Source organism: Labrus bergylta, chromosome 2 (genome assembly GCF_963930695.1).
Source record: "Labrus bergylta chromosome 2, fLabBer1.1, whole genome shotgun sequence".
NCBI lineage: Eukaryota > Metazoa > Chordata > Actinopteri > Labriformes > Labridae > Labrus > Labrus bergylta.
The window spans coordinates 7,953,286-8,062,013 of NC_089196.1; the positions used below are offsets into that span (position 1 = coordinate 7,953,286).

Here is a 108,728-nt window from a genome sequence, read left to right on the forward strand (position 1 = left end):
TAAGGGAGATTAGCTCTCAACACTGCTATAAGTATGTTAATTCTGTTTTCCCTTTTCTTCTACATTTGGGTTCAGCAGACGAAGACTTTTTTTACTCTGACATGCAACATTAGATTCTTCAGATTCATTTAGATTCATTAGAATCTTTCAACAAGACAACATGTGAGCTGTGAACCCTTCATACTCAAATGACAGATTGTATTTTTAAGTTAAAATAAAGCGCAGGTTTAGCTTATGGAGACTTCATTTCGCACTGGTGACGTGGGGGCTCATTGAACCTTTATTCAGAGAGGACAGTGGTCTGAAACTGAGGAGAGATAGAGTCGGGAATGACATGCAGGAAAAGGAGCCACAGGTCAGACTCCAACCAAGGGGAGGACTGTGAAAAATGTTTGCACAAAGGAGTTAACGGCACAAGTCGCACAAAATTGTCTATGGCTCGAGCTGTAATTGCCTGTGGCCTGCATTGTTCTGTTAGCAGGCTAATGTTAGCACATTATAGTAAGCTCATAGCTTCATGTTGCACATGAATTGACACGGAATGAGCGTGATCTAAAAACGATTATGTGACATCCAAAATAGAGTGAGATGTTATTCTTTCTTTTCCCTAGTCTTTTATACTCAAGGGGAGGAGTCAACTGTCCTGTCCATATAAACCTGATCTGAATATGGCTCCGACAACAACAGAGACTCGCACTTCTCACTCATTCCAGACAGTCATGACTCAGACAGATATTTACATAGGATACACACATTCTTCCTTTAACACTGGTTTATTAAAATGTTGTCCTTTTATAATGGATGTACGGTACCTCAAGTTTATTGTAAAAACTCATCCATTGCCGATCATTCAACAGTAAACCAAATGTGCTTTGAAGCTGACTGTATCCAACCAGTCATCTCATTCCAAAGAAAAAATGAATGATGCCTTGTTTGTGTACCACTGCAGATGGTTGTGTGTCAGATTTTCAATGAGTCCTAAATAAGTGACATTTCGTAAGCAAGCTGCCTTGTGTTCCTCTTTGAACGGAAACACGGGTTTATAAAAAAAAGAAAAAGAAAAAAAAAGGCAGTGGCGAAGATATATCTGCTTATGACAACTGGCTCTGACACATGACAGATTCACGCTGCTGGAAGATTTACTGCTCTGTGGCTGCACACACGAAACAGTTTAACGACTCTGATAGATCGCATATTTACTGCACTCGCTCCAAGTGTTCAGATGAGGGTTTGTAGAGAGAATGAGGACGGAAAGAAGGAGCGACCGATGTTCAGACTTATTGGCTCACATGCATTTGAACTAACAGGCTGATGTCTCATAATGCTTCACTCAATATCAATGTCTGGAGCTGTTCTTTCTCTACAACTTTTACCCACAAACTATGGGAAAAGAAGAAAAATATACACCCACACAACATCTTAATTCAACTGTGTGACTCATAAAATCACAAAAGAAGTGCAAGATACTTCAATTCCTTGGTTTATCTGAAAGCAGAGAAGAAACGCTCTCACTTGAAGCCTTGAACTGATTCAACTAATTCTAAGAATTAAGAATAATAGGCTGAAAAACAGAATACAAAACATTTGGAAATGCAAACTCTTCAATAGGTGCACAGGGGTAGTGAGGTGTGTGTGCGTGTGTGTGTGGTGGGGGGGGATGAAGGCTTGCAAACAGATTTTTGTTTCCTCCTGGCTGTTATTTATGTTCAATTCTATCCCAGTTCTACTCCTCAGATATGAAAAGTGTCCAGGTAATGGCAGGAGCTGTTTTGGGTTTGTTATTCACTTGACATTTTATCTATTTGGACAACATATCGGTCTTTCTGACAGTCTGTTGGCACTCTGTCGAAATCAGACCCGAGCCATTTCCCCACTTCTTCTGAGCTGTCAGAAGTGAGACAGACAATGTACGCTTGATACTATGTGGAGCTTAAAATCCTCTCATCCCTCATTCTGTTCCATTGATTTCATCCAGTGATCTTATTTCTGCGGGGATTCGGGACTTCATCGAGAAAGCTCCCTTCTTTACAAGAGTCATAAAAGCCCTTATACACCAAAGGATAAGAAGTCTGAAAAATCATGAAAGCTTCTTCTTTTTATGTCCCTTTTACACTACTTTACAATCTCCTGTGATTAAAATACAGCAACTCTGTGGACTTGTTTACTTAGATTATCTAAAATTCAATAAAACAGGGCCAGATGTCCTGCTCTGGGTATAGTCTAATCTATATTCCCTCCATGGTTGCACAGAGTGGTAAAAACAAAAACAAGAGGGAATAGTTGCCTTTCAGGACTCGAACAGCTCATCTCAAACCTGCAGGGTGAAGCTGTACTCATTTTAAGTTGGGTGTATTTATCTGGAAACAGTCAGCTTTGTCTCTGAACTTTATTCGATATATTTCAATTTAAGGTCAAGCTAAAGTTTGGGTCCGTCTCAGTCCACCTGCACGTTGCTGTGTCATTTTGAAGTTGTGTTGCCACTGCTGGCGGCTAGGGCAGCTGTGAAAGCTCTTGATTTCCCCGGAGAGCCACACAGCCGCTTTGCCCACACTTTGAGATTACCTTTACCATCTCACAAGCTCACTATGACACTGTTGCTGCTAGTTTATTTTAAAACTGTCTCCTGAATCACGAGGCAATCGACTGCTTCCCTGATACATTTTAGGGTCAAAGGTGTGGCAGCCTTTCAAGCTCCCCATGACTCATCAGTCGGTTTGCATCTTAGTCGGTTTAATAAAGAGATCGTTCTGAAGTGAAGGATTCTATAACTCCCACATGCTGATGTTAGTCTGCATTTCACAAATCAAAACTTTTTCAGAGAAGGCCATCATTATTTTGTGAGGTGAGAGGACCCAACCCAAGCCCTCTCACTGAGCTGAAGCATAAAGGAAAGTTTGGTGTTTTTGAGGTAATGGTGACAGAGAGGTGGAGCTGAGGCGGGCCTTTAACCTCCTGGTTAACATCTACAACACCTCCACCTGTCAGGCAGATCAGCCACACCCCTAATGATGCATTACTGTTAGCCTTGATGTAATCAATCAATTTCTGTAGTTGAACTGGACATCTTTAGATCAATGTTAATAGGACTCCCAGGGCTTCTGTAACCAGCCTCAAGTGGACACTTGATGAACTGCAGTTCATTTTTCAATATTGTAGGTAGTTGCTTGTTTTTTTTTTTGGTTTCTTTTGGTTTCTTTTGGGGCTTTTTGTGGCTTTAATGGAGAGATAGGACAGTGGATAGAGTTGGAAATCAGGGAGAGAGAGTAGTGAATGACGTGCGGGAAAGGAGTCACAGGCTGGATTCGAACCTGGGCCGCCTGCTTGGAGGACTATAGCCTGCATACGTGGGGTGCTCGCACTAACCACCAGCGCCCCGGTAGCTGCTTGGTTTTTATCCATACAACCGAGCTGTATTCTATTTGGACTTGAATCAAACCGTGGTCTGAAGATATCACTTAATGGTGCTTGTTTGTGCTTTTCCGGGCTGTTCAAACAAACAGTGCCCTGGTCACTTTATGGATTGCATTGGGTTTTGTTAAGTGATAATTGCCTCAGACAGCTGTGGCAAGCTTAACCCACACCATAATGTCTCCCACTAAAGAGCACCACTGAGCCGAATCATCAAGAAAGCTGGTACTAAATGAACAAAAATATCACTAAACTATCACAGACTTCACCTCCTGTGTCTCTGTTGGCCAGTCTGGTCTATAAAAGTTATTCCTCTGGGGTCACCAGTTAAAAATATAATTGTCTCCACTGTGAAAAACATTTAATCATTTCTATAACGATTTTTCTTTTGTTTGTTGTCTGTTCTATAAACCACTGACCTGAACAATTGGTCTTTGTGTGAAGGAAACAGAGCTGCTGGCTGGTTAACAACAAATTTTCAAAACATGAAGCTGTGGAATTATCTAAACAATATATAATTATATATAACCTGCACCACACACACAGCTTCAGTCTACAGGTTCTAGCCAGTTTCTCTAAATAAGGGATATGAACAAACTATCTCTTTAAGTTTAAATTCCTTTAAAAAAAACACACAAGCCTTTTCTTTGGGTTCAAGGTTTTTCTTTAAATCCCCTTCCTGATTGCAAAAAAAACAACACCATTACCAAGACATAACTTATTAGTGCCATAATAAAGCCAAGTTTAACATCAATATTTAAAAGCATCACATATTACCAAATTTGGACAAACTATAAAATGAAGACTTTAACTATCGTACTTCAAGATGAGATTTATTTTTGTCAAGGTTTATTTTATAGATATCATAATTGTACTCAGGTAATGAGATAACTTACGTTATGTGTTATTAATGGTAACTTCATCGACATTGTCATTGCGTTCTCTGACATCAATCTGAAAGAATTACTTTTAGACTTGGTGCCTTTGAGGTGACTAGTTAATACTGGTGACGTGATATTGTTCACAAGTGGAGTGATGTATCACAGCTGTCAGCGTTGATGTGTTTATGGTTGAAACTACACCTGAGACGGACATGAAATATGTATCAGACACACAGCATAAGTTATCCCAGTATATTATGTTAGACTGTTACCTAACATGAACCTCAAAAAACAGCGTTACATTGTTACATGACTTATTAGAGAATACAACTACTTGGGGCGGGTCTTGTGCTCAGCATGATACTATAGATCTATAATTATGCAGCCAATCAAAAAATGGAGATTGATAACACAAAAATGAACTGACATCTACAACCTGAGAACTTTTTAGTAGAATTAAAAACAGGGTTAAATGATTACAGATTTTTAAATCTAAATACTTTAATGTAACCTCTAATTTGTAACAAGATTTGACACAATGATCAAATGTGCTCCTTTATGAACTATCTCAAAAGAAAGAAAGGGTTTTTATTGCGATGATTTATGAAACTATTAACTATAATGCAAAGACAAGTTTAACTCAAGAATGAATTACTGGTGAGGAAAATCCTGAATAATTTACCCTGTCCTCCAAAAGTCAAAAGTCATAACTCTTATGCAGTGGTGTAGTGCAGGGTACACGCAGGTATACGGAGTATACACACTTTTTTTTCAGTTTAGACGCTTCTAAATCTCCTCTGATTCACATCATTAATTGATTGACAATGTTAAGTAGTAATTATTTTCCAATGGTGAAGGGATAACCGTCCTGCCTCTTTCTCTCATTAACATAAAAACCTCTCCCCCTTTTCCCTTCCTGTCTTCACTGATAAATGTGGTACTGTCCCTTACCCGCTGTCATCTGCTTATGTAGAAACAAATTCCTAATAAAAAATACATCTTCATTTATTGGAATAATAATGAACAACTCACATGAGGATTGCTGGCATTATTGGATGAAGATTTAATAACAAAGGCTTTCCACAGATTTCCTGCACAGAACGTGACTTCAACGTAACACAACTGGGAAAAGTCGAGTCGACTTAAAACTCAAATCAGGGTTAATGCTGGATGATGCTTGACTGAAAGCACATTTGGTGGCTGTGGTTGAAGGAAATAAATGTGTCTTCCTTTTTTTTGTAAAAAGCCAGTAAACAATGAAATTAAGTTTAAAATCTAGGGCTGCAGCTGTTTCACTCTGTGCTCCTGCAGCTGAGACCTGAAAGCTGGGATAACGCTTTGTCATTTGCTGCTATTTAAATAGTTTCAGAATCCATCTCCCTCAATGCCACATTCAGTGTTGAAATACAAATCAATTATGGTAAATAGAGGCATAGTTAAGCCTGTATTGTGCTGTGTGGTTTGTATTAAAGGCTGAATGTCCCTCACTTTACCAGACACATGCTCGCTTCAGGATTAAAGCTGCAGTATGCGCAATATAATGTGAAAAATCTCCATCAAGCCCCATCTCATGAATGTAGTTAATCTAGTTTTACATTAAGCTGCAGTTTAGATTAAAGGGCTGCTGGGACGGACTGCCTCAAGGATTTCTACTAAATACATTTCTTACTAGATTCCTCCATGCAGACTCAGATACTAGATGGAAGTGGTGTTCAATGTCTTTGTTAACCTGATAAATAAAAAAAAATGGTTTATTTTATTTGATTCTATCAACCTTTCAACCTTGAGAATATCCTTAATGTGACTTGATTGTGACAACACAGCTTCCACTTATTAAACAGGAAATGATTATCGTAACTCTGCTTTAAACTAATGACCTGAATACGTGACCTCAAATAATCTGCAGCAGGATGTGTATCTGTTACTTTAGGGATACTGTGGATGTAGAAGAGATGAAGAATGTGAAGAGCTCTGAGGCTGTAATTAATAATGCACATTTTCTTAAAAGACCTGCCAACATCCTTTCTATCTAACCTCTACCTGTAGCATAATGCTAACCCAGATGCTGCTGCAGGTTTAGGGCATATAGACTGTATACAGATGGACGTTGCACCTCAATCTCCTCCTGTTGTTCAAAGATGAAGCCAAAATAGCCACGTGATGGGAGCTGACATAAGCCCTTTTCACACAGCACTCCTGAATATTTCAAGAGTCTTTCAGGACTGGATCTGGTCATTCATATGCATCTCACAGCGGGAGACTTACCCAATCAGACTCGAGAGTGGCAGACGAAGACACAGAGTCGGCTTTGTAACGCTATAACATGAATATTTTCTTTTACATTATCAAAAATCACAAAATCAACAAAAGAGCAGACAATAATATACTGGCAAACAGAGAACATAATGCAGCAGTTTAAGTACGTAGACAGAGATTGCAATGGTCACCTGGACACAGTCTTTGGCTGTGCACCGATCGCAGGTTATAAACGTCACCACCCTCTCCCACTCCCTGATTATATCCTGCTGCGTTCTCACATCAGCTCACTTAGACTGATGATTAAAGCTATATTGAAAAATGTTGTTAGTTTGTGTTCAGACATTCAGCTCCCCCGAAAACTTTAGAATCCCTCAGATCGGTACAGTCTACAGTAGAACAGATTCTTGTGCCGGTTTGAAGCAGACACTCACATTTATGAAAGCTCAATGACTTGTGTGTTAGTGTATGTTAAGTATCCCCTCACCGTTTCCCCTCTACTCTGCTAATCATGTGCACACAGCCCCAGAGGAACAAACTCATAAACAGAGCTGTAAATCATGGCATTTTATACCTTTTTATGCATCCAATAACTAATTAAAAAAGATCATAATTATCACTGTGAAACAGGGTTTGAGAAAACTTGATTTGAGGTGTAATTTGATTTTGTAGTCTGACGAATGTCCCATATGTTAACATTGAGGAGGTTTGCTTTATGACCTGTACTGTAGCGTCAAATGGATCCCAACCTGGGGTCCGCGCCCTACTAAGGTGGATGCCAAAGATCTTACGGGAGGGGAGGAGTCGTTCTCATATTTAAGTCAAGTTATCATGGGGATAAGATGAATCAGTAGATCAACTTTTAGTCTATCTTGTATGTATCAGTAAGTTGTTAAACTATAGATCTGTACATGTCTTCAATGATTCCTGTGATTTAATCTTTTTTTTATATCTCTGTTTAATCTACCCATGCATAATAATTACTCTGGTCACCACGCTGAGCTCAGTGCACAGATTGGTATTTGTACTGAAGAAAAAAGGTTGCTAGGCAATCCACTGAGATCTAAGAAAAGGTCTGTATGAGATGTAGTGAAGACAGAGAGCTGGCAGTTGCTGGGTAAATTGCAAGTAGACAATCAAAGTCATATCACGCTGAGCCGATGAAGCAGAATGAGAGGAGCGAGCTGCTGAATGAAGCTGTTTACCTCCTGTCCTCATGTGCAGCAGCAAGTGGTTGATATCAACAGGCGTCGTGCACAATTAAGTGCCCTCTTTGAATTAGTCAGTGATTGATTATTTTATTTCAGAGGGAAAGAAAACAAAAGCTTGACATTCATCAGACTCTATTCAGGATATTACATGCTTACACCCATGACAGTGGGGTTAGAAAAGCTTGGGATGTGGCTTCGAGCAAGCTGCTCTGATTCTGAGTGGGACAAGAGAAGGAGGTGGTGTAATTGGGTTCGCACTCGGTGGAGACTGAGTGACTCTCAACCCCCCTCCCTCCAATCTGAGCCTCTGAAAAAAAAAACACACAGAATAAATAATGGTCTGTTGATGAAACAGCACAAATGTCTTCCACTCGGGCAGGTTGACAGACCCACTGACCACTGACAGGGCACGACAGGGTGGATTGAATTCAACTGTCTTTCAGGTTAATACACAGGTGCTGCTGTGTGCCCTGCAGAGAGTGGGGGGATTTATGGCCAGGAAGACTGTAGCTGTCATGTCCCTGCAGCAGCAGCTCCACCACTGCTCAGCATCTCTGCCAAGGCGCAGTTTACTCTGCCAGCACTGCCCTTGCATCCCAATGAGCTGCATGCAGGAAGCAGCTAATGTTACAGCCTCTCATCATGTATCCAGGGATATGAGCTCAATTAACTCTACATAAGCACTGTCAATAGGGATCAAAACAGATACAGAACCGGTATTCAGCGGTGTCTATAATTACAGTCTACGTAACAAACTAAAAAGCTGCAAAAAAAAACAGCACAGGATCGATGTGATTGATAGCTTCAGTGTTGAAATTCTTTGTTTCACACCTCTCATTTTTGCCTGTAATCCATCTTTTAGTGTCTGTATGCACCGGCCCGAGCATTAGGGGTGATCTCAGGAGAGGAGGATAAAACAAGAGGATGCTCCATCAATTTTAGCTAGCCATGCTGATTTACATCTCTCCGGCAGAAGGCAATTCATGACTTGCAGAAATCCAGCACTTTCCCCCTTTTTTTTTTACCCCCACATGGCCGGGAATCTATCATGGCAGATCTAATCAAGAACGTCAAGAACAGCTACTGGAAGAATCTCTTCTTCTTTTTTTTTTAATCAGTGAGATTGTATGTTTAATCAGAAATGAATTAGAAGACTGGACCTGGTTCAGTGACAGGATGATCCTGTCGCTGGTGGAGCTCGTAATAATGAGGGTCAGAGGAGGTTCAGCATGAAGGGCTCTTTGTAAATGGCATGGTCTCACTCATCTTTTTGGGTTACACATAAAAAAGGCCAGGCGGGGGGAAATCCATTAGAGAGATCTGAGCTGTGTGTGCAACACTCGTCTGTCTGTGATCGCTTTCATTTTTATGTAATGCTTTTTATGTAATCATTTTAATGTGTTCGAAATGCTTTTGTCCCCCTGGAACCAGATCAAGTTTAACTTCTGTGCATATTCATAAGAAGTCAATGACGCTTTTCACAGTTCGTTCACATATGAATAATGGATATCTAACTATTCTTTGCTTTTTTTTAATTTCATGTCACAATGAAATTTTAATGCTATCCTACTTGGCAGATGACAAAGTTCAGAAAATAGGCGTTTAAAAGGAATTCAGAAAAAAAGGAAAAGCATAACAACTAATTATGAAGCTGTTTTATTTCATTTAAAGATATGAGGCTGTTTTCACCCTACTTTGCTCTCCTTATTACATTTACCCTCCTCAATTAATCTACAGCTAATCTCCTGTTTCTCTATTATGTTCACAAGAGGCGCACAATTAATTTAGCGTCATTTTAATAGATAGAAATGACTGCAAACAATTGCAAATGCTGCAGGAAATGATACTTTTATTGCTGTGAAGTTTAGCCTTTTCAGTTAATGCTTCGTTTATCTTCAGCACGGTCCTGGGAATATAAATGTTGAGATGCACTGTGGTGTTGTGTCTTTAAGAGGACTGTTTTGTAGTTGTTTTTCTCCTCATTCCTTTGGAGTATTTTTGATTCAAGATCATGTTGTCTGTGTGTAAAGCCAAGGGATATGGTGTGTCCTGCCATGAACTGATGATTTATAAAATTGTTTACCTCATATAACAGCCACAGATATCCCCTCGTTACAGCTGTGACAGGAGAGCTGGAGACTGTTGACTGGACCATGGGTGCTGAAAAATGACAAACTACATCAAGAGCAGCAGAGTGAGATCCTGTGCACAAACATCCTGCGACACAGGAACACACACACTTACATCCTTTGAACCTTAATTGTATAAAAAATATTTTTTACCTACCCTGATATTTATTTATTTTGACACCTGGTTATTTGTTTGCATATCTGATGTATTTTGCAACCTCTGTAAAGCATTAACTGTTAATTGGATTTTGAAAAATGTTTTGTGTGTATAAATAAGTTAATTTTTCACTAAGAATATCAGAATCAGAAATACTTTATTGATCCGAGAGGGAAATTCTGTAAGGTAGAGGTCTTTATGAGCTTCTGAGATTCCAATACAAACAAGGATACACTTTTATATTCATGTTGCAAATACTACAGATTCAGAGATCAGTTGTTTTTTTTAACTTGTTCTGGAGTTTGTTTTTATTTAGCTGTATCATTACTGTGGACTTGAACTGTAACCCGACTACAGGACGTGAGTCCTTCTGGTAAACATTAGATTACTTCTTGTGGCTTTTATGTGAACTATTCATTCAATTAATGTTGGGCAACTAATTTTATGTCTATTTTACTTCTTTCTCTCTCTGACTGAACAAGCAATCATTTCCTCAGAGAGCTTCATGTAAAATATGGCAGAAAGAAAATGTGATGCATCCATATGTTGCTCTGTTTCTATAGTGAATAAGAGAGGATCAGCACATCTGCTGTAGCTGATGGTTCTTTCAGAAGCTTCTATGCTGCTTTATGTAAACTGCACAAAGATGGATCCTATCAGTATGTTCAATCCATTCTCTTGTGCTTGTTTGTTGAAAGTATCTTTTGAGTAACCACATACTAGAGCTGTGTAGTTAGCATGAGCAGCAGGAGTCGCCTTGACGGAACAGACTAAATTAAAGAGCGCCATCAGAAGCCTAAACCTGAGAGATCTCTGGATGTGCAGTGCATAAACACCACAGGACTCGGCATCAAAGATGTCCCTAAATCTCCAGGATTACCACCGTGTGTCCATACCAAACCCAATAACTGTGAGAGGCTTTGATGTTTGCTCAGGTAGATGACAAAACAATGTGCTGCTCTCATGCTGGTCCTCTACCAGCTGAAAAGTTGGTGATCTGACTGAACTTCAGCGGCATGGTGTCCTTTATGTTCCAAAGGTATTAAAGATAATGGAGTTGTGACATAATAATCAAGTTTACTTAAGGGTACAGGGGAAACGGATCAACCACAAATGTGTAAATGATACTCGGCAAATGATTTGTGTGAAGAATACCTTAGAATACCATGCTCATAAAAGACAGAGATTGCAGATCTGTGAGTGAGAAGAATTGTGATAATACTAGTTTGACTGATGCAGAACTGTCTCTGCAGGTCCTACAGATACATACATAGAAAGCATGTTATTGATTTGTAGGGCTGGAAATCGTTGGGTCTCTCACAGTTGGATTTCATTCATGATTCTTTTCAGAATATATTTTCAATTCAAAACAATTCTAGATCCATGGATTCAAAGTCTATTTTTGAATCTGTACATACTTCAGGATCTACTCCATTGATCTGTGAGACCGGCTGCTTGCTACTGTATTTGGCATTCAGGGTTAAAGAGCTAGCCTTAACACTCAGCAGAGAGGGACTGGTTAGCCATTAGCCAGATTTTTGGAAGTTAAGAATCTATTTAAAATCTCAGAAGATAAGAATCTCGGTTTTTACATAAAACATTTTTTTTGTGATTTGTCAGAGATGCTGACATGCGACAAATGCACCTCATCTGCATTGGCTCCTATCATTTGAGATCTTCATACTATCTATTCCCCAAACTTCTTCATAAATGCACTCAGAATAAGAAATGTTTACAATAAATCTTCAATAGATAACATTAGACATGTGATACAGTTTGAATATTTGACCTGCTCACTGTAGTTTTTAATAATAAATATCTGCTAAGCATAACCAATTTTAAATTACATTTGAAAAGTAACGGTATTCTAGCAGCAGCATTTATGTCAAGTTAACACACAAAGAAAATAGTATTGTATTTTTTTAGTGTATAACAACAAACATACTTACAAGATATTATGACAGGCCTCCACGCCTCGTTTACCATCATGCTTTGTGTTGGACTGAATGTCTGGTCTTTAATAAGTTTGCTGTTTGTCTTTGAGTACCCAGAAAAGCACTATAAAAGTCTAATATATTACTATGATTGTTATAAGGCGTGAAATGGTTTCTTATTGTTTTGTTGTTAAGGTCAATATATGAAGGATGTTGGACGCAGCAAGTTGTCATTCTGTGCTAGTTTCTGTAGTCTTTCTTTACTTTTAACCATAACTGAGGAGACGATTACATGTAATGATCACAGCTGTATATACCTAACATTTTCATTTAATCACATTTACTGCAGGATGTATGATTAAAGTCCTGACATCTTGTATAGCTGCTTGATCTTGATCTCTACCAGAAGTTATATACAAAGTAGATAAATTGCAGTACTCCTTATGTCTAGCTCATTGTAATAAATAAATGAAAATATGTCAAAAGAGCTCGGAAAAAATGACTTTGATTCACACACTATTTATTGTATGTTTAGGATGCATTCAGTGTTGTGTTTCTGTGGGATTTGGCTTGTTATGCTTTTAATAGAGAGGACAGTGGATAGAGTATGCAATCGGGGTGAGAGAAATGTTGGATTGACATGAGGGGAAGATATTTCTCATGCAGGTACACAGTTTTGGGATTTTTACAGTTCTAATCTTGTTTACATATCTCAAAATATAATCCTTCAAAGATAGTGTTTAATTTAGGACATTGTTAACTTCCTTGACAGATACAAATGTCCCACTAAATTGCATAGTACTGTCATTTTTAAGGATTTTTTTTTCAGTGTTAACCGCCCACATGAGCAAACCACACTACAACTGGAGGATCGAGTGTTTCTGTGGATATTTTTTATGCCTTTCAACACAAAACTGTTACCAGTTTGAATTCTGACAAAGGGGATTTCCAGCATCCAAAGAGCCTATGTTTTTATTTTCCCCAAAGTTTTACAGGGAGATGCTTTGGCAAATTCAATACACGCTTGTTTCGGGAAACGATAAAGACGCACTGGTTTGTCCACTGGGGCCGCCAAAAATTGAAACAAAGCTGCTTTTAAAGTGCTTTATGCTCGAGGATATTAAGAGAAAAGGGAAGCTTTTTAGGATGTCCTATTTAGACACATACAGTAGAAAGGATGACACTGTGCACACACAAAAAAACATAATAACATTTCACAGCTGTGATGTGCATGTCCAGGCTGAAAGAGACATGAATGAAGAAAAATGCATTCTTTCCTGTCAGACGAGAAAAATCTAAATTGTCAGTCCTTTTTGAGAGCTGCTCCATTGTATCATGTTGAATCTATTAAAAATGTTCCTACACAAGCCGCAGAGAACCTCTCACACCTGTCAGCTCCACAGATCACCCACACAATCTCTGCATTTGTCTGTCTGCCCCGAGTAACAGCTCATCAGCTACAGGCTCTGTGGACAACTATACACACAAACACACGCACACACACACACACACAGATACACACACAGTCTCACCGCCTCCACTGCCACCCAGACCTGTGCACATCCATCATAATTATGCACAGCAGGAATTCAAATAGCTCTTCGTACTTCAGAGCAGAGGAACATTGCACCAATTTTCCTCCACATTATACAGCACAAACAAAACACAGGAACATAAAAATCTATTTTGGTTATTTGTGTTTACCGACTATGGCCTAGGAAACGCTTCAGTTAATTCGTCAGAAATCAGAAAGAAATCTATTTGTGCTTCCTGCGGTTCTATTTATCCGCCTTATAAGCGCTACATGAAAAAGTTGCAGCACAGAACATTTTGGAATACCTGCAGGCAATATTGAGCTACTATGCAAACCTGTCTCCAGCCTGTTCCCATCATGACCCGTGCGGGATACGTCGCCTTTTCTGTGACATTTTTCACTCATCCAGAGAACAGATTCAAGCTGTGCTTCCCTGTCAGCGTCATATCCACTTTTCTCAATTGCATCTGAGACTGACTTGACCTATGAGCAGAACACATCAATCTCCACTGAAGCCATGCCGACTTGTCTGGCCTCTTGCAGGGTGTAAGTTATAGGGCTAAAAGGTAAAGACAAAGGAGAGGCAGATAAAGATAAAGGGACCAGAAGAAGAAATGGTGCGTGTGCAGGGCTGTGCAGAGCATCAGGCTGTGCTCTGAAGCCAGCGAGTCTGTTTTTGTTGAACAATTTCATTTCTTCTGGAATCCATTTACTTAATTATATCCCCTTGTAAGTAATATCATTTGGATTGAAAATGAACAACTGATTTGATTTACAGGCTTCACAGACCACAATCAGCGGATGTATGAAAACCCCTCAGGTTTGTGGCTGGTTGTGCATGTGTCCTCTTCATATTGCATGTGGGTTGTACATGGCCTTGACTATACAGAACTGTTTAGAGCACTGGATAACATAATCAGTCAAGTGTGGACTAAATGCAGCTCTGCAAAATTGAAACAGCTTTAATATTGCTGTTTATGTGCAGACAGAGTTTGGCTACTGCGACTACAGCTCTGTCTTCAAGTCTTTGGGTGACTTATCCGGTCATGGAGCATCACACTAAACACCCAGAGACGGGGAAAAAATGAGATTACTTTTCTTAAAGATGGGATTATTCTCTATCTCATTTACTGCTAATCCATCTTGAGAGTTTTTTCAGGCAGACTTTGAGTGTTGCACAGAATGTAAGATTTAATAATCAAGGATGCAATTGTTTCTATTCAGGTCAGGCCATTGGCCTCTATGTTGCAGTGAGTCCATATATGTACAGTATATATTAAAGAAAAAGGAGCACTTGATGTCACCTCAGGGACCAGGAAAGGAAAGGGAAGTATGAGGAGATGAGAATCGTAAGAGCGAATCACATATCGTAAACTTTTACCTTCTTTAAAGTGGAAGGCTGGGTGAAACTCGGGGGAGATTAAGTGAGATTAAAAATGCTTAATACCTGGCAGCTCATCATTGGGCAGCTTTCCATGAAGCCATGACATGAAAGGTGACTTTGACACAAAGAGTAGAGCTGCAGATGACACTCTGTCATGTTTGAGCTGGGGTTTCTTTTGCAATTTCAGTGCAACAGTGGATGATAAACTGCAAGAGATGTGGTCATTGGCTTGTTTTGGTGTGTAAAAAATTGACCTTTAAATCTCTGACAGTGTATTATTGTAATAATGAGAGCCTCTCTTGGCATAATCTGTGATGTAATCTGTCAGGGTTTTTTTTAGGATACTGTAGAGCCAGGACATCATAGGCTATTATCATTGACTTCTCTGGAGTTTTCACATAAAATATTGCATTTATTAAAGCAGCAATCACACTATATGAACCCAGCCATCCTTTATTTTAAGTTATAAATGTCCATCGAAACCTATTACACTGGCCCGGCATTCAAACTGAGCACAGTGGGCTGCAAAGTGTTTCCACACACAGGAAATGTTGGCTCTTCATCTTAAAGTTTCATTGACTTTCCATGTTCAATTTCCCCCCACAGTAATGTTCTCCCAAATTAAATGGGTTTGTAAAATTGAGAATATAGAAAAACCATTTTGGAGAGATAAAATTATTTTGGTACAGTGAGAGCAAAGTGTATATCCTCTTCTAAGTGATTTCAGGGGTACAAAAATCAATAGCTCTCTAGTTGTATTTCTGCCAAGTTGATGGAGGTGGTTGGGTGCAGGTGCGGAGATGGATCAAGTCGGAAATCAATCAAATCTGAAACATTCCATTTGAAAGGCGAGAAATGTAGGGCAGTGGAGTGAGCAGGAGTCAATTTTGGAGCTCTAAAGGTTCAGTCTTGTTGGAAAAGCACACATCTCAGAGGACAGGGAGGTTAATTTCAATGTGTCGCAGGTTAAATGACTTTAAACTGTACTCACGCTGCTCAGCTTTTTCTACAAAACTCAACTAAATGATCTGTTTACTGATCTTTGGATTACTTATCTGCAGACGATATAAATTAAAGAATTCTTAAGACAATAGTACATATAATCCTCCTTAAGCTACTTAGCTGCTGTGTAGGTACTGAAGTGTTTGAAAAGTGTGTAATTGAACATCCCCGGCAATGACACTATCTCAAGTGGAAATGGAGGATTGTTCCCTTTTTCCTGCCTGAAGTCACAGGACCGATTTCTTCTTTGTTTTGATGTATTTCAGCCAATAATAATGGCCTACACTGTGTCACTGGACCTGACCTTTTGGTGGTTTGAGAAAAAGACTAACACTTATACCTGTGAAATGTCACAATACTATCCTGGATGCCTTTGTAATTGTATTCTGGAGGTGAAAACAACAAACAAATAAAAAAAGGAGGAAAAAAGTCTGATGTGGTAAGTGCAGCGGTGCAGTGTGAGAGGAGGACATCGCATGTGTGTGTGTCCATGAGCAACAACACAGGATAACAGCTCTCTCTGTCACAATGTGTTCTTGTATTGTTGGGTCATTCTTACATTTATTTGGATAGGACAGTGAAGAGAGTAGTGTTGTCGTCAAGACCACACTTACCTTGACCAAGACTTACCCCGAGGCTAGTGCTCCGAGACAAAACCAAGACCATAAATATCAATGAAAAATCATCATCCTGTGTGCATTGGGTGTGCTGTCACTCACTTAGACCGTAACATCGGGAAGGTTGCAGTCGTAACAGGAGGATAAAAATCTAACTACAAATTAAACAAAGTTATTTGTTCTTTACCAGAGGGGCATTTTCATTCAAATTACAGTAAAGATGTAGAAGAATAGCCTGTCAGTGGTGGTCTTGATTTAAGATCAGGGGTCCGCCAAGTCCGAGACCAAGACAAGACAGAGTAAAAGTGATTTTGATTCAGAGATGAGACAGAGACCTTCAAAATATGGTCTCGAGACTGTTCTTGAGACCAAGACACATTCTGAGTTCTACAACATTAGAAGAGAGACGAGAAATACTGGAAAACGAGAGAGTGGGAGATTCAAAGCACCAAATTGTGCAGAGAATCGGACTCAAACCTGGGACGACCACCAGGACTAGCCTACATGGCACACATCTCCTAACCCAAAGGCCAAACCAGGATACCCTCTCTCTGACCTTTAACAGTACAGAATAGATCCATTTCTCTTTATAGAATCATATTACTTCTCAATGTAGGTTCGATGAAGACTTTATTTTTTGGCTATACTGAACGATTATCTTCCGGATACGTAACATTATTGCCGTTTTTACAGATATACAAAACTGTTGAGCTGATCTTTTTTCATCCCAACTTTACCCAGAATTTTCCCAGCCCACCGGTAAAATTCCCACATGAAGCTGTTGCTATGTCTGCGATTTCCTCATCATTTCTTTTAACACCACTGCTTTTAACTTGTACTGCCTCCTTAGACACCCATCCCCCCGTCTGACAGGGAGATTAACCCGCTATGAGGAACATATGTGGACAGGCAAGTCAGAAAGATTTAAGAAAAGACCTGTTCTGAAATGTTTTAAAGATTTTCAGGAGTGCATGAGTGAAAAGGGCCAATAAAACTGAGCCATTAGCCATAGCTTAAAAGGGCATCTGACATCTATATAAATACTTTGCTATCCCAAGTACACCGGTCCACAGCAGAGACTGTGGGCAGAGATGAACACTGAGGAGTAGAAGCAAATGTCATCTAAAATGAATATCTAAATGATTTACTCTCTGTGGAAGTTTTTGTCCAACTTTAGAAAACAATAGAAGAAATGTGACTGTGTTTTATGACGATGCCCCCGGGGTCTGAGCCAGATGTCAGGCTCCACCACTTAGCCTCAGAGGTCAGAGAAATTTAGCAGGTATGTACATGACAAGTACGGATAGCTGTTTGTGTGAGTAGCCATAATTGCGCCGATAGGAACCATTACCTGTCCTTCCCAGGTGAGATTATCAAGTCAATGGTCTTGAACTAACGACCAGAACATTGAGCCCAGACCTCTGCGAGCTGCTCGGAGCCTGAGTGGCAGCAAGAAAATCTGTCTGAGATGAAGCACCAATCAGCCGTTTCTACAGCTTCTGGAGGAAAAGGAACAGCAGAAAGAGAGGACTCAGCCCCTCGATGGAGAAACGATTCACAGTAGACGGGTTTCACACATTTCAGTAAATATGGAACAAATAAGCTAGGTGCTATTTGATAGTGGTGATGTGTTCATGTTCCCTGAAAGTTGAACAAAAACCATGTTTGAGAAATCAAATGTCAATTTAAGGAAATCAATTAAACTCAAATGTTCCATTAAAGTAGCTCTTGTCAAAATGTTTACATCACTAATAGATATATATATCTATAGCCATGGTGAGAAGTGATCTAAAGGAGGATTACCATCCATGTTGTAGTGACCCATAACTCCATAAAACATTCAGCATCTACAGGTAATATTTTGGGTGTTTGGCATGCAAATTTATTTTTGATCAATGTCTGGCTATTTTCTATTTCCAATCCGTTTGGTATTGTTGTGTGATATCAGAAAATGCTATAGAACATCTGAACAATACCTTCCAAGCTGCAAGTGACAAGAAGACAAAGTGGTAGAGGAGCTTTTCGTTAGACATTTTCCTCACACGTGTTTGAAGATCAAAACAGAAAGACTTATTCAGGACTGAAACATGACAAACAGCTTATTTGACGTTAATGATACAGTTGTGTGCTAATGCTGTATTTCTAGTTTATTTCTAGTTTATTGTGTTGCCTTTATCAATTAACCCAATTAGCCAACTGTAAATATTGATATAGGCTCAATGTTAAATCTTCAGCTCCTTTAAGCTTGTCATTTGTGAACATGTGTAAGCAAACGCAGGCTAAAAGTGAGTTGCTAATATTTAGTTGGCATTGTTGTTGAAGCCATCTACAAATGTAAATGCATTACTTATCAACACAGAAAGTTTGAGCTTAAAACGTTTCATCAGTCTGGGATTGTTTTCATCAAACTAACACTGTAGCTTGTGTGTAGCTTTTTGTCACATCATGTAGATCATCCATGTTAAGGCTGCTTAAATCCCACTTATCAAAACAACGATATAGAGATAGAAAAGATTTGTTGAAGTGCCTTCCTCATGAGTCCTATGTGACAACTCTGAAATGGATTTCCTTAATGATAAAGTGCATGTAAGTGGTTAATATTTGTCTCTTCAAAGTTCTCATCCCAGCTGCCTGGTTTTATGTTGAGGTCCTGGTGTCGATTCGACGGATGATAAGGATGATACAAAAGAGAAGCTTTTGTATCCTGTAAGGCTTTAATAGCATCACATCTGCTCACCTCAAAATAAGAGCGAAACCATAATCTCACACCTGCTGTTGGCTTTCGCTCAACTGCACAGGCAGATAAATCTCACAGACTGGCACACAAATGCACACACACTGACACACACACACCCCCAAACTGTCAGTGTGAATCTGAACGTCTGAGGCCAAACATCTGGAACTAATGCTCCAGGAGAGTCTCTCTGATTTTATTGAATTATTCTCTTTCTGAGAGGTACTCTATTTGGTAGATACTTCAGAGAGGGAGGAAGTCGACTCGACATCTGCAGTGCATCGCCCTCATGAAGTCGTATATAGAAGTGTAGTTGTCCTGTTTTTCAGGACTAAAATTAATATTATGTTTCCAAGGCAATCCTGTTAGTACTGTCTAATCCAGCTCAGATTGGCAGACTTGAAGACTGGTCTCAGAGGCAGTTTGAGGATTACCCACTTTGAGTCTTATAGACATCACTCTTGCTGGTTGCCATGTTTTGCCCTAAGCCGCGGATTTCAGATTCAGAATAAACATGTCAGTCTGTATGAACAATTAAAACAACCGCGGTCAGTGACATTCTCAAACTAATATCTTTCATGTTCTCACCACAAACATTAAGGACTGATTTGATGAAACGGAAACTGAGAACTCAATACGGCACAGGCACCATGTGCCATCCAATTGTAGTCGACACTCTGGGGGCCTGCAGTCTCACATGGCTTCTGAAGGCTGTCAGTGCTTGATATTTACCAGTATATCTGCATCTGGTCCTCTTGTCTGTGCAGGCATTAGAAGTTTTTGTGCAGCAGCTCAAGTTTCACTTTTCATTTACCCAACTCTGCAAACATGCCTTCTGCATATAGCTCTCTATTTTTCTGTTCAACTCCACAGACTTTGAGTCTAGTAGTGTTTCAGACACCCGTCTATATCATGACCGAATCTTCTGTTGCCTCAGAATAAAAAAGCAAGAAATTGCAGATCTTCTAGTCCTGCTAGAATTGCAACTTAAGGTTAAGTCATTAAAGGTAAAAATGCAACAGATAAATGACTTTTCCCTCTTCCACTTACACAGCATTCATCAGAGAGCAGAATACATTAAAGCTAATTGAGCATTTTTGCCATTTGGGCTGTATTAATTGAAAAGCCATCACTGCCAGCCATGCACCAAATGACCACATTAACTGTCAACATTATGTTTGACATCCCGCTAGATGAAGTAGTGCTTGGGGAGCTCTCAGCGGGCTCTTAGAAACAGCAGAGGGGAGAGAGAGAGGGAGAGAGAGGGCGGCCATGCTAAGCTTGTCTGTGTAGGTGGTCGGGCCTAAAGTCAAAGAACAAATTGCCGTCTCTTCACGTCACTGCTGCTAATCACCGATGGATGGATTTGCCATGTCATCTAGGATTTGTGTCTGCTGGGATGAAACAGCACAAACTTTCATGGTGTGTTATAGGTTCAGACAGATACGAAAGAGAAAAAAACAAGAAAAACAAGCCCTGCAGTCTATTTAGAGACAAGCGCTTACAAGCTGTTTTCCTCTATTTGCACCTCATTTCTGTTTGTAGCGTATCTATCATGTCATATCTCCTGCCTGCAAGATATTTTCACCCTGGTTGATCCTTGGGTCTCGCCCTGTAAGAGTGTCTGAGCTTGTGTTTCGGGGGAGGTAGCCGGGGGAATAAAATGCAGATTCCTTTCTCCTTTGGTACCCGGTGCTCTGCGCTCACTCATGCGCAGCCCTGTGCAGCGTGTGGCTTGTAAGATGACAGGAGAGCTTACTTTTAACATAGAGGTATATGCCAGATCCCTCTAGATGTTCTTTGACTGGTGTGTTTGCTCGAGGATTATGTGGCATTGAGCTATGTAAAGTGTACTGCCGGGGAGGAAAGAAATTGCTGAAACATTGCATTTAAAATGGCTTAGCTTTTTGAAATGCCTGAAAAACAAATCAAGATGAATAAGGATGCCGAGCTGGATTTGACTGACAGAGACAGACAGGAAAATGATGCAAAGTCTTATCTTTCATTCACAACAGTTATTCACAGGATACAAGGATGATTTCTGAATAACAAAAACTGGTGAAGAAATGAAGCCAAAGAAAAAGAGATCAAACAATAGTACCACATACATGTCCCTTACTAGCAGAGTCTCTATAAGAATATAGAAGATCTACAACTGAGAAATGCATTTGAATATTATATATTGAATGATAGATCATGGGTTAGTCTCATTTTCATACTTCAGCATACAGAGCCCTGTGTGAATGTCGCCCTGGGGTGCAAAAAAGTTTTCCTTAATCCCAACTCCAGAACATTCCTGCCAGATTTCTCCAGGGATATACCGTCATGTGAATATGCCTCAGAGAGCCTTCATGCCTCTGATGAGACTTTCTCTGTGGAACCTCATTTCCATTTTGGCTCCGCTGGTAATGATGAAAAGGATGAATAGAGGATTGAGAGAGGATGGAGTGCTAATCTGCTGAATCAAAGTGCAGGGTGCACCGTGCACCGTGTGCTGTGCTGGTCTGTTTTGAGCCATCGAGCACGTAAAGACAGGTGAGGATTAGGAAGAATTAATTATCATTATCAGAGGTTAAGTGAGGGCTGGAATAAACTGTCATGACCAATCCTCTCACCCCTTTCAACCCATTCATGACGATCTACTACATTTTCTATGTAGAAGCCACACAGAGCATTTGTTTCTGTCAGAGGTAGACACAAAATTTGATGTGGAAACTTTTCAGACACAATACAGAATTAACATTTTAACTCACTCATTTATCATGCTCTATAGAAGACAATGACGTTTTTTAGGTAAGCAAAATAACACAAAGTGTAATGTTTATTTGACATGCTAAAAATCTAATTCACACTTGATGAAGGCTCTTAATATTGAAATTCATGCATTTGATGTATGTCCCTTTTGAGATATAGATATATGGAGCTATATACAGTCTTTTGACATGGAGGGGGGGTCATAATTTTTCAGTTTTCAAAACACACCGGTGGAAATAGAGACTTATGTGATCACATGTTAAAAAAGTGTTGTACTCATTAATTTAAGAGAGAATCAAGTAAGAATGAATGCAAAAAAATATTTTAAAATCAAATTTCAGGGAGAAATGTGACTGTTAAAGCATTAGTTTCCATCACGGTTTGAATTTGTCTTTTCCATTTCTGAATTTTATGTGTATGACTGTGGCTGGTTTGTTTTTGGGCACACACACACACACACACACACACACACACACACACACACACACACACACACACACACACACACACACACACACACACACACACACACGATGGGGAGAGCGAGAATAAAGCCCAAAGCGAGACACTTGTTTGCAAACGTCTTTGCTCTTTGCTCTTTGATGTGCAGGTGCAGCTGTTTTTTCATTCACTTATCTGGTTTGTTGCACAGTTGGCTGCTGTCAGTCTAACTACTCGTAGCCTTTCAACTATGAAACACTCAGCCCACTTTTTGGGAACATCACATCACACTTGTTTTGGACCAATCAGCTCTGCTCTGATTGGTCCAAACAACCTGAAATGTCAAATTCATTATGCATCACTCAGACTTCTAATGTTAGATCATTTGCAAACAGAAGTAATAGTAGTAGTAGCAGTATTGTGTTGGTGTGTTGGTGTGTGTGTGTGTGTGGGTGTGTGTGTGTGTGTGTGTGTGTGGTTGGGGGGTAATAACTTAATTCACTTATAAGGACACAGACCAGACTTAAGTCCACTTAAATTGGTAAATGCTAAAACAATCAGCGACAGATGCCGTGTCCTAAATTGATTAAACTCGGAGCTGAGTGGAGTTGTATGTGAAGGTTACATTAAGACAGGCTTTCCCAACCTTGGGGTTCAGACCACACATGGGTCGCAAATTCAAATGGGGTCCCCTGATATTTCTGATTATAATAAATATATCGTACCATTCTTCCTGAATTAAGCTACAAGATGTTAACCACTTTAACATAAATTACTGTGAGATGTATCCCATGCTAAAAACTAACAGACATGCAGTATCCCTGTCTCTCACATGGGTCCAGAATTCATTTCCAGCCGTGTTAATACACGCTCACCTGGCTGAACATATCTTGCACTGAGAAAAATAAAACACTCACTTTGTGCACAGATCTCATCCTGGCTTTTCTGCCTCCACAACAATATGAATATACAATATGAGTATGACTGAAATAGCCTTAATGTGGTCTAAAATGAATGCTGAATTGCTACACAGTAGAAAAAATTATCACATGATTAAAAAGACAAAAACTTTAGCAATGAGCTGTATGTGTTGTGGATGCCTGGGGTCCCCAGAGTTTCTACAGTCAAAGTGGGCCACGAGTGACAAAAGGTAGGGAACCACTTCATTAAGGGCTGGGATCAGGAAAGGTTAAGGTCAGGGTAAGGTTTAGGTCTAGACATGTAATATATAAAAGGTATTAAGAACACTATAGAATATTAAGAGAAGTCTCTTAAGTCTGTAAAATGTTACTCCTGACGCAAGATGAAACAACAGATTCTCATATTTTTTTAATCCATACTGTCTGAGCCGAAGCTAAGTGTACGAAAATGAAGACCTGTTGTTCTATAGATTATATTTTTGGAAATAATTGTTTTTTTTAAAGGCCAATTTCACTTAATTACAACCAAAATAGGTGTTTAATAAAAAAAAAATTAAACAGGAGCTTTGGGCTCATACTAGGACTGATTTGAAAAATGCATTTGTACTTATCTCAGCTGGTACTTAAAGTGCTGTAAGGGACATTATCAAATTCCACTGTGGATATAAAACAATTTAAAGCAATGCTTCTCCCACAATGGCCCACCAACAGATAAGTTCTTTAATTGGGTAGAAAATTCTGAAATATTCTCCTGAAATAAACTTTAGCGGAGTAATGATGTTTATATTTAAACTCTGTGTTCCTGGATATTCAAGATTCAGGACTCAGGATTCAACTTATTGTCACTTCAATAACATACTCTGAGCATACATGGAGCCAAATAACATTGTCCCCAAAACAATGCAGGAAAAATGCATTTAAAAAAAAAAAAAAAAAAAAGAGAAATAAAAGAACAAGACACATGAAAGTTAGAAACAGGACGCATGACATAAAAAGATGCAGCTTTCATCATGTTTGATTTTGCATTTTTATAACTCTCTGTCCCATAAATTGTGTATTACTGAACTGCATTCCTAATGGCGTTCGCTCTCTGGATTATGTCAAAAATGTATTTTTCAATAAAAGTAAAACTTATTTTATGAAGGCTGCTGTTCTAGAGTGTCATGGAAAAAGTTTTGGGTTTATTATGGGTGTTCAAAGAAGTCTAGGCTCCACATCCACACTCAGGCCCGTGGTTAATAAAAGGAAATAAAGAACACTTGGTTTTTGGTACAGGCGGCAAAAGATTACTGTTGAAATGTAATTTAAAAACTAAATATCTCAAATGTTTTATGTCACTGCTGAGTTTGACTTTTTTTAACATAGCCACACACGCTGGACAATGCTTCATTCACAGCTTTGACTTAAGATAATCTAGACTTTAGATATTGGGGGGGGGGTTAAGATCATTATTTAAAATGATATGCTTACCTACCTGTACCTGTATACATAAAGTATTCCAACACTTTTGTGACGTGACAGGCGCACTTCTTCATTTCATTTAAAAAACTTCGAGACTTTATTTTCTTTTTTAAGGCTGCAGCAATCTAAATGTCTGTGACTGTGTGCGATGTGAAAGTTACATGTAAAGACCTGATCACAAAGAATGATCACATTACCCTCTGGTTCCTTCACTTTGCTGAGAATAACAAGCTTTTTTTTAATCTCATTGTTTCTGCAACTTCACTGTTTCGATTTCGTCTAACCAACCTCATCAGTCCCAGACGCGGCAGTAATAAGGTTTGATCAAATCAGCAGACAAAGTCGAGTTGACACAGGGAGTCAGTTGAAAATAACACTGCATTTAGCAGCTAAGCAGAGGAACATTAGTTGTTGCAGTTTGGCTTTAAATTCCTCAACTTGTAGGTAGGTGTATCATCTCAATCAATAACAAGTCATTTCCTCCTCTACCGATCAGAAACATCCCAGACCTCAGAGGTTTAATATCACTCATTCTTAAATGTGCATGCTAAGAATAATGTGCTCTAATCTAAGATAAAGTGGCAGAATTAAAACCATGAAGATGCCATCAGGGGCTAATAGACCTGCTCAAACCTTCAGAAACACAGAGGTCCGCAGACAATTTTCCAACAGGCAGATTGTAATCCTATTACATCAGGCACTCTGCTCAGACAAATGAAATCATCTGCTGCTACTGGAGAGAGGCCAAGTTTACATAAATAAATTAAGAAACAGATTCACTTCCACCCCCTTCAGTGATTGCACCTGGATTCCCTAAACAGAAAAAACAGCCTCATTTCACTGATAAGGGCCTCTAAATAAATAGCAGTCAAATTGTGTTTAATTCAGAGGGGTCGGCTTGTTTTTGTCCTTTGAATTACTAAATTTTGAATTTGTAAATGTGACACGTGTCGTCACTGAATACTGATTTCAATACTTCAAAGTAAACACACACAAAATAAAAAAAAATACTGTTTAACCGTAAACCCAATGTTCATCTGTTCATTGTAATTTACAGATTAACACATCATTTACAAAATTGTTTTGCATGCAAGTTTCTCTGGGGTTCTTGTTTTTGTTTGTTTGAGGTTGTTGCTATATCACATTCACATAGCAACAGACTACAGAAGCTCTTCACAATGTTAAAAATCAGTGATTCCCCATCAGGGGGTGCCTGTGCCTTAGGGGGTCTCTGCTCTGCCACAGGGCACATGGAAAGATTCAACTGATTTGGAAGAGCAGCCTGTTTCAAAAGACACATTCACTTGAGGCAGCTGTAACACCTGAAAACTGCATGCTGTGGATAAGCATGCATGATAACTAAGGGGAGTCTATTGAGTTTACTTTGGCTAATGGCAATGTATGAAAGGGCTTCAATAAACTGTTTAATTAGCTCAAAGTAAAGTGGATGAACTAGAGAGCTAAGTAATGGACAAATGGCTGAAAGATTGAGCTAAATGATTTAATAAATGGTGAATGTTAACTAAGAAAAAGCTGCAAAAGCCTACTTTTCTAAAAGAGATTAACAAGTTCAGGACATTCAGGTCCTGACTTTTTCCAGAGCTGTATTTCACACATGTGGGAGGTTATCAGTGTTGACTCCAAATAATCTGTTGCTGGTTGGGAGGGTTGTTCAAGTAGCACGTGCAGGAGATGGAGGAGAATGAGTCTTCTGTGACTGTTAATATCACAAGAAGTACACCAACGTTTTCGCAAAGGTAGAAAATATTACACTGGAAACCGGGGCGAGTTGTAAAAGGTATAAAGAAGAACTCTGCTCAACATAAGCACCACAAATTCACCCACTGAAAAATGTCCTGCTTTTCACAACTCAGCACTCCCAGACTTCACAAAGACTTTTTACAACCAACAGGGAAAAAAAGTCTGATAAAACTTAGGGACAGATTCCAGATTCCAGATTTTTTAATGGCCCAACTGGCATGACGTTTGTGCCCCAACAAATAACACATTGTACATTAAAAAAAAAATTAAGCCTGTGCAACATATCACGGATTGCCTGACAAGGCAAACAGCCAATCACTGTTTGGGATTTTGGGGGCGGCCCTAGAGTGCCCAATCAGATTTCATCGTCCAGGACTACCCTCGAGATCCCCTGGAACCACTTCTGCTTAAAGATGGGGTTAACACATTAGGCTAATTGCTTTCAGAGTGCAACACGATTCTCAGAAGTGCAGTACTTGTGTGACAGGCATTTTAAAGAACTGGATTAATGGCTGAATGTATTTTGAACTAAAAGTAGTAAGTAAGTCAATGGTAAAAATAGTTTGCCAAAAGGAAAGAAAAGTAGTTGGAACAGATTTCTTTCCAAAGAAGAAACAAATGTTTGACATTGTAACATTATCCACTTTGTGGGATTTAATTGTGTTTAACAAATTCCTATTTAAAAAATAATGAATATAATAGATACAAACAGTGAGGGGGTTATTGAAGGGATCCTTGAATGAATGTGACAGGGCTGCAAGACATCACTAAAAAAGACCCATGGGGCTACCATGGTATTAGCACATGCCTACATTCATGACGCACATTTGTTAAGTATCACAGAGGGAGGACATAACAATGTCTGAAAGAGTTAATGAGCTTGATCTTCAAGGTAACAGCCTGTTTGACAGTGAGCTGCAGGAGCGAGACTCTTAAAGGGTGGATGGATGGGGCTGTTTGATCGCTTGTTATCCAGGTGCTCTGCTCCAAGGTCGCTGTGTTATTGCCTCCTGCCCAATTATATAAAGTCAATACCAAAGTGTTTTCACATCTGAATTCATTAGGCCTGGCAAGGACCCTTCCCTGCTGCTACAGTCGCTAAAGCTACACCATGGACATTCTGTGGCGTTGTTTAAACCACAGGGCCTGTACCCTGGCTGAGCGTTGTTCAAAGGCCTTGTGAGTCAGTGAACATCCCTTAATAGCAGGGTATGTTGTCTGCTTGGAGAAAAATAAACTTTATCCGTTTTTTTACTTTTCTCAACCTTTTTTAAGCAAAAGTGTCGCTCCAGCAGACTGAAGCCACATTATTTGTCTTTGATGGCTTGGGTATTTGTGTCTTAAGGATAACCCTTATTTCCTAAAATAGTCAGTTTAATTTCCCTGATTTTGTTAGATAGATGATAAATGGATGCAATTCTAATTTGAAATCGCTAAAAAGAAACGGATATTGTACCAAACATTTCATTGTACAAGCCGGAGAAATTACATGATAAATTAAAACCAGGAATTGAAATGAGGCCTTCATCGACACTGGAAGAATTCCCATTAGTGGCCAAGAAAATGAAAGCTCTTTTATCAAAGCTGAGGATGACAGCACTGTATCATTCATTTCAAGCAGCTGGATGGGCTTTTTCTCTCACATTAATGCTTATCTGTAGTTCTACAATGTGATACTTGAGAGTTTTTTTCCCCCTTTTTAATCTGATTATGAAGTGCAGCTGGGGAAGAATCACTTTCAACAATGAAGAAGAAAAACACACCTCCTATTGTAGTCCCTGTTTCCACTGAGAGATGGTTTTCTTGATATGAAAAGTGAATTTCATCACAACTGTAAACACAGCTCCAACTGAAGATCTGCTTTTTTTTTTTAATTCTTTGTCCTGCAACACGCAACTATGTCAAATTTGAAGTAATGATCCCAAGTGCATTACATTTTAATGGTGTTATTACAGCATACAAGTACAATTAGTTCATCAGCCAAAGGAGGGGATCATTTTCACAGGCTCAGCTCCATTTAATGACCATCTCAGGGATGCTGGCACAGCAGAATAAGATCATGAACCAGTGGACGACATTTAGAACCATAAACAGACACTTAGAAGTGTTGACTGTGTCGGCAAATTACCATTTTTGTAAAATGTTAAATAAAAAATGTCTGATTTAGAGTCACAATAACAGAACGTTTTAACTTTGATACCAAACCAACAAAAACAGAAGTCCTAGGCACCTGATATTGGGTAATTTCTTGTTTTCAATTATCAAAAAAGGCAGGCAAACTCTTGCACACTGTCTCAATTGCACAACAATTGGCAACCATTCAATACTGAAACATTGCCAATCTTTTTTGTGCAATTAAGACCGTGTGCAGGATTCTGCCTGCAATCTTTTTGATGGAGTCTTTCCTTTCCTATGCACCTGTTTTATGAAATAGATGTAAAAGTTTTGGTACTGATGTTGTATTGAAAAAGTAAGTATCGAACATGTTGACAACCTTAGAATACGGGCAGGATCACTCTTGTTTTTAATGTTCATTCTTTTCTACAGAGAGGTCGGCTTGATGCAGATGCTGCTGCTTTGTCACATGCAGTGATATCCTGTCATAAAATAGGGGACGTTGGTGGAGATCAGATGATGTATAGCTTCAGTCTCATCCACTCCACGACATCAATTATGCTTTGACAGTTTCACGGTTGTCAGGCCACCCATAATGATATCTGATGGGTCAACTTGAAACTGGACAGGTGAGATGGTATGTCATCCTGACATAAGGACAATGGGAGCAGCATGAGCGTTGATAGCAGGGACAAATTGATTCAGGGGCATTTTCCCAACATTTTAAGAAGGCATGAAGATCATCCTTAACATTAAAGGGCTATTTCAGGAATGATACATGTGTGAAAAAAACAAGCTTAGAAAGACAGAGGGATGTAGTGTGTGGAGTAAAATGTTTGCATAAAGAAAAGGAATGCATAGAGTTATACACCTGTCTGTCGTGAATGTGATGCTGTGGGTCGAGTTTGAGCATCTTGACAAAGCCTCAGACATTTTGAAATCAGTCATACACATCCCTGTAAGAGACTACGTCAATGCCTGAGTTGCCATGGCTGCATCAGAAGAATCCCTGATGGGTTTTTTTTTTCTCCCTACTGCTTTTAAGACAAGAGGCAAGACAGGAGACACTAATCAGACCCAAAGTTCCTCTATTACCACGAAGAGTCATGTATAGCCTTTGCTGCTGCCGCTGCCTTGTTCATGTCACTACTTAAAAATGATAAATGATTTTTGCGATGTATTAAATAAATTACCTTGAACGTTGCAAGACAAGGAGAGTGTAGATCTGTGGGTGGGAGCTGATAAAAGTGTCCTTGAGGTATTTTGTGCGAGGAAAAGAATTGCAGTGGATTAAAGCAAACTAGAGAACAGCAAATAGCTCTGCTTTGAGGCACAGAAGTGCTTCTCCTGATTTGCCTGCAGTCAGTCTTATAGATCATATATACAGTAACTTCTCCAGGAGCGTTGCTGTCGTTAATGCTTCTCTTCTTCATTCAGATAATGCTGCTTCATTCAGTTCTATTGTATTGTTAAGTGGAAGGTGATCATTTTTTCATTGTCTACTTGATAGTGAAAAAAATAACACCCTTCATTCATCTCTTCATTTCTTTGTTGTTTTTTCTCAAGCATTGTCTAATAGCTCTTTAAGTTCATATTAATGTTTTGATGGAAACATGACAAAAACAAGGAAATATTCAAAACGATTCTATTCTTGAAATAATGATTATCCCCTTTGTTCCTTAATAAGTTTGTGTTGCTTTGGTCTAATGTCTGGATTTCTCGCCTACAGTTTGAAGAGGAAACATTCCCTCCGGTTAGCTGGAGGAGAGCCATAAGAACATCTGTTATCACAACTGTGTGCCCTCGTCTCGTGGAGATCCTTATAACCGTACCTGATAAACTGGGCTCTCTATTGTCTCATGTGGACTCTGGGTTTGTCTTCAGTTCAGTGCGAGGTCTGGTCTCGCACTTTACTTTGAAAAGCAGGTGGTCATATTGAACAGAACTTTATCAGAACAAAGATAAAAGCGTCAGCCTTTAAATCATCAATTAAAGTGACTGCATTCAGACACATAGTTCTATGGATTATTTATCTGATATTTGTTTCCATTGTGTGAGATTTGTCTCTTGATTCTATGTTTTAGGCTCTGGATCTAGTGTTATGATTGCTATTTTAATTTGAATACACTCCTGTCATCCTGGTGTGCGTTAAACTCATAGACTGTAAATATGAATGGATGAAGCCTGAGTGACATCACCCATCTGTTACAGCAGGAGGCTCCAGAGGCTCATCGGAAGCAGCCACCATGTTGGAAATCCTGCCTCAACCTAACGTTCAGTCAACCTAATGACAGGCTGAGAGCTGCAGCTGAGGCGGGTCTCATGACAAACCGCCACATCGCACCTACCTGTCAATCATGTCAGCTACACGCCTAACTATGGATAACACGTATCGTTCGTGAAATCAAAACGGATGTGTTATATAAACAAAAAATCAGCCCTCGTACAGTGTGTGCTCATGGGGACAATAACTAATCACACCTATATCATTAATTGTACCAGACTGTAAACATTTTAATTTCTGCTGTAAAAACTGCTTTTTTGAATGGGTGTGTATGTGACTTAGGGGGCTCCTGGAGCCAGCCTCAAGTGGACACATGAAGAACTGCAGGATTTTGCACTTCCACATTGGCTTCATTTTTCAACACCGGAGGTTGCCGCTTGGTTAAACTACAATAAGCAGCCCATGATTCATTATTAAAAAAAACTGAATGGCAACCTTTGACTTTCAAACCCCATATATTTTGATTTCATTTTTTTAAAGTTATTTAACATTTAGTCATCTTGTAGAAAGCTTCCTGAAGGCACATTGATTTTAATACAAATCATTGAAAACAAAATTAATTTATCACTGCAATTCATTCAACCCATTACCAGCACCTACAACCTTGTAAGTTTTTTTATTTAACGCACAGTGGGTCATGAACATGTCAATCTGTGGTATTTTTCTTTCTTTAGAGTTGTTAATTAAAGGGGGCAATACAATTCAATAATATGGGAATCATTTTCCCAATAAAACATTTATGTTCTAATGTTGGTTTTTTTTATTTCTCATTCTTTAAAAGCCCTGGAAAAGCTTTCTTCAATCAGTTGTTCCTGATTTCTTTTTCTGACTATAATTATATGCTGTGATAGGAAACTGCCAGGAACATAAATGGTTCCAAAGCATTACCAATTTTCTTACATAAATTACACCACATTAAAAGCATCCGTCAGATAGCCACGCAGTAAAAATGCACAAACCGCTTTCCTTTTTTTCTTTTAAATTTTATACACTTCACTCCTAAAAAGCTAAAACCCAGACTCCCTCTTTGGTTACTTAATTTGTTAAAATTAGTATTAAAGGAGGATTTATACATTAATATGCCACATGTAAGGCCATTTTCTTTGCTCAAAAGTACTTAATAATCAAAGCTATATTTAGAAATGAGATGTTTTATAAATGTATTGCATCAAGGCCTTTTGCTTTAAACCTCCGTCACGACCAGCAGCCACAGTTTCAAGTCATGTTTGTTGTTAAAGAAACACCCACTCACATACGTACACACACCCACACAAACACATGCGCAGATACACAAACAATCACAAATAAACAGGCTCAGCAAACCAAACACATTTCCCTGGGAAGGAAATCCACAAACACACACAAACAGCTGACATGTGTCTCTCGGTGGGTCTTCCTCGTGATGAAATCAGTCCAAACACACTGTCACACACTTCCCTCTGCTCCCCCTGCCTTCACTGTACTGTTTAACATTCAGGCACTGAGGACAGCACTTCAGCACCATGGACAGAGGAAGTCAAGGAAGTGTTCAAGGTCCATTCAAAGAGACTGACTCCTGCAAAGAGGCTCAAATGGGTGGTTATGGGATACACTGAGAGATGGGATTCACTTACGCTCCAATGAGCTGTGTGTCCTCTCCATTAAGGTCAATAAACTTCTGGTCAGCGCTGGGTCTCTTCCCAGATCCATTAAGTCCTTATAGCCAAATACAAACCTAAATCCACAACAGCCTTTAAACTATTTCATTTAAAATGTGAGCAAATCAAAGGAAGTATCTAAAACGTCTCAAATATTAGTATCAATTCAATACCAACATATTGTCATGGAAAAAAATCAAGGAAACACTTTATTTATTTTTCCTTTTCACTGCACGTGTGGACCTTTAAATACTCATGTTCATCGTGTTTCGGCATCAAGCATTCATCAGGAAGTCAAACAGATGAAAAGAAACAGCGAGCCATTTAAAGTGGTTCTTCAAAAATCTGAATTTCCAACAGGAGCTGGAGTTGTGGCCTGCAGAGGGTGCGTACACCTTTTTGACCCAAATACTATTACCAGTAAGTGTCTGTAAGCGGATCCTGAGTTTGAAATGGACGTGGTTACACTATTTTCCCAAAAAATATTTCGCAATCCAAAGCAAAAGTCATACAGCAGCTTTTTGGTTAAACCCCACTTAAACGTCGCTTTAGCCATGTACCAACGGTCACTGGGTGTAAAGTATCAACGTGCTTTGTTCATTTTCTACTGAACAGAAGTATCATTTTACCATTTTTTTTGTGTTGGCAGGAAATGTTTAGCTTTATCATGACGTAGCACAACCTTCAGGATAGATTTATCATTTTGCATTGAACTCACTGCTTTGAATACAAACATAAGCCTCTAAGATAACGATAGATGTGCAAGTTAGTCGCCAACTAAAACATTTTGTAATTTACCATTTAGTGAAAAAATTAGATTAATCATTTTCAGATAACATTACTACCTCCACTTACTCTGCCAACTCTGACATAATGTTTAGGGCTAAACAACAATGATGGATACTTTGCAAATGTTGTGGGCGGTGAATTGGATCAAAATTCGATCAGCCACGCCCCTCCCACATGTCTTGTGGTCTCAACAGCCAAAAAAAGCCTCTTTGACTTGGATTACTAAAGTTTAAGAATATTCTTTTCAATCAAACTTTAGTGGAAGTTTAACGACACTCCCAGCTTTGATGTTTACTGTTTCATGACAGTTTGTAAGCGGTTTTAAGATCCCCCAATGTTTCTTTTTTTATCCTATCTGGGTTTTGATTGGGTGTAAACAAAATATGAGAAAGACCTGAAAGAATGTTTTTTTTAAAAAGCCCAAGATATATATTTGCTAAATCAATAAGTAAAGAAGTTGAGTGGATTCCCCATCTCCAATAAAATTGTATTTTTAAAACATCTCATTTGCTCTGGAGTTCACCGAATACATTTTCATTCACTCTCCTCAACGTGTTATTAATGCACAAGTGAAACACCCTCAAGGAATCAGAGAGGGCACGACCATATCTTAGATGAGAAAAGAGAGAGAGAGAAAAAAAGTTGCAATAAAACCAGAAGTAAATCCCTCTGATGCCATTTGGCAGGCGGCTGCTTGATATACCTCAGGCTGGATATTAAAAATCTCAGATGGGCTGTCCAACTGACAACTTAATCCATTTAGAGTCACTGAGTAAGCAGCAGGAAGCTGAGTCTGGGTCAGCGTACACAGAGGTCTGTCATTTCTCACACCAGCTACAATAAGTTGATCTCTGGTAATCTATTCTGCACGCTTAGAGTCAGGTGAAAACAGCAGGAGGGCGGCGGGGAAATCATATCATCCAGTTTCGATATCTTGATGATTAAAAGGTGTCACCGCATGAAAAGCCCACTCAGCCCACTGAGGCGCCACAAGTACTCAAAGAGAAGAAGAAAATGTGCCTTATACGTTCTTCCATTAAAATAAAAAAAGACTGTGAGGACAGAGCTTCTTTGATGTGGGAATCCTTGAATTGTGAAGAGTGGAGGATAATGACCTTTTGAAAACGGAGCACTTCAACGTGTTAATTAATGAAGTCGTGTTTTAAGGTGCAGCAAGGTTGGCTGGAGGCAGGGCGGTCAGTGACTTTGCTGTTTTCATCAGCACAGAAAATAAGGAAGAAACATGATGCTAAGAGCCACACAGTGGTGGGTGTGTTTTGAAGTTGTGAAGCAAACTTACAAAAGTGAAAGAATAAGAGAAGGGTGAAGAAACAGAGGTGAAAGGCGATGCAGAGGCTGGAATGTGCTTCATTATGTAACGTAGATGATATGTATATAGCTGAGATGTACTTCCAATGTGCATCCTCACAATGTGCTGATATCAGACACTTCTGGAAGTTGATTATCAGTCATATGTTGTGTACTTTTAAAACAAAAGAATAGACTATCTGATAATGTTAGCTAATAGCTACATTTGATAGCTAAGTAACCTGGTAAACAATACTGATACAGAGCTCATCTATAACTGTTTATCCTGTGAATATAAATGTTTTTTTTTGTAATCAGGCTGAATGAACTCTTTTAACCTTTAGGGTAGCCTGTTGTTTTACATTTTGGGAATACAATTAAAACAGCACAAAGTATTTCTAGCTAAATGTTAGATGTGACAAGGTGTTGTATTCTTGTGTTAGCGGCTTGTTAGCCTAGCTTGGTTTAGCATGAAGGGTAAAAATGCCTGATTTAAATGAAATAAAGCAGCAGTTTGTCACAATCTCAACTTGTCACTTGAGGAGGATTATTCTCTTCAATCCGTCACCATCATGGAGCTTGTCAGGTTTTTGTTGAAAGTCAGCCATGAGACGGTTACCGTTGACCAGAAATAATGGCACCCAGGTCCTCTGCACTATCACACGTGCTGATTTGAGCATGAAAATGACCCTGAAAAACAGGGAGCCCACTCAGATAGAATCACTGAGTATCCGTGGTAACAACATCTGCTACTTCATTCTTCCCGACAGCCTGACACTTTGCTGGTTGACAGCGAGCCAAAGAGCAAGTCCAAGAAGAGGGGAGCAGTGGCTGGACGAGAACGAGGCAGAGGATGAGGGCGTGGAAGAGGAAGGGGACGAGGCCAGGGCGGGCTAAGGAGATGATCATTGGCTGGCCAACACCCAACTATTTATACACGTTCTTTTTTTTTCTTCTTTCCTCAGAGGGAACACTTTGTGAATTTTCTGTGTGTTTTTTTTTTTCCAGTTTTCTTTGTCTTATTTTGTAAATTAAAATCCTCATTAAGGGTGTAAACTGTAGGGTAGGTGATTTATTTTGGATTCGCTATTTAAATATATTTTTGCACACACTCTGCAGGCGCTCTAATAACACAAAAGAGTCTTCTATGAGCTAAAAAAGCTAGCTGCACAAGAATGAATAAAAATGAAAACAATACACAGCCCATCTCTACCCAGTGCTTTCTCGTGGACTTTGTCTTGCAATTTAAGCAAAGCAGAGCATCTTTGTTTGTTTTTTTAGGAGGCGTGGCTTTATCATTTATCACTACCCTTGCTGGGGTTCTTTTAAGTTATCTGCTCCGGGTTTAACTCTTTCCCAGTCTTGGTGCAAAGCTAAGCTAATGTGTCAAATATTAGCTCGACTGGTTCTCCAGGTTCCTCATGCCAGGACTGACCTAGGGAAAACTGCTTTTAGCGTTAGTGCTCCAAACTCTTGGAATATTTTACAACAGGACCTGAAATTGAGCACTTTTATCCCTTTTGGACACTTTAGAAATGCTCTTCTTAACCGCCCAATACCTGACTGTAACTGTTATATTTGATATTTTAGTTTGTAGTTTATATATGTTATTGTTGTTATTGCTCTTATGTTGTTTTTATTTCCTGTGGTAGCTTAAACTCATTTTTGTTTCACTCATTTTGTTTTTTTGTTTCACTTGTCATTTATGTATGTATTCTGTGCATCATTGTAAATGAGGATCGCCGTCAATGAGCTCTCCGAGAACTTGAATAAAGGTTGATGATGATTAGCTAATTAGCTAATATAGCAAACCTCTCATAACTCTAAGAGGGCGTCCTCCCAATGAAGGTTAGAAGAGTTAGAAAAGACATTTCCAGCGACAGTTTTTCATCGTTGAGAGAAAATCGTTCTGAGAATCGCTGTTTTAAACTTTCAGAACCCAATGTTTGAATCAGAGAATTACAACGACCATTTCTCGTTAGGATTTTCCTCATGACTTGGGAGGCGCATGAGAGCTGTTGTGTAATTTTTAGGAGACTCACGACGCACGACTCAAAGTTTGTCTGTTGATCCTTCGAATATCAAACCCTGCAGACGGAGCTCTCATACAGTTGGTGCTGTTAGCTTACAGTGACTCATGTATTGACAGAAGCATTTACACTCCATTTATTTAAGCTGTTTTAAAGAAATATCAATTCTGACAGGTGTCAATGTGGGTGTCTACTGCCTGTATCTCAGAGGAAGAGAGAGAGGGGAAGGGGGAAGGGGGACGGGGGTGGAGGGTGGAGTGGATGGAGTGGGTGAAGGTCTCTTGTCTCTTGTCCCTCTTGGATTGGTTCCTGATCAGATCACATTTTGGACTGGGCTTCATGGGCTTCTACTTCAATACTGCCATCTTCTGGACAAATGTGCACATTGTACTTTTCATTATATTCAGACATGTGTCTTTATGTGTTTATGTTTCACTCCCCTCTGATTAGCCCTGCAGTGAGACTGTGTTTCTAAGATGTCTGATAGATACGGAGTGTACGCTTAAATGTCCTCCTGCAAAGCTACAGTACTTACAAGTAATCACATGAGTAAAAGAGGGAAGAAAACGTTGTTAAATGTTTAGAAAAGTGCATGTCTTTATTCTGATTGTTACTTTGTTACTTGTCAGTATTTTAGATAGCCATTTCAAATATATTGATGTTTCCTCAGAAGTGTTTCCTCTGCATCCTTCAAAGATTGTTCGCTTCTGTAAATAACTAATAGGGACTCACTTTGATTTAAAAAAAAAAAAAAAAAACATCATCATCATTGTAGTCTAAATATTGGGAGATTATTTAATAGCTTCACTGTAAACCACATTTGCCAGTGCAAAGCATGTTTAAGTCTGGAGCGTGATTACAGATAAATATGGTGAATAGAAATCTAATTTTTATAGACAGTACAGGTCAAGTTCATTTATTTATCTGCAGTTGTGCTGAAACAAATGTAAACACACAAAGCTTGGTAAATGTTATGGGGACATTCAAATAAGGAAGAAAATATGTAAATGTTGTACATAATAGAGTATTATGTGTATATATTAATATATGACAGGCAGGGACAGCCTCTGAAAATGAGTCGTCATTTTTAGAATATTTCTGAGATATTGTGGACATTTCAGCTTCTTTAAACTGTTGGCCATAATAATATGAATCCCTCTTTTGTAAAGTTTTGTATAGTATTTAAAGTTTATTTCTGTTCAATATAAATGAAACAATTCTACTGTGTAATTGTTATTAGCAGACTGTGTAAAGGATGGTGTCTGCTTTCTGTCTGTGTTTCAGTGTTCAGGACAGAAACTTCTCACTCAGCCTGTACTAATAAAAAGTATACAGAGAAAGGATGAAGGAAGAATGTGAAATAAATATCATTAAATGGTTTTATTTAAAAAGGTATACAATGCCAGGTTAAGTGGTACAGTTTGAGTTTAGAGCACTTGTTCATGAACTCTATTTTAATCCCATCTTATTTTTTATTTCCTTCAATAAAAATGTGATTACCACCACATCTCCATCCAGTGGTGTTCTGTTTGCAGTTTTATATATTTAGACACCTTTTGTTAAAACTGAAGCTGAAGCATAAGCTGACTCACGTGATCCTAGTGAGCGTACAGAGCTTTTAAATGAGCTGTTATTTTTCTGTGTTTCACCCACTCTGCCTTACTTACCCCTGAGTGTTTTCAGTCCACCCACAGTGGTATATGAGTGTATCCCCATGAGTTACCCTGACTAAACCTCCCTAATGTGTTTACGTTACAACAAGTGAGACATTATAGTGCGATGAAGTGCATTAAAGCTGGCCTGAATAGACCATAACACATCTGAGGCTCTGGGTTCAACACACTTTGGGAGTACTACAGGACCGGTTCTAGGAGGGTGCCAAAGGTTTCATTGCACCCTCGTTTTAAATGTATGCACCCTCAATTGAATGGACGCAAAAAATAATCAATATTTTTTTCTTTACGATAAGATATCAAGACTTTCAAATGACAACATCGACTCAGATCGTGTTTTATGATGTGATGGTCATGACAGGTGCAAGTGACCTGTCTGTTCACGGGGGACCACATGAGGGACCCAGAACACCTACGCTAGTTTTAATTGATCTTGCCGGTCACTGTAGCTGCCACCCCTTTAATCTCAGATGCAACCTAAGTCATTTTGTTCTAGAAGAAGGCCTGGAGTACTAATGTTTAAAAGGAAAGTCAGAAGCCATTTAAATTAAAAAGTGGTTCTGCAGCAGAACCAGGAAGTGTATCTTTGACTTAATTTGAGATCACCACTCACTAGTGTGTCCACTCTGCTAGGTGAGAGCTGATCTGGAACCAGCTGATCCCTGCTCCTCCTGCTGGAGGATGTGTGAAACAACCCAAGCTCTCTCCAGCACAATGGCCAAGGTCCTGCTCCAGTGTTCCCTGGACTGTCCAAAATCTGTCAAATGAGAAAACATGTAGACATCACACCAGCATTAAGTGTGCGTCTTTAAACTCAGGGTTTAGTTTTCTCTGAATGTAATACTTTCACTGTAGTTTTAAAACAATGGCCTTGTACTAGGGGGGTATTCAATAATAAGAATAAAAAAGATGATGATGATAATTAGTTAATTTGGTATAGCACCTTTCAAAGGTCTCAAAGTGCTTGACAAAATGTACATGTACAAATACATCAGATTATAGCTTTTTCAAAACATCAATATTAGTAGCTGTATTGTGACACGAAGCGAGGGACCACAAGTAGACCCTGGTCAGAAGACCTGAGGGGTCTATTGTGAATGGATGGAGCAGGTCCAAAATAAAAGCAGGTGTCTAAACCAGATTAAGGACTTAATATGTATTCAGGCTCTCATTGGAAGCCCACACAGGGAGAATAAAACTGGTGTAATATGAGATGACCTGCTGGACCTTGTAAACAATCTTGTACAATAACTAAAGAAATGTTAATGAACATTTTCACCTGATAAAATCCATAGAAGTTTTACCTCTGCTGTTTTTTTTTAAGAACCATACAGTTTTTAGTATCTATTTGACAAACAAAAAGTGGCATTGCACTTTTGGAAGAATTTAGATGATTTGTTGTGTCTCAGTAAAAGTTAATATTTTAAATTGTTTAAATTGATAAAAGTTTTACTTTGAAGGAGCTCACCAGACGGTTACGTCGGCTTTGAAGGTAAAGTTGGTGGCTGCCAGAAAGAGCATTAAAAATGTCGGTGCACGATGCCCTCTAGTGTCCACAGGTTGTAACTACATCACTGGTAACCCCGCTGTGGGCTGTAGGACTGCCCTGAAGGCTGGTGGAGCTGCCATGAATGTTTTTATTTAATGAGATCCTCAAACTAACTCACTCCCCTTAAAATCAGAGGTGGAAAACGCTTTGATTTGTGTTCTGAATGTTTAGTAGAATAAAGTGTTGTAGTTACACATAGTGATCACTTGAGGGCAGTGGACATCCATAACTGATGCTCTTAGTCAACCAGCCACAGTTTGTTACCAAACAGAGAGAAAAACATCCGAAACTGGAACAAGGGACTCACCAAGCACCTGCAAGTAGAGCAGGGATGGGCAACTTAGGTCACAGTAAAGGGCCGCATTCATTTAATTCTCACTGCCAGGGGGCCAAATTGTGGGATACAAAAACAATAACAGTCAATTATGTCTCAAATTTAACTCAACATATACCAGTGATCTAATATTATTATGGACATATTTCTGGGTTTTATGATTTCATGGCAGATTTTGTCATGTTTTCTTCATGTTTTGATGAATAAAAATTGACCTGAGGGCCACATTGAGGGTTGACGAGGGCCGCATGTGGCCCCCGGGCCGCCAGTTGCCCACCCCTGAAGTAGCTCGTGAGCAGTAGAGATTACAGACATAACTTGCACAATAATAATCGGATCTGGTGACCATGTAAACAATCGATTCCGATACAGACCTTCAAAATAAAGTCGTACTCACCGTGACGAAACCTGTGCTTCCCACCGTTCCGTCGACCTAATGTGCTAAACTGTCATTTTAATTGGTTTATTGCGTTTACTTGACATTAATTGTCTTCGTTTGTTGCTCCGGTAAACACCAAACCATGCCGGTAAACAAACCCGGGTCCTGTCGCTTTGTGACGTCATGTTAAGGGGACAGAAGGAGGGCGGTTTGAAAGGGAAAACTTTTGACAACACGTAAACTAAACTAAACTAAAAGACAGACGTGGGAGTTCTCCAGTCAGATGCCTGATCAGTTAAGAAGTCGAGACTAATTGTTCATATATAATTGTATTTTTCCACGACTTTCTGAGCCACAGCGGAGTAAACTACATGTGCTAGCTAGCTAACGTTAGCTGCTGGTGTGTGAGCTGCTGCTGGCTGTCTTTAACTCTCAAATGTAGACCAGGTGAACCACTGCATCGGGATATTTTCTCCGCTGTGTAACAATAACATCACCTGTCAGAATGGCGAGTGTGCATGAGAATCTTTACTTCAACCCCATGATGACAAACGGAGTGGTGCATGCTAACGTGTTCGGGATCAAAGACTGGGTGACCCCCTATAAGATCTCTGTCCTGGCGCTGCTCTACGACATGACTGCGTCCAAAATCACTCTGCCAGAGAGAAGACGACTGAACAAGCTCATCCTGCCCCTGCAGCAGGTCTGTTTAAACCATTGCCATGTTGCACAGCACTGTGGTGAAGCGGCTGTGTCATCTGGTTTTTTTTTGTTTGTTTGTTTTTGTGGGTCATCAGGGTCCAGACCTGACTCTGGGTCAGTTCCTGAAGACTGTTGAGGAGTGTTGCCCTCAGACTGCATATGCTGTCAAACTCAGGTATGTGGCTCCATTTTTTAAAACAATGTGGCTTCATTAAATTACACCAGATATCTACTAGTGCAGCTGCCTTACCTCAGGAGTGTTATCCACTCCTGAGGTAAGGAGTGACATTTTCTCTGCAGCCGTCTGTTGGGGCATCAGCATCAGCAACATCATCATCATCATCATCATCATCATCATCATCAGGGCTTGTGACTCTAAAAAAGCTGAACAAGCTGATTAGGAGGGCTGGCTCTGTGCTGGGGAGAAGGATGATACAGAAACTGTTGAACATTATGGACAATAACATGCATCCCTTACACAATCTCATGTGTGAACAAAAGAGTGTTTTTAATGGGAGGCTACAAAAAGGACAGATTTCAAAATACTTATTTACCTGCTGCATTTGCACTTTATAACGACTCCCCTAAGTAAGGACAGAAGACATTTAAACTTTGAAACTTTAGCCTGAGCTGCATATATCTATCAAACTGTATATTTGCACACTTGACTGCTTTTTTATAATACCTCTTTATTTATTTATCTATCTATGCACTGGCAGAGCTAGTATTCTGTACTGTTATCTATGAGTAACAGCTACTTATGCACATGGACCTTCATACCACTTTTTTTATCCTGGCTATGTATTGTGGGCTCATGTTTTTTTTTGTATGGGTGGGATATGTATGTATATATGTGTTGTGTTGTGTGTTTGTATGCTGGCTGCTGAACACCTACATTTCCCTGCTGGGATGAATAAAGTATATCTTATATTATCTTATGAAACTCTACTACAGGATTTTGATGCAACTTTTTGTGCTATTGCATCCTCCAACATGATAAACACATTCTGTATAAATATGTAGATAAAACAGTATCCTAACAGCAATGCTGAAATTTAAACATTTTCAATATGGAGCTGAATCCCAGATCAAAGCGCATTGAAGGCCTCTGAATATTTGGTGCTTGAATGTTGTGTCAAATGTTTGTATCTTTGAATCTCGTGTTTAATTGTTGCGTTGCAAATGGAGTCGCTGTGATGCACGTCAAATTCAGAATTTGTCTGACTAAGTTCTATGACTTAATTAATCACCTACATGACGAGGCATTTCTTTTTCTTTTTCTACAAAGGATGCATGAAATGGCAGATGGAGAGCTGAAAGACATGGAGTACTTCTTTTCCACTCTTCCTACACCTTTCACTGCTTTTGATTCTGAGGCTTATAAAACCAGTGTTGTTGGTGAGTAGCACATGTGATGCGACAGCTCCCAATATGTCTTTACATGAATCTCATATATGAAGTCATGTCTCCCTTGTCTTCCAGGTCTCTTTATGAGACACATGCTGCTGGCCTACAACAAGCTGTCTTTCAGTCAGGTCTACAAGCTGTACAAGTCCCTGCAGCATTATTATCACAGTCACTTCCCCAAGCCCATCGATGGGCAGGTGAGTCTGCCAGCGCTGGCAGCTGATGACTCAGAGATGGACCTCACCAGCACTGAGGACACTGTGGGGGACAGGATAGACAAAGAGGAGTCTGACAGTCCACTGCATGAGTCTGAGCTTCGGTAGGTGATCTCTTATTGGATTTAACCTCACCTTGAAAGTTTTGATGTTAATGTTTGTCTGAACGCACTGCTATATAAACATTTTTTAAATCCTGCAGTCCTCTTGTTGGAAAGACTTTGTTTTGATATAGCGACCAGAGGCCTTTACTAAACTCCGTTAGAGTAAATACTAACAGAAGAATATTATTGCAGGGGATTCTGGCACATTTTTTTTGGGGTGCTACCCACCCATTTAGCTGTGTTGCTCAATCCACGAATGCACGATCCTTACAAGTTATACCTCGTTGTAAAGGTGACTAATCAGGCTTTTAAATGATATAAAATACAACATCAATTAGTATTATTAAAGGGGTGAAATAATTAACCAAAATAATGTTTCCAAACTTTTTTGAGGAGTTTAGATAGCGAGATCTGCAGCTAGCAAACAACTTCAGGGCCCGGCTAACTCTGGGTTATCAAAGTACAAAGTAACTCATGCTGCACAACTACCCTGCTGTCAAGCTGTCACACGCCACTGGAATACAGCCCTGCTGTTTTTGTTGTTGTTGTAATACACGGTTAGTTACCGTCAGAACTTTCACATTCACACAGTCAGTGAATTCATTGCTAGTTATCCTGCTGCCTCTGTGTCTCTTAAACAGGTTTTTGTGTTCGTTCCTTTATGTTTGTTTAAAATCATAGTTTCTTCTAAGTTTATAAAATATGCTCATGTGCAGACTGTCTTTGTTTCCATTGATCATAAGCTGCAAAGACTTTATGTTATTGGCTGATGGAAACCTTGGGTTGACTTACAGAGACGATAATGAGTTTCATGTAATTTATGTTTTTTTAGGGTTCCAGAAGTTACTATGGGTATGTTGAACTTGCTTAGCACAGGCCTCAGGTTTGTTGTCAACAGCCGATATTTTCTTTCTTCTAGAAACGACAACACACCAAGCAGAGGCCCCTTGTCACAAAAACAAGCAGAGTACTTTCTTGCAAGACAGGTGAGGGTTTAAAGCAAAGATAAAACGATAAGAACTGTATGTTGCATTCATGTTCAAACCAACAGGTCAGAATCAATCCATATATCAAACCTTTGAACATTTGTTTGTAGCAATGTCCGACCCTTACAGATTTTTAAAAACCTCTTTTGCAGGCTTATCTCCTGAAGAACGATGAGAACAAAGCTTTGAAGCCCGCCGCGCTGCAGGAAGAGCTCAACAACATGCTGAAGTTTAACCCCGATTTTGCAGAAGCGGTGAGCTCCTTCACTTAACTTTCATCTCTGTATGAACAAGTCTTCAAAAAGAGCATATCGTCTTCATCAACTCAGTGATGTTTTTTTGTTTTTACTCTCTTCTCAGCATTACCTAAACTATCTGAACAGCATGAGAGTGCAGGACATTTTCCTCTCAGCCCACAGTCTCTTACATTATTTTGACCGACTCATTTTGTCTGGAAATGAGGGAAAGAGCAACGGGGACGAGGGCTATGGACGCAGTCTCCGCTATGCCGCTCTCAACCTGGCAAGCCTGCACTGTCGCTTCGGCCACTAGTGAGTACAAGAACTGGTCAAGTCTTAGTTAATGGACATGTTGATACGTAAAGTTTATTCATATAAAACGTGACTCTAATAGCTGTTCTTCTCTTCTTTTCTCTCAGTCAGCAGGCTGATATGGCCCTGCAGGAGGCGATCCGCATTGCCCAGGAGTCCAATGATCATGTGTGCCTGCAGCACTGTTTGGTAAAAATCTATTTTTTTCTGCTTCCTGTGTAAATGGAAGCATTTTGATTAATCAGAGATGTGGATGTTAGCAACACTAGCTCGGTTAGCTTCTGTCACAGCAAAAACAGTTCTTTTTATTTCAAGTTTTTTGTGGCTGAAACTTAAACATACAGAGAAGTTCATTCTTCCTGTTTCCTGCTCCAAAAATTTAAAAAAATGTTGTTACTGTGTCGATGTTTACGAAATATTTAAAATATAAGAATAATTTTGTTTGTCAAAGCTTAACCTTAAATCCTCCTGAACTTAACAAAATAAAAGTCTTTATTTACTGTGAAGAGAATGGATTAAATGTTCATTAATTCTCATATGAATATGCATGTGCCCTGGTGTATTCCTCCCTGTCTCTTTGTGTCTCACATTAGAGTTGGCTCTACACGCTGGAACAGATGAGGGGATCTGACAGCACCGTGTTAACCGAGGATTCAGTGAAAATGGCTGCCCACTTCTGCCTGCCAGTGAGTACAACACGAGCTCTTTAATTTGGGTGCTTGAATTAAATTGGCTTTGGCTGTTTATTAATGTTTAATTTCTTTGGCACACTTTTCACAACACATTCACTTTAAAAGACTCCACAAACAGCTGTGAGCTAATGAGTCACTGAAGCACAGTCTCACAACTCTCTATTTTCATGGATATTTTTTTGACTGATGCATTTTAAGAAGATAGGCTGCAGTGGTCATGTCCTTGATTTAATAATTATCTACTAAATGTAATACGTTTTTTATATATATATATATATATATATATATATATATATATATGTGTATATATATATGTATATGTATATATAAAAAAAAACAATCTGTACAATAATAAAATCATTATACAAGGATAAACCTGATTGATCCTCCTCTCTGCTGCAGTACCTGGCGTCACTGGGCATTCAGTCTTTAGTCCAGCAGGGGGCGACACAGGGTAAGACCGCTCACAAATTGATGGACGCACTGAAGGACACAGACATCCTGCACTGGAAGCACAGCCTGTCGGAGCTGATCGAGATCAGCCTGGCTCAGACTACGTCCATATGGAGGATGTACGGCAAGAGGTGAGCTTCTTCACCTAGCCTCCTTTAAAACACACGTTTATCAGTCCTGTTCTCTGTTTCTGTAAGTGAACAGCTGGCTAACAGACCTACCTCTTCCCACTGACAGTAGATCACCCCTTTTAAAAACCGGGTTCAAATGTCCTGTGGTTTCATGCACAGGTTCAAATGTGAGACATTCAATCTGCACAAACAATGCAACAAGCAGATATAGATACAGAAGTACAACATGCCTCAGAGGTGTAGTCATGATCAGTCATTTTGTCAGAGTCCTAAACGTGGCCTCGTGTATCTCACGCAGCACCATGGCTCTGCAGCAGGCCCAGCTGCTTCTCAACATGAGCAGTCTGGAGCCGGTCAACTTCGGGGTCCAGCAGAACAACACCGAGGCGTTCACCGTGGCTCTCTGCCACCTGGCGGAGCTGCACGCTGAGCAGGTAACACATTTCATTCGATCCTGTCTGTCTGCTTTCTTCCCCGCAGGTGCATATCCATTAATTAGTTGGCTCGGCGTTGCAGGAAGTTAAAAAACATTGATGAGGTCCTTCTTGTCGCTTCTGTGTCTCGTTGCAGGGCCTGTACAGTGCAGTGTCAGAGATTCTCCTTCATCTGAAAGAACAGTTTCCTCCTCACTCACAGCACGCAAAGGTGGGTTCTCTGACCTGTGACAGATTATTTTATGCACTTTAGGCCTACTTAAATCAAAGAAAAATCATGACTGTAAAAATCTGCGTAATGAAATAACAATTGTAAATACAGCTTTGTCCTTTTAGATGATGTCTTTTGAATGCAGGTATGAGATATACCTACATTCTGTACTTCATAGAGATTAAACAAATGTCATTCTTCCAATTATTTTAAAAATGAAATCAGTAGAACTTTTTATTTGACAAATGTCAAACAAATGAGACCTTAATGTCAAAGATTAAAGTCTCTTTAAAAGTTGGCTTGACCACATTAAGTTCCTTAGTCACAAGCTTGGAGAGCAGTTTCTGCTACTTTGCAGAGCTGACCTAATTAGCAGAAGTACAGTTAATTTATTCCATCATGATTGGAGTTTGTTATGTAGGAAAAACAAAACAAATTTAAGGTCTGTTATATATTTTTAATTACAAATAAGGCTCAGGAAATATAGGGTATATTTATTCTTTGCTTTCAGTTGGACAAGCCACAGCTAGCTTTAAACATATACACTGGTTTCCTTGCTTTAGCTTGTACCGGTAGTTGGTTTGCCTTTTTTGGTCGACAGCTCAGTAAATGTGACAGCAAGATCCACATTACCAAGATAGTAGTTACTGCAGCCCGAGCAACAATGTCTTCATGCTAATTTGGTATACTGTCCACGTTTCTATCTCAAATTTATGAAAGGTAATTGATAAGCTTGTGTTTGTTGTGTTCTTTTGGTTTACGTTAATCTCCAATTCTGCAGCTCTGGATGCTGTGTGATCTGAAAATCCAATTCGACAGACACATGCACGAAGGGAAATACCATTTGGCAGAACCTCTGGTCACAGCGATCTCTGCCTTGAACAAAACAGAGGGTCTCTACAGGTAAACCTTCAGTCCTAATCTTAACAAGTCCTGTCACATACATGGGTCATTTCTGCATTATTATCTGGTGTTTTGTGTCTGCTGACAGGAAAGCTCAAGTTCTGAAGGCTCTCAACCGAAGCACTGAGGCGTACAGCGTTTTACAGCGGCTGCAGACGCACTGTGAGAAGACCAAATGTACCGAGGTGGTCATCAGGTAGACGGACTCTTGTTGAATAACACTTTTTCTGATCCCATGTTACCTGTTTCTTGTGTAGACAGGTAAAAAAAAAAAGACCCAATCTTAGTCTACTGTGCTTTTTGTATTAATGGAATTAAACTGACTCAGCTTATTTAGGGCTGCAATACATACTTAATGCTTGTCATTCACATTATGAATCATCTTTACAGGCACAAACTGGTTATGAAATATGACAGGATACAAATGTGGATATCTTAAAGCACACATGCTGCTTCAGGCATTTGACTGAGCTTTTTTTTGTCTCCTCTACATCACCTCCTATTTCTGTCTCATACAGGGTGATGCTCTCCACCGCTGAGCTCCACTGGGAGTCGTCTGGCTTCTCCACAGCTCTTCCTCTCCTCCTGCAGGCCTTGGCCTTGGCTAGACAGCACCACCTACAGTCCCTGGCCTCAGAGACCCTCCTTCACCTGGCCTTTACTCAGGTAAGCAACAACACGTTACCACTCATAAACATGCAAATTACTGATCTCTTTTTAATGTTTGACTAATATGCAAATTAAAAGCAGTACAGTGGTCATTGTTTGTTCATACTCTTTGCTTCCTCTTCTTCCTGCAGCTGATGTTGGGTGTTCCTCAGCAGGCCCTGACTGTTCTGCATGAGGCCATTGAGCCTGTTCTGGCCCACGGAGGAGTCATGGACAAAGGCCGAGCCCTCCTGCTGACAGCCCGCTGTCAGATGGCCGTGGCTGGGTTCAGGCCAAACGGACAAGGGCAAGCAGGTAGGGCAACCTTACACCCCCAGCTGAATCATTCATCAGAATACTGATCCCTATCTCATGATGATGTAAAGCAGCCTATATTTAAACACTGCTGCTTGTTGTCTCCTTGCAGATTTGCATTTGGCGGTTTTGGCTGCGGACACGCTGAACGAGGCTGCAGCGTATTTCTCCAAGCTGAACTGTAAGGAGCGGCTGCGGGACGTCCACTACCTGCAGGCCCAGCTCCACCGTTCTCTGGGACAAACATCACAGAGTAACAAAAGTGCCATGCTCTTCCGGCTGCTGGACCAGGAGCTGCAGTCACCAGCACCACCGGTCTCCATGAGGCTCTGACTGCAGCTCCTGCCCAACGACAAACTAGATGAATCTTGCTGAACGAACACAACACCTCCACTGACGGCTGCTCACCACTAGATGCCGCTGAAGATCTGTCCTGCTTCTTTTAGCTCTATAGCATTTCATTTAGAGATTTTGAACTAGAGGCACAGCTGGAGCTCTTTGCATACAGTGTGAGGTAATAATAACAGAGGACGATGTTAGTAGTTATAAACGAGGCTACATTTCAAATGACCAATAGTAGCTCCATCTTCTTAGAATTGAATGACGTCACAGAGGTTTAAGAGCTTTCACCACAGCTACAGTCCAGGTTTGTCGGACAGATAGAACATGCCAGCTCACCTGGTAAAAATGTCAGAAGTTTATCAGCCTGCCGCTTTTTTGATGAATGAGGGTAATATCACACTTAGCTACAAGATGAATGTGTTTCAGCGGCCCGGATGATTCATATTTCACCCGAAGAATACTGATGAAGCTGAAATCCAGGGGGAGGAAATCGTGATCACATTCATAATGTAATGGACCCATGATGGCTTAAAACCTGATAGTGTATCTGTTTTCAGCTTCCCTCAGACACGATGTGGAAAAACAATTGTAGGTGATAACATTACGTTCAAGTGTCTTTGGGGGCTTGTAATCCATTACTTACAGCACTTCTTTCAAGAAAAATAAAAATCTTGTTTCCTCTTATTTAGCTTTCAGTCAATCTGATTAAATAAAGGGAATCATTTAAGACTAACTTCTCTTCCATATCTTGATCATTCAGAGTGTTGTTTATGTCCGCGACCACAAGCATCTGAGGTGGGGTGATGGTTTGTTTCCTTGGGGCCTGTTGACAGGAAATGTGTCTTAAGCCATCTGTGCTGGCCCTCCTAAAACTTCCTGTTGACATAGTTAGAGTGCCATGTTTGGCTTCATATCACATTCTGCATAAACACATAGATTACAGTAGTGCGCAGTAAAAGCAGGCCTGTCTTGTATGTAAATATCACACAGTTACATGATACTCTCATGGAAGTAATGGTAGTCTGTTCAAGTGCCTTTGGGGTGTGGTTTGAAAAATAGATGTACATGTTTGGTAAAGTCTGCGGGCAGGTTCAGGGGGTCACAACACTGTGTGTGTGTGTGTGTGTGTGTGTGTGTGTGTGTGTGTGTGTGTGTGTGTGTGTGTGTGTGTGTGTGTGTGTGTGTGTGTGTGTGTGTGTGTGTGTGTGTGTGTGTGTGTGTGTGTGTGTGTGTGTGTGTGTGTGTGTGTGTGTGTGTGTGTGTGTGTGTGTGTGTGTGTGTTACCCTATTTGCGGGGATAATTTGCTGCCGTGGGATTCAAACCACTAATTGTTTTCCATCAAGTTGTGCAGAACCATTTCCAGCAGAAAGCTTCCAATTTGAGTTTGAGGCCGCTGAGTACAAAATGCTTTTCAATGCAGTGGAGCAATTTACCTGGGTAATAGCAACGCAACCTTTTAAAACCTGAACAGATGAAAACGATTTTTAGAAACTTGGAAAAGTTATGAATAACAGACACCTGACATTCTGAGACTGTATGCTTTTTTTTTTGTTTTGGGGTTTTTTTTTACACCACAAGGTAGTGAAACACATCGTGTAGGTTCTTTTGTCATAAAAGCACACAGGAGTACTGATATTTTCTGTGTGCTGATTGAAACTCACTGAACAGTGAAAGTGAAACAGCATCTGTTTCTTCAGGCGTCCTTCAGTCCCGCACAGGTTTTGATTTCCTTTGATTGTAGCTGAACCTTAGTCCTAAATGATCACTGTGTATTTAATAGTGCTGAAACAATGAGCCAATAAGTTAGATAACTGAACGATGAAGTTTATCAACATTATCACCCGTATGAAGACTGATAGACACTTAGATATATACTCAGTTAGTGTGCTTATATTCCGGTACAGAAGCAGCACAGAAGAACCCGGAGGGTCTGTGTGGTAAAATATATCCTCTTTGTTCAAAATGTTTAATAACAAGTATGGCAACAAACATGGCATAAGAACAATGCATGTTTAGAAAAATATATCTGCAAATGTATTTTTCAGAATACACTTTACATTCACTAAACCTCTACTCGATATTAAACTTTTACAAATTCAAAGTCATAGCTCAATATAGAATCACAGTAGAAAACAACACAATCAGTTTCCTCTAAATAATCATGTGGGGAATCATTAACATCAGGAGAAAGGTTTAGGGAGACATTGAAGTCAAACAGGTAAAATAACCTGAGGTATCCTTATTTGTATTTGGTATACCTACTTCTACTTGCACGTCTAGTTTTGTTTTTTTCACCAGTTTGACATGAAAACAAACCCCAAAGTTGTCCAATTATGTACAATGTACAATTAAGGTGTTTTAGTTGAGACAGTCAAAGAAAGGAGAATAGAACATGGACAACCTACAACTACTGTTTTGTTGGAAACTGTCGTACGTAAAATGAAGTGGGGGGTTTTTGAAGGTTAAAGGTTTATTACATGAAGCAGATGTGTTGGGGGGGGGGGGGGGGGGGGGCTTCCCTTAACATCACCTCCCTGACCTGTATCCAGGAGAGATGATACTGGAGTCAAACCAGGTGCATCCTTTTACTTTACTTCAAAACTCAAAAATAATGCCAGAACAATAAGTATTGCTGAAAGTTTGAGTTTGAGATAAAGAGTTTTTTTGGAATGGAGTCAAAGGAGTGGTGTCTGTAGCTTAAACACTGTTTGATCTTTCAGTGCAGACGGGTTTGTGTCTCTGTCCAACTGTCTTTGAGGAGACGGATCCAGGCCCGAGAGAACAGAGAAGAGGCAGAGGATTGGAGGTTTTGTTCAGTATCCTGCCGGATAGCCTCCTTTACGGGGGTCGGACTCCGCGCAGAGACACTCTCCCTGACGCACTACCGCCTGGACCACAGAGTCGGGAATCCGCAGCAGCTGTGTGACGTGGTTCTTCTGGACCAGACCCTCCAGGACACTCTGCCATGGTAACATCAACACACATGAATAAGTATAAGGAGTCCTGTGTAGAAGATTAAGGTGTAACAAATAATAACGCAGTAGACTTCTTTGAGGAGCATCATTTGACAATGAATCGTTAAGTCCATTAAAGATCCTGTGAAATGGGGCGCTGGTGCCGCAGTGGTTAGTGAGAGCGCCCCATGTACAGTAGGGAGGCTATGGTCCATCAAGCAAGCGGCCCAGGTTCGAAACTGACTTTCAGCTTCTTTCCCGCATATCATTCCCCACTCTCTCTCTCTCTCACTGATTTCTGACTCTATCCACTGTCCTATCTCTACCCTAATAAAACATCCTGTGAAGTTAACCGGTTATGAAATAGACTTCAATTAATACTGATTTATTGTGACCTAGAGGGCAAACAAGACCATCAATGACTAGATGAATTATTTCTGAATTGTAATTTTTAATGTCTAAAACTGCTGCCACTGAGTAGGTGTCAGAAGAAGGGATTAACAGCACGCTGCAGAAAAACAGCCTTGTGGTAAATGGATTTGAGCTTGTATACTGCTCTTCTAGTCATGTGACTACTCAAAGTGCTTTTAACACCGCAGGTCAAACCTACATATACACACACTGATGACACAAACACACTCACAGTGGATACTATGTAGAGCGATCAGTCATCACATTTCATATTAGCAAATGTCCCCTCTTACACAATTTTCCTCAGCAAAGCCTTACAGCAAGTGATGCATTCAACTGTTTAGACAAAATAGGAAGAGGTCTTTTTGAACTCTGCTTGCGCATGTACAGGACAAAACCAGCGAAAAGATAAGAGGCACCTCTTTGTCCCCAGCTGCGCCAATATCAACACAAACTCAAAGTTCCTCACAGCAGCTTTAATGATGCATCATGGACATGTCCGATCATAGTTTTTAAATGCAACTCGAAAATTCTGTGCTTATATTTCTTCTTTTCCTGCACCCAGCACACGACAGAAATAGAAACTTTCAACAATCTATCTTTGTCTGAATGAATAATCTATCAAAGGACATCTTTGTTTAACCTTTTATATATTCATCTGGTAATTATTTTCTCTAGTGGCATGAATAAATCTTTATTCAAAGACATTTATGAGGTCCACAGGATGAATCCTCTTATAGAACAATGAGGTGAATATTTGGGTTATTTGGGCAATTATCCTAACAGCCAAATGAAGGGTTGTCATGAAATGTGGTTCACGTATTCATGCTTCCCTCGAGGTGAGTTGTGTCCCGTCAATGATCCTCTCATTTTTATATCTAGTACCATCATTGTGTCAAATGTTACTGCAAAAACTAGACACGTTCCCATCTGCTCTGGCTCAGGTGCTAAAAGCATCTTAGCTCTTACTGTAACACTGAGAATATAAACATGGTAAACTTTAAACCAGATTTGCATGAGCCTGTTAGCACTGTGACCTCAGCCTAAATATAGCCTCATGCAGCCTCGATCCGGCTGTAGACTGTTCAGCAGGTTTACGTTTTATTTTTTTATTCAAAGTGATGTTTCAAGTGATTGTGTTAGAGTTACAGTTAGAGCTTGCTTGTTTCTAAAGTTGTTTATTTGTGCATCTACGTACATGATGCAATCTCAGACACAAGAGACAAATAAATAGTTAGCAGTTATTATTGAATGCATCTTTAAGACAACATTAAAGCTTTGCTGGTTGATTTTCCTTGATATACATGACATGAATGATTTCCGTACGAGAACTAAAACACTTTCTGTGAAGGCGTTGTCATATTGTAATCAAATGTGTTTGTAATGTCCCAGGCTTCAGCATAAAGAGCTGTTAGCATTATAATACAGACCAGATGTTGTTTTGCATACTACATATCTCTTTCTATCACTCACCTTTTCAAAGCCCTGCTCCACGACGGTCATATTTGGGTTGAGCTGATTGTGAACTCTTGGCTCGGTCACAGCTTTCTTTAGGTCATAGTTGAAGAACAAAGAGTTCAGGATGACCTAGTTTAGCCAGAAGAAAAAAAAAAGCAAATACTTTCAAATACTTGACTGTGTGTTTGAAGGATGAGGGTGCATGGGAATGAATCAGACTCACTAAGGCAGTGGCTGTGGTGATTTTAGTGCCCCCTGAGGCTCCCACCACCATTTTCACTCTGTTGTCTTTGTCAAAGATGATTGTGGGACACATGGAAGACAGCGGCCTCTTGCCTGCAACAGATAAACAGAATGTGGCTATGACTGCATAATGGGGAAATGTTTACCTTTGGACCTGTGGTTTTGATGGTCCCCAGGCAGCGATTTCACAGCTAAAAACAGACACGTTCGTCTGACGTGTATTTAAAATGACTGTAAACAAACCAAAGAACAGCAATGAGCCACAGTGTGTGGTTAGACATTACACTGATGCTTTGGGATTTAAGAGGATTGCATTGACAGAGGCAGGAGCAAGTGAAAGGTTTGTGAAAACATCACCTCTGCATCATCCTCACTACAGAAAGGGTCGAGTGACATCCCATTTAAGAGCGCTATGTAATTAAGAGAAAGACCATCATCCATCACCAAAAGACATAGCCTAAACTAGGCAGTGTAATAATTCAGTCCAGACACACCTGGTTGAATAAAATTGTTTGGTGAAGGAGGGATTCCAAAGCCATTGGTCATGTACGGAGAGCTGAAATCATCCATTTCATCGTTGAAAATGATTCCAGTGGATCGAGACATCACTTTGGAACCAAAGCTGGGGAAATAAAACAACTTGTTGACAATTTATTAGTACAAAGTCACATAGAGAAAAACACTAAAACTGTGTGTTACACTTACTACAGATTAATGGTGCTGGTGGCAGCCACAGCGCTTCCATCCTCAGCTATGACGGACAGGTGAGCCGTCCCGTGGTTGTCTGGGACAAAATAGTCGGGCTCGTAGTAGCTGTCTGGGTGGGTGGTGTCATCGGTTATTTTGCTTCTTATGCCATCAGCGAAGTAGTCTGAGGTCATGTTGTGGATGAGCTGAGGAGATCAAAACAAGCCAGTCACAGAGAGGGAGATTGTGACAGTTTGTCATGAAGACCATAAATGGTAAACAACAGCAGAGGACTTGCTGGCCTTTATAACGATGCAGAAGACACAACATCTGAATCAAAGAGCTCCTGAGCAAGGCACTATGCATCCAGTCTGCCCATGTAGGACTGAACATTGGATAGTAAGAAACAACATCATACTCTGAAGCTAGAAATGCTAAAAAAAAACAAAAACCAAAGGTCTCAAGGGTAATAATTATAACAGCAAGGCTTACATCTGTAATGTTGAGATAGCGTGGGTCTCCCAGTCTGCTCCTCTTTGCATAAGCGAAACGAAAAGCCTCTACGATGCGATGGTACGTCAGAGTCTTTTTCTCTGCTGTAGAGACACTTGTGTCTGTGAAATTGTACCCTGCAAAATATCCAATCAAGAAATGAGTCCTTCCATCACTGTGCTAACAGTCCATTTCATTCAGATCATTAAAGTCCTGATTCAAATAACAAGACGACATCTTCCTGCAATATAAATATGGACTTATGTTCCTACAGATTCATACATGAACACATTAGCTGTGATCCCTCATTTGGAATAAGTATGTCGTCTTTTTATTTAAAGCCTGATTGAAGATTGTCTGCCTGAACAGATGGGGTGCTGGGGCTGAATTCGTTTTGGCAGGAAGGACTGAGTCACAGCTCGGTTTTGTGCGACCAAAACAGGCAGAAAACATTCCAGGGAAGCCGGGGAAACCTGACATCTTTTCTTCTGCATGGCCGCACAGGAGCTTGGCCAGGCTACTCACCATCCACTATGTTGAGTATGAGTGCCAGCACAGGCCCACTGGAGGGGGCGTCTGGGACATGCATGGTGTATTCCCCTACGTTGAGCCTCAGAGGGTTTTCATTCAGCACAGGCTGGTACTCCAATAAATCATCCAGGGTGATTATGCCCCCTGGAAGAAGCATTAATGGTGTCAGAGTCAATTTAAAATTAGGAATGATGTCCTAACGGTTGGATTTAAATGTGGTATTTTTGATGAACCTGTGATGTACTGTTTGATTCATATGTACTCACAATGTATTCATATTAATATCTCGAAAGAAACAAGAAATCAGAACAAGACCTGCTGCCTGGATGTCCTTGACGATGCTCTGTGCCATTGACCCGTTATAAAACACATCAGGACCCTCCTCTGCTATTCTTTGGTAAGTGTCGGCCAGCTTTGGAAATCTTACAATATCATTTTCCTTTAGGATGTTTTTCTGAGAATCACAAAACACCTCACTGGAAGGTAAGACAAGAAAAAAAAGGAAAAACAGTTAAGTTATTCAAATGTGTCGCAATCGAAAATCAAAGCCACTTCTGCATGGATAGAATTTAATAATGTAGCTGTCTAATAGTTAACCCACCAGTCCAACCGGCTCTCCAGGACCCGGTTATTTCAAAGGTTCAAACCTGATAAGAATGGTCCAGATTTGGTAAACTGCTTTTTTTTTCTACATAGGATTAAGCCTTCCAGCTCGCTTTTATCCCGAAAAGAAAAACTAGATTTGATCAACCTGATTCACATTTTAAAGATGACCAAATTCAGACTCGCAGTGCTTTACAGAGGACACACTACAAACCTGATAGTGATGATATTTGATGACATGACTAATGAAAACAAAATCCTTCATTCTGTTACAACTCTAATTTAAACCTCATCTACTTTGTCACTGAAGCAATACATCATTGTAGTGCAAAATATTTTAAAGAAATGTATAAAAAAAATATCTTCTACCTCGACAAATGATTTAATAATTTGAATACCTCGTTGCTTTTAATCCAGTCTGAAGCCAGCCCTGTGCAGGGATCAGGAGCATCCTGATTCTTCTGGATCAAAGAATCCTTAATTCGACTCAAAGTTTTGAACAACCCAAGCTGGAGATTTTATACAGATAAAAACCAGGACTGGATTACCTGATCTTATCTATTTAGGTTATTCTTTTTTATCTTCTTCTCAACACTCCGATTGAATATTCGATCTAATCTAATATCTTTCATCCTGTTTGATTACTTTTTAACAATGAGGCCCAGAAGTACCTGGAAGTTTTCCACCCCCGTCCCAATATAAAATACTGGCATGAAACATGATAAAGTAAAGGCCATACAAAAATAGACAGCCATTGCATCATGTGGTTAATGTGAAAAAGTGTCCACAGTTTGGTTAGATAAAATAAAGCTGGAGTAAAGTCAGTAATCATGTCAGTTAAGTGATGTACATGATGTTAGTAATGTTACATTTCCAACATGACATATCAGTCACACTAACCAGCAACCTAAGCTGAATCCTATAAAACTTATTTGACTTTCTGATGAATTTGTGTCCTCTAAATTAAACGATCCATCAGTGGCTTAAAAAGAGAATAGATTTGGGAAGTGTGTCTATTATCTATCTCATAAATATTTAGATTAGGAGATTGATTCGTGTCTGTCCAATGAGAAACATGATACTCAATGATTCATTAAGAGTCATGGAAGGGGAATCACCTGTTCACCTTGCTGCCAATTTGTGGCCACTTGTTGCACTGACACTAAAACAGGACAACAGGATCAATCATTTCTCTTTTTTATCCTCAGCCGGTCTGCTATGAAAGGTTTGTTTTTATTAATGCTTCATCCGAGTGTTAAGTACATGTGCATACATTTGCTCAACATGGACACAAACCAGGAAGCAAGAAAACTTTTTTGGCTTTTGGGCTGGCTTTGCCGTTTTCTTTCCAACGATCATGTTCAGTCTTAAGAGTTGTATCCACTGCTTTAATGCATCAAAGGAGATGCTTCACTTATATTACTTTGTCTTGGCACTGTCCAACATACAAGAAAAGCATTTTTGGAATTTTTAAAGCACACTCATTAATAGATTAGTGCTCTCAGTGTGTCAGCAGTAATGATGGAGGGTTTAGTAGGCTATTTGTGTTGCTGGAACGTTGATTATATACCTTTGGACAGGACCAGGCTAGCTGTCTCTCTCTATATTTCAGTCTGTGAGCTAAGCTAGGGCAACTGGCTGTGTCTTATTACTAGCATTTTGACATGACAACATCAGTCTTCTTATTTAACGCTCGACAAAGAGAGAGAATAAGAACCTCTTTTTCAGTTTCAGTCCCAACATTCTGACTATGTTCCTTGTTATTGCTCTCGAGTATATCTGCCTCACCACATGTTGGCGTCTCTTTGAATGGAGTCCCTGCTCTTGAAGATGGCATGGGCCAGAGCTTTTCCTATGGGGAAGCCATGACGAGCCAAGGCAATGCTGGGCTCAAACAGGTCTTTCCATGGCAGCCTGCCATGCCTCTTGTGTGCCATCTCATAACCGCGGATCTCCCCGGGAATGGCTATGGACAATCCACCTGTCACAGAGAAACAGCAGAGCCACCGTTTACATTTTCTTATCCTCTCTGTCCTTGTCTGACTGGAGGATCAGCATGCTCAGAGGCACTAAAACACTCAAGGACATCTGCAGTGTAACAACCCTTCTAAATCCTACTGATACAACATTAAAGTAGCTACAATATTTTTACAAAAACAATACCGCCAATCTTTATTGACTAAGTCTATTTCCCCCCTTGTGTCTGGGCAATACTCCAGAAACACAACCGCCTACAGCCAGTACCTGTACGAGAGAGCTTGGTGTTGTTGCCAAACATGTCTTCAGTGGCGTTCATGGGCGCAGTCTCCCTCGCATCGATGGTTTCCACCCTCCCTGTTGAGCAGAAAAACCAGGACAGATTGATGTTTTTGTTTTTTGGCTCAGTTAACTTTGTATTGAAGTTTGGACGCACACTCACCTGTGGAAGCGTTATAGATGACGAAGAAGAGCCCTCCTCCAATACCCATGCTGTGAGCATTAAGGAGACCAACACATAGCAAGGCAGCGATAGAGGCATCCACAGCTGAACCGTTTTTCTTCAGAATGTCCCTGAAAACACAGCAACACACTGAATAGACACAGGCACGTACATGCACACATGCACCACCACTGCAGGTCATGTTTGGAAGAAAAAAAACGTCTAGGGCATCAGTCTTTTACTTTGAAATTTGCTTCAGATGTAAAGTGTTAAAATATATTATCATTAATATTACCTCCCCACTTCTGAACACTTCCCCGCATCAGCAGCAACAGCAGCCTTAGAGTAGAAGTGGTCCGAGGGGGGAGGCGTGTTATTCTTCCCTAAGCCCATGAATACCCCGAGGAACAGGCTCACTGCAGCCACCGCAAGGACCACCAGACCAGCAATCAGGGACTTCCCAACCATTTTCCTGCATGGGAAAATCAAGATGAGATCCTTCAGAGAGATTTCAGAAACAAGTGTCTTCACCTTCAGACATCTACCATCTTCAGAGTGGTCGATTATCCTGTACACCAACAACAATGTGTGTGTGTGGGCAGGCAGGCAGGTAGGTAGGCAAGAAAGAAAGCCAGAGCTGACACTTACCTTTGCTGTGTTGTATTTGAAAAGGAAGATGGGAAGTGTTGCACAAATAAAATACAGAAGAAGAGAGTCATTCAGCTAGCTCTGAGAGTGTGTCAGCTGTAATGCTTAGGTGTTTGACCAGCATGATGTGTCATTGTGTCTGGTTTTCAGGTGTGACTTAACTTGGGTTTCTAGATAATAAGCATGTACTTTATTTGGATTTCTTTTTGAAAGTTACAGGATGAAAAATAGGCAGAGAGAGAGAAAGATGGTGGTTGGAGGGCAAAGGTAATGAAATTTGTGCCCTTTGAAAACATTGTAAGTGTAGGTTTACGATTTTGGACAAAAAACAGAGCATTGGATTCTCCAGAAAAAAAAAAGTTTGGAGTAGTTTTACCCAGCGTTTTTGAAATGTAGACTCCAATTTTCCAAATGATAGATGCCTCCCCTTCCTCCTGAAAGTCTTGAGTTTCCTCTCTCACCTTGCACTTCACTCTGGTATCAATCTAGCAGGCTTGCCAGAAGTGAAGGTGAAAGTGATCTGTTTACAGATGCAGCCCCGACTCGGGGCTCCATGTGATTTGCTCAGCCGGCAGCGTTACCATGCTCAGGAGCCGTGTCAGACTCTATTTGGCTTATTCTGCAGGCATCCTCAGACCAATTGAGATGCCTGAGCCTTCACCCAGTGCAGCTCCAATCTGGCAGCGTGTGTGACAGGTGCTTCTCAACAGCAAATACCCGTCTGTGGAACCTGAACTAAACCAGCGTTGGCGCCTGTTGCAGGGCCACACTGATAACACATCGTCAAAGGAGCATGCAGGGCTAGTGCTGTTTTTAAGGCTGCTGTTGTGATTGTGTTTCAATCTAATCACTACTATCCTGCTCTGGATCTCACAGGTGCAGAGCCGCCTGAGGAGGGGAGTTTATTTCATGGACAGAGCTGATTTTTAGAGGATGGGGAAAATGTGTTTGTTACAGAACATAAAAAACCTTCTCCAGCCTTTGTGCACATGCATGTGTCACTCTCAATTAAAGCAAGAATTTTAATGAAAAATAACCTGCAGCCTGTCTAGAATTTGTTCCCAAACGTATGAGTTTATAGGTTTCATTTCCTTTGTTCTGGGAGGGATACTGCCTTACACTTCAACACTTCAGGTTTCCTTCCGATTGTTTTCACACAATAAAGGAGAAGGCTTGTCTGTGCCTATACACTCAGCAGGAAATCAAATCACACGCTCCTGTTGTTCCTCAGCGACAGGTGAGACACAGCCTGCAGAAACACTCACAGCAGAGAGTCGTCTACAATAGACCCAGGTGATGTCATGTGTTTGTATGGGTGGCTGCAGACCTTTAATGATAGGTCATCTGTCGTGTGTACTGCATTTTATTAGCTTACAATTTACCTTCTTCTTCCTTAACCGTGATGGAAAATGTGTTTATACAGACTTGAATGACACTGATGCTGCAAGAGATGAAAGGACAGACGTGTCCTCTCACAGAGTAGTTCCTAATCTTTTTTGTTTATAGTCCATTAAAATAAAGGTGGTTGCACATGTTAATAACTTGTGGTTAGATCATGATGTATTGCTCAAAAGTTCTAGGTTTGGGGTTTTGACTTTATTTGATAGTTCCAGTCAAGGAATGGATAGGAACAGAAGCCCTAAGTGGAAATATAGCCATAGATTTTATTTATTTATTATTTCCTTTGATAACAAGTACTGTAATTTCCTGTTGTTTTCTCTCCGTCTTGACTTATTTATCTCGTTATCTAGAGATAACAATGCTGGTTTTTCCATTTTAAAGGCTTAATTCATCTTATTTTCTCAAAAAAAAAAAAAAACCTTGTTTGATTGTAATAATGGTATAATTTTCTGGCAGAACAATATGCTGGTCCCTGTGATAGGCCAGACCATGACATGCCATACTGTCATTGCACACACAAATGATGTAAGAGAAGCCTTTTGCTGTTTGTTTTGTGCCTTTGCAACTCTAGGGATAAGAGATAAATAATTCAAGATCAGAAAAAACAAAACACAAATCAGTCTTTTTCACTCCAAAACTTGGTAATCAAATGGATGCATGTCTGCTTAGGTAGCAAACGAGGTGAAAGCTGCAGCACATCTCCGTGACCAGAATAGAATCAGGGACAATGCAGAGCTACTTAACCTCACAGCTACTGGAGCACACCTGTTGCTTCAATGCATTGTGTCTTCCTGTTGCCCTGTATGTTTTGTGTGCTACAGTGAATATGTAGATTTGCTTGTATTGCTGTCATTACATTACCTCACTGCCCTGCATCTGTTTCCAGACTGTCGTTTAATTAGCTTTAGAGCATCTCGCAGAAGTACTGCAGGTGATATTTTGCTAGCTGGCTAAAGGTTACATATGTGCTGTCCTTTGTAATGAAGAAAGAAGGGACATCTGGAGAAAAAAACCCTATTATTTGAGATATTTTAAGAGTAAGAAAGAGGTGATGTTTTACAGTTACATAGAAAAAAAAATCCAATTCAACCATGTGTGAGATAATACAATTTGCCTGGAGCAATAAAGTAGTTTTGTGGATCTCGTAACCATTACATTTGGTGATCTTGCATGAGACGTGTTTTTTTATTTTGCAGAAGATGCTGCAGTAGTCTAAATGTCAGGCAATGCTTGAGTAAGAATGGATGTTCTGTGAGATCCTCTTTGCATCTGTTAAATCCCATAACCCCAGTTTTTAAATGCAGGGCAAAGATGAGATAAGCATTGCTTGGAAGAGAGAAAGCTCTGACAAAACAGTTGTTAGCATTGGGCTGATGCAGTCAATTAAGAGCACCAGACAATCATGATTACAACCTCTAGGAAAATATGGAGCAGGCAGGTCCATGGAGGATACAGAGCAGAAAGAGATCATATTTATCAGAGCGCTTCAACCACCCTGCACATCTCAGCTGAATCATACCACAAAGAAGGTCATATCAGAATCAAACACCTCAAAGGAAAAGAGCTGGAAATACCTGCTTTGTGTTTGTTCACAGTTATATTTAATATCCTAGAATGCAGGTGTGGAGATGGTGTGGAAATATTTTAACTTAGAAATGTTATTTGTGCAGCTTTAATAACCATTGAGCTCCCTGGACAAAGATACTGAGTCATGTGTCACACACACTATGACATGGATGATGTTCAAAGGATGACGATGATTAAGTGGAGTTGTGACAAATAGGATTTGACAGCATTTGCAACTGCCGACAGGCGATAAGAGTGCATTTGTAGGTCATATGGAGCAGTGGTTCTCAACTGGGGGGTCGGGACCCGAAAGTGGGTCCAATTTTCACTGGGTTGCAAAGCGTGTGTCTTGTTAAATAAATGCAGTCAAAAAGTCTATGCTGTACTTAAAGATGTTTGTCATGTTTTGTGTCTTTGTTCTGTCACATGTTGTGTACTATCTGAGGTGCAAAATGTGATTGATTGAATAATATCAGAAATGGGGTCTCGATTTCTCATATAGGAGTTGGAGCTGCATCCTCAGGATAGATAACCACTGATATAGTCCTACAGTATATGATTTATTAGTTTCAGTCTGTGTCATTAGCAGCTAAAAACTCCTCACAGGAGCTTTAAGGACAAATATGACACCTCTCTCAGAGACTGAAAAATAAACTTGACTGTCTTTTGTTTAAAAGCCTATGTCGAGTTTTATCTAAAGGATCCAGTTTGATTTATCAGATGTGCATTGGTTTCGTGTTTGCCTAAGATAGTCAAGTTAATTTAACCAATTAAAACAGCCTGTAGATAGGCGTATCGTATGAAAACTGCCATCCTTTATGTTGTTATTGTAGCTTGTAGCTGCACAGAGGAGGGGGAGGGGGGGGGTTCGAGCCTGGGTTGGAGGAGAGACGTGCAGCGGGCAGCAGATGCAGCGATTGGTCGGACGCTCCACGTTACACAGACCTAAACAGCAGCGTAAAAAGCAGGAGGATGAAGCAGCCGGAGCATCCTCTTCAGCCATCCGAGCCAGGCGCACGTATAGTCAGGGGAAAGGGGAGAACAACAAAACAGAGAAGTGTTCGACTTGTGCATAAGAGAAGGGGATACATTAGACTGTGGAGGGATAGTGCTGTGTTCTGGTAACGGATTGTCAAGTCTGCTGCTGAGCGCCAGACGGCACGGCGCTGTTTTCAACCATCCACTGAGGAGGAGCATCTACTGACAGGAAAAACCGGGACCGACCATGGGTCTGTCCTTTTGCTAGTACTGTCTGAGCCTGCATCTGTAGCCTATACAAACAACAACAAGAACAGCAACATGGGTTCCAGGCTGAGCAGGCAGGGCAGTTTGGACAATGAGAATTTCGCCAAAAAGCGACGCAAGCTTCTGGATAGCGGTGGAGAGAGCGACAGAGGCAGCCGTGGCGGAGGGGACTTTCTGTTCGCACTGATGCTCAAATCCGACAAACTGCCTGGGATGCTGCGCAGGAGCAACCACAGCCCGTACATGAGGAGGGTGACGTGGATCAAAGAGATACAGAAACTGCTCCGCGACCGACGGATCGAGCAGGCGACCGACGTGCTCAAACTACTGAGGAAGGTAAGGAAATGCTGCACACTGCTTGCACACACAAGTAGTATGTGTGTGTGTGTGTGTGTGTGTGTGTGTGTGTGTGTGTGTGTGTGTGTGTGTGTGTGTGTGTGTGCACTGCTGCTGCAACAAGACATCCCAGAGCAACAGATGGCGAGCAATCAGGATGTGCATGTGTGCTTGTGATTGCAGTTTGATGTGTTCGGTTCTGCAGTGCCACAGGTGTCTCCTGACCCCTGCTGACCCCTGACTCCGGTCACACATCACCCTTCTTTCCCCCGGCTCGTGCCTCAGCATGCTTCCTCCAGAAAGTTTTTTTTTTTTTTTTTTTTTTCCATAGAAAGTAGGCCACCAACAGACTGTGACACATTGTTTTGAGTGTGTGACTCACTCTCACTGTAGCTGAACGTGCTCTGTGTTGACATGTCATCTAAATGCATGGCCTGTGCTGTGCTTTAATGCAGACATGGTCAGTGTGTCACCGCACTACAGGCCTACTAAATTTAATTGTCTCTGAAGTGGAACTCTAGAGGTTTCCAAGAACACGGCACACAAATAGAACAACAAGCTCACTCCAGCATCCTCTCTATGCCTATACCCTTGTTTCCTCCTCTAGTCTCACCTCTCCTCAGGCTGTTCTCACACTGCCATTAGAGCAACCTGCCCCCTCCATCCCTCTCTATACAACAATCTCTCTCTCTCTCTCCTCCTCTCTCTGTAATGGCCTGAGCTCCTGTAGCAACAATGTAAGCCCTGGAGTCCTGTGTTCCCCCATACTAAATATTATTCTACTCTGAAAGCTTTATTAACTCTCACTAAGAGGAAGAAGGTCACAGAAATGTAAAATCCAGCCTGCTCTTGATGCTATGTATATATAGTATAGCGCTGCAACAATGTATCTATTAAAGAAAAAATAATCTCCTATTTTGAATGTTGGTGCACTGATTCAGTCATTTTTAGGGCAAACATGTAATACATTTACTGGTTCCTATAATGTGAGGATTTGGTGTTTTCTTTTTTATAATACAGCTAATATGTATTGAAGAGCCTTTGGGTTTCGGACTGTTGGATGGAGAAAAGAAGCAAATTAGAGAAACAATTGTTTACCATTCTTTACGACTTCAAGACATTTTGTAGACTTAACAATTGTTAATTATTTATGGAAACAAATAGCAGAAAACCATGTTTATTTTCTTTATTTTCATTTTTTTTAAAACTCAGATTTATGGATGAGGTTATGCATCTGGCTGCTGAGAATATTTCAAATCAAATGCATCCCATCAACAATGCGCTGTGTGGTTTCTTTTTACATATATGTAATGATGTAAAGTGGCAGTGTGGCTACAGGTGCTGTAGCCGTGACATATGTTCCACACAGCCAGACTACGCTCAGTGAATAATGTTGCGTCATAATCCAAGTTTTATTTTCAAAGCCTTCTCGCACCTGCAGCATTAAACACGTGTTGGAGAATATGTAGGCGCAGCAAAGATGTGACAGCAGCAGCCGTGATCTCATTTGTTTGCTCGCCCTCAGGCCCTCCTCTGTCTCTTAGCTGTCGGCCGATCCTGCGTTAATTACTCTGAAGCCTTGACACGGGAGAGAGTGGAACATCCTTAATCAGGGCGAGAGAGATAAACTGGCCAGCCTTGGCTCTATGACAGCCACCTCACAGGGGACATGGGCCTGCTTCCTCTAAATGAGGTTCACTTTTATTAAATAAGCCTTACTTTATCATTGCTCACAGATGTCTGAGAGATGCTGTTCTCTGAATTTGAAAGAGCGGAGTTGATTCGCGTGTGACAGTGAGCGCTGCTCCAGATATGACAAAGATCTGAGCTTCTCGGCTGCAGACACGGGAAGGATTTGTGACTTCCTGCCGCGATTTCACGTGACAATTTAAGGTGTCGAATCTCAGAACGGAGATATTTTTAAACCTCGTTCGTCAGGAGGGAAGAAGCTGCTTCTCCCCCGCACCTCGGGTTCAGACTGTGTTTACTGTTGCCCTCGTTAAAAGGGGAGCCGGCAATGGGGAGCTGCCAGCCTCCCACTCAAACTGTCAATTACAATCAATGCCCATTGTGTCGGAGAGAAAAAGATTAAGTGTGCGTCTTCATGTGTATGCCAGTGTGTGCATATACAGTATGTACGTGTCTCTGAGGTTTTCTGCTCTCATTAAAGTTTCATGGGCTGCACAAGTGCTCCTCATCGTAGTTTGCCTCATTAGTACCTCCAGGATGGATGTGTTGATGCAGACAGAACATACAGTTCATTTCACACAGCTGCACTGCTGGCTTCTTCTGCTTGTCTCACTATGTACAAAAGGTCATCTGAAATCTCCGGGGTTTTTTTGTCTGTTTGATTTGTTTTTGCTGCATATCCTTTTGGAATTTGTCTTTTTCAAGCGTAAGCTGCAACGGCAGCTGTCAGTTCTGACCTCTCTGCAGAAGTATTTATGCGCTGCTCAAATTTCTAAATCATATTTATATGAAATCTCTTATTTAAGAGTGGTGCGGCTGTAGTTGTGTGAGATGAAAGGGATTATGCATCAAGGAAATCAAATTGTGCATAGGAAATGACAAACAGCAAGGGGATTTATTGCATTTTTGAGTTTTTCCAGGGGGAGTTTGAAAGATCAAGGTTAACAAGCATAGTCCTTACAGTGCAGTAAATAGAATATCTTAGATATAGAGATAAGATAGCAAGAATGCATGTTCATTGTTTCAAATCTGATCAGATAATAGTCTGAGGTCATCGTTTTAGTGCAGTATTGGCCGTGGCATGTTAGGATGAGCAGCAGGCTCGGTTGCATGGAGGTGTGATTATTCATGCCAAACCACAGAGCTCCCCGTGCCTCCCCCTAGACCTCACTTTCCCACTGTAGATGAAACATCTCCTGTCTCCTTCAATGAATATTTCACTCTAAACACTTCTTTTATCTTTCCATCTCCAGTCACCTTGCCTTTGAACCAGAGGTTCCCCTTACCATCTCTGCTGCTTTGTCTCTTCTCAGTTCCAAAGTCACACTCTTACATCCTTAAAAGTAACCATTGCAGGTTGTTGTTGTTTTTTTTGTTTTTTTTAGCTTCAGCTCCTCATCACTGTGATGCTTCTTCTCCTTTCTGCTTTTGTAGGATCTTGGTTTGGAAGGCACCTCTCTCAACGACATCCTGTACAAAAACGCTGCTTTCCTCAACCTGGTCGACCCGATCTCCCATGAGCTGCTGCTCAGCCTGGCTCGAGAGATGCAGTGTCCCAAGAAGGTCAGCTGCTTTCTTTTGACACTCTCAGAGTACCCACAAAGATGTTGTTTTGATGATGTTTGTATTCTCCAAAAGAAAACATTCTCCTTATAGTCACTGCCTCCGATGGTTTCCTTTTTGTTAAGTCATGACTTTTCAAGATCAATGAACATCAAATCGTCGGCTGTTATCGACTTTAGTTTTGCAGACGAATGCCTGAAAGAAACTCTGCAGACTCATGTGACATGACCAGCTGATATCTGAACATTTGTTACAATGAGTCAGACATTTTGTTCAAGACAATTCGTTGAATTTATGGAACTATTTTTTCTCAAGTCTGAGTTCTTGTACCTGATTAAGTCATGTTTCATATTAAAATTACAAACTTATAAGCCAGCCAAGTATACCATTAAATAAAAAAACGGCTTTTTGGCATGGAAAGAAACCTCAAACTGTGAATATAAAATGATCTTGATGTAGGCAATGGCCACCAGCAGCCACAACATGCTTAATGAACTGAAATGTTTAGCAGTGTCTGTGTTGAATCCTCTCCTGTGTACTTCCTGTGTTTTCCTCACCGGTGCGCACTGCATGTGATTAGATTTGCGTGCTCCAGCAAAGCAGCTCGTGTTTTGTTCAGGAGTAGCTTAAGGCATCATGAATAATAACAAGCCATTTTATGTAGATGCAGTTTGATATGTATTCGAAAATGGAGAAAATTTTGCAGGATTTAAGGCCCATCAGGTGTCAAATAATGAATGCATAGGCCCTAGATGTTTTCTCGTGCGCTCACATCTCATATTGAAAGCTGCAGCTTCTTTGTTCTGTGTGATAATGAAGCCCCTTTTTTTTTTCTGTTCCGCAGGATGCAGACACCATAAAGTCTTCTGATAAGATTTGCAGACAGCTCATCTACCACCTGACCCCACACTCAAAGTGGCTAAGGCAGAGCATGTCCAGAAGGAAATCCCAGGCCTGGTAAGCCCTCTTGTTCAGACATCCAGTCTGTAATAAATTTGCAGCTCGGCACAGCGGAAAACAGGGCCCGGCTCCACATCGAGCTGTACAGATTTCCATCTTTGTAGCTGACATTGAAGTAGGACAGAGCCGGCCACAGGCTGACCTGACGGAAGCGCCATGGTTACCACAGCTGTCAATCATCTCTCTTTTATAGTGCTTTGATACGTGCAGCGGATGTGTTTTGCCATTGGTCGTTCTCCTTTCAAAAGTAGCATCGGAGCCAATTTTTCCATCTGTTTGCTAAAGAAAGCTTAGAGGGTTTGCGTTTGAATATAATTATACTTTTTCCTGATGAAAGAGTGAATTGCTTTTGATGTGCAAGTGATGAATAGAGTATTAGCCTGTGTACAAATAGACTCTTGTGTGCCTAGGTGTACTTGGTAATCCTATTCATGGACAGAAGCAGGCTATCATAAGTCCTTCTTGTGTAATTGCTTATTCCACAGCCAGCCCGACGCTGCAAATAATGCTCTCACTTTCTGAGGGTGGAAATAATCTCGGGATAGTTGAAAAGGAGACAATGAGAACACAGAGAGATGAGACATTTTCATCATGAATCAGTCGGCGGTATCAACATGCAGAATCAGAGCAAGCGCAGCGACAGAATCAGACACTCCACAGTGGAGCTGCACAAGCACGACTTCGCTGTGCACTTCAGCGTTAGATTCAGCCCAGAAGAGAGAAGAAACAAGATTTAAGTGAATCTGACAGCAGCTCTGAAACTGTGCAGATACATACGATTGCTAAATTTCTAGCTGAAGGGCCTTTTTTTTTTAATTTTTTTTTTTAACTGAAGTCATGTTGTTGACTTCAAAAACCTGCAGAGAGTGAGACAGTCTGACACTGGCTGAGACAGCAGGAGCAAGATGAATCATTCAAACAACAATCCACCCTAAAACAGAATATAAATACACTAGATGCTGTGAGCTCTGACGGCTTAGCCCGCTGTTGTGTTCATGAACAAATAGCCGTCAAAGATAGAAAGGAGGGAGACAGGGCCACTGGGTCAGTCTGCACCTCTCTGTTAATAGTAAATATTCCTTAATAAACTTTTTTGAGTTCAGCACTTAATAAAATGAATTTGTATACAGTTTGACTGTAGAAATCTCTGGGTGCACACTTAGTTTTCCATTAATAGTCATTGAAGAGAGCAGCTAAATACACAATATCAAGTGGATGTATCTATGGGGTCTGAAAGGTTCACAGGTTGTGCTCGATTATTTTTATTACTGAAACAATAAGACTTTTTTTGGAATTTCACTGAATTGCTTTCTTGTCGAGATGGAAAGAAAATAAATACCACTCATATTTAGTGTGTATACTCAAACATGAAGCGACAGCCAGCGGATGGTTAGCTTAGCTTAGCATGGTATAAATATTGAAAACATGGAAAAAATGCGTGCCTAGTTCTGTCTTTTCACCAGCAGCTCGAAAGCTAACTAAGTAACATGTTACACCCGTTGATATTATGACATAAAAGCAAAGTGTTGTAACGTAAGCTAAGTGGGGCGTTAGCTAAGCTCAGAGAAGGCGCCCCAATGGGGACTTCGGATCCTGTTGCTATTTGTTGCGAGTCATCCCTGACTCTCTCTCTCCCGATATTTCTCGTCTCTCTCAAATCTTATGAATACAAAAAGGCCTCAAAATTATATTTAAGAAAATGCTATTCTAAAACTGAAGCTAGTTTTGTTTTTGACTGTTTCTCAGCCTGTAAAATGTCATCTTGTTGTTTTACTGCTCGTTTGTTTTTATTATTGATGAATGAAACAAACAAAATGTAACATTAACTATTAGAGGTTCTCATGGGCAGAACCAGAACCAACCTCCTGCTCTGTTAGTGATTATTGGTGTACACTTCTTTTATAACTATAAAATGAATAGCGAAGGGATTTTGACCCAAAGTGAAGAGCCTATAGCAAGCGGCTAACTCCAGTGTAAATGCAGTTTCTAGAGGGTCAACTTGAGGCTGGCTCTAAAAGCCCAGAAGTCACATACACACTCATTCAAAAAAAATGATTTTTTTAGAGCAGATATAAACATGTTTACAGTCTGGTTTAAAAAAAAAAAGAAAATAATTGTGCCTGAATTGCTCAAATCTTTATGGGCACACACTGTACGAGAGGTGAATTTTGTCTGTATCGATTTAATGAAGGATAAGACTTATTCACAATAAGGGGCGTGTCTAATCTGACTGACTGGCGGGTGTGTTGTAGCTGTTTGTCAGGAGGCTAAAGGCCTGAATCAGCTCCAGCTCTTTGCCTGTTACTAGAATGACTTTGGAGGAAGTTGGAGACAGCATTTCCAATATGTAGACCGCCATCAACGGGCTCCAAAAGCCCTCTCCAGACACCACTAGGTGAAGTAAGTGAGCACAAACATATGGCTGAATAGGATTTTAAAAACATTTCTATCTTTATCTATAGACAACAAGTATCTAAAAGATGTTATAATCCTGTGTTTTGTTTTAACCTGAAAAAGTAACACAACAGAGTGGCAACATACACATCTCCTGAGCTTCGTTCTTTAAGGACTCAAAAGTGTTTCCCACGCATAGATGATACCTGGGCGGGCGGCTGTTTTTTAATTTATTCATAAATTGCCACGTGTACAAGAAAGAGAAAGGGACAGAGAGATAGAGAGAGAGAGAGAGAGGGAGGTCCACTGTCCATATGTCCCTCCCATAAAGGCACAGATTGAGATGCAATGCTTCTGTCAAAACTGAAGGTTGTCGTTCCTCTGTATGCTGTCATGTGGTTGAAGTTTATGATGTTTGTTGTGATACTGTGGTCATCATCAATAAGACTCCTCCAAGGCTGACGTGATAACAGAATATCGAGTGAAACATTTCAAAACACGACTAATCTTATTTGAGACTCTTTAGCGTTCTGCTAAAGATTAATGTCAAAAGAGAAGAGACAGGCAAAAATCAAAGCTTCAAAAAACGTTGGAGGGGGACATGGCTGTGCGTGTGCGTGTGCATGTGCGTGTGTGTGTGCACACAGGCTCATGTGGAGGTAATCCATCCCAGGACAACTCCTGGATCTACCTCTGTATGTCAGGCTAAGCTTACTGTCTGCTGCATACAGATTCATGCTTAGCACACATGATAGTGGGATCATTATCTAAGCTAACTCTCTGTGGAAACAAAAAGACATGTATTTTGAAAGAATAAGATCTCAAAATATTCCATTATCAACAAAAGATAAAAATACTCACATTTACAAGATACTCTCGACATTTCATTTTACTGGAGGTTTTCTCTCCCTCTAACTCTCCTGGCACGTTTGGCTTCCCTGCAACAATGCAACAATCTCACCTCTGTGAGGTTTCTCTGAACTCAGACAAAACAAAAGCAGTTCAGTTTGTTTTAATGCCACTGGATCGTTCATCCCTTCATTATCCAGCATTAGCTCTGCACACCAGTCGCTCTAAATACTGTACAGGCGAGTTTGATTGAAATGCCTCACTGAATTAACGTCTGAATCTCACTAATCTATTAAATCTATCCTGCTAGTTTGTTCATGTTTTGCTGGTGTTGTTGTGTTTTTTTTTTCATATTAAATGAAAGAGCTTCACGGGGCTTGATGGAAGAAGTGACCCAGTGTTGCTGCTGAGGATACTTATAAGGAGTCATTTTGTGTCAGTGTAAAAACTGTCAACACCTGGGTGACCTTTCGTCTCTTAGTTTTCACGGCCATGTTCCTGTTCCCTCTGCTTCATTTCACCTCGTAATTACCTTATTTCCTCTATCACCTGATCGCTGGCAGCAATGAAAACAAATAAGAACAATTTGTCACCAGTGCCGTTAAGTTTCCACATGTTTTTTTCTTCATCAACTCCATAATAACATTTCAGGTTTTAAGCTGTCTTTAAATTCACTGCTTAAAATAATATTGTGCTTTGCAGCGTGAAATCGTATTAAAGCTTCCTCAGGGGGCCATCGTTCATTTTACTTCAGTCCTACTCCAGGTCAATTGAGGATATGATGAAGTTTTCAGAAAAGGCTCAAAATGGGGACACCTGCTCCGAGCAGAAACACATGGAGGTTATATTCATGTGTTTATCGCTTTATAATTGTGATCTTTGAGGTTGGATTCCCTGCACCGTGAGGGACGATGCCGTGGTTCATGTGTTTGTGTGTGTCACTTCTATCCAGATTCTGCAAATATAATAGTAGAGCAGAAAAAGAGTGGAAAATAAAAGTGAGATGTCAGGGAGCAGATGAGATTAGACGTCCCATCTCGTGTCTCTCCTGTGCAGTTTGGCTTCAGCCATGAGAGGGCCGAAATGAATAATAGAGCAAAGCTTCAGCGTCAATGACTCTGCAAAAATCTAAACCGTGTGAGCGATGCAATAACAGCCCCGGGGAGGGCAATGAGCAAATGGGCTCGTGGAAAAGAGTTAGTTAATGTTCAAATAAAATGGGATTTTTATGACGGCTGTTATTGTCCACCCACTTGTTCAGATATGCAGTTTCACTCTTCCAAAAAGCATTATTCTTTATTTCTAAAGCCTAGTTCCTCAATTAGCATCAGACACATATTAATATATATGTTAATATATTATCATAAGAGTGATTTGATTAACGGGAGCTGTGTGCAAGTGCTTCCTCATTATTTGAAAATCAACGACAAACTGACTGATGAGCCACACAAGGAGACAAAGGATCAACTCTGATTCCTTTCTTTTTGTTTTCTAATACAAATTCATTATGCAACGTACGTTAAAATGATGACTTAATTATATTCTGGTTATTCATAAGATGAATTGATTGTGCATGTAGTGTACCACTATAACTCAAACGCTGTTGCAGTTTCTGTTTTCACTGGATTTAATTCAACAATTAGTGATGTGCCGGAAGGGATTAATTATCTCTCTGCTTGCTTATGAAATCTATTTAGCAGCATACTTATTATTTATGGTTAAGACTGGAGCACACCCTCAATATATATATATTTTCTCCATATTTTTACATTTGCTTACCTATAGAGTTGCTTCGTCATTCAGGCTGAACGCTGTTGTCAGTGTTCTTACTGATGTAAAGAAAAAAAATAAGGACAACCACAAGAAGTTATCAGTGACACCCTTGTTCTCTGGGCTCAGTTTAATCTGGAGGAAGGCTGAAAGAGGCTCTCTGAGAGGACGCCTCAGACATCCATTTTTTTCTTTTGTGCTGCCCGAGCTCAAAGGGATGAGACTGTCTGTAAAAGACAGACAAAGAAGTGGTTTGTGATCAGCACCTATTCACACCTGCAGGGAAAGACTCTGTAAGACGGCAGCCATTAGGACTTTTGTGCCTCTTGAGAAGATAGGCTGTCATTTGAAAGGCTGCAAGGGACAGACACTAGAGGGATAAGTAATGATAATAATTATAAATAAAGATACATCAGCTTTGACACTGTCTTTATGTCAGATTTTGTGTTCTGAGGCGTGTTTGAATCCCTTTAGCCGTGCTCCGTGAGGTGGTTTGTAACTCGTCTTTTCCTTTCTTGTGTTTGCAAGTTAAACATGCACTCAAATGCATGAATTGTCTGCCCGTCATCCCAGCACCTGACTCTAAAATGAAGCATTAAGTGCTGCTCAGGGGTCATCCATTTTCAACACAACCCCAAAAAAAAAAAAAAAAAAACACTCTAAAGCATCAGCAGGACAGGTTGTGCAGTGGATGTCACAGTAAGTCACTGTGAGCCAGAGGATGATATAATTCACTCTGACACTGAATCCGCGCTACAGGCCACTTTAGCAACAGCTCAAGTACAACACACCGCACCCTCAGGGTGGAGGGGGTGGGGGGGGGTGCACACTGATAAATATCACTGATGGGTAACAAAAGGGCAAAGTGAAAAATAATGCAAAAATATTGTGAGCTGCAATTTGACAGCCACAGTTTACGCTTCAGAAAAGTGTCCCTCATGCTCAGAGTCACTACTACACGATATCATGAGAGGCCGTTAAGTTATAAAAGACAGAATACACGTCACTCACATATTAAAAAAAACTTTCTTCAAGGAGTTATAATTGTACTAATAATACTTTGTAAAATACTAACACCAAAGTAAAGGTCAAAATGCTCATGTCAGTCATTCAAATACAAGCCAATAATCAATCCACTCTAATGAGTCATGATAATATATGAACTCCTGATGCTAACATTAACAAATCATGATGTTTACATTTATAACCAATGAGCTGGTGTCCAGTTAGATAGAAAAACAGCAACAACGTCTAACTTATTAAAGAAATGTAAAGGCAGGCGTCTACCTGTAATTCCATGACCAACCAATCCACTGGAACAATCTTTAGAAACCTTTAATACTCACAGTCTAATACCTGATCATTAATCTGTAGAAACACGTCTGTCTATGTGTCAACCAGAACACCATGATCAATGATTTTGGGTTTAAAGCAGCTTTGTTGTCTTTGCAGTACTGCACCTCTTTAAAATAACAAACAGGATTTTGAAAAACTCACAAGTCATAGTGACTCTATCATTTTGTAGTACTTATGAGTCATGCATTAGTTTAGCTCGTGTATCTTAAGTTAACTATTAGGGACAGTCATACAGATGAGACGTTGTTTTTAAGTCATAAGTGTTTCAAGTCATAAGAAACTTGTTAAAAACATTTCTACATTTGAAGAATGTTTGTAAAGATAAATTAAACATTAGTCATTGTCTAACTTTTAATTCAATTTAAGCCAAAATGCCTCTCAGGTTTGGTGACTTCTCGTGACTCTCGAGGGACTTCCTTTGGTATTGGAGCGTGCCTAAAAGACTAATCTCTCTCCTTTCCTGTCCTATAAATAAAGTTGCCAAGTCCCTTCTTTTATTTAAGTTTAATCTTTTTCTAAAAGCCATCATAGATTATCTTTTAAGCACTAAAACATTCTGGGACTGTGTATAAGGAGCTCTGTGCTGCTGACCGTCAGAGCTGTAAGCTCAAGCTGCTGGCTCATTCGGATGTTTTGGCTCTTCTGTTTACACGAGTAAATCCTCACGCTGTAGTCTCTGTGTCAGCCTTCCGCTCCATGCCAGCCCAGTCACCCAATGCTTTGTGCGTCCAAAAAAAAAAACCCTGATGAAAATTGACCCAGCATTGGTCGATGTAGCGCAATAATAATGGGTTTCCTTGGCACGGTACCAACGGGACTGATTGAGTAGATCGTTTTTTTTGTTGGTTTGAACAGTAATGGGAAAAAAAACATTTAAAAAAAAAAAAGTGTTAGCAGGGTGAATTTTTAGTGTGTAATAGTCAAAAAACAGTACATAAATCCATTGCTTGGTTCCCATGTCATGGATTGGGGAATCATTTGAAGATCATTTCAACCTCCAGCTCAACCTTGGGCTGGTTTGTGTTTTATTATGTCAGTCGTCTACAGTAAGTAATGCCTTTCTTTCTCTCTTCATTTCCCCATCAGTCTCAAGACAACCCTACAGAAAAAGCTGTCCAGTGAGTCAGTCGACCTGTCTGGCATCCCCCTGTCCACCCGTGATGTCCGTCAGGTGGCCTTCTACCTCCAGAACAACAGAGACAGTGTGATGGCCGTGGACGTCAGCTTCACAGAACTCCAGGACGAGAACCTGAGGATTCTCTTGCCTCTCCTCGGCTCGCTGCCCAAACTCAGCACCCTGGCTCTCAATGGTAACCGCCTCACCCTGGGTATCCTCAAGGACCTCACTGAGATGCTCAAAGACCCCAAGCTGTTCTCCAGCCTGGCCTGGATCGACCTGGGCAACAACGTGGATATCTTCACTATGCCTCAGCCGCTATTGGTCGCATTGCGCCGCCGCTGCAGCCTGAAGAGCAGCTTACCGACGATCTACGAGTACACAGAGGGGCAACCCTACTGCTACCACCTGGAGACCTCCATAGAGGAGCCCAGCCACTATGAGGAGGAAGAGGAGGAGGAGGAAGAGGCAGAGGAGGAGGAGGACATGGGGAACAGGTTCGAGCTGGAGCCGTGGTCTTTAGGGGAAAAGCAACTCTCCAAAGACTTCACCATTCACTACTGTGAGAGGTGATGGAGTATTTAGTCTCTGAGGCTCTTCACACTGTGGTGGAAACGTCATACCACAGCACTCTGATACTTCCTTCGCCCTTTCGCCCTCACACCACGAGCCCAGTCACCCTTTGAGGCACGAAGGAGACCAATGCCCACATTGTGAACTCGTCGTCCCGAAACGTCTACCAATCCCTTACCATCTCTGAGTTAACCCGCACAAGATGAGAGTGAAGTGACGACTTACCGTGTTGGTGGATGGTGCTCTTGGGAACAAGGTGCGGTTTCATTGGAGGGGGTCCGGAAGAGTTAAAAAACTGGTGCTCTCTCTCTCTCTCTCTCTCCTCCCCTTTATCTCTCGATCTGCTTCTCTATAAATGGCAGCTGAAGAGCCAATCCCGAGGAGATTTAGATCAGTTGGTCGGTTGGAGGAGAGACATCCCGGCGGTGGCTGAAGTGGAGCTCGAGTTAGTTTGGAAACACGGTCCCTGTGGATCCTCTACCAGGACTGAGGCTATCTCTGGCAGGCAGGGCCTAGCTCCACATTGTGTGTTCTCTGTTAATCTCTCAACAAAAGCTATGACACAAGTTCAACAGACTATACAGCCGACGACCCGTCACGTGATGCCGGCAAAACTGCTAGGTCAAGACTTTTTGCGTTTTCCCCCCCTTTCCAAATGTCCACTTGTGAATACCCACGCTGCCCCTGTGTAGATGTAAGTGAGCACACAAAAACATGGCTCTGTTGTGTTTCCACGGGCTATTTTTGTGCACTTTAGGTGAACAAAGCAATCTTAGAAGACAACAGGTACAATGGGTAGATTGTTTTTTTTGCACTTGCCTAAACGCTAATATTCACCTCTTTGTAATTACTGAGCTGTTGTAGTCTTCACTTTAAGTGTTTATTAAAGACACTGTTCATAAAGGTCCAGTCTGAGCACTCCCCAAACTGCCCGTCCTACTGCCGTTTGTCTCTATAATGTGTTCTCCTTTCCATTTATTGATGTACTTCAGTGGCCCTGTGTTTGTTATGAGACAGCCATGACTGTTACCTCTTTGTTAAAGTCCGTCTACAGTAGCACACTATGATGAAGTTAGACTGACTGAAACACTTCAGAGCACTTTAAGAGGACTATTTCTTTTATATTTGAGTTCCTTTTTTGCATATACTGTACTCTGTATACATTATTTATTACAACCGATATTTACGAAGCTGAAACTGAAAGCATACCTCTCTAAGGTACAAGATGACCAAATGGCTTATGATTGTTAGAAGGCTCACTAAAAGCAACATACCTGAATCACTGGATATATACTAAATGTTTGATTGTGTGTTCTCTGTGTTTACCGGTGAAGTGTCTGATTACTGTCGTAATTATTTGTATCATTGTTTCGGTGTTTCGTCTTTTGTCCGACTCTGTAATTTATGATGTTTTTAATGACTATGAAAACTGAGCACAGTGACCTCCTGCCGAGCAGCAAACAAAAAAGGAAGGCTGATGGTATTACAAAATTAAACAGCAAATAGATCAGTAAAATGTAAATGCAATCAGTGCGGACACATTTTAAGTTGAATGTTTCAACTGTGGATGATGGAGATCACTGTCCACTTGTTTCGTAGTTTCTGTTTTTTGTGTCTCAACGTCAAACTTTTCCTTGTAATTTGTGTGTACTCGTCTCATGCCAGACACTGACTGCCAATAAAACAACCAAACTGAGCTGTGAGGTGTGGATTGGTTTTTTGTTAGGTTGCATTGGAACATCTGGGTCAGGCGCACAGAACCCGCAGCTGCCCACACAAGCAAACGGAGGATTTATTTATGCAGATTAGTCTGTAAATAGGGCAATAAAAACAATCAGCTTGAACCGTGCTGTTTGGGATTGGCTGTTGGAGTGCTGTTCTTGTTCCTGAGCCAGCGGATCATCTGGGCCGCACAGAGCTGTCAGGGAAAAGGCCTGTGCTGCAATCGTTTGCTTTGTAAAGGCAGAGTGGTCATCACATGTAGCTCTACCCATGATCCTCTCCTGGCAACTGTGTGCTCGTGCTGCCAGACATGGTAATGTGGCATTTGCAGCAGGTGGCTCCTATAAGGTCAGGGCGCAGTGTGACTGTCACACCCCTGAGGTCCAAATACCATGAGACAGGGCAACAGGGTCCGCCCCCAAGAAAACACCAGGAGCTTATTACCTGACCTTTCCCTTTCATGATAGATTCATTTCATATATTTGTTTTTGTTTTCTTTGTTTTTTAGTTAAATAACATAAGAAAAACAAATTAATTTGACTTTTGACTACATTTCCAATACAGGCCTTTATGCAGAGACATGAATGTCCTAACTTTGTCTCAGGAAACTGCTCTCCTGTGTGCCTCACCCTTTGATCTGATTATCTTGCTCCAGCTGCTTCATGCTCGGGCACAGAAATGAAAAATAAACTAAGAAAAACGGCAGAGAATTCATCCAGATTGTTTCAGAATAAATTATGGCAAAGATAGATGGTTTTACAGACATGATTACAAAAGGACTGACCCCGGGTTAGAGGGATCAAGAGTCAGCCTGAGGATCAAAAAGAGCACATGCAGTTACTGGTTGTCTTTCATGAACTGCAAGCAGGATTTACTTGATTTTTTTATTATTATTTCTCACATATTCTAGTTATTTATACATACATAATTCTGTTTTTTCAGCATCAACTCGATGTGACATATTCGTTTTTAGAAGGTTATAAAGCAGACTGAACTTAATATCCAGACCTCTTCAATATCTAGAAAAGGAAACATTACCATCTGTGACCAGATTTGTATTGGCTATAACCACTGCCAGCAGGTAGATGTCACATAAGTAGCGCACCAGCACACTGCAGAATCATCCTGTTATTTAAACTTTCATCTGCAAATATTATTATGATGATGATTGATGACGAATATGACTGTTGAAAGAAAGCAAGTTGGGAATTTATGTCAGAAAACACTACCTACCCATGTAAAGAACAGGATCGGCAGAGATGTAAGCGGTACTTGAACCCCGTCCACAGGGGTCACCACAAACTAAAAGTTCCACACAGGAGCTTTAAGGATAGCGTGTAATACAGCATACATGTTTCTTTTATGGATCTATTATGAAGTCATTTTAAAAATCACTGCCCTTCAAAGTTTGGATAGCTGACACATTTTTTGCAAGATTTGCAACAATAAAAAATGCTGTTTTTGTAGGTTTTTCTCACATTTAATTAATTATAGTATTAGTAGTATTATCAATTTTTACATTTTTATTTGAATATTAGAAATAATATCTATCTTGTGCACTTAAATTCATTAACATTGCAGTAACAGCTCATATGCATAAAGTGACAGTTATTGTAAAAGGGCAACTCCAGTACTAAGACTTTAAATACCTGATGATAAAAGCTATGAAGAAGTTTTTCACTTAATCAGAGATTAAAAATAGCACATATACACAATGTTATATGAAGTCACTGTATATAACGGGGAAAATATGGATTGCATGAAATGTTTATGTTTACAGTCCACAGTGCAATAATTACAAGAGTTAGAAATGTGTCAAAACAAGCTGACAGAGTCTCAGGAGGTCAGATGCAGTCTCAGGTGTTTCTTCAGCAGGATTTCATAATGTACATGTTACAGTCCACAGGTTTGACTGCCACACTCAGCACTTTGTTCATGATTTGTGATCACGTAAAACTCCATCTGGGGCAGCCTTTGTGGTTTTTGCGGCTGCAGGGACGTCTCTGTATCCTTCACGGCCTCCTGTTTAACCAGAGTCACTGACCCGCTGTCCTAGTAACCAGCAGCTTCACCCAGTTTCCTGGCGTCCGACACGGCACAGATACAGCCATCCTCCTTCCCCACAGCGTTGACCACGTTGTAGAAATACTTTGCAATTTCTTGTTTGTGTCCCATTGCTTTCAGAGCCATGATCACATCCTGAAAGATACAAAGGAGAAGGAAGGAGTATTGTTAAAGGGGGCTCAGATGCAACAAATATTAAAGTAATTAAATGTGTTTAGTGTATTACCTTGTCAAATTTAGGTTCAAACTTTGCTGCATTTTGAGAGTCGACAAAAACAACGGGAGCAGCAATTGCCTCCTTAAGGCTCTTTCCAAACCAAAAGTGGTTCATGAGCGCCTGGAGGAGAGACAGTACAAAACATTGCAATCTGCTTGATGGGAAAGTGATGATTACAGGACGGATTATGGACACACTGAAGAAGCTCGAGAAGACTGCGCTTGCTATGACAACAGTGAGGGGCATTAGGCGGCAGCAATTTTTCTTAATGGCACTTAGTGTGATTGCCCTTGATACGTACCGAGGCAATCCCAGTCGTGATCATACTGCCACCAGTCGATCCAATCACCAGCGTCTTCGACCGAGACTTGAACACAACGGGGGCCATGGAGGAGGGAGGCTGCTCCCCTGCGAGCACAACAAAAGCCTTGACTGATAGAAAGGACTTGTCAATGTGAGCGGAATGATAAGAAAATGATTATAAATGCACACAGTGGGGGGACTTTGAATCATGGAATCAAAGGCGTCCATCAGAGGGCGAAGCACAGTAATTCAACCCTGACATGTACTTCTTTTTTCTACAAGCTTTATCCTCATTAAAATCATCTCATCTTTTTGAAATGATTCACACAAATTTCAAGTAGAGTGCCCATTAACAATTTAAAATCGAGGCTATTTATACAAGTGGGCCTCTACAGTTCTTGCAATTATGAGATCATTAATGCAAATTGGGTGTTTTTGTATTATTATTGCCCAATAAAGGAAACTCTTTCATTAAATAAAGAATAATCTTCCTTTTGGTTCATGGAAGAAAGCTAAGGTTGTGTCTAATATCATTCATTCTGCCTACATGAGATCAGGAGAACTATATAGTTTATTTAAAATTAACAAAACTGATGATTTTGTGCCTTTCAGGTTAATTCTTATGCAACATTGTGCTCTGTTAGTGATTATTGGTGTACACTTCTTTTATCACAATATAATGACAAGTGAGTGACTTTTGACCAATCTAAGAGACTACAGTAGGAAACAAACTCCAGTGTTGAGAAATGAAGCCAATGGGTGTTTTCAGACCAAACAGTTCTGGGGACTTTTTGAAGTGGAACTATCCACTGGGGAGTTCCCTGAGAACTGCACACCATGGGAACTTTTTTTCAGTCTGCATTCGCACCGCCATGGTACCTACTCTGAAGCAGGAGCTAAAAAGGCTCCTCGAAACGGGGTTCTAGGAACTAATATAGTTCAAAGTTCCTGCGGTGGGAAAATGAATAAAAAAGGAGGAAGGTTCCAACAGTTCCTAGAACTATGAAGAAGTTCCTGAAAACACCTCATGTGGAAGTGCAAAAACCTGCCATTCCTCCAGTGTCCACTTGAGGCTGGCTTCAAAAGCCCCTGAAGTCACACAAATCACATTTTAAAATGCCCATTTTCTATCAGAAATAAACATGTTTACAGGCTGGTTCAAAGAATAAATTTGGTAGCTCATTTGTTCACCAAATTGAGCCTTAATATTGTGATCAGCAAACACTGTGGAAAAGGTGTTACTAATCTGTTTAATTATTAATGCGAAGCGTTATCCATAATGAGAAGCAAAGATGAGCTGACTGATGGGAGGGCTCGTCAGGCGGCTTAATGCCTGCATCAGCTCCAGCTCTTTGATTGTTTCTAGACTGACCCAAAGTTAGTTTGAGACAGCATTTCTTCTATTGCACAGCAATGGGCTTCAAAAGCGCACTTCAGAAACCAAAGAGTGAAGTCACTTAGAATACATTTTAATCAGTCTATGAGCTACAGTCACACAGAGCTAGCTTAGCCTATTCTATTCAGCACAGTAGCACCTTAAGCTAACAAGTCAATATACAAAACAGAGTCCTTTGCGTGCCTAAAAGAGAAGCTGTGAAGCTTAAATAAGTGGTTACTTCATATAAATATTGTTCCTTTATATGCACTGCAGCACCAAAAATAATAACTATGCCTTTTAAGTCTATCTATCCTGCAGTATGCATCAACTGATATGTAAAAAACAAATGTGCACCTGTATCTATAACTCTAAAACAGGTTTCGTTGATTTAATTACCAGGAAAGATCTTATCGACTCTTCCACAGAAGTCAGACAGCTCGTTGTTGAGGATGACTCCAGTTCTCGGAGAGAAGATCTTTGAGCCAAATCTGAGTGGGAAAATGCATCAGAAGAACAGGATTGGTTGTGGTGCAGTTTTAAAAACTTATAGCAGCTATCATACACACTGCTCTGTCATGGAAAGCTTTTGGACTGTGATTACCGCAGCCCTATGAAAAGAGAGATTTCTTTATAAATTCCTTTAAAAGAAACACTTCCTCAATAATCTCTTAAATCCTTCTAATCCTCTTCTCTCAAACCAATAATAATATTTGACGGTGGAAGCAGAACCCTGCAGGGACTGACATGTGGTTGATGGTGCTTGTGACAGACACAGCAGAGCCATCCTCAGCCAGCACAGACACATGCGTGGTACCCATGCTGTCCAGATGAGGGGTGATGTTGTAATACTGGGGATCAAGGGTCCTGTCGTCACTGATCAAGCTTCGGATGTTGTTGGCAAAGCTGTCCTCTGTGAATTTCTTGGCCATCTGCGGAATTAAGAGAACACACACACACAAATAGAAAAACACAGGTTTCCAAAGTTTTAACCATAATTTAGGCTTCTAGTTTTTCTGCTGAGAAATAAACAATAAACTGACACAGAGCTACATTTAAAAGACATTTGAAACCCATTTTTAACCTTTTCAGTTATTTTTATCTAATGTGTTTTAAACATTGCACTTTGCTTATTCTGAAAAACAAGGCCTGTATGAAAACAAATTAACATGTTGTATATATATTTGTATTTATTTATAGACTGTTATATACCGTCTATGATCATTTCACAGGGGAAAAAAAGCAAAAAAAATGCAGTTCCTCAAATGACCACTTGAGGCTGGGTGCAAAATCCCTGGAAGTCACATACACACCCATTCAAAGTTGCTTGTTTTAACAGCACAAATAAACATATTTACAGCCTGGTTCAGAAAAAAAGACTTAATGTCTTAACAGCTCATTTATTTATCAGCACACACCATAGGTAGAAACATTTTTTTACAACTCATAATTTTTGATTCTGAAGGCAAAGAGCATTTACAACATGGCGACCGCCACTGATGGGCTTCAAAAGTCTCAAGAAAAGAATGAGGGCCCTCAATGAGACTATGTCAATGTTACAGTCTACAGGAAAAACTGTGCAATTACACACCTTGGTTCAATTTGACTGTGGTAAAACCACGTCATTGACTTTTGAGACCATAACACCCATACCTTCCCTAATAGTGACATTTAGCCAAGCTTTAAGAACACAACTTTAACTGGCCACAATAGCAACGAAAATAGAAGTTAACACTAGAACGACCGGCATTCTATCACTACTAGAAAGGCCATAGCGGTCATTTTGACTGTTTACGAATTGTTTGCATATCATTTCAATAATCAATATCAAATATAAGAATAAATGGATCTGTAATGTTGTGAAAGGTATAATAAACTTCAGGACACAAACATTAAATTCTAATGAATTTGAAATTTGAATAGTTTATCGACAACCACGGGAACAGCAGCCAGCATTTTTTGCGAATGGAAATGATCTCTGTATCATTCTCAGGTTCAATCTCAGAGCCAGTGTCAGATGAAGTTTCGAGAGACCAGGAGACGTCACTTTTCGTATCCGAACCTGCCTCCATCAGACTCTGCCTCATCAAGGCTCTGGAGCCTCTGTGGCAGTCATCCTCCTCCTTCCTGACATTTAGTTCTATTCTGTTCTAAACCAGATCCTAATTTACTCTATTCTGCCTTTTCAATGTTGATTAATTCAAATGTACGTCTCCTATTCTTTCTATATGGTTTTAGGCGGGTAAGCTTTCTTTCCTCCTTGGCTCGACCGTTATAAACAATAGTTGACAGTGATGCGCACCTTCAAGTAGTGGTGGGCAATATAACGATCTTAGATCGTGAAGGATTTTAACTTGCTGACGATCTGCCAAAGCAGAGAGATCGTAGAACCGGGCTTATGTGTTTATTTTATCATGCTGCAGTTTATGCTCCGACACAGACGCGTCTCTCCCCCCCCCCACCTCCAGACCTCCTACAAAGATGTTTTTCAAATAGATAAATAGATTAAACTTGTCTGCGCAGTTTTTGTGCATTTAAAAAACATTAATAAGTTTGGTTGAACTGGTCAGCAACTTACAAATTTGTCTAAACAGTATGAAAAACATCGTGATAAAATCGTGAACGTGATTTTGCCAAAAAAAATCGTGATATGATATTTTTACCATATCGCCCACCTCTACCTTCAAGAGTGGGAAAAAGTACTAAATACTGAAATGATTCACTGGCTATAACATATGCAGTCAATATGACCGCTATGGACTTTCAAGGTAGAAATACTCAAAACTATTTTGTGTTTTGTGTTTTTGGTAAAATAACAATGCTAGAATAAAATATAGACACATTTAGGAAAAGTCATGGTCCTGCAGTTACATAGGTTTTATTTTAAGTAAGTTATTACATTTGCAAAATCAAAAAACAGTCAAAATGACTGCCTTGGTCTTTCTAGTGTTAAAGCAGAGTGCATTACCGTACTTTTCAGTTTTCATAGCATGGTTGTAATCAAATAAGAATGTTTACTTAAGTATTGTGCACGAGTACAACTTTAAGGTACCAGTACTTCCTTTAAGTTTTTCCATTTCGAGCAACTTTATACTCATATTCCACTCTATGTCAATGGTCAAATCTATACTTTTCTTCTCCTTTTATTTCCTTGAGGGAATTGGAAAGTAGTTTCTTCTCAGATTTTTTCTTACAAAACATACCATCCAAACTAATTGCAATTAAATGCATTTGTTTCAGATGAAACCTCCAGACAGTAAAATAAGCAGTTGAAAGTAGCCATTCTGCATCACACTCACATAACACTTAAAACATCTGAAGCTTAAGTTAACATAGAAAGCAGGATTTTAACTTTTTAGATTACAGCACAGCTAATTTCTCTTACATTAAGAATGTAAAAACCTTTTTCCTCCCCTGGTTCTTGCATAATGCTGAGATTTGTATCAATGTGTGAACAATGTATCTGTCACAGAGTCATTTAGTGGAACTTACTTCTGCTGAGCTGAACTGTGGATCCTTGATGTGATTCTTTATTCCATTGGCAAACTTAAAGGCTTCAATATAGCGATGATAGGCCAGTGTCTTTCCACCTGTCAGAGATGCTGAAGTCAAGCCATAACCTAAAAGTATAACAGAATTGCTTAGTTTTAATAGTTTAAACTCCAAGTGTATCTCACATCCAATCATGTACAGTGCACACTCCCCTAGCATGGAACTGACACTTAGAGTCAACAACATAGTGCAACAGCCTCTGACAGTATAAGTTTGGCACGGCTCTGTTCAGCACATGAATTCATCTTAACAAGCTTCTTTAAGCGATGCGAACTTGTGGAGGAGCAGATCCGCAGAAACCTTTCATGATGTTGAGGATGAGACTAAGGATGATGCCTCCTGCAGGGGGTGGGGGGATGTACATCTGGTACTCTCCCAAAGGAACAGCCCACGCATCCGTCACTGAAACTCTGTACGCTGCCAAGTCCTGCATCGTGAGTGTTCCTCCTGAGCAAAAACATTGAAACAAATGATTCTGCTGAGCAAAACTGAACGAGACGCATCTCAGCTCCACATAATGGAGACTTTCAATGCGTCCCGGCAGCTCACGGTCTGTGAGTGATCACTGCAGCGCTTCACAGATCCAATTGATTTGTTCTTTTGTAATTAGATCATAGAGCCAGGCAGAGATAGAAAATGGTTGAAAAGAGAGCTTTATGAATAAATCCCATCTGACAATACCTGCCTCCTGTATGTCTTGGATTAATTCCTCTGCTATGCTTCCATTGTAAAAAGCGTCCGCCCCGTGATTTGCAATGACCTCCAAAGTGTCGGCCAGTTTCTCAAACTTTATATTATCACCAGTCTGCAGCAACTTCCCGTTCTTATCTGAAAACAACTCCCTAAAGTTCAAAAACAAAGTCGAAAAATGACACTTACATTTAGAAAGGTAAAAATGTTCAGTCTTTTTTTTTATGGTGTGTGTCTTTCGTACCGTAGTGACTGGGACGCATTGGTATCTAAATATGAAAGGTATCGACCTTGGATTGGTGGGATAGGAAACCCTTTTTTGGCCAGCTGGATGGTCGGCTCAAAAAGTGTTGCCCACGGCAACTTCCCATAAATCTTGTGCGCCATTTCATAACCACGAAGTTCTCCCGGAACCCCGATCCACTCAGAACCTGGAGGAATGAATGGATTAATATGCAGGTAGGTCAAAATAAGTACATTTATTACACAAAAACAGCAGCAAAGTACAATTCTTAGGCGTGTGATTGATTATTTCCAAAATATGCCACTTTTTATCTAAACTGTAATTATCATATCATTTTATCTAACCATTATTTAACCAGGTAATTAACCCATTGAGATCAAGATCTCTTTCACAAGGGTGACCTGGCCAAGAGGGCAGCAGCACACGTCATAGTAAACATTACATGATAACGAGACAGTTTACAAACAGTAAGTTGAGAGAAAACTTCAATTACAAAGTGCAAATTGGTTTACATATAAAGTGCAGAGTCGTGATCATGGATTACAATTCAGGAATCCAGGTTCTGTCCAATTGTCTCACGTTTTTGTCTTTTAATATCGAGCCAAAGGCTTCAAGATTATAGCTAATAGTTGTAGTTATTTTAAGATAATTCACAGATACTGTAATTATTTGCATTCGAGAACAAATAATATTAATATAATGTACTTTTACAGGGTTAATTAGTGGCCTCAAACCTTTTAGATTTCCAAAACAGCTTCATAGCACTATAGTGCAGTGATCAAATACCAGTCTTTACCATAAAGCAGGGACACTGAGAGAAGTCATAACAACATTCCTGTTGTGACAGGAACTAAACGCACACTAAATGCACGTTGGAGCAGCATTAGCCTGTTAACAGAGAGTCAGTGTTGTTCAAACACTTGACACACTTTACTGGTAAACTGAGTTACATTAGATTAGACCTTAGACCACCTTTGTGCACAATGACACACTCCCTCACTATTGATCATCCACATGAGCGCTCTCTCCCTCTCAGAAGTTGTTCCAGACTTATTCAAAAGAATAATCAACTAAATCTCCAAAATCTATGTGGTAATATCTCTGCTGCTCTGCCTGACAGGATGATCAGATAGATAACAAACAAACTACATTTAAATTGAACTGAAACATATTGGTGAACTTTCTTTAGTGCCAATAACTTTGAGAACAATATTGTTTTTTAAGATTTGTATTTCTTTAATCTGACTGATATTTTATAAAAAACAATGTTTTCTCTCTCTGATAATGTCCTCACTTTAAGTTAAAGCTTAAACTCCCTTGTCTGCATCAAAGGCTTACAAGTTCATGTCCCAACAAGATTAATAGCGTGTGTACGACTTCTGTTCCCAGAGCGTGTGTGGTCTTGGCTGAAATCTGGGACAGCTTCCATACATCAGGCCTTTTGGGGCACCGGTGTGAATACACAGAGAAGCAAGACAGATAGTAAACGACTACATAATCATGTCTAAGAAAGGACTGGGAGTCTCTTTAACCCCACACCTGACATCATTTGTCTTACATTACGGTGTAAACAAAAAAAGAAGCTGACTTGAAGTAATGCAGGTAGGCCTATTTGAATATTTAATACACCAGAGAAGTACCTGTCATCATTCGAAAGGTCTTGGGACATGATTTGAGCAGGTCAGTGTTAAAGGTCTGAGGTACAGTCTCTCTGGAGTTGATAGTTTTCACGTTACCTGTGAAAAGAGGAGAGAGATTTCGTCAGTTCAAAGTGTCTCCCCAGCAAGACCATCGTTACTCCTGCTGCATTAGAGTGTTTATGAGTGAATGCTGTTCTTATACCAGAGCTGTCCATCACTGTGAATATGGACCCCCCTCCGATGCCCATGCTCTGGGGGTTCATGACGGAGGTGCACAGCAGCGCAGCAATGGCGCCATCTACCGCTGAGCCTCCTTTTTGAAGGATGTCCCTGTGAGATTACACGCTGATTATTATCCACGTTAGGTTGTTTTTTATGCTGTTTGCAGGTAAATGTCTGTGTTTTCCATAAGCTGATGTTAAGTACTCATGTTAAGTAACTCATTAATACACACAAAAATAATACTCCTGGAAATGTATGTCTATGTTATAAATCAAAAATATAGGCAGGTATTCAGTGTTTTTCTTGTTAATGATGATTTTATCACGTTGCTTTTATTAGTTTTACGTCGGTTACTTGCTGGCTCAGAATGTATAAGAAGAAAATATAGTAAGAAAGCGTTCTTTATGATCGATTAACAGATATTCATAAAGACATAATAACCAAATGATACATTAATATGAGATCTCCCATTCTGTTCTCCAGTGACTTAACACTTCCTACTAACTAGCCCTAATTTATGATCTTAAACATTAAGATGTTAACAATCTAACAGACTTTTGTCAACTAATCACGCTATAAAAGTTGGTCAGTAGTTACCATGGACTAGTTGGCAGATCTTAATAAGTTGGTTCATGGGAACTTGTCAGAATGTTGTGTCGCATTAAAGAAAGAGCGAGGAGCTTACCCACATTACCAGATCCTCTCAATCACAAAACAGTCTCATACAATAAACAACAACTCACCTTCCAATCTCTGAACATTTCTTGGAGTCTGCAGCCACTGCAGCTTTGGAAAAAGTGTCATCTGGACAAGTGTGCCTCCCAAGAACAGCAATTAACACAATGGCAGTAACCACACAGAGCAGCATCAATGTGCAGCACCCGTACACCCTCGCCTTTGACCTCGCCATAACTGATAATATCCAAAATCTCCGTGGTGACCATTAAAGATAAGTTTTGAAGTAAACACGTCACCTTCCCTCTGATGTTGCCCGATCAGAGGGGCGTTGGAAATAGGCAGAGTGGCCCCTCCCTCTACCCGGAGATAGGGGGAGGAAAGGTGATGTAAGTGATTTCGTTAAATCATGCCGGAGGTGGTTTGATCTCAGAGAAACAGACCGGTTTATGTGGCACCCACTCAGCCAGGAAACAGACAGCAGGCTTTGTGTGCAAATGAGGAACTTTACAGCTACACGTGCAAAGAACACAAAGAAGCAAACAGTGCAGCCAGATTAATTAAAAAAAAAAAAAAACACATCAATATTTATTAATTATTAGGGTTACCTGGCTGAAGGAATTTGGTCTTTTTACAAAACATAATAGTTTCAGATGTGAGAAGATTATGTGTGCCAAATTGAGTTTTATGACATCTAATTATAGGCTATTGCATTTCTTCATGTGCCTAACACAGAGACTATATCATCCCTACACATCCTGCACAGACTGCTTATACAATTAAGAATTGATTGAAAGTACAATCCTTTTTTGCACACACACACACACACACACACACACACACACACACACACACACACACACACACACACACACACACACTGCTTGATGAGACTGATTATTGTTTATTCCAGTTGTACTAACATTACACACCAGGATATCAAGACCAGTGGCTATCCATGGAGCAAGCAAAACTAAGTCTGTAAATAACTACAGTAGGCTACATATTGTGAAAACAAGTAGGCCTATCATTGTGTGAGTATATGTTACGTATAATAGAATATATGACACATGAAACATTATTTCACATTAAATGGCACAGAAAGGTCTTTCCCCCAGCTTTATTGCTTAACAAGATCCAAGAAGGTTGTTTGAATTTGTTCCTCAGTGACTGTGTCTCTGTTGTGTCTGACCTCTGGAACAGCCTGTACAGAAAATAAGACCAACACAATCTGTTTAATCTTTAAATCAACTCTCAATACATTCACTTTTATAAATAGGCTTTTGTTTAAATCGCTGTATTATTAATTTCTCTAATTTAGGCTATAGGCTATTTAATTATATTAAGAAGAGATTATGTTTTTTTAGCCTGCTATATTTTTAACCAGCTTTATTGTTTATTTATTGTTAACTTTGATGGACTGTTGATGTGTGCTTAAGTGTGATTGAATACCTCTAGTATCATTTTTGGTTGTTGTTGTTGTTTTTAAACATTGTTTCTGAAAACGTGCCATACACTTAAGGTTTTTTTGATAATAACCACATGCATCCAGCCATGAAACCTCATAGGATAACAACAACATGCCTACAGTTTGTAAGTTTTCTGTACAGCTAAAGTGTTACAAAATCTATAGCCTGGATTAACTCTGAGGTCGCCTATTAAATGAATTCAAAGCAGATCAAACCAGTCAGGACTTGTAAGATCGATTATTATCAGAACCCCACATCTTTCAGCGCATTGAAGTTAACAGTCTGGTTTTGATGAACGATGTTGCTGAACTTCTTTTATGAGTTTTTTTTTTCTCGCCAGGTTAAGTCAAAGGTGCAGATTTTAAGGCCGAGGAGTTCGATCTCGATCTGTTTTCCGGGACAAAGTTTTTGACCCTGCTGTCTTTTCGCGTCTTGAACTATCACCATCAAACTCCTGCTCTCATGGCTCATGTGAGAGCAACTTGAGCAAGACGCAGTGCATCCTGGGAAATGCTGTCTGCAGCTGCATATCGAACAGAAGTCGATGGACGAGTCATAAGTCATACGGAAGAGTATAAGGCTCTCATTCGAGTCAAGTCAGGCAGAAATTATCAATCAATACCGGATGTAAGATCATTGTGCCTTCAAAATAAAAACGTTTTTTTTTTATCGTTTTTAATTTCAAAAGAGAATGTATTTAAAAAGCAGTGCTGCAACTACCAATTATGTGCTTCTAAAATTCCCCATAGTATCTCAATCAATTGATTAATCACTTTAACTGTCAGAAAATAGAAGAGCTCTTGATGTAGCCTATTAACAAGAGTTGGATGGATTGAACACTTCTTTGTGTTATGTACACCCAACAAAAGTCACAATCTAAAGGAAGTCAGTTCATTAACTTAAATGACTTAAATGAAAAACACCAAATCTTTTTATTTTAGTGATTGGCAGCAGAAAATTACATTTTATTTTTGTCTCGTTATTTTTGCTGGAAAATTAATGAATCATTAACAACTTGTGAAAACGGTAGGCTTATGGTATGTTTTTTGGTCTGTAGGTTGACTGGTAAGTATCAATTAATCCAAAGAGCATCCAAAAATCTGAGGATTGTGACCATCTTGCAAAAGCTTGAAAAAAATATAAAGATCGTTATGTTTCTTGTTTTTGTTTTTCATTTTTCTTGAAATGAGCACGTTTGAAAGCCATGAAATCTTTAATTTTTTTCATCCTTGGTGATCAAATGAATCACAAGTTATAAGGTATGGCAAAGTAAATATATTCATGTAGCATAATTTGTACCCATAAAGACACCCCAGAGTGATTCACTGTAGGATACAAGTGCAAAAGCACAACAAGAAAATAAATGTATCTTTGCATGTTAGATATTGTGCAGGAGTTAGCGTGCCACTTTTTAGTCTACTTTTACGTCTGACTCATACATACATCTTTTTTAGTCCTTAAAGAATTACACAAATCACACAAGATAAATATCTTGTCATTCTTTTTACTTAAAATTTTAAATTTGGCCACCCAAGTCAAAACAAAGGCAGGACGCGCCCCTGCATGGAGGTGGGAGGGGTTGTGACAGCTCCAGGGCTGTTTGCCGTATTCAGCACACCAAGTCCTTTATTTTGGAAGGTCTGGCCGGCGTATTGTTGCGTATTCCTCTGAGTGCTTGACGCTGGGTGGCTTCCCTGGTGGAGCTTTAGTATTTACAACAACATTATCAGAAGCCTGCCCGACGCTGCTGTCCATCACGGACAGACAGGGAGTCGACCCTTCGCCTAGACGCTTTTAATATGTGTTTTCTGTTTACGGCGCGCGTCGCTTCCAGTTCGGACTTCTTTGAAGCATTTGGGGATATTTCTTACAATGTTGGCGAGTGATATCCGTCTACCGTGTGCACTGCAGTGGTGCGCAGCTTCGCCTGGAGAAACACCTGTGCGCCTCTCCTCTCCACTGGCCACACAGTCATGAATGTTGAATAGGTATGGATTTCAAACCTGCGCACGAGCCCACGCACCAAACATCCACGTAGCTCTAGTCTAGGAAACAAGAGGTATGACACTGCGATCTGCTTTGTTAACAATGTCTCATTGAACGTTACAGCTCATCAATGTGTTTGCCATCAGTTGGTTTCGGCCTTGGTGGCAGCAGCTCGACAATGAACCAGAGGAGCATTCGGAGGAGTGATGAAGGTTTCGAGGTGGTTTAATGGTTGGGTTTGATGGTCAGTCTTTCCTAAAAGCAGCGGGAGTGTGCGGGGGAGGTGGGAGCGTCTTGTTGCTGTTAGACAGGATATAGGGGAGGATCTATGGGAGCAGAATTGCCCGACCATGTTTGGTGGGAGAGCATCGTGGAGTTCTGATCACAGTTGACGCATTGCACTCCCCGCGTTTTGGTGTCTGGTCCATTATATTTATATAATCATACTCATGTAAGCGAGCCTTTTTTGTCTTACAGCATACGGTTACACAGAGTATAGCTCGCCCCCTCCCCCCCCCCAGGAACCATTTATGCAGCTCCCGCTGAGCAACCTATGAATGCCAATTATAAATGTGGGTGGGCATCAACACTGTTTAAGTTTACATAATTCTGCTTAGTGTGCGTGCTGCGCAAAATACAAAAGGGAGAGATTTTGGTTAAATGCATGACTCATGGGTTTGTGTGTGTGTGTGTGTGTGTGTGTGTGTGTGTGTGTGTGTGTGTGTGTGTGTGTGTGTGTGTGTGTGTGTGTGTGTGTGTGTGTGTGTGTGTGTGTGTGTGTGTGTGTGTGTGTGTGTGTGTGTGTGTGTGTGTGTGTGTGTGTGTGTGTGTGTGTGTGTGTGTGTGTGTGTGCGTACACACTGGTAGTAGTCATTTTGAAGTTGACAGTGTGTGGGTGAGTTCAAGCAGGTGTGTATTACATGAGGTGCATACTGGATAATAAAATTCTGTCTATTTCCGAGGAGGATTTGTTTAACAGACACACATTTGTGACACTGATATGTGCTTCAGATTAACTGTGGAAATCAACACTCGTCCGTAAATAGGGCATTAAATTGCAGCATCCCTTTAATGTGATGTACAGTGTGTTGTCTCTTCTGATACCTCTTTCTCTCCTTCTGTCTTTTGTTTTTCAGCGAACAGATCACCCTAAGGCGCGGTGACTGTCTGCATTTGTCTAAAAGAGCAACAGAAGGAGCAGCACAAATACCGCACAACCAGACATCATGCAGGGAGAAACCTTCCCTCGCTGCAGAGTGCTGAAATGTTAGCACAGAAGAGCAAGAGTGTCAGATCAAATCAGCAAACTGTTTACATTAGGGGAGGCGATAAGAGCTGCCTGACACCAGACTCCCTAACGCCCTGCGTGTGGTTTAAGGCCCCTTTCAATCACGATCGAGAAAAGACGCATTAACTGATCTCTCATCAGCACTTTTCTCTTTTTCTGTCAGATTCAGCACTCCTGCAGTGAGCAGAGATGGAGTGGTCACTAGAAAATGTGAGGGAGATGGTGGCAGGAGGGATGCAGTCTATAAGGGAGTGTGAGATCTGTGCTTTCGCCATTGCCATGTGTGTGCTGCTGCTCTTTATGTGGTATTGTTACAGGGTGGGCCGGGAGCACGGGTCCAGCCCTCTGCGTGGGAGGTATCTGACTGGGCCCGGCCGGATTGGAGGGGTGGTGGGGGGCTTTATGAGTTCAGACTGCAAAGGAAGGGGCAAAGGGAAACATGGATTGTTGCTAGAAGAGCAGAATGGCTTCGCTTTCTGTCAGTCTTCAGAGTGCTTCCGTTGCACCAGCGCCGGAGAGAGTCTGAACCAGAGGCTCTATCACAGCCTGCAGGAATACGCCAAGCGCTACACCTGGTCAGGTATGGGCAGGGTGCATAAAGGAGTACGAGATCAAGGCAGATACCTGAACAGCCGACCCACCATCCAGCGGCCAGAGGTCTTCTTCCTCCCAGATCTTCCATCAGCCCCTTTCTTCTCTAGAGAGATCCAGAGGCACGATGTGGAGCTGCTGGAGCAGAGCTTCCCCGCACTCCTGGCAGAGTTCGAGAGCATCTACCACCAGCCTCCAGCCCGCAGCGGCTCCTGCCTCCCCCCGGGTTGGAAAGCCAACAGCACCCCTCGTGGGCAGTGGTGGACATACTACCTGGTCAACCAAGGCACCCCTATGGTTCTCAATGTGAGGAGGTGTCCCCGTGCCTGGAGAGTGCTGGGCCAACTGCGTACCTTCATCGCCAATAATGTGTTCGGAAACGCCTGCTTCTCTGTGCTGACGCCCGGTGCTCTCATCTCCGAGCATTACGGCCCAACAAATGTCAGGCTGCGCTGCCACCTGGGTAAGAGAGTGAACTGTTTAGTGAGCTGAAACTGATTCAACCATGTGATGTCTGATGGCTGTGAGTGTATTCAGCTTGGCACCACAGCAGATGATTACTGTAATAAGCATATTTAACCAGAGCGGAGCAGCTCCGGTGATCAGCTGCTGTCGTGTGTAGACTGAGAATGTGAATCCTCTTGGATCATGATACAACGTAGATTCAATTTAGTGGCTTATTTCAAGATTTTTATTGGGTTTTACATCACCTTAGCATTGACTCTAATTCCAGCTGTGCCCTGTGTGACAGAGATAGAGATTGTAATTGTTGTGCATGCAGGATGTTTTGTTAGAAGCTTTGAAAAGGCATACTGTGGTTGCAGGACATTTTGAGAGCAGGTCTTAGTCAGATATTTTTTTACCTGGGAGGTTGCTAAGCAACCATAACTGCTTCAAAATGCATTAATTTCCCATAATAACACATGGATGGACTTGTGTGTCTCTGGCAGGTCTCAGAGTGCCCCCTTCCTGTGAGCTTGTGGTTGGTGGGGAGCCACAGTGCTGGTCTGAGGGCAGCTGTCTGCTTTTCGATGACTCCTTCCTCCACAGGGCCTTCCACGAGGGTAAGAAGGGATTAAAGTGTAATCCTTTGTTTCACTCTGCCTCTTATTATTTATTCCTTGAAGGAGGATTGACCTGAAAAAGGTCTAATTCAGCATCGCTAAGAAAAACAGAGTCTTTCTAATGTGAGGCTGATCCAGATTTCAGGTTAACATTTTTATCAAATGGAGTTATTTTGTTCTAATGTTGCTGTTTTTCCTGTGTTTTTGTGCAGGTGGTGCAGAGGACGGCACCAGAGTGGTCTTCATGGTGGACCTCTGGCACCCTAACGTGGCCGCAGCTGAGAGACAAGCCTTGGATTACATTTTTACCCCGGGCCGCTTAGAGGACAAAGAAGGGAAATAGGTGTGAGTGAAAAACCATGTCCGACAAAAAAAGACAGATGGAATATAGGGATGGGTTTGTAGGATTGGGGAGCAACTCTTTTTCTGCCTCCAGACCAGCTCTCATATTCACTGTGTACATATTCTCCGTCTCATACAATATCTCACCTAACTCTTATAGCTAATGACCGAACATTGGCCCTCTGTTATCAATCATGTTTTTGTCAGCATAGCTGTGTGAAAGACCGCCTCACCTGAAAACTCCAAATCATCAGGTACATGAATATTCATTCAGCCATTTGACTGATGTATATTTACATTGTGGCTTTGACATTTCAGCCTAAATGTCGGTGTAATTTATTTTTAATCATTTTATTTCCAACAAACTTGCATCAGAGCTCTAAAGATTTCTCGATTCCTCGGTTGATCTTTCCAAATTAAACCCCAAATCTCTAGATAATTAATAAGTTGTGCACCAACTTTTGGTTTTGAATTGATTGGTTGACAAAACTAAAAATTTAAAGACAACACCTAGGCTCTGGAAAATGTGATGACCATTAAAAAAACATCTTTGTCGACTTAATTATGGTTTGTTTAATTATAGTTGCTTAATAAATAATGAAAATCATTTTAACTTTCAGAGCTAATTTGCGTTTGTAAAAAATCAAACAGTTTGCTGATAGAGAGCCTATTATGTTATAAATATGTCAAATGGCAACGAGTTTCGCCAACAGCTATACATGAACCGGACTCATGTAGGTAGCATGTATGTAGTATGTCTCCTCTCCCAGACATAAGGTTACAAATAAGATTTTACAAGGTGTGGGTGGTATTAGTTTACGCTTAACATCTTACAAGTATCATTAATTCTTTTGCACTTACTGTAACCGCCTCCATACATTTCTGCAAGGGCTAAGTAATCTGATCATTCTCCCCACTACACATCATATCCAGTCAGAAATGTGCCACGTTTTGCAAGATTATCAGTGTTCTTGCACATTTTATTATTTTGAAAAAAAAAAAAAGTACAACTCCCATTTTCAAATGTGGGACTGTGATTGAATATTTATGAGTGTGTGCAAATAAAAGTCTTTCTTCATGCAAAACCTTGACAAATATTTTAGGGATTACATTTCTTATCTACATGGAAAGAGGGCTAACCTAAAGCTACAAGACCTGCTGTTTAAAGGCAACACACAGTGAAGCCAGATTACAAGAACATGCAGTAGTTGCACACGTCTTTATTGGTACAGTCTCATTACTGAGAAACACATTCAGTATCATTCTGTACTCATCATTTTAGCTGAGTTACCTGCATGATGCACAGTTTGGACTTCACTATTAAAAAGGCGACTTCTACTAGATTCCTCACTAAAACATTGCACAGGATGATACAGCAGCGTGATGACACAAACTACAGAAATGATTACTTTTCTCTGTGAATGTTATAGAGACGACTAAACAGATGGATCCATGTGTGATTTGATAACTGAGGTCCAATGTTGATCATAACATGAATGTTTACAGACGCAGCTAATATCTCTGTTCTGACTCCTGCTGGTGTGGTGGTTTGTTGTGCTCCTCTTTCAAAAAAATCGATCCTGGTTTCATGAGACATGGTTAGAAAAGCACATTTTTAGGTCAAATCGTGTAAGTCGGCCTGTGCTGTAATGCTGGGGATGAAGTGTTTTTGGTAAATTTACTAAACTCTTGTAATTTGGTTGCATTTGATATCCGGTTTGTATTTCTGTAAATAGGGTCAAGATTGAAAACAAACGGAACGGTGTGGGATGTGTTTGAGGTGATTGTCTTCAATGCTATATCTATTGTGTAGTGTTGATTTGCAGCTAAAGCAAGTGCATTTCTGAAAAAGCCAACCATGAACTCATTTTGATAGATTACAATTTGTAGATTCTGTAAAATGTTTATGAATACTCTCTCTTTGTTGTTCTGTGATGTGTTTCCTTTTCATTTGGCAGCGCCACACATCGCACAGTGTAAAAGGTAATGCAAATTAATCTTCAGCAGCTTTACAGGTCCATCCATCGCAAATCAGAATACCAGTCCATTCGATTCCAATGTTTACAAAAGTATGATTATTTACAAGCTGTTTACAACATGGGATGAGAGCGACACTCACATTGAGCTGTCTTTAATTAGGTTTAAAATCAAGAGTGCTGTTAAAAAGAGAATGAATCATTCCCCAAAGCATTTGCTTTACATACACAGTACATTGTGGAGCAACCATTTTGTTTACATTTGAATGAAGATTTGTCCTTTAACACATTCTTGTGTGGATTTTGAACAGTATTTCTGTACATTTAATAAATGGACTAGTATCTTATTTAATCAGCTGTTGTCAGAAGTGTCACTTTCACACCAATAACACCGATCTGAAGTAAACACTGCACGCTGCATGAATGCTCTCTAGTACATTCTGCTGAGTCGACCATTTCATTAATTAAACTGCTCACGCACGCAGCCACTACACTAAACAGTGATAAAAACATGCTGCAGGAGCTGAACACCTCAGCGGTATATAGGGAGCATCCTACAGAAATGCCACTCTGATATTGATTCTTTACTGAGAATAAAACTCGAGGACTAAATAGATCATGTTTCCTATTTCCAGCCAGATGCAGTTTTATAGTAGGGTCACATGGAGGCGTAGGCATGCAATGTTTTCTCAACACAATTTATTGTTAGACTTGCAGAGGCTCTGGAGGAGACGAAGCTAGAGGCACTAAATGCTTATAGGTTATACCAACATCATATTAAAAACATTATTGTCTCCACCACCCACAGGTGTTGTGTTTATTGTTTCACACATACAGGTAAATATTTGGCCCCATATATGTATCCGTACTGGAAGAAAACTCAAGTCAATGTCTGCCTCTTCTGATCACATTTCAGTGCAATGTTTCTAAATAGGTTGGTACTTTGGTACTTGTATTTATAAGCTGCTTGTTTTATGGGCCCAGAAGTGTTTTTTTCCAGTGTCACAGCTGCTGAGTTATCACAGTAGTCTTAACTGTTGAGGGAGAGCAGAATACTGCAGCACTGTGGGAGGTAAACAGTTTGAGATCATGCAGTTTTACATATGTAGCCGACTAAGGATATCCTTTTAGCAGTATGCATTTGCATCACCAACTCATATAATCTTACATAATAACACAGACACATGGATGCCAACATGTAACAAAATGAGTCTCTTTTTTTAAACCAGTGGGATGAGGAGCTGCAGTGGACTCCAGGGACCTCTAGGTGTAGCTACTGAGGTGCAACGTGAGTCCCAGACAGTGAAAGTGAAAAGAAAATAACAGTTGAGCAGAGCGACCAGAAAATGAACATTGAGGAAAGACACCACAAATACCTGTGAATTGTTGTTTTATTACCTTAATGTTGTTTTCAAATATGATTAATCAGAGCACAGCCAACCATCGGACAAGCATCGAGCCTCAAACCTGCAATGAATTCATACAGTCCCATCACACACACAAAAAAAGAAGGCTTATAGCCAACCTGTTGCATGATTTCAGGCTAGGATTAATGGATGTTTTGCCTTTTCGACTCTTGGCAAGATGGATTAAAGGAACGTGTGTGGTGAGACAGTGAGTCATTTTGACCAGGGGCCCCATGCAGGTTAATCTGTAAATTGGTAGTACTGTGTCAGTAGTATTTTTTTTTAACTATAGGATGAAAAAAGCGGCACACCGTAGCCTATTAGATCAATTGATTTTATGGATATATTTTGTAAATAACTTTTGCATGGACAGTTGATTAGATTTCTTTATTATGCCTTAGTGGTAACATAGTTGCATCAATGTGGGACTAATGTAATAATTATCTAAGCTGTCAATGTTTGTGGTGGAAAAGTTTTGTCGTCCACAAAGACATACTACTGTAAACATCCACACGTCACTGCCACGATGCCAGAGCAAAGCACTCGCATCACTCACATCAATGAAAGGTGACGCGCTCCGCAGTGTTCCGCTGTCCGCGCGCGCTCCTGCCGCGCTGCCGCACAGCAATCAGGTGGTGAAATGTAGCCTAACTTACCGCGGCAGCCAGGCTCTGCTAAATGCTAATATGGGACGACAATGGAGAGGAAACGGTGTCTGGTGTCGACGATAAACGCACCGACGCAGACTAGACCAGATCCGCAGCGATGAGCTCTTCCTTTCCGAAATCTGAATCCACGACCTCCTTACTGAAATCGACGTCCTCGGCGGCGAGGAGACCAACACACCTCCCTGAACGCACCGCAGAGAGCCGGAGAAGTCAGCATCACCATCAGCATCAGCACCAGCATCACCACCGTCCCGCCGCAGTCCAGAGCAGCAGCAGCAAAGCCGAGGAGTCCTTCTGGTCGGCCGAGTGCGACGTCAGCGCCCGGAGACCCCTATGCCACCCGTCCCTCGTCGGCAGCCAGGACAGTAGTAACAATGCAGCCACGCGTGGCAAGTGTAAGTCACACGCCCCTCACAGCCAAGTTTCCGACCCACCGGAGCCAAACGGCGAGGCGGACCGAGGTGTGAGGGAGCACTGCAGGTCATCCAAGTCCACGCATCGGCACCACCACCGCAGGAAGCACCACCGGGAGGACCGTCCGCCGGCGGCAGGAGCCGGACCACCTGAATCTGAGCATCCCCGTCGCTCCCACACGCACAGCCGCCCGGTCCCCAGCTTGCCCTCTGTTTCGGACAGCACCGACGACAGGGCTCCTCTCTGTGAGCCGAAGGACCAAAAAGGGGCCAATGGAGGGGGTCAGGTCAGCAGTCCTTCCCCGTCCTCCTGCTCCCTCGTCCCACTGTCCAGCAGGTCCTCCCGGCGGTCCAGGAGGTCCAGCGCTGCTTCCTCTGCATCCGAGATCAACTTACGCACCATCCTCAATTCACTGTTTGGGCAGGTAAGGCCCTGAAACACTCAGTGTAGTAAACATATAGTCTTTTGGTTTTAATTAGATCACATTTACATCTTTACTGTTTGTTGTTATTTGGCAAATGTCTTGACTAATTTGCCCCTCCTGACAAGAACAACCAAAACCCAAATTTCTAATTACATTTAACTTAATTGGAGTTGACTAACAACAGCCAAAGAAGTGTGCTTTACCATCCAATGTAAATGGATGATATGACACTACATAAGTTCCTGTAAACTTAACCAAAACATTTAAAAAATATATATTGCTTTCTTATTTCTACAAACATGCAGATATGAAGTGGTTAACTGTGCTTTCTGGCTCCACTGACGTCTTGTTTACAATCAATACGCTAATGTGCTCTGTGATGCAGCCTGTAAACACTGTCATTTCTGCACAGACTATAGAGGGAGAAGCTTCCTCTACACATCCACTCCTTATGTAATTTTTAAATCCAGCACCACCTCCTCAATCAGCAGTTCTGTCTCACTGAAGTGGATGTGCCAGGGCAGATGAAATGTTCTGCCGCAGAGAGGTGGAAATCTCTGAGGTGCTAATCACACAGTCAAAGACAATAATATGTGATCCTCTGTAGCATCCAATCAGGAACACTGCAGTGATTGTTGTGCTGCGTTTGAGGGGAATTACTTTGATGCTCCTGTTGTGATTGAGTTTCTATTTTTGAGCCTTAAATATAATTACACAAAAGAAAAAGAGCTCAGGTTAATACTCTTGAATGCTGAAAGTGATGTGATTCTGCATAGAAGTCTGTTCAATCATGCAGTTTCATCTGCCAGCATACCATCTTTTTATTTAGTTGTCTATCAGTGGCATTTTTTTTAGTCTCTTCCTCAGAAATCAGACTAATAGTTCTCATCATTTAGGCTGCTTCATTCTGATTAGGGATCAGGAAGCAATTCATGTCTGCTGCTGAAATAGGAAACTCTGAGCTCTAAATAGGCTCAGTATTGGAACATGGAGATCTTCCGTTGTGGCTCCAAGGGAAAAATCTTCTAGTACTTATAGTATAAAAGCCCGGTCCACGAATAACCTGTGAGTCAGTGTGCGAGCTGCTCTGTGAAAACATTAGCGTGACCTGAAAGAGGTCTTTGATGAGCAAGCTGGATGGAGAGGAGTGTAATGACGGGCAAAAATGGAACACATGGCTGCAAGGATTCATGTTCTGCTTTTGGCAAACTGTGTTGGAGAAATGCATTCAAAGTCAAATTGATTTTTTTTGCAGCTCTGGCTTCATGTAGTGTTTTGACAAGCCAGAGTGGGAATACATGTGAGCAGATGGTGATCAGGTACCTGGGGAGGTGGATTGTTTGAGTGCTTACCTGACTAGCTATATCTGTATTCTAGTCATGATGGTCTTTTTTCTGCAGATTCATATGATACAATATTCAGTGTTACAAATAGACTGCAGTGACTATATTGTTTACACTATCACAGTATAAAATGTGTCATTCTCTGTTGCCATGTGGCTGCCGGAGGTCAGAGTGACCTTGTCTTTTCCTACAGAGGGCAGAAGAGGCTGTGTTGGGAGTGGGTGGGGGGTTGTAAAGAAAGCAAACACATATGCTGAAAATGAGGCATATGTGTTAAAGTGCAATCTCTATAGGCCACGAATAAGTGTCACGCTTGAGATTGCAGGTGAGGACTTGAAATAGGTCATCACACAGTGTTCTTGTAGAGTTGCCTAGTAGGGATTTTCAAAGCAGAGAAAGAGGAAACAAAATCACAAAATGTTTGTGACCCTGAAATATCAGGGACTCATCAGGTGCAGATTTTCCTAACTGTAGTTGTCACCTTATCCGTAATCTGTTTCTTGTTTATTCTTATTTTTGCGGGGTGTCAGTCCGTGTTGAATTGTTTATGTTGTTTACAGAGTGAACATAACAGTTTGGTCAGTGAGACACTTGTGTGAAATATATCACAAGCAGTTCAACACCCTCTTCTCCTTTAATAGGCATAATTTGGTTTCCCGCCCATATCCCACTTTCCCCTCTCATTTAGCTTCACAACCTCATCCTTACCACTCTTTTTCTTACTGGGTGTCATTGATGCTCTTACTAGTACCACATTCATTTACTTCCGATATCAGATAGGTTTAGCATCCTGGTCTTCATGGGTCTATCTGTAACCCGAGTGTGCGCTCCTCTCAGAATCCAACGGGCAAACTTAAGAGAGAAAAGGTCTTCATGGTCTTTTTTGGTGCCTTTTATCTCCTTTGGTATGGGAAACTGCTTGGACTGGCCTCTGAGAACGGTAGGATTTTTGTTTTGGATTTTAACCACAAATTGTAATGTAAATTCCACGCCAGGAATCATGTCACAAAAATCTTGAGAGATGTTTTATATATGGGCGAATTTTCAGTTTTTGTGTGATTTGCCTTTACAAATAATTAGAGCAGAATCTGTGATGCAAATTTGAAATAATTAAATGACTTTACAGGACTTAAAGGGGTTTTAACATCCGTTCTATTAAATGCTGGTGGTGTTCAATGGAAATTGCTTCACAAATTTTAACTTATTCTGAAACTTGCACCGCTGTTGTTGGCTCTGCAACCTATTGTGTTCAACAAGTCAGATTACAGGCGTCAGAAATTGGCAGATCTTGGTGTGCAACAGGACCTATTTTTTTGTTAAAGTACAGGGTGTTCCACCAAGGAAGATGTTGCATAATGTCTTCAAGTGCATTCACACAAAGCCTGTTCTTCGGTGGCTTAGCTCATCTTTTTCTGCTTCTGAGTATGTTTACTGTTACTGTGACACTGTATAGGTGTGAGGTGCCAGCCCCTTCAGTGTGGCAAGTAAACTGTTGTGAATGATGAGTGGAAAGTTGGCAACCTGCTGTTTTGTTGTTGCATTTACTTTTCTGCTGTGTTTGCCACACACTTACATAAACACTCACACACACAATACTTTTACAGTAAAAGGCAGTACTTTCCTAGCATTTTACTTATTTTTACTCACCTCTGCTCCATGTATCTAAAACTGTTTCTACAGCTGTCTGAAGATGCTCCAGGATACAGAGAGGATGTTGTTCTGAGGGGTGCTTGCCTGTGAAGAGGTGGGCCAGGCAGGGTAGCTTTGGCTTTATCAGGTGTCCATTGTTTCCATGACACAAAACTGCATTCTCGTGTGCAACATACAGTGGCAAACCTGCGTAAAGTCAGGGCAACATGCAAGCATGTACATAAGTCTTGACAAAGTCTCCACATCTGTCTGTTTTTACATCAGCTTTGTAGCTAACCTGGACTGAGTGTCTATCATTACCATACACAATGCCACAACATCTATCTCCCCAAGTTTGTGGGGACCCTAGCAATTATTTTTTTGTCTTAATATTTTTACTATTTTGACTTTAAGTTGTCTGTTGGGAACACACACACGTTTTGGAGAATGAACCAGAGAGCTCGCACATGACCATTAGAGTGTTCTTGAGGTTGTGCAAAGTTGTAATGTGTAATAATAAAGCAACAGCACGTACATTTGTTCTGCACATTAGATCTGTCGTTTCCAACCTCTTAGTTAGATTGATGCCCCTCTCAGGCCTGACTGGTAAATATATGGCTGGAGCCAGCAGCCCGTTCGCTAAGCTTAGTATCAAGTGCTGGCCTTTACTGTTCAAATGAAAGAGATTACATCTGCCAGCGCCAATAAATATCTGTCATCGCTAACATGTTAAATCTTCTTTTTTTAATTACCTCACTGTAGGCTTTTGTCTAAATAAAAAATGAGTGCCAAACAACATGATGTGATTTTACAGGGTGTAGGTTGTTTGAATATTCATTGGCTGTGTGATGTTTTGTCCTGCAGGCCATCAAATCTGACTTGTTTTCATATGAAAAATTGTATTTATGAGTATTTATAGACACTGATATGGAAATTTTGTTTCCTTCAGAAAGAGCTAGACCAGCTCTTTCAACTCTTTGTGCTAAACTAGGCTAATGGATTAGGTTTCTGACTGACGCTTACCAACATGAGACTGGGGATGCTTTCATCCAACTCTTGTAAAGAAAGCAAATCAGCATACTTCCCAAAAGTCAACTGTTCTTTTCATAACAAGTTCCTATTACTCTGCACAGTGTATGGAGTTATCCTGCGCTGGGGATGGCAGGTGAATTGCAGCAAACGAGTGAGTGGCCTTAACAATGTGAGGTCGTACGGTGGTGTTTGCACAGTGAGACAAGTGAAGTGATGACGCCTGCAGCTGTCAGTGAAGTGAAGATGGTAAATGAACTGACGATGATTGATTGACACATTGAAGTTCTGAAGGTGACATGTTTGATCGGCTTTCTTTGGTCCGTGTGCCCTCCTGTGTTCTAATGTCAGTAGTTCTGGTCAGACAGTTGTTCTGGCCTGACGTCAACACTCACTGTTGTGTTTAGACATCTTTCTGCTCCTGCTGTTAACCCCCTAAGGGTTCTGGGATATGTCTGCCTCTCTTTCTGCCCTTTAAAGGTTGCGCTCATTGTAAGCAAGAGCTGAAAAAATAGAAACCTTCACATTCTTCTGTGAACTCCGGGGTTATGTTTCCCAGCCATGCTTGATAGGATTCAGCCTATTTATACTTGGAGTTTTTGTCATCAATGTGAGATAGTTTCAGTCTTCTATTTGGATCTATTTTGTTAGGCTTCGTTAAGTTGAGGTTCGTAAGAAGGCTCACTATGGAGAGGATCGCTGGTTTAGGTTTGGGAATCATCAGAGCCAGAGCACTGTCAAGGGTATGTTGGCATTGTGAGCGTGTTTGTTGAGACATATGTTATGATTACTGCTTTTTTTCATTAATGCTATTTCTTTATAGGACAGAGAGCTGAGGCCAGAGGAAATGGATGGTAGGTTCCCCACTTCTTTTACTGGAATTTAACTAAATGTATTTTTCAATGATTTAACAATACATGTTTGTCATAGTGCTTTAGAAACAATAAATAAGATTAAACTGCAAAAAAGGAAAAGAAACTTAAAACCATACAGTTACTAATGATACTTCTAATATTGCTTAACAGAGTTGCGGGACGCTTTTAAGGAGTTTGACAAGGACAAGGACGGTTTCATAAGCTGCAAAGACCTTGGAAACTGTATGAGAACTATGGGATACATGCCCACTGAGATGGAGCTCATCGAGCTGAGTCAACAGATAAACATGAACTGTAAGCATTTAGATGCCTTATGTATTTATATATCAAATGTCAAGCATTAACTGTTCTTGTGTCCTAGGTGGGTTATTCAGTTTAAAAAATATGTGCTTTTTTTTGTCTCTTAAGTGGGAGGTCATGTTGATTTTGAGGATTTTGTTGAGTTGATGGGCCCAAAACTTCTTGCTGAAACTGCAGACATGATTGGAATAAAAGAGTTAAAGGATGCATTTAGAGAGGTAAGAGGCTCTTGATTCATATTTAGACTGTTGCTCTGGTCATGTTGTGAGCTTTATACCATATACTGTAATTTTCCATTGTTTTATGTTGTTGCTCTGTTCTATGTCCTCAGTTTGACACAAATGGAGATGGAGCCATTAGCACAGCTGAGCTAAGAGATGCAATGAGGAAGCTGTTGGGTCAACAGGTAACATTTGGATTATTTTTCAATAGATTCATATGCATTGTTTTCCTCTAACCTCATGCTTAGAGGGAGAAGCTCATATACTATAATATTTTACTACGACTGTCTTTCACACTATTAGTTGTATGATCCTGTATTCCTGGTCCAAACTCTGTTGAATAAGATAACACCAGGCCAGCACGACAGTCGAGCTGTATATAGCATTTAACAACAATATACATCCTACTTAGTTATTTGAATGTCATTTGACCAACTATAAAAAGAATTACAGTACAGTACAGTTACTTTTTATTTGTATGCAGCTTCTTAGCTGGTTGTTGAGCTACACGATTGGATGGTCTATAGAGCTACAATGGACTGTGGGGAGATTTACTATAATAATTGAGCTCCCGGCCAGTATACATCCAGGGTTTTCTCGCATACACAAAATTGCATGCTATGAATTCGGAACATACTACATACTCCGTTTGATAGTCTTAAAAGTATGCTGTTTCAGACACAGCACAAGATAACATTAGCAAACATTGCATTTGCTATAAAGCTTACATCACTTTCCTGTATCTTTGTCATTACCAAATGTGAATATAGCTTTCAGCCACTTTCTAGCTATTTGTAACATTTTCTAGTAAGTGGATGAATGCTCACATAAACTGCTGTCGAACTGTAGATGATGGATTATCAAATGTGTTTTTGAAATTTGAGAAATGGCCAGATTTTGCAACGTTCATTGCCTTTACTGTTGCTGATCCATGACGATGCGGTAAATTACTAACAATACTTTAAAATACCATAAATACAACTTCCATACAACCTGGAATGTAATACAACATTATAACAGCATTCAAGCTTCCAACCCTTAGCACGAGCTCAGGAAAATGGCCACGTGGTCAATAGATAAAAGAGTATGTACAACATTTTAGGTGGTTCTCCATTAACAGCTGCTAACCTCTTGTTTCCAGGTTGGTCTAAAGGAAGTTGAAGATATCCTGAGAGATGTTGACTTGAATGGTGACGGGCTTGTTGACTTTGAAGGTAACCTCGCCTTTTGCTTACTACTTATTTACGGTATATTGCTACCTCACACTGTGTCATTCTACTCTCTCCTCTCTTTCCACAGAGTTTGTTCGAATGATGTCTCGCTAAGATCACATAATGATCCGTCCTGAATGTGAAGCTGTGTCCTTCTCTATACCTAGACCAAGTACAACAGCAGACATGCTAAGATGACTGAGCCACCCAAATCTGAATGACACTGGAATTCAAACTCCTTGAATGTTATGGAGCGACGAGTCACCTCAAAACCTTCGATCAATAAGTGTTCTTCCTGAAAAGGTCTCCAGTTCAACTGAGGCAGAATTTGCTGTAGCCTAGCAGATGATTGTCCAACTTTTGATTTTGCACTTTAATTCTCACTAAATAACTTCCTGCGTGGTTAGATCGCTGGGGTCTTGTCTCGTCCCTACATGATAGAAAATTGTCTCACAAAATGTCGCCTTTGATGTACATCTGTGTCAGGATGAGAGAGTAAATATATGTAGAAAAGATGTCAAAGATCAGTGCACTGTCAAACACTTGTGTGTGTTATATTTTAGAAACTGTAAGTGGATTGTCCTTTGTGTGACATTGGTGCTCCTACCAGGAACCCATGTGGCAATATAACACCTGTATTGTACCTGTGTGACCATCTGTGATTCTTCACTGTGCCAGTCCAGTCCTATAAAAGAATCACTGTCTGACAGTACGTGCAACTACAAAGCAAATCTGTGATACTAATGAGAAATAGAGCTGTGTAATACAATTCGGATATGTTATCCGCTATGGTCTTATATCAAGGAAGTTGAACTAGTATTTTAGGAAATGTACAACTCTTTCAGAGCTAAGACCCAGAGAAACAATGTGCTGGCCCACACTAGCCGCTTGCCCTGTATAAGATAAACAGCAAGAATGCCATATCTGAACTGTCTTTACATTGAATGTGATTATGTTGTACCTGTAATGTATGTCAATGTCAATATGAATGTAGTTGTGGTACATTCCACACATCTGTGTTGTCAAAGCAATTTTTATGCATGCCAAAGAAAATTTATTAAATTCAGTATGCACATTTGCATTTTTGTCTAACAAAGTAAACAAAATCGTTTACCAAATTAACTGTAGAACAATAAAATGTGTTTACATTTGAGCGGTTTTTCTGTGGTGATGTTTTCAAATAAAATGCAGATGCACTATAGTATAAATTATTTTTAGATCTATACATGACATGAAATATACGCAATTGCTGATAACATTTTAAGTTTGCTGGGACTTTTACTTTCACGCTTTAGTTCCTAATCATTATTTATTAGCTGCATGGCCAGGATCAAAATGTCATTATCAATGTATTAGTGTTGCACTCTGTGCTGTCACCGCATTTCTGGAGGGCAGACCCTCTTATAATATCTATTATTCATATATGTCTCTGATACAGCACTGCAGAATCATCACTGAGGATTACTTTTACTGTTCTGTGGCTCTGTGACCTTTGATTTTTTTAGAATTTATGGCAAATATTTTTTGAGATAGAAACACAATATAGCTATTAAATCTAAGAGAAGTCTTCATTTTTTACTTCACCGTCTTGCTCTATCTAAAACTATTTATTCACTACCTTTATGTGCAAAATAATGAAATAATGATAACAGTTCAAATGACTACACTAATGTAATACAATACGTTGCACATATTGGCCAAGGCAAAATACATCGCAGACAGAAACATAAGTTTATAGCAGAAATC

The 108,728-nt window shown here is 40.4% G+C and overlaps 6 protein-coding genes and 1 pseudogene across 11 annotated transcripts; 5 read left to right on the forward strand and 2 right to left on the reverse strand.

Moving 5' to 3' along the window:
• The first annotated feature begins 34,928 nt into the window (after positions 1–34,928).
• Positions 34,929–39,163, forward strand: LOC136182707 (small nuclear ribonucleoprotein Sm D1 pseudogene; annotated as a pseudogene).
• Positions 39,164–40,841: 1,678 nt separating this feature from the next.
• anapc5 (anaphase promoting complex subunit 5) lies at positions 40,842–49,509 on the forward strand. Its single transcript, XM_020631042.3, has 17 exons — positions 40,842–41,385; positions 41,480–41,559; positions 42,673–42,782; positions 42,867–43,110; positions 44,030–44,096; positions 44,249–44,350; positions 44,457–44,647; positions 44,755–44,836; positions 45,241–45,333; positions 45,742–45,923; positions 46,222–46,357; positions 46,494–46,568; positions 47,350–47,471; positions 47,560–47,667; positions 47,990–48,137; positions 48,272–48,434; positions 48,547–49,509. The coding sequence occupies exons 1-17, from the start codon at positions 41,188–41,190 to the stop codon at positions 48,765–48,767; spliced, it is 2,322 nt and encodes a 773-aa protein (XP_020486698.2). The 5' UTR covers positions 40,842–41,187; the 3' UTR covers positions 48,768–49,509.
• Positions 49,510–50,729: 1,220 nt separating this feature from the next.
• ggt1a (gamma-glutamyltransferase 1a) lies at positions 50,730–59,108 on the reverse strand. The gene is made up of 12 exons (XM_020631157.2): positions 58,871–59,108; positions 58,576–58,706; positions 58,401–58,490; positions 57,945–58,137; positions 55,869–56,029; positions 55,548–55,697; positions 55,023–55,159; positions 54,549–54,736; positions 54,338–54,465; positions 53,824–53,936; positions 53,616–53,729; positions 50,730–51,737 (listed from the first exon to the last, which is right to left on the reverse strand). The coding sequence occupies exons 1-12, from the start codon at positions 59,041–59,043 to the stop codon at positions 51,591–51,593; spliced, it is 1,725 nt and encodes a 574-aa protein (XP_020486813.1). The 5' UTR covers positions 59,044–59,108; the 3' UTR covers positions 50,730–51,590.
• A 4,007-nt stretch (positions 59,109–63,115) lies between these two features.
• lrrc75ba (leucine rich repeat containing 75Ba) lies at positions 63,116–77,738 on the forward strand. The gene is made up of 4 exons (XM_020631044.3): positions 63,116–63,771; positions 66,895–67,023; positions 67,868–67,980; positions 75,439–77,738. The coding sequence occupies exons 1-4, from the start codon at positions 63,490–63,492 to the stop codon at positions 76,040–76,042; spliced, it is 1,128 nt and encodes a 375-aa protein (XP_020486700.1). The 5' UTR covers positions 63,116–63,489; the 3' UTR covers positions 76,043–77,738.
• A 1,531-nt stretch (positions 77,739–79,269) lies between these two features.
• Positions 79,270–89,139, reverse strand: ggt5a (gamma-glutamyltransferase 5a). Of its 2 annotated transcripts, XM_020631100.3 has the most exons (12): positions 88,815–89,139; positions 88,052–88,179; positions 87,850–87,945; positions 86,210–86,396; positions 85,957–86,117; positions 85,576–85,722; positions 85,216–85,343; positions 82,471–82,655; positions 82,123–82,214; positions 80,347–80,453; positions 80,055–80,165; positions 79,270–79,963 (listed from the first exon to the last, which is right to left on the reverse strand). In XM_020631100.3, exons 1-12 carry the CDS (start codon positions 88,979–88,981, stop codon positions 79,817–79,819), a joined length of 1,656 nt encoding a protein of 551 aa, XP_020486756.1. In that variant the 5' UTR covers positions 88,982–89,139; the 3' UTR covers positions 79,270–79,816. The 2 variants fall into 2 exon arrangements, with proteins under 2 accessions (XP_020486756.1, XP_020486757.1); XM_020631101.3 differs by lacking the exon at positions 85,957–86,117 and having other exon boundaries at positions 86,256–86,396.
• A 2,720-nt stretch (positions 89,140–91,859) lies between these two features.
• Positions 91,860–97,814, forward strand: asphd2 (aspartate beta-hydroxylase domain containing 2). 3 transcript variants are annotated; one of them, XM_029276869.2, is made up of 5 exons: positions 91,860–92,203; positions 92,325–92,445; positions 93,338–94,543; positions 95,031–95,144; positions 95,357–97,814. In XM_029276869.2, exons 3-5 carry the CDS (start codon positions 93,679–93,681, stop codon positions 95,485–95,487), a joined length of 1,110 nt encoding a protein of 369 aa, XP_029132702.1. In that variant the 5' UTR covers positions 91,860–92,203; positions 92,325–92,445; positions 93,338–93,678; the 3' UTR covers positions 95,488–97,814. The 3 variants fall into 3 exon arrangements, with proteins under 3 accessions (XP_029132702.1, XP_020486736.1, XP_020486735.1); XM_020631080.2 differs by lacking the exon at positions 92,325–92,445 and having other exon boundaries at positions 91,860–92,274; XM_020631079.2 differs by lacking the exon at positions 92,325–92,445.
• A 1,077-nt stretch (positions 97,815–98,891) lies between these two features.
• On the forward strand, positions 98,892–108,135 carry cabp1a (calcium binding protein 1a). Of its 3 annotated transcripts, none has more exons than XM_020631129.3 (7): positions 98,892–100,374; positions 105,199–105,229; positions 105,401–105,544; positions 105,659–105,768; positions 105,882–105,956; positions 106,913–106,985; positions 107,071–108,135. In XM_020631129.3, exons 1-7 carry the CDS (start codon positions 99,634–99,636, stop codon positions 107,094–107,096), a joined length of 1,200 nt encoding a protein of 399 aa, XP_020486785.1. In that variant the 5' UTR covers positions 98,892–99,633; the 3' UTR covers positions 107,097–108,135. The 3 variants fall into 3 exon arrangements, with proteins under 3 accessions (XP_020486785.1, XP_020486786.1, XP_020486787.1); XM_020631130.3 differs by lacking the exon at positions 98,892–100,374 and adding an exon at positions 102,418–102,657; XM_020631131.3 differs by lacking the exon at positions 98,892–100,374 and adding an exon at positions 103,636–105,118.
• The last annotated feature ends 593 nt before the right edge of the window (positions 108,136–108,728 follow it).

Excerpts from the sequence above, each read along its gene's own strand:
- ggt5a (XM_020631100.3), bottom strand. The coding sequence starts at position 88,981 with ATGGCGAGGTCAAAGGCGAGGGTGTACGGGTGCTGCACATTGATGCTG. Across the intron at positions 86,118-86,209 it reads AATGCGTCCCAGTCACTACG|GGAGTTGTTTTCAGATAAGA; the intron begins GTACGAAAGACA and ends TTTGAACTTTAG. Across the intron at positions 82,656-85,215 it reads CACAGTTCAGCTCAGCAGAA|ATGGCCAAGAAATTCACAGA; the intron begins GTAAGTTCCACT and ends TTAATTCCGCAG.
- cabp1a (XM_020631129.3), top strand. The coding sequence starts at position 99,634 with ATGAGCTCTTCCTTTCCGAAATCTGAATCCACGACCTCCTTACTGAAA. Across the intron at positions 105,230-105,400 it reads GAGGCCAGAGGAAATGGATG|AGTTGCGGGACGCTTTTAAG; the intron begins GTAGGTTCCCCA and ends ATTGCTTAACAG. Across the intron at positions 105,957-106,912 it reads GGAAGCTGTTGGGTCAACAG|GTTGGTCTAAAGGAAGTTGA; the intron begins GTAACATTTGGA and ends TCTTGTTTCCAG.
- asphd2 (XM_020631080.2), top strand. The coding sequence starts at position 93,679 with ATGGAGTGGTCACTAGAAAATGTGAGGGAGATGGTGGCAGGAGGGATG. Across the intron at positions 94,544-95,030 it reads CAGGCTGCGCTGCCACCTGG|GTCTCAGAGTGCCCCCTTCC; the intron begins GTAAGAGAGTGA and ends TGTCTCTGGCAG. Across the intron at positions 95,145-95,356 it reads CCACAGGGCCTTCCACGAGG|GTGGTGCAGAGGACGGCACC; the intron begins GTAAGAAGGGAT and ends GTTTTTGTGCAG.
- lrrc75ba (XM_020631044.3), top strand. The coding sequence starts at position 63,490 with ATGGGTTCCAGGCTGAGCAGGCAGGGCAGTTTGGACAATGAGAATTTC. Across the intron at positions 63,772-66,894 it reads TGCTCAAACTACTGAGGAAG|GATCTTGGTTTGGAAGGCAC; the intron begins GTAAGGAAATGC and ends CTGCTTTTGTAG. Across the intron at positions 67,981-75,438 it reads AGAAGGAAATCCCAGGCCTG|TCTCAAGACAACCCTACAGA; the intron begins GTAAGCCCTCTT and ends TTTCCCCATCAG.
- ggt1a (XM_020631157.2), bottom strand. The coding sequence starts at position 59,043 with ATGGTTGGGAAGTCCCTGATTGCTGGTCTGGTGGTCCTTGCGGTGGCT. Across the intron at positions 54,737-55,022 it reads GCTATCTCAACATTACAGAT|CTCATCCACAACATGACCTC; the intron begins GTAAGCCTTGCT and ends TGATCTCCTCAG. Across the intron at positions 53,937-54,337 it reads AAACAATTTTATTCAACCAG|GCAAGAGGCCGCTGTCTTCC; the intron begins GTGTGTCTGGAC and ends TATCTGTTGCAG.
- anapc5 (XM_020631042.3), top strand. The coding sequence starts at position 41,188 with ATGGCGAGTGTGCATGAGAATCTTTACTTCAACCCCATGATGACAAAC. Across the intron at positions 41,386-41,479 it reads TCATCCTGCCCCTGCAGCAG|GGTCCAGACCTGACTCTGGG; the intron begins GTCTGTTTAAAC and ends GTGGGTCATCAG. Across the intron at positions 48,435-48,546 it reads AAACGGACAAGGGCAAGCAG|ATTTGCATTTGGCGGTTTTG; the intron begins GTAGGGCAACCT and ends GTCTCCTTGCAG.